This window comes from Fundulus heteroclitus, chromosome 1 (genome assembly GCF_011125445.2).
Source record: "Fundulus heteroclitus isolate FHET01 chromosome 1, MU-UCD_Fhet_4.1, whole genome shotgun sequence".
Lineage (NCBI taxonomy): Eukaryota > Metazoa > Chordata > Actinopteri > Cyprinodontiformes > Fundulidae > Fundulus > Fundulus heteroclitus.
In genome coordinates, this window is record NC_046361.1 from 16,907,654 (window position 1) to 17,029,549 (window position 121,896).

The window sequence follows — 121,896 nt, forward strand, 5'->3', positions numbered from 1 at the left end:
TGTTTAAACTCGGCCTGTTTTCAGCTTACAATCTAACCGACCGGGATCTGCACGTTGGGGAGGGGACACCTATGGCTCATTTATATACTTCCTTTGTTTGGACCCACGCAGACATTTGCGCACTGCACCTTTTTTTTTAAAACATCTTTGAGATGATCAGTTTCTGGTAAAAGCTGGTTTCAACCCAGTGACGTTGTTTTCTCTACGCAGATGCTCGCGTTACAGAAAACGCCACAGTTTGTCAAAAGGGTGAACTTCCAAAACGTTTCCATTTGTTGCATCCTGACCTCTTCATCTCCCCTCCTCTTTTTTTTTTTTTTTGTGCTCACGTACTGACACCCCCAACAGCACGCACACACACACACACACACACACACCCTCCGTCATACACCCACCAGCCTCTACGTCAGTTGCAGACAGGGGTGGAGGGCGAACTATAAAAGAGTGGGGGACTTTGGAGGTAGAGCACAAGAAACATCTGAGGTTTTTCAGATCTGATGAGCAGCTGCCACCAACTGCAGCGCACTTTCTTCATCACTGCTCTCCTCCTGGACCTTCAGCCCGTCTGAGCTGCTCAGACTATCTCTCTCTCACGCACACACACACACACACACTGTGCCACACGCCATCTCCTGCTCCTGTTGCGCTTGTACTCCATTCCTGCCTCAACATGCAGCTCCTGGTGGTGTTAGCAGCTCTCATGGGGGTTCTCTTCAGCGTAAGAGCAGCTGCCGTGCTTCCTCTGGACGACAGGAGCCCCATCCAGGCAAACAGGGTGAGCATGTTAAGGATTTCCTTATTTAACACATGGATGATGTTGCTTTCTGACTGCAATTGTTATTGCTGATAAATCTCTCAATTTCATCGTCTAAAAAAGTGGTGTGAGTAATTTAAAAAATGTGGTAAAAGAAAATTAAAATGCTATTTTATGAAATAAATGGTCTAAAATCTGTAATAGACTATATTGCACTTTCTACCTTTCCCCGTTGGTTCATACATAATCATAAAAACTAAAATAGCAGCACTGTAAAAATCAATTTATCTAATAATTTCTGCATTTCCTGCCCCTCCAGGAGCTGAGTAAAGAGCGCAAAGAGCTGATCCTGAAGCTGGTGTCCGGATTGTTAGATGGAGCTCTGGACACCAACATGCTCCCCGGCGAAGCGGCTCCAGTGGACCTCGAGGAGCCGCTGGCGTCCCGCCTGGAGGAGAGGGCCGTCTACAACAGGCTATCACTGCCTCAACGTGACCGCAAAGCCCCCTGTAAAAACTTCTTCTGGAAAACGTTCACCTCGTGTTAACAGAACCGCCTGGCTCTGCCCCTCCATCCGTCCCCTCCTCCCCCTCTCCAGCTCAACAGGAACTGCAGTAGATCTCAGCTGTACATATCATATACACCTGTGCAGCATTGATGGACTTTACTGAGACAGCGTGTATGTCTGAATTTCGACTATTTATGTACACAATGTATGTATTTCTGTATCGTAACAGTTCATTTCGGGGTTAATAAAAAAAGCATGGATTATAATGTCAGACACGGTAACGGCAGTCGATTCTGCAAAAACAGGAGGTCATATTTTTCACCTGCTTCTAGAGTTCAAATACACTGTCAGATTAAAGGCAAAAAAACAATGAGTGAATGTTTTTTTATTTGTATTTAATTGATTTTTTTTTCACCTCACTTTGAAAGAGTGGTTAGGATTGTAGTAATATTTAGAGATTTGCTGTGTAAATATAATTTCCTGTCTACAAAACACGGACTTTGTGTTGATAGAGGTTACAAAGATCACTCTGATTTACTAAAAACGCTTTTCACTTTTTTGATTTACATTTTTTTTGTACTATCTGTACCAGAAAACAGCATTATACCTTAATGTTTCACAAAAACTAATACGAAAATAAAAATAGACTCAACTCAGTTTGACAGAATAGCATAAGCAATGGATGCTTTATTAGTTGCTTGTAATCTTGCATGTGACCTGTAACCTGTAAAATTCAATTGAAACACAAACCAGAATATTCCTGGGGAAAAAATAAAAAGTATAAAAAAAACAAAAAAAAAAAAGACTAAATAATGTTCTTGTAGGTAGGCTAATACTTAAAACAATATTTTGTCAAAGCACCTTTTCATTTATCACTTAATCAGTCTTTTTGAGTTAGTACTCGATTATCATGGTCTATATTGACTCAGAAAATATGTTCACTCGTCTTCCCAAAAATTTCAGATTCCAAGCCAAGGTAAGTTTTTTCCGTACAGCATTGTTCACCTAAGAGAAGTTAAAGTGCTTTACAGGAAATCAAAGGAACTGAAAGACGTTTACGCTACACAAAAGAAACACCACAAAACAATACTTAAGCATTACATGAACGTACAAAATTATGAGATTTAAATCAAATAAGATGTAATTTAAAAAAATTAGCCAATAAACATACATTTGAGCTTTATGGAAGCGTTATGCTGTAGTAACCAGGAATGTTTTCAGTCTTGAGGTTAAAGGAGCCAATAAGTTGTTCCAGAGCCGAGGAGCAGTGAATGAAGGTGCACTAAAGGCTGCCTCACCTTGTTTAGTTCTGGGAACACAGAATGAGGAGGGCTCTGATGACCTGATGGGTCTGCCGGGGTTAATACATTACCAGGACCTCTGAAATATAGTTAGGTCCAGGATCACTCACCGCTTTATGAATTATTTCTTTTCTACATAATGGAGGAAAGTATGACCCATTTAGTCTGTGATATTTGGGACACATTCACTCAGAGACTGTAGTGGACCAGAGGCAGATAGATTTCTATGTCTTTAGCTTGGATATTCAAAGAGATGATTAATTCCTCCTTAATCTGAGTTTGGGGAGAATCATGTGAGTTTTGTATGCTCATATTTATAATTACCAAATGACAGGTATTATCAGTCTGCCAACTCAGATTTGAACCAGTTTAGAACAGCAGGGGACAATCTCACTCACTTTCCCAATCAGCTAGGGTGTGCTGATTAATTGTATTGAACACAGCACAGAGATCCATTAAAACCAACACAGATGTTTTTGATTTATTTCCTGGAAAGTTGTTATTTAGCTTATATATGTCATTTCAAACCTTTACCAAGGCAGTCTCAGACCACTGTCAGTAAAAAAAAAAAACCCCGTGTTGGATTAGATTTTAAGAAAAAGAGGTTGCAAGAGGTTTGACGGCCTGCCAACAACAGTGAAAAGAATTTGGGCATCGTTGGTGTTTTTATTGAATAAGAGAGTAACATGACTGCCTTGCTCTTGTTGTCCCAGAATTATAGATCCCACTTTGTTGATGTCATTGTAATCCGGCAGATTAATTTTTCTGCACCCAAATTCTCTTTTTTCAATTCTAGCTACTTCCAGAGGCTCTTCTGTGCCAGGCCCTCTTTACATCACTCCAACGGTAAAACCCCCCAAATCAGATTCAGGTCTGCCTTTGGTCCAGCTATTTGAAAACATTTAACCCCCTTTGGAGAAGACGTTATTTTGCTGATTTGGATGTCAGCTTTCCAGCTGAAGCCTGGAGTTTTTTTTTTGTTTGCCAGCATTGACTGCTATTTGGAACTGTTAAAATTCCCCTCCACCTTGACCAAGGCTTAATAAAGTTTAAACAAAAGTTCATGTTAGAAGACTCAGCCCCGGCGCACTTGCATCCACTGAATGCTTCGTCAAACGTCTGTGCGCCAGCCAACCAGCATCCTGATCGCAATCTATCATCCCACAAGACTTTGTTTATAAGGCGCCCCACCCATGGATTCTCCTGCTCTTCCACCAAGCTTCAACTGATCTCAGCTGAGCTTCAACTCTCCTCCACCCCATCTCCTCCTTCACGCTCTCAAGCTGACTACTTCTCCCCTACAACCTCCACCATCATTGTCCAAACCCCGGGGGGAAGACTTCACTAATCCTAATCCTAAAATTATCATCCAAGCTAATAGACATTCACAGCTTTCACGTCTTCTACCAGGATCCATGCACCAGAGCACTTTTTAAATGTATGACAATAACCTCTTTGATTGCCTCTGATTGAGTCTCTCCAGATTGAAACGATGCCGCCACCACCATGCCATGCTGTGGGTAATCATATTTTTTACTCAAAAGTTGAAATTCCAAATTTTCATCATGTAAGATTAGCAGAATCCAAAATGGCTGTTATTAATAGATGCATTAAAAAGAATAGTTCAGCTGTTTTTTTCTTTTGAAATCTGTCACACTATACAACCTGACAGAGTATAGCCGCAGTGTTTGAAAATTGCATCTTGGTAAAGGCACTTGGAGAAATGTTATAATGAAAATATTTTTTTATGGTTTTATGATCATAGCTTTTTAAAACCTTGCTCTCAGGACACCTGATGTGTAATAGAGTCAGCTCATTTAGTGAATGTGTTAAAATCTTGTGGCCTGTCTGTTTTAGAGATCCAGTTTTAGCTTTCCATTATGTCAAACAAACTGTCTGAAACCACAAAAAAATAAATGCTTTCCACGATTAATTCTTAATTTTCTAAACCAAATAGCACAGCTGTTTCTTAAAATCATTGAATTGCAAATAATTCAAACAAATTACAAACTTTTTAGCAGATATGCAAAATAAGTCAAATAAATACAACAATGACATGTTTCAAATAGTCCAAATTGATGGACTTTCAGTCTAAAACTGCCAGAGTAAACACAAACTCCTGTTACAACTTAGCTAAAGTCTCACCGGCTCTCTGCCCAGAAGAATAGCAGCTAATGATTCATAATCGGGATGATTAAGCAGTCGCAGTTCTGATTCAATTACAGGTTTTGCAATAAAGGCTGTTTTTTTTTACAACATTATTTCATTTTATTTTTGGGCTTGTGTTTGAAACATCTGGAGAAAACACCTAGTCGTTGGCGTGACCCTATCTTTTAGAGAGATCTTCTCTTGATGGTAAGTGATAGTACTGGACAGCTCAAAGCTAAATAATTACATGGTGCTTACATCCACTTGGAACTCTGCTCTTTTAATGACGCTGAGCAGACAAAGCCTCTTGTGGGCTTGCTTAATTACGCTTCGTCACCAAGTATCATTTAGTCTTGTGTTTAAAAGAAAACAGAAAAAAAAACAAAAAGAAATACACACGCTCAGGTTTTACAGACAGCGAGAGACGAACTTCAGTTGAAGAACAGTAAGAATAAGAGTAATAAAACACGTCAGTGCAAGCAAATCGGTAAAAAAAAAATAAATAAAACACTAGTACATGACACCAGTTTGCATCAAATCAACATTTTGAACACAACACAATTTGATGCCAGTCAAAGAGCTGTCCACTCCTGACTTTATGCCTCTGAGCTCAAATGAGCATTCGGAGGTGCAACATCAAAGCCGATGGCTGCGAGCAAAGCATTTTATTGGCTTTCCTTTTGATCTGAACGAGGAGGAGGGAAAGACGTGCTCTGGCCTAACTGTGTAATTTAAATTTAAATGTAACCTGATATGTGCCGGTGTTTAAAAATAACAAAGACTTAGGTGCTGGTTCTCCTCCTCGGAGAGAGGGGGGGAAAAAAAACAACTTCAAAGTGAGCGCGTCAGGATTACATATGCAGGGAATAAAGTTTAAGGGATGTGACTGAATTTAAAAAAAACTCAGAGTTAAATTAGAGTATCTGGAATACATAATTTATTATTTTCTTTTATCATAATGAGCATTCCCCCTCTCCTACCAACTATTTTTTACTATCAACTTAATTATTATTACATAACAATTTAAATCAAAATAAAAAACAGGTTACATATCCCTTCTCTTTACATTTTTTTTGTTACTACTGTGTTTTCACTAAGCACCATTTCACCAGAGCCAGTCACCTATTCACTATTTAGCAGCATTTTAGAACTAAGATTGTGTTGGTTTTCCCTTAAATATTTCTGCTGAATTAAAGTATTTGCTTCTTTCTTTGAATTTGTTGGGTAGAGGGTTACATAACGTTGAGCCTCCAAAATTACCACCTTATTGACTACACCATAATCTATAAGATGCAGAGTTTATTTGTTCAGGCTTGGCTGAATATCCCAGCAGAGTCCAAATAAGAAAATGTTCAGTTTTCCTTTCATTATTTTTCCTTTCCATATTTTTCTTGTCTTCTGGTGTGCTTCAGATCATTTTCCCTAAGCACAGCCCCAGTGTGCTTGAACTTAAGGTGGAAAACTGATGATCAGACATTCTCCTTCAGGACTTTCTGACAGTGAACAGGATTCAAGATTTTTATGGATTATAATAAATTATCCAGGTCCCGAAGAAGCAAAGATCAGACCATGACACCGCCACCACCGTGTTTGACTGTTAGGGAGATGTTTGTTTTGAATTTCACCTTCATTTAACCCGATTCGTCCCATTGAGAGGAAAGATCTCTTTGACAAGGGAGAGCTGGCCGAGAAGGCAGCAGTACTGTTTAATTACTAAAAAAACATTAAAGAAAATGTATTTACATTAAAAACATATAAAAAATTTGCACAGAAATGTGTCAGACTGCAAGGATTTCAACAGAGCTAAAGCCTCTTAAGCCCTAGCCTTGATCCAGCCCCCAGTACTGGGGGAGGAATTACAAACTAATAATTACACTATTCAAAGAATTTCACATTTTGGTAGATTCCCTCCAGAGTTTAGAATCACGACCAGATTTCCCCATTGCGGGACTAGAAAAGAATTTCTTAATTGTGTAAGTAAACATAATTAGATTTAGATTTTGGTGGGTGTGCGCGCAACGCACACCCACCAAAAAGTTCCCGTTTTGTCTCACTTCAGTTAAATGTGGTCTGCCAGTATGCCCACACACACCACAATGTTCCCGCTGGCAAACGTCCATTTTGACCTGGTTCTTTTGGACTGTTGTAAAGAGCAATCCTTCCTCCAAAAAAAAGTGTGTGCAGTGACATCCAATGGATTCAGCCTTGGCCTCATCTGCCTGGACCATATTCTCCCAGTTTTTAATTGGCTTGTACAAGTCTTCTGCAGCAACCTTCAAACAAGCCTTTTCTTCAGCAGGCGAGTCTTGCACAGTGAGTGTCCACAGAGGCCATTGAGATTGATTGCACTACTTATTGTTTTCATGGGATAAAGTGTACCAGCTAGTTCCTGGTCTTTCTTGAGCTCTCCTTGACTCTTGAACAACTCTTCTGATCAACTCTAACCAGCTTGTCCCCGTGAAAGAAAAACCCAAACCATCCTCACAGCATGATGCCGCCGCTCCTATGTTTTATAATGGGGATGGTGTGTTTTCTAACCACCTTCTGAGGCCCTTGCAGAACAGCTTTGTTTATAGTCAAACTAAATTACACACATAATAAGAGTACTCTGTTAAGTAGCTAGTAACTTCGAAGACAACGTTTGAAGACATTTTGTCATGGAGTATCAGAGTAAGGGCATTTTTATTACAAATGCACGCATCACTGTGATGGTCTTTCACATAGAATCCAATGAAATTTGTGGTTTATTGTGACAAAATGGGAAAATGTATCAAAAATATGAACTTGGTTGCGACACACTGTAAAACAAAAATGGTTATGGTCTACATCTAAAATAGATATTTGTCAAATAGAGTCCATTGTCACAACTAATGGTGGATCCTTTAAGGTCTGTCTCTGTTTATTGCTGTCGATAGGTGTCTGCACCTACAGGTGTCATCTTACGAGTGAACTGATAGTCCATATATATCCAAATCCTAAAAAAAAAAAGACAAATTTATTGTACAAAGTTTCCAAACTTCTTACTTCTGCAAAAAATGCTGCCACCTGAACCCCCACTCCCTCCCCCCGCATCCCCCGAGTTTACAGTGTTTCTCTTGGGATTTAAGCAGGTGTGTCAGCACTAATCTTCATCCTGGCCCGGTGCGCATTTAGAAACAGTTAACATCAAATGGTCTGCTAACCCGGCGCTCCATCAGTCAAGACAGGCCAAATTAACACCCGCTGCTCGGCTGAATGCTCCTGATCACAGGTGTGAACCGGCAGGCCGTGTGGCCGTGTTCCACTGAGAGGCAGTCTGTGTCCTCCCCTGCCCGACATATACGCCGCAGAGCTTTATTCAGGTGGGAGAAAAAGTTTGTCGTTTTTTTTTTTTTTTTTGTCATTTTATTATGGACTCGTACCAGCAGCGGTGGCATTTAAAAGACTGATTTCCAGCCATGTTCTGATTGATTATGTTGCATATCTAAGAATCGCACATATCGGATTACCCAAAGGCGGCACCTGTTTTGTTTGAGAAACTCTTTCCTTTGTTAGACCCGCGTCTCTGCATACCTTGCCTGCAACAAGCTTATTCATCCCTGTCAGCCAGACTCAATTTGTTCAGCTGTGACATTTTTAGATTTAGGTTGTTGCCCGAGCCTTAAGCAAATGTAGTATGACTGATGAGCTGAGGCACTCTGAAGTAAAATAAATATATAATTTTCTTTTCTTTTCAAATAATGTTGTATTAGGGACGAGCTATGCCTAGGGGGGAATAATAGTGCTAGATGTGTGTGTGTGTGTGTGTGTGTGTGTAACAGGCTTGCATCAGGTTCAGAGATCATTAGAGCTGTTTTTAAGGGGACTGTTGCGTTTTTCAAGGGGAAATATAATTTCACGTCTTTCCGCCGCTTGACAGACACAGCTTTCTATTTCTTTGGTTAAATACTTTTAAGTGTCACCTGATGAAGTAACAAGCGCAACTTCGAAACAAATTAAGCTCTTCAAGAGCATCGCAAAGAACTATGCGATCAGAGAAATTAGGTGTTTGCCCAAAGTGACGGAGGAAAGCATTCTAGCACACACAAACTTAAGTGTCTCTGATGCATTTGTCTCAGAGAGTTTCCATGTTTGGGAGCGCCAATGGAAACAAAGAGATTGTTTTCCCCAGCAGGGCCTAATGATGCCTGATGGCTTATTCAGCTGCTGAGTGCCAGCGCTAAAAGCTGATCATTACCGAGCCCCTCTGCTCTTTCGTAGCTAAAGCCGTGGCTCGGAAAATGAGCTGTCACCAGCGCCAGGAAGCATCGCCGCGTGTTGTGGCGGCCCCGCTCTTTTTGGATGCTTTGGAGGACGGAGAAGGTCTGTGACGTGAAAGTGAAATATGGGGTTTTAAAGCTTTTGGTTGGAAATAAAATTAAGATACAATAGATTCAAATACTGGTTTGTAGTTTATGTTCTTTCTAGCAGCTTGGGGCGACGCGAGGATAACGTGTCAATGAGCTAACTAATGTACACACAGGAACAGCAACTGCGGCTAATTTATTTTTGAACATTACATAGTTTAACACAACATACTCATGACAAATTGCATTACTGTACAACTTTATTACTCTGGTGAAGCACTCTTACCTGGGCCACCATTGAGCCAAATGAGCCACTGCTGAAGGCGTAATTCTACGGTGGGTTTTAATTGACAAAATTCATTTAATCCGCAACACCAATATTGAATAATATTCCACACACCCATTGCAATAACTATCTGTTTACCTAGATGCAACGTAGAGATGAACTAATCACAAACTGTCATAAACAGCCGCGCAGCTCTTGAAGCAATGTCTCATGTGAGTTTTCAACTGTAGTTTTCCAACTTCCTGTTGTAGCACCAAGTTGAACTTAAACGGGAAAAATACACATTTAATTTAACTTAACATTTTTGTGAGCATCTCCATAAATGAAAAAATACAATATTCTTTATCGCCGATGTACAAAGTTGCTGTTAATATGTCTTTCAGACATCACTGGGGGGAATGCAGCTCTGACAGCACATGTTTTAGTGCCTTTCAAAGGTTCATACATCATGTTACAAACCCAAACTTCCAAGCATTGTATTTGATTTTTAAATAATAGACCAAAAACCAATTTCTTTCACAAGTCACTTTAATGCATATAGTTAATCTGTGTGTGATTTCATCTCAGTATAAATACAGCAGTTTTTGTGAATGCCTCCTATGCAATCACTCGTGTGATAATGGAAGGATTTAATCCAAGATGCTTTATCTGGAGTACAGGCAAGAGTAACTAAAATATGTAAGGCTTCTCCAATTTTGGATCTAAAGTTCTTCTTTTAGTCTACAAGGCTCTCAGAACTCCATCAAGTCCAAAACATCTCCTAAATCCCTGTCATCCATATCAAGCACTGTGCTCTCAGAATATAGGAGAACTTGGGGTTCTGTTTTAAAGAGAAGGTTTGGTGGCAGAGCCATTAGCCACCAGGCCCCATTTTTGTAGAAGCAACTGCCTGCTTCAAATACGCAGATGCACCTAAATGTTTTCATATTACTCAGGCTTATGAGTGAAGTCTGCATGAAAAATCCTGAACTTCATTTTGTTTTAACACGATTTATTAGAGGTAGTTCCAGGTCTAAGCATAAATTGCTGCATATTTTATTTCACTTTTTTAACTTTTTAACTTTGAGATTGTAATAGATTTTTTTTTCCATTGGATCAAATTTTTACTTTTTTTGTCTTTTACTTTGTCACTTATTTAGCCCGTTATCTATATTTCTATTTAAGTAAATTTGGATATGAAATGCATGCAGTCTCATTTCTGTTGTGGCATTTTGGTTGTACACTGTCATACATGCCTGTTAGAACGGGGCAAGGCAAATGAAGATTGATCGGTAAAGTATGATCCTATGCATGACCGCCTAAACTGAGAGGTTGGGCATTGATCAAAGACGTAGCCAAACAGAGAGCTGTGCAACTTGGAGCCTCTGTTGACGTGTCAGCAGGGACAATGAAGCTTTGCAAAGTTGATGGGAAGATGGATGGAGCTAAACGCAGGGCTATCCTGACAGAAAAAAACTCATATAAGCTTCAACTTACATAGCTGATGCTGGAGCAGAGCTCACTTTTACTCACAGCGACCTAAACAGCTAAAATTTAACAATTTAGCTCAAAGCGTGTTTCAATTTTGTTTCTGACATAGATGTGTTTTTATCTATTTTTTGTATGGTGACCTTGAGTGTCCAGAAATCTGTTTACAGATTATTTCTAAATCCAGTCTAATTGAAGAAAGGCTGTTTTGGTTAAGAATAGGTAAGAATTGAAATTTGCAGATATATAAAATAGATAGATAATTGTCTGCCCAATAAAACTGACTGAAAGTTGCAGCTGTAAAATAAATCCCATAGGAAGGAATTGTTTTAGGTTTCATTTAATGAATAAATTAAACACTACTACCATAGATGATTGAAGCCTGATACAAATGTATTTGTCTTTTTCGAACCTGGACATATCAATATGTTGAGAAATTATTTTTTTCCCAGTACGCTTTTGAACTAAGTTGTACAGGGTTCATATAAGGGTACGCGAATCATCTTACATTTAGATGTTGTCCAGATATATAAAAGACGGGAACTGGTTGTCAGTTAAAAACCGCCTTTTAGTAATTGAAATACACTCTTAATTAACACAGTGAAATATCTTCAGCTGCAATAGCGGGGAGCCTCCACGTCGTCATGTATAAACAACAGCAAGATGTCCCAGTGCATTAGTTGGACTCTTGAACTGGATGTCACGATCCAGAGTGCTTCATGACGTTAGCGTCATTCGAAAACAGGGTCTCTAGTATGGATAAACACCGCGACAAGATCAAGAGTGTCTTGCTTACACATTGAAGTGTGCTCTGTGGACTATTTCTCCATACTCACATGAGGGACAGTCTCACAATTAGCCATCAAAACTGTCCATGTTTGTGTCAGTCCTCGCAGCTGTGACACATTTGTTGCCGCCACAGCAGATCAGGATCTCAAGTAATGTTATTTTCTCCCATTAGGTAATACCGCTTTGGACTATTTTCGGGACAATTGAGCCCTTGTGGGATAGCAATACACCAGATTGCAGTTGCTCAGACCACGTGAAATCCCCTCCATGTCAAATGGTGAGGATGTAACATGGAGAGGAACGGGAAAGGGTTGCTGTGAGCCTTGGAGAAGCTAAATGCCACTGCAGCGGTGTGGCTGACAGTGATGGTTTCTGGTTATTAATGGCATGTGAAGTCACGGTCACTTACAAGAGAGTTACCCCATTACTCCTATTGGAAATCCATGTGTAATGTTTGAGGCCTGCTGTCATTTTTCTCAAGCCTAACAGACCTGAAAATGTTTAATCAATTATACAAGTAATGCCCCCCATTAATATCATCATTTGAGTCTTTGAATTATGGCCTGTTGGCACCATAATTCAATTTAATACAGTGGCAATTGCATGCAAATTCGCATAATGAGTGTGTGTTAGGCTAATACTCACTTCTCATCACTTTTTGGGATTAGCAAGACCTTAAAGGGATGGTTATACATTTTTTAAGGATTAGTTATGTTGAAAACCTTTTCAGTAGTTATCTTACCTGCAGTAGATGACCCTTTGTTTGTTTGTTTGTTTTAGTATAAATCCCGGTTAATTGCTTCCTAAAAGTTTGATTAACATCTAGTCTGAGAGAAGCCAAGGCCAATAAATACTTATATTATCTTAAAACGACTTTAACCTAAAAAATGCCGGCAGTTTATGAGACTGCTATTTTTGGAATTTCATAGACTCATTGAGTTAATATTGGGGAGTTAATATTGTGTTTACACTGGAAATAAAGATAGGAGGCTGTGTGCCATTGATATTCCTTGTTAAATAAGCTTTCCTTTCAGAACTGATTGGCTGGTCAGAAAATAAAAGCCTGGAGGGACATACCAATCTCCACCTTCTTCTTACTATTGTCATAATCCCGGTTTGTGAGAGTGTTTGTGTACAAGCGTGAGGTCTTTTCTGAGCAGAGGATCTTTTTTGGCGGGCGTGACCCCCAACTGTGCCTGCACAGTAGAGCAGTGGGTAGCACTGTTGCCTTGCAGCAAGAAGGTTCTGCTTAAAAAGTGGATCATACAGCTGCAGCTGCTGCCCGTGTCCTCACTAAGACTAAGAAAGTAGAGCACATAACCCCAGTTCTAAAGTCCTTACACTGGCTCCCTGTATCTCAGAGAATAGATTTTAAAATGCTTCTGTTAGTCTATAAATTCCTGAATGGTTTAGCACCTAAATTCATCACAGACTTGTTATCAGTGCATCAACCCTCCAGACCACTCATGTCTTCTGGCTCCAGCCTAGTTTGCAGAACCAGAACCAGAACCAAACACGGAGAAGTAGCATTTAGTTCCTATGCTCCACTTATCTGGAACAAACTTCCAGAAAACTGTAAAAGTGCTAAAAGCCTGAGTTCCTTTAAATCAATATTAAAAACACATTTGTTTAGGATTGCCTTCGACTGTTCTAGTTAAACTGTTTAATGAAACATCACTCTCTCTCTGTCTCTCTCCGAGGTCGGTCGTGTCTTTCTCTCTCTGCAGCTTTTACCCCCCCTCCCCCCCCCCCTATCCTGCTTTGCTTTGCTATGTCTTGTCTTCTGAGCACTTTCTTCATATCAACCGAACTCTGAAAAACATGGATCTGGTAAGCTGGTCTCTCAATACTATTGATAAATTTTTTTCGACGGGTAGGCAACGGAAGGGGGACCCGTCTGGTCCTGATTTGACTTATTTTGTGAGATACACCCTAAATTCCTGGAGGAAAACGGTGTGTCTTTCGACCTTGTCATTCCTGGACGTTTGAAATTTTCACATTGGATTAAGGATACTGGGATCTCTACTTATTGGTTTTTGTGGATTTTTGAAGTATCGGCAAATACAGCGGATGTCGGAGCCATTTGGCCTTGATCAGGCTGCCGGCTGCATGACGCGCTCACTCTGGCTGTGAACGGACAAACCTGGCAGGTGAATGGAGCCAAGCCGAAAAGCTGGCTGCGCTGGAACGCAGACTGACTTTGGTGGTTGAACTCAAGGGGAGATGGGATAAAATCTGGGAGTGAAGCGCGAAAAAGCCCAATAATTTGGAAAATTGGATCTATGTGGAGCCAGCAAAAGACTTAAAAGCTGACAGGAAAGGCAGTGCAGCTTGTCTCATAACAAATAACATATTTGGATTCCCTCCCTATCTTCTCCTGGATTGTTATGACGGAGTGCCCAGAAAAGCCCCCGGCTACCCCCCTCCCCCGCTGACACCTGAGGATGCTTCTCTGAACTGTGGGCCGGCTGATAACATCAAGGACAATGGCCTCTGGAGAGTGTTCACGGAGAAAAACACTTTCGCCCATACACACACGCATAACTGATACTCATAAAAACTGATGAATTACACTCACGCGACAGGTCTCAAATGTTTACCTTCTGCATACATGTTGTCTTGTGTTTATTTGTGCTTTTGTGCTATGAGGGTTTTTTTGTGTCGGTTGTTTGTCTCTTTATAGGTGAGAGCATAAATAGGCAAACATCTGTCTCTTTTTTTTCTCTCCCCTCTTTCCCCCATGTTGTTGCTCTTTCTTCGAGAGTTTCAAGGCAGCGCCTAGGGACCCCGTGTAAAGCGGGGTCTGGGGCAGTTTGGGGAACGCACCTCACGGCTAGCGCTCATGTAGCAGCGGCCGACTGTGTGTGTTCCTGGCAACGCAAGGCCTCAGTCAATCGTTCCCCCAAAATGTTTGTTAAGTGTATGTGATGGACGGTTGTACTGGAACTGAAATTTCGATTGTAATGCAAATTGCAGTTGACTAATAAAATTGATTGATTGATTGATTGATTGATCATTAGTGGAAATTTGTAGTCCAACGTTTAATGTTTGCTTTTAGTTTCTATTCTCCCATGTTCTATTTTGATTCTACATTTTATTCTGTTTTATTTTTCTATATTTTAGTCATGTAAAGCACTATGCATTGTCTCTGTACTGAAATGTGCAATACAAATAAATTTGCCTTGCCTTGCCTAATCTGGAATAATCCCAAAGTGACTAACAGAAGATTAAGGCAGTGTATAGGTAGACTAAATCCATTCAGTACGTACAGTTACGGTTCTGTACGTTTTTAGTATACTTGAAAAATGTTTTTCTTTAGTGTGTTCAGCAGTGAAACTTTTTTGTGACAACAGCAAAATGTCATGTTTAAGAACTTCAGAGTGGTTAAAAAAAGAGACTGGAGATTTGGTTTGATTATTGTGAACAATTGGGGATGATCTGGTGTTGCCAATGGATAAATGATGCAGCAATAAAAAAAGCCTGAAACTGGTCAATGTGATATTCAGGAAAGTTTGAGACTGCATTGGTACTTTAAAATAAGTGTTTAAATCACTTTGGAGACGTTGTCCTATATAGACAATCCAATGTAGCAGTTGTCCCTGAATGGACCTTAAAAGTTTATCTGATATCCAGCCTACATGTCTGCTGCGGTTCAGCATTTTAGGCTCTACACTCAACAGGATTTGGACCTCAGCAAATTTTTTCTCCATTTTGAAGTTGTTTGAGGCGAGTTAAGTGTCATATGCTTACAAACATGTTGTTTGGTTATTTTTTTTCTCCATCATCAGTGGAGGTGAATTGAAACACATTATCTTTCCTTAAATAGCTGACTTCAGTGATGACTGGGGTTCCACACCTTTTTTGTCATATTCTGAAGTTGTTTAATGGAATATAGCTTTGTGCACTTAGCTCCACATATAAACATTCTGGATGTGTTCATCTTAAAAACAGCACTGCGTTGTTTAGCACATGTACGTCCCGATTCTAAAGGGCTGTGCCAAAAATTTCCTGTTCATATTCGTGTGCCAATACACCCCGAGTGTCTACTCAAACTGATGCGGTGTAATATATGCGCTTCACTTTTGCTTTGCACGTATATGCGATCATTTCTGTTTCTGCAAATCTTTTACAGTTTCTGTTCACAGTAGGAGTTTCACACATGAAGGTCTCCAACATTTGTTTCCTGAGTAAAACACTATTAGTGTGTGGAAAAGAACCACAACACTTAAAACCGACGATGCACGGTGATGTTGGAGTTTTAAGTTAGCTTCGGTCTTGACAACCTTAAGTACCAGTCATTAGCTTCCAGCTAATATGGATTTACACGAATTGATGAGAGAGATTTCCTGCAGGTAAGAAAAAAAATCTGAGCTTTCCCATTATTTGACTCATTGTTTTTCTTTCGAAAAATCCTCACCAAACAGTGAAATGGTGATGTAAAGTGCTTGCTGCAATAAAAGTGTAATTCAGCAGTTTTTCTTGAAAAAAAAAAAACATATTTGGGTGAAGGGAAAAACACAATGGCTATGAAGGTCACATAATGAAGGAAAGAATTCTGCAGACGAGAGGCGCACCTGTGTGTCATTTCTCATCACAGCGTTTCTCACACCAACGTCACTGACTGCTTTACTGCCTTATGGCAGTTTCACTGAATTACTAAAGCAGGAGCCTGTTTGAATTAGCAAGGAAACGGCCGTATTTGTTATCGGTGAAAAAGAGCCATGCCAGGGTAAATTGAAAGAGTAATGGGCCTGACGTCAGGAATGAATTCCCGCACAAAAGACTCAGCATCGATTCATCAGGAGATGTTGGTGTTGATTAGCATTTGGGGATGCGAGGAAGCACGGAGAGAAATAAATCACACGCTCCGAACATGTGGGTTTCCAATCTGGGATGCTTCCTAGCAAACAGAGATCGACATAAAGAGAATTTATATTAGATCATCTCTTCATTAAGACATTTTATCTTCGTTTTTATTTTTCTCTAAATGTATTAACTCATGTTTAAAATTATTTGAATCATTTTTTACAATCCCATTTTGCACAGATAAAAGATTGAAAAACTGCTTGCATAGTGTGGTGCATTTTACAAACAATAAAGCAAATGTAGAAAACTGAGTTTGAAACGTCCCCAATTCACAGGGTTCACGGTGCCGAGGAATCTGTTTGTTCTGCACGACATTGCTCGGCACACTGACGGGTTATACGGTCCCTCTAGAACCAAAGTAAGAGCCGTGTCCTCTATTCCTGGCAACAATGAGGTGTAGATGGACACTAGCTTGTTGAGATTTATTCTTGCATTACAAACAAAGCAACAACAAAGGCACACGATTATGAAAAGACAGCAGCAGGTTTTAATGAACTGATTGAAAGACAAGGTTGAACCGACATGGACAGCTTGGTTAATGTTAAAGAGACTCCATTTCTCATCAACCAAACACTGACCGTAACAGTTTCAAAGCATAATCATGGAGTGGATGGAGTCTGGTTTGGGAACGTCAAGATCTCGTGTTTCCTTTTTGTAGATGATGCGGATCTGTTAACGTCTTTAAACCCTGACTTTCATCAAGAAGAACCAACTTCTTGATGAGGATGAGAATAACTTTAAATATAAATATGCCAGGGGTACAAATAATGTCCTGCTTAACTCGATCTCCTCCGGCCTTTCGATTCCCAAAAAGGAGCTGCAGAATGTGGTTTTGAGGAATACCTGGTTTTGGATAAGTGCCTCATTGACGCACCTGCTCCATCAAATAAAAAGAAAAGTGGCTTCAGGAATTTGAGCAAGGTAGATAGAGAGCGCTGTGCATAAAAGGTGTGCTGGACGTCTGTTGTTCTGAAGGGTGAAGCACATAGTTGTCTCTCAGCGCAAATCAAGCAACCCGTCCAGTGGGCGTTAATGGCGAGAAAGATGTGCCTGACACGTTGCACCACAATATCTGTACAATATCTATATTTTCTGTGCGCTGGCCCTAACCCAAGAAAAATTAGATTCTAATGATCTTAAAACATTTCCCTGCTTAAAACGAAAACTCCTACTACGGTTTTATTCTTTGCAATCATTCGCACATTCATACAGATTCCAGGTCCTCTGTTTCCTACTGTGTGCCACTTTGAAAATCATCAACAAAACCACTTGGGAAAGGGAAAAAAACAAGACAAAAACAAAAGAGAACTACAAAGAGAGTCTTTCTCGAGAAATCGCTGCGAGGCATTTCTGGGTGTACTTTCAGTCGCTGCCATTTGCTGTATTGTATTCAATAACAATGGCAAAAAATAATGGGAACGTTTAAATGAACCTTTTCCTCAGAACAAAGAAAATGTAAATACATATTGACAAGAGTCAATGAAATTCTGTTTCCTCGCCTGCTGAACGTCACGCCTCAAGGCTCGTAGTCACGCCAGCGAAAATAAGAGCAGGAAACTCTCACTCTCTCACAAGCATTCTCTGACCTCTTGTAGTAATGTTAACCTTTTTTGGGAGATCAAACGCTGATAGATGGGAGCCTATCTGACCCTCGGAGATATCCGGGATGCTCTGTTTTAAAAGCGTTGCTGTTTTGTTGAGCCCGGAGCGAGCCGCGGAAGCCTGAGCGGCTGCTGCGAAGCGTTTAGGCTTTTGGGTGGACGAGCAAATAACGGTGGATTAACTCAGTATTGTGCGTTGGCATTCATCTTTGCTGACACAGCCACACTTCTTCAAGGCCTTAATTACAGTTTACAGCTGGTGGGTGGTTACAACTGCGGCGCTCGCAGCCGGTGGAACGGAGAAAAGGGATAGAGGTGGCGGAGCGAGGGGGGGATGTGCTAAGAAAGAGTACAAGTGGTAAATATTGACACAAGTTGCTCCGAGAGAAAGTGTGGCTCACACACAACAGCCTGTCTAGGTCACACGGAGACCAGCAGAGGTTCAAATTGGGCAACAACAAGAAGAAAGTGCATGCTTCTATTCCTTCTTCCAGCTTCTGATGCTGCATCTCTCCCCACATCAAAATCAGCTCCTTGTGTCGACTCTCGGATGCTCACCGTCACTACCCCCTTCTGTCGGTCTCAGCGGAGCTAATGACTGGCTGACTGGCTTCCTATAAGGAAGCACTTCATTACCGCATGGCACAGCAAGCAGGTGGAGCCGAGCCGCGGGCGCGGCGTCTCTGTTGCGCACATGGACGTGTAAGATTTGATCATGCTGAAATCAAAACAGCCCTAGCCTTGTGTCTCTGCCCGTCTTTCAAGTGCATCCTCATTTATGTGTCCACGGTACACGCACAGCCTGACTGCACTGAATTTAGTTGGGGTCAAGCAAATTGACATTTTTTTTTTTGTGATGACGCAAACGCTCACCGTAATACATTTGGTCTTAATCCTAACTCCTGATGTATGAAGAGTTGATTAGCACTCTTTTTTTTTTTTTATTGCACCAAGTAATCCTTTGTGCCATTTTGCAACATTCAGGTTTAATGCTGCGGAGCATTCAGCTGCGAGCCAAACCGACTCTGCAAACAGCTGAATCCAGATGTTAAAAGGCACATAACAGTTTCCTCTCACTGACAGACATTTAATCAGATGAAACGTCTCCAGTATAAGGTCGGATAGGATTACCAATTCTAGTTCTTTTTGCTTAATAATAATTACAGAGAGTGTTTTTTTTAATCAGAAATTTACACACATTCCCTTGTGATATTGGTTCAATATCCCCACATACCATTTTTTTCTGATGATGCCATCTGTTTTTTGAGGTACATCAGTCAGCCCCCCTTGAAGCAAATGGGTGCATCAGAGCAGACTTGTGCGTTCTTCAGACTGACCGCTTTCCCAGAATGCACCGCGGCTGCAGCTTGATTCATTTATTTTTTTAGTTTTTTTTGTGTGGCTTTTTCAGATATTAAAATATTATTGTTTTAAAAATGTTTTCAATAAAATATGGTGTTGTGTATAAATAGTTTTGTAAGTGAACAAAATGCTAAAGAACTTAAGTTATAATTTATTTAACACAAAATATTACCTCTCACATTCAACAATCAATACATTATTCATATAATTATTTAATTTTATGATCAATATAAGTAATAATTTATTATCATCTAAAGACTACTAATAACAGGAGGTGAAATGCAGGTCCAGTTGAGCTGTGTGTTGTGATGTCATGAGTAGACGAGTACGCTTCTGTTCCAATACACAGATATACGTTCTGCATGCTCCCATTCTCCCCAAGTCCGTACTTCCTGTATTCTTGCCAAGAACGAACTTCACAAGAACGCGAGTACGAACTTGCGTTCTTGTGAATTGAGAAACGGCCTTTGATGCAGCTTGAAAAGATGCTCTTGATCGTTCCCTTGAAGAAGGTGATGATGATGATGGGGGGGGGTGCAGCTCTTTGTGGAGGAAATAGACGCATTGGTGAGTCCTCTTGGACAGTGATGAGGTGTTGGTAGTCCAGGAGAGATCCTTTGAGACGTGCACAGTGCACACCCAGGAGCTTTGTGCTGCTAAACCTTTCCACAGCAGCACACAGGAGCGGAGGAGGGGGCTCAGCACACATCCCTGGGGGACCCCCGTGTTCAGGGTGATGGTCCTGGATGTCCTGCCGACCCACACTGCCTATGGTCTCCCTGTCAGGAAGGTCAGCAGCCAGTTGCACAGGCTGTCGGTCAAGTTTTATGTCTGGAAGGGGCACGGGGGTTTGGGGGGGCATCGACCTGATGTGCTTCATGACTAATCGTTCAAAACACTTCATGCAGATGGGGGCAAATGCAACCGGACGGTAGTCGTTGAAGCTGGATGGTGAGGACGTTTTCAGCACCAGGATGATGGTGGTGGCTTTGAGGCACATGGGGACGACTTTCTGACACAGCGAGGTGTTGAACATGGCTGTGAAGACATCGGCAAGTTCTCCCGCGCAGTCCCTTGGTACACAGCCGGGTCTGTTGTCAGGACCAGATGTTTTCCGGTGTTGATCTGGCTGAATGTTCTTTGTTCCAAAAGTGGAGCAAAAGAACTAAATGCTGCTTCTCCGTGTTTAGTTCTGGTTCAGAGCTAAGATATTTGTCCCTAAGTGCATTTGAAACCTGTAAAGTGGCTTTTCACGTTGTTTTTCTGAGTAATGGTATTTTCCTTGCTGATGGGCCTTTTAGTCAGTACTGTAAATAATTACCATCTACAGTAGTAGATTGGTATTTAGCTATAAAAGGTACAACTTTGGTCATGCTAACTGACCTAAAAGAGGAGAAAATTTCAGACCTTCAGAGAAAGGATGCTATAGCTGTTTCTAAATAACTGGTGTCACGTGATAGTTTTAATTCCTTCTGCATTGTAAACCTCATCTTGATCTGGCACTCCAGCAATATAAAATGTTCCTGCAACATCTCTCCCATTAAAGCGATTTAGAGGACTTGGTGATGTAAGTGAAATGCTTCAAGCCACATATTATTTTCATACAGATCCAGCAATTTGTGGTTAAGTCGTGTCACATCCATACTAGTGCAGTTTGTGAAAGAATGAAAAGCTTTCAGAAACAAATTAATCTCTGATTCTTTCATTTCATCTGCGTGTTTAGTCTCTATTGAACTCTGCCTCCAGCCCTAAGCAAACCACCGCTGAACACAAAGGTTGGTCGAGGCTAAAAATGCGATCCAAGGATGAGAAAATCATAACTACTCAGACACAGGAAATTATGCTGATCTTACTGGCTCTAGGCCTTTCTTGGGGATTTATTTCCATTTCATGCATTTGTGCAGGCTGCAGCGAACAACCAAAGAGGCTGTCAATGAAACAAGTAAGCAGTTCATTATGAAGGATTGACTGTCTTAAAACTTCTAATTACCACATTTATGGCATTTCAGCGCCGAACGCTGCGGTGACATTTAAATGTGAAACTAGAGTCGGCAAAAGCAAAACTCCAGCAAAATACAAAACAAAAACAGGGGGATTTGTCGACGTGTCGTAGCTAAATCTTGTGTTCTGGAATTAGCCTAATGTTTCTGATGTTTAGAAAAAAATGCTTCTGATGATAACCCTGCTTTACTAAACGTGCAAAAAGATCACGTACACTAATTTGAATCTGACAGAAAATAGAATAAATTTAGAAAGAAAATGAGGCACTTTTGCATTTTGTTGTATATGAGCTTCTTTAGATTTTGTTTTGTTTTGAACAAATTTCTGCCACAACAGCATAACAACAGCTTTCTGCAGTTCTCTAACAGTAAGCTTTAGAGATTTATATATATATAAATTTGACCTTCCTTGTCATTCTCTGCTCAGATAAGATGGTGCTGAGATAAGCATTGGTTCTGGTCACTCCATGTGTGTCACAGTTCCAGTCTGAATTATTGCTTTAGATAAGGGGCAATTAATTGTAAACTATATTCTTGTAGCCATTTCCTGAACTGACACACATCTGCCTTGATGAAGATGGATGTTTTACTGTCTTTCCCATTTTGAGAGACATTTTAAGACGAACAGCAGTTTCTGTTGCATGGCTTTTATACCTCAGGAAAGCTGGAAGATGTGTATTACTAACAGAAGTTCCTCTACAGCAGGGGTTACCAACATGGTGCCTGCATGCACCAAGTAGCCCCTAAGGACCACATGTGGTGCCCATGAGCCTGTTCTAAAAAAAAAAAAAATAGCACAATCCACCAGTGAGCTGCGTCTAAAACTTTCTTTCATTCCATTACGCTTCTTTAATCACACTTGCATTTATATAGCTTAAAAAAATTATATAAAAAAAATCTATAACAAAGGATGAAAAATGTATTTATTTTACATAAAGTTAAGGTGAACTGTGACTCTTCTAGGTCAAAGGTCAGCACTGGTAGCCCTTCGTACGACATTACACCAATGAAGTAGCTCTCAGTTTCAAAAAGGTTGGTGACCCCTGCTCTACAGCCTGATCAACTTAAAAAAGTGTAATTTTAATTTACAAATGCTGTATTCTTTTGATTGATTCTCCACTAAATAAATGTTTCAAATGTAAAGGTTAAATTTCTCCGGTGTAAGATTATGTTACTGCCGTATCATTATATATTTATGCTTTTCAGAGTAATTTACTATGAGTGACAAACACATGTGGATGGCGTTGTGTTTTCACAGTGACTGAAATATCAATATGGGGTCATCAATTCAATTGAGTTCAACATGTTACTATATGTCAATACTGACAGAATGTCACATTTTCAGACTGCAAACATGGAAGTAGGAGAAACATGGAAAGACGTGCAGCAAAACAGCCCCTATTTCAGCATGTGTTGGGGGTCCCTGAAGGAAGCAGTAAAATAATCTGTTAAATGTAAAATATAAAAAATGCAACTGTCTAATGTTTGGAAATATAACCAAAAGAAAATAAGGTTCGTGTTATGTTTTTTTCCCCTCCAAATTCAAAACCCTCTATAATGCATTGTGCTAAATCATATCATTTTTTACCGCATTGTTAAAAAAAAAGTTATTGTTGGAATAACAGGACATGTTTAAACCCACAGCCAAAATGAAGACCTCAAAGAAGGTTCTCTGGCTGTAAATGTCCAAAAGCTTCAAATCTATTTAAACTCACTCAAGTCATCAACAATTAAAGATCCTGGCTCTGAAATAAGCAGGCAAATTAAACAACATTTTTATTTTTCTAATAATTGGGTTAGACTAACAGAGCTGCATTTTATCAAGTTGGGGGTGGGGGGGGGGGGGGGGGGGGGGGGGCGTCAGCTCTGTTGATGCATCACGCAGGATCATTAAGCCTCAAACAAGCTGGATGACGTCTGAGCGGAAAACATCTGCCACATGCATGGACCGCACTGTCTCCGCATCCCACCGGCTCCCACAATAAGGGGAGCTAAAAGGTTACACCTGAGAAAGAGTACCATCAAAAAGGTCCTTTGATATTGCAAATTAACATTGATATTCATGTGGATAATTATTGTAATTCACGTCAAATACCAGCCATTAGTGCTGCAGTGTTAGGGAAAAAGGGGGTTTGGTTATTAGAAGCTACTTATCAGGCAACTGTTGCTGGCTGAAAAGCCCCGCTTGCTTCTGACTAACATCAATATTCATATTCCATTAAAACAAACAGCACAAAACCTCTGCAATTCCCACATTACAATAGCTTTCACTATAACTCTGTGGCTATAAAGTGTTGGTAAAGTGCAAACATGTGAGAACAAAATAAAATCAAATGTAAATGTACAAAATGCTGTTTTGTACTGTTTATATAGAGGTTTTTTTTTTAGCAGTAAATAGGTGCAAGCAGAAGGTTTTGCTGTAAAAGGTTGTCTGGCAATCTGGCATCCTCAGAGCTCAGCCATCACAGGAACAGGATCATAATTAGTTACCGGCATGAGTCAAGTTTCATCAACATCACTGTCTAAACAGGATTGACAGGCCACCAAAGTAGGCTAAAGATGATGGATGCTTCACAGTTTATTAATACATTTAGGCCTTACCCTCATAGCTTTCGCAGTTGTGGAGTTAAACCTAGATATCTTGTCAGTATAAAATGTTTCAAAAAGTATGATGAGCTATTATTTATGGGAAATGTTGTCATTTGCATTTCAAACTACTTTACACTTTACTTGCCATTCTCATAAACTTGAGTGTCCCAATAATCAATCTATCTCTATATATATATATATATATATATATATATATATATATATATATATATATATAATATATATATAGATATATATATATATATATATATATATATATATATATATATATATATATATATATATATATATAGATATATAGATAGATAAATAAATTAAAATGTTCTGGTGAGATGAGACATGAACACTGTATGAACTGTCAAGCATGGTGGTGGTAGCATCATGCTGAGGGTCTGCAAGTGATGCACTGTACAATATAGATGTAACAATGATGATGAAGGACTACATCCAGGTTCTTTAACTCAAATCAACAGCTGGATGAAAATCTTCCAACAAGAGTTTCTACCCCAAACACGCATCAAAACTATTTTGCAAATGGAAAAAAAATACCCTCCTGAAATTATCCTGAACTGAAAATGTATGGATTGCACCCATGACCTTAAATGAGCTCTACCATTTCTACCAAAAAGAGGGATCAAGCATTGAGCCTGAATAATGCCCAAATCTTGGTGATGGTATTACAAAGTGAGCGGTTTCTCTTCTACGTGCTATAGGATATTTCAACATAAATTAGCATGAATGAGAAAATCAACCCCTACTTTAATTTGCCAACCAGATTCCCATTTTAAACACGTCTAAGTTGTATGCTGTATTTTCCATAAATTAAGATAAATGATTAAAATCCCCAAATTGGTATGACATTCTATTACTAAACTGATTCCGATAAAAATAAAAAAAAAACAATAAGAGGAGGCTAAAACCATAAAATTGAACCTGAACAGTTGTGACATGAATCAGTCGGATAGATTTGTGTGACAGAAGGAGGAGGGGGATGACGACACGCAGAGCTTGTGTCGGTCACACTTTGTTTACCTAAATGTCAGCCGGCTGGGACGGCCGAGTTCATTTACCTCCCCATTAGTCAAAGTAAAGCCTTCTAAAACAGGCAGCGTCTGAGCGCTGTGAAGCAAGCATGAACAGGTGAGTGTCAGCGCTTCATTTGTAGGAGTGTAATCCTCTAACCTGCTTCTATCCCACCTAATTTTCTGCAGTGGGCTCAGTGTGTTTGTCCTGTTTTCCCTCCTTGGTGGCTCGCTGAGTGTGGAAATGACTGGCTTATATGGCAGCTTTGCCTCCCCTGAATTCCCCCAGCCGTACCCTGACAACCAGTACACGGTGTGGAACATAAGCGCCCCGCAGGGCCACCGGATCAAGCTCTACTTCACCCACTTCAGCTTGGAGCCGTCCAATCGGTGCGAATACGACCACGTCCAGGTGAGCCGCCTCCAAACAAAGCTCCGGTTCTGCACACTGGAACGTCTCGCTCACCGAAAGGCCTCTGACCCTGTCAAAACAGGTTTTGGTGGAAGGGAATGAAACCCTGCGCTTCTGCGGCGAGGAGGAAAAGAACCACGGAAGCACCCCCAGGAACACCGCCATCATGTCAGCCGGGAACGTCATGTCAGTGGTCTTTAGGAGTGACTACTCTAACGAAGGCCGATTCACCGGCTTCCAAGCGTTTTACACATCAGAAGGTATTGTTTGTTCCCAGAAGGCAGATAGGACACTTGCAGCCATAATTAAATGCTTTAGAAGTTCATGTGGAAACAATGGCTAAATTAGATCATTGTAGGTGCTGCCAGCTTCTAAACAACACAATTTTAACATGAAAGACAAAAAAAAAGGGTTGAAACAGGATTGAGCAAATGCACATTTTGCAGTGATGTAACCCTTTTCTACAAAAGAAGCTCAGAAGACAAATCTATTGGCTGGTTGAATCAATTCAAAGTAGCTTTAGTTTGTGTGGTGAGGCAAAAACAATAGAGGGTTTTACAAGCTCTTCAGAATATAATCTGGGGGTGTGGTGTGTTTTTGTTTTTGTTTGCAACCCCCTTTACTCTGAGACCCCTCGATAAAAAGCAATGCAACCAGTTGGCTCTTAAAATCCTCTAATTAGTAAATACAGTCTATCTATATAAAGAGCGTTCTGCCAAAGCCTTAAAGGGGACATATCATGCTTTTACACCCTCCCTTTTCACATTTAAATAATTCAGTTGTGGTCTATATAAAGTGGAACTACAGTGTTTTGGTCTGAAATCCTTGTTATTGATGCCCCACCACCTCTCATTTATCCCTGTTCTTAGGTGTTTCTGAGAACGACTCGTTTTGGTGCTGTCTCTTTAAATCTAAAGGAGGCACTTCACACCCTGCTCCCCTCCAAGTTGCAGAGCATTTCGCTTCAACCAGTTCGACCATTTTTACAGTATGCTGGGGGACAGTGTAATGAACAACCAATCTTTTATCCACTAGTAGCTTCAGCATTTTCAACTTGGACTGCAAAATTGCTCCGAGAAATAAAAGGGACTAAGTCACAAGACCGCTAAGATGGAAGTCCATGGCCCTATTCAGTAGTTCCGCAGCAAATACCTTGATGTAGTTGTTCAAAAAAACATATTAGAAAATAAAGAAATCTGAACGGCTTGAAGAATATGACCCAAACCGAATGTAAAACGGTTAATCCAAATAAAAATAAAAAAATCCAGCAGAAAAAAATTAAATCTTTTTTTTATTCTACCAGCTTTTGTTACTTAGAATCTTGCCGAGGCTTGTTGTAGTAGTTTGTAAGTAAACATTATTCATATGCAGTCATAGTCAATAAATTAAAATATGCATTTCTCAGAGGCTTGTTTGTCAGATTAAAAGTACCCTTTGAGAAAAAAAACAACCTTTTAAGCAGGTATTAAACATACTTTTCATTAAGTCTCCATTTCTGCACGAAAAATTTTGCTTTTTATTGGTGTTAAATGCTGTGTTTTTATTAGCTGGAGGTGTGGGGGAAAAAAATCACAATTAACAGAAACATCAGCAGTCTGTGTTAATCTATATAATGTGTTTCCCTTAATGAACTGAGTTCATGAAATAAATGAACTTGTCAATGGTGTTCTAATTTATTTAATATGACTAATTCCTTTCTCAGAGGAAAATAACAAAGTTCTTCACGATCTAACATTATTAAGTAGAGAGAAATCAAAATTAACGCAGAAAAATTATAAAAAAAATAAGTAAAAATACTTTAAAACATGTTTTGAAAAAACAAGTTTTAATAATATCGTCTTGAACGAGGTTGGATGCTCAATGCAATGTAAAAACAGAGGCAGATTTTCTTCAGATCCTAGAGATGTATGTTATGTTGTCCAAAGGCTCAGAATCAAGGTTACTTTTCTTTAGACGAGAGAAAAGCTCTTGTATATTCCTTTGTCACATGTATCAACAACAAAAAAAGGCCTTATTCGCCATCAGCTGGTCCAAATCTCTTCAGCGGGACTCTTAACCGGATTAAACGGAAGTCACTCGTGTTTTAATGCCGCAGTGCCTGCGTGTCACTGGGTGGCTCTTTGCTGCCCCTGAGTTCTGTTATCTCCTGCAGGTTCCTGCAGCATGGAGGGTGCGGACGATTGCACTTTGCCTTTTACGAGCAGAGCATAAAGCTGGGAGAGGAGCAGGTCTCATTGCCAGTTGGTCGTTTTGGCAGCATGTGGGCTGTTTGAGGCTTGAGTAGGCTTGGAGGAAGCTTGGTTGGCCGGGTGGCATTTGAACAGCCTGAGGACAAGGCTGTTGTCCTGAAGGAGGGGTTTTGTTTCCATTGTGGGGAGACTAATGCTAATGTGGGTCGTGGCTGAGCATGTGGCTCATATTGAGGAGGATGAATCCTTTAGCCTGTGGCTTGTGTTTTTTTGTTGTTGTCTTAAACCTGGTTTTTTAATTTGCAATTAGCTCCCTCTTTTCTTCCAGGTTCTTCTTATGTTTTTTTTTTTTAAGTTACTGTAAATAAAAGAGCATAGAAGGATCAACGTTCCTGCTGAGATTTCTTACCTGGTCTATTATTGTTAAAACTCATCGCTCCGTCCACACACTGACATCACAAAACATGTACACTTCAAATTTGCTATGATGTTGGACTGAAACAGTTCCACGGGCGGATGTTGATCAAACCAGCACGTGGAAAGCTGGTGAAAAAAAATGGATCCTTTATTACTTTGAGCGTAGGGAAACTAAGACTACACCTGCATCTTGTATTTTCATCCACTTTTTTTTTTATCTGGCAGATCCAATCACGATCTAGGCTCTCGTGTGGCAGAACTTCAGCTAACTGATGTCACATTACGATGTTAGTGCGACGAATACACATGAATTCTTAGTATACCTCATTTGCAAAAGTAATGGTGGCCTACACGGCTCAGGGTAACGCGTGCAAACGTATAATTACAGTTAACACTGTTAGTCGACTCAAGGCACCCTCCAGGCTTAGTCGCCCTATTTAAAAGGTTCGGCATCACGCATTTTAAGTGTGCTTGTAGATAAATGTACTGAGTAACACTAAAACCAGCAACACACGCCTGTCTTCTCCAGATATCAACGAGTGCCTATCCAAGGTCGATGGCGAGCGAGTCTGTGACCATTTCTGCCACAATTACATCGGCGGCTATTACTGCACGTGTAAGCAGGGACACCTTCTCCATGACAACAAGAGATCCTGCACAGGTGAGAGCAACTCGAGCTGAAGCTCAGGAAGCATGTTCATTTGGGCGCGATCAAAAGAGCTCAGATGTTAAACAATGAGGTGCGGCGTTACGGGAGCTCGGCATGAGGCTTTGGCTACATTAGTTGTTGTGAAGATGATAAATAAACTCATGTCCGGCCTCTCAGTAGCAGACCTCTGTTTGAGACAGGGGATGAAAACAAGTCCAAGTCCTTAGACTTTGGATTTCTTATGGCACAATGGTGAGAGTTTTAAGGAAATTCAAGCTAAAAGTGTGTCTACATATAATGAGATCACACCAGTAGTTTGTGTAAAATCCTTTTACATCACTGCAGGAAATCATTTTCTGACTATTGATATATGGGGTGTGGTAAGTGTAAGATGTTGGCTTTCATAATGCTATAGGTGGAAATTTCAGGCTGAGAAGAAATACCGACGCACGAAGTCGCTGATCTCTGGCAGCTGGTGCACAGTGAGGTTAATCACAGCCGATTCCTCGGGGAAAAGCAACTTCGAAATGGCTGTAAAAATTGATACCTGTGCGCGGCACTTACCGTGCCAGGTAATTAATCACAATTACCAGCTGATGTGCCTTAAATTATTATACTTTGCCGGAGGAAAAATGGTGGCACAACAAATCATGCAATGAATAGACAAAAATCATTATCTGCCCACAGATTGTACTAATTATATAAATTACAGCAACTCTGCCTCTTTGCAGAAGCTCATTTGTTTTTGTCCATAACTTCATCTGCACGCTTTGCCAGGGCAATAACGCAGATCAAAATGAATCTCATCCTTTATGCTGCCTGTGCAGAGAGCACTTCACGAGTAAAATGTTATTTAAAAAAAAAAAAAGCATCTTAGCACAGCAGATTTTCTGAATTGTTTGAACAATGTGTTCCTGCAATCTCTGTTAAAAGTTTAGAAAGCATTTAAAAATGTTTTTTTTTTTGCCATATTTTGTTTTACTCTATTTACTGTTGTCTAATGGTTGTGCTGAACCATCCGTCCATCCAACCCTTCAAATTTTTTTGCAGGTTCCATATTTACAACCAGTCCACTGCCATCAGTTCATAGGGAAACAATGTATTTATACTCGTATTAATTATACACGTATTAAACTCAAAGCCCGTGGGACGAATCTAGCCCGACAAGGCAATTTATCCGGCCCTCAAGTGCAGAAAAAGGCATATCATGTCGTAAAGTAGTGGCATATATTCTTTTAAATTGTATAAAGTGGCTAAAATTGTGCCTCCTGTAGAAAATCTTTTTTTTTTTAAATGTGTAGTAAGTGTCCAGCCACACTTTTTCCCACAACACATTCAAACAACCCAGAAATGTCCAAAAAGAGAATTAGTGGTGCAGAATGATGAGAGTTTAAAGTGTAACTCACTCAAATGTCAACTTTTTTTGCAGATAAACTGGGCCTAAGGGTCTTACTTTTATGTTACTGTGCATTTTTTTTATACTTCTATGTGACCTGAAATGAAATTATGAAACCAAAAGTATCATCTACACACATGCAACCAGCCTTTTTAATGACTTCCTGATGCCAAAGTGGCCCGATATAGAAATGAGTTTGACAACCCTGCTCTCAACCAGGAACTCTGGGTACTTAAATCAGAAAAGATATAGCGTTGAATAAATTACTTCAGTCATATCCTAAATTTGATTTGATCTAATCTGGGTTTCCTCTACAGTACCCTGCAAACGGCAGGTGTTGACGTCAGCATCTGGAGTTTTGACCAGTCCTAATTACCCGAACCCCTACCCGCCCATGAGCCGGTGCGACCACTCCATCAGTCTGCCAGAGGGCTCCAGGATCCTCCTGGACTTCTTGGAACCTTTTGATATAGAGGGACACCCTGACGTCCCCTGTCCGTACGACATGTTAAAGGTCAGTCCTGCACGAGTGTGATTTATACACGCCGATGAATAAGGAATGTATTCCCCCTCACGACTTCGAAGGTCTGTCACTGACTTACCCTCGACCAGGTGATTTATTGTGCTTCTGCGTTTTCTTGCATATTTGAGTTTGGGCAGGACATCAATCAGGGCTCTAACGAATCAACGGTCTCTTTTTTTTTTTTCTTTAAAGATTTCAACAACTGGACAAGAGTACGGACCGTTCTGTGGCTCAACGCCACCGGACTCCATCGATACAGGAAGTTACCAAGTGCATGTGGCGTTCAGGTCTGACTCTAGTGGGAAAAACAAGGGTTGGAAGATAAAATACACCAGCACCAAAGCTGAATCTCTTACATAACATTGAAACTGAAGGTTTATTGCCCAGAAAAAATGTTTTGTTCTCCAAGGTTTTATTGTTTTAATTATGTTTGGGATCTGAAAATATTAAGTGTGTCATGAATTTGTATTTCAATCCTGATTAATCAGATAGTCTTGGGGAAAAAAATGAAATCAAAAGAGACTTTATGAATAAAGTCTCCTTGTGAATTGTGTCATCTCAATATAAATGCAGCTGTTCTGCTCAGCTTCATGAAGACCAGTGAACACAGCAGTAAGCATAGTTTTTGGACAACTTTAGAGAAAGATTAGGTTACAAAACAATGTCCTACAGAGCATTGGTCAATCCATTGTCTAGAAATGAAGAATACATTCTTATTGGGTCGTGGTTTTTCACCTACACTGCATTGGCAAAGAGAAACTTAATCAGAGAAGCAGCCAAAAGGCCATGGTATTTCTGCAGCAGCTGCATAGACCCCCAGTTTAGGCAGGAAACTCAGCTGAAAGAACCAACTATTTTTCAATCAGAAACCTGGCCTTTATGGAAGAGCGGGAAGAAATAGGTCCATGTTAAAATTAAAAAGAGCTGTTAGTAGTTCTATTTGCAGTTTGTAAAAAAGAAAATTCAGCAAACATGTGGAAGAAGGAGCTCTGGTCAGATGAGCCCAAAATGTAATTTGTTGGTAGCAATGAACAACAATACATGTGGCAGAAAAATAATCTGAACGCAACACCTCTGTTGTGAAACGTGGGGGTGGCGGCATCCTGCTGTGAGGATGGTTTTCCTCAGCAAAGATCTGCAGATCAGAGTTGATAGAAAGACGGTTAGAGCTAAAGACCAGGCTGGACTGCACTAAAACCTAGAAGCTGCTGAAAACTTGAGGCTGAGGGTTGCCTCTCAGCAGGAGAAGAACCCTAAAAATATACCATAGATAAAAAAATATTCACGTGCCAAGTGGTCCAACCAAACCTAAATCGAACCGAAAATCTGCAGCAAGATTTCTGATGTACAGAAGCTCTTCAGTTAATATGAGCTTTGGATATTTTACGAGGATGAATGGCAAAAATTCCACGTCTCTATTCAATTCAATTCAGTAAAATTTTATTTATATAGCGCCAATTCATGAAACATGTCATCTCGAGGCACTTTACAAAGTCAAATCAATCATATTATACAGATTGGGTCAGATTATACAGATTGGTCAAAAATGTCCTATATAAGGAAACCAGTTGATTGCTTCAAAGTCCCGACAAGCAGCATTCACTCCTGGAGAAGCGTAGAGCTACAGGGAGAGTCGTCTGCATTGTCCATGGCTTTGCTGCAATCCCTCATACTGAGCATGCATGAAGCGACAGTGGGAAGAAAAACTCCCCATTAGCGGGAAGAAAAAACCTCCAGCAGAACCAGGCTCAGTATGAACGGTCATCTGCCTCGACCGACTGGGGTTACAGAAGACAGAACAGAGACACAACAAGAGAAACAAAAAAAGTACAGAAGCACACATTGATCCAGTAATCTGTTCTACATTAGATGGTAGTAGCGGGTGAGCCGTCTTCTCTGGATGATGTCACAGCTAACACGTGGAAATCTGGAAGAGACATATTCTAAAAAAACTTGCAGCTGTAATTGATGGGAAAATTCAACTCAAGATGAGAAAAGGGTTAAAAAAACATTAAATTTCAAAAACAAGAACAAACAAACTTCAATGCATATGTCATCTTCCTCTCAAAATCACGCACCAGTTTGTGTAGCTCTGACATCAAACCCCAACAAAATACAAAGTCTGCAGCTGTCATGTGGCAACGTTCTTGGGTTATGTATACATCTGGATGGCAGTGTGAATTTTAATGCATTATTCAGCTCATTCTCCATTTCATTTCATTTTTTTCTTCCTAAAGACAGCCATTACACACTATTTCCCTCACATTTCCTTCACTTCCTCACAAAGTGCTTGGGCTTATTTTGTTGTAACGTAACAACAGATCCATACTTCTTCAGACTCAGAAGCACTCAGTTGAACCACACAGAACGAACGATGCACCCTTTGCGGTCCTCGGGGGGGGCGGGGGGGGGCACCTGGGTGCTTACCTGATCACTCTGGAGTCGCCATCTAATCCGTATAGACACCGCGACATCCGATAACACGGTGCAGCTGACTGCTCCGATGCTGCATCACGCTCGCGCCAAACTGTTCAGCCAAGGTGGAGCCAGTTTCACAGGAATCACGCACACCATGAATCCCATTAAAGAAGCCGCTGGAGGAACCCCCAGCAGCAGTGAGCTTCCAGCTCGTATGCACATCATTCTTTTGACTCACGCAGGAACATACTAAACAGGTGCAGAAAATATATGGAAACAAGGCAGCACTGTCAAGAGACTGGAGACACATTTATTTACCAAAAACTGTGAGTGGGGGGGGGGGGGGTGGGAAAAAAAGTACCCCTCACACCACTATATACAAACATTACATCTTTATGTTTGGTGTATTCCAAAAAAACAATCTGCCTAATTAAAAAAAAAAAAAAAAACTATACATAAAAAAGGAACAGCCTGTAACGCGCTGAGGCTCAACTGTTTTTTCAGCGACACAATAATTCTCAATTACAGGACAGTTGTGACTGGAGCACCCTTATCTTTCTAATAATCTATAATAAGATCACCGTTTTCACTCAGTGCTCCGGAGACGGCGGGCCGTAGAAAACCTCCCTCGTGTTCATGTCACACAGTCTTACATCACGCATCCATCAGAGCGACACATAACTGTCAGGGTTGTATGTTAAACATAGAATTAAATCATCTAGAGCACAAAGAACATGTTCATCTGCTAGTTTTGTTGGCAGTGTTGTACAGGTCTGCTCAGGTTAGGGCTTTGTTATAGTTTTGCCTTGAGATGCACATTTATGAAAAGAAAAATTATCCCCTTCTAACTGATAAAAAAAAAAAAAGGAAATTGTTTTATAGGGACGTGTAGATAGCAAACTGCATCTAATTGATACTTTAATGTTTCTAAAAGTTGCACCGGATTTTTGAACTCATCATCGCCGGTGCATTAAAATGATTCCCCAAAGAAATCTCATTATGCAATTTGTTTGGCCCTGAAAGGGCTCCTCGGGCTAATCCAAATCCATTACCCCTCTGTTAAAATGCTGCATCTGATGAAATGTCGAGCACGCCTTCCGTTGTTACTGGGTGTGCTTAAAAGACTACTAGCAAGGCAGAAACACCAGGAAGAACGTTTAAAAGGGACGAGTTATAAAAACTGTCTGAAGAACCAGTTTTCTAATTCTAGGAGAGAAAAAAAAATCACATTCAACAACAGTTAAATGGGAACAATAACAACAGCAGTAACAGGTTTTGCAACCGACTACTGAGAAGTTTTAACTGCAGGTAACCTAACTTAAAGAATGAACTGGGAGCTGAGCTGCTTTTAGGTAAAAAAAAAAAAATAAAACTCTGCAGTTAAAGAATTTAAGATAAGCACAGTTATCAAGAAATAATGCAACTCATTTAACTTTGGCAAAGTAAACGTAAGGTTTTTTTTTTTTTTTTTAACGCATCTCCAGTACTTTTACACCAATGCTTACTGTATACAACAAGCCTTAGAACAACTAATAGCCATGTGTTTTAACCAGCAATTAAAATCCCTCTTTTCAAGCCGAACATTATGCATACACATTTTTTCCAAGTTCAAAGGAGCTGGTAAAGGATGATGTTCCAGTAGAGCTTTGATTTTAATTGCCTAAAAACGCGATACGCTACTTTTAATAGCAAAATTAAGCTTATAGAAAATTTAAAAAATATATATAAAAAACAGAAAATGAAAGGGGTACAAACCTAATATGAAAGCAACTAACGGACAAACGTGGGCCCAGCAGAAACCCTGTACAGTGCCATCTAGTGGACATTCGTTCAGAAAAAAAAGAAACGTGTATGGCGAACTTTCAGTATTGAGGGCTAAAAGTGACACAATATAGAAAATAAATTATCAAACAACAAATAACTGTATATGTGATACTTTAAAGAAATCTGATAAATAAAATCCAAATAATAACTTGTCGGTAAGATACTGAATACAATTTTAAAATCAATTAAAACTTATACTCCATGTATGTTAGTTTAAGTATTTAATCATTTCATAGTTCCCTTATAGACAGTCCATGAAATTATTTAAATAGTCACATTAGCTTGTCAAGTTACGTTAGATTGGTGTACCCACAGCAGTTCAACAGTAGACCAAACACCTTGTTTATAGGTGTTAGTCAGGCCCGCTGTCTTTAGTAAGAATCAAAAAGTGAAACGTTCACTGTGTGCTGCGACACAGGATTGTGAAATAAACATTACAATAGTTACACATAGTGTTACAAGGAATTTAGCTTTAAGAAAAGGATTTACACATGTAATTATGGGTTTCATAAATTAGACATATTTGGATCATTACAGATAACCTTACAGTCATTAGCAATTTTATTTACATTTCGAACCATATGAATATTTATTCACCAAGTTTCTTACTGAATTGTGGCTCATTTAGCCCTCGATACTTGCCAGGTAGGCTACTGGCTGAAATCCGTGTTCACTTTCAACAACGCCATGCTTGCCTCTGCTAAAAAGCCTGCTGTTGCTGGTTTGGCAACATTCACAAGGCTATGATTCTGTGTAGCCATCCTCCCAGTACAGCACCCGTCCAAATACAAAGCAAAAAAAAAAATGATTTGTTCAAATAAACCCAATCGTTCAGCGGGCATCAACCCCCTTCATTGCCTTGCAGCTTTCTCAAAAAAAAAAAAAAAAAAAAAAAAAAAAAAAAATGCAGATATCCACATCTTTAACATTTATGTATTCCAGCAGTAAATATCTAAACAGCAACACAGAGCAAATCGCATCCTCCTGACCCCGAGGCAGGTTAGTGTGACTCCCCATCAGTCTCTGCTCAGGTAAAAGCCCCGGCCTAGCTGCCGCCTTGTGTCGCCGTCCCTGCCCCCTCCTTCTGTGTGCTGCCGTCCTGCTGTGTGCTGCTGATGGACTGCATGGCCTGGATCTGCTGTAGGCGAGCAGACAGCTCCGCTTCGCAGGCCTGCAGCAGCTTGGACGTCCTCGCCGCGTCCCAGCCTAGCACCTGCTGCATGGCTTCCAGGCCTTTGCTCACCACCACCTAGACGCACACAGAGGCGAACATCACTTCAAACAAAGGCAATGTGAACGAGAGGTTTGATTATGCATGTGCTAATTCTAATCATGGGCTTAAAGCAAAGCCATCAGAGGTTGAAATGCATCAAAACATGTTTCTGTATTGTAGGGCTGGGCGATATGGATTAAAAAATAAATCTCCGATTTTATAATACCAAATCCGATTAATCGATTTTTTTCCTCCTTTTTGTTTCATGAAAAGAAATTAAAGAAATTATTTTAAAACCTTGCATTTATGTCAACCATTTCGTCAGGGAGTTGACCTGAATTCAAAGTGCAACTAAAAACAAGCTGTAAAACATGCTTGTAAAACAAGATGGCAGCCGTGCCATTATAAACAATGAAAATATAACAAAACATTTGCTGCTAGTGGTATTACACATTGAGCTAAGAACAGGCTTCACTGCACTTGTGAACTTCAAACTAAGTTAAAAAAAAAAGTAAATAAGTAAATGAAGTATCTCGTATTATGGTAAAAAAAAAAAGTTTCCACTTAACAATATTTTGACAATATATTTGCCTAAACATATATTCAGCATCACATGCTGTTCTCTTCATGGAAACCCAATGAGTGTATTGGCAAATTAAAATCCAGAATTTCCAAAAATGAAATCTTAAAGAGTTGTAAATTCGAATTAATCGATTAAATCGATTTATCGCCCAGCCCTACTGTATTGTTCCTTTTCTTGCAAATGCAAATAAACAGACAAAAGCTAATGCTTGCAATTACATAAAACAACCCATTTCTAATTATAGGTTAAACAAAAAAAACTAAAAAAAAAAAAAAAGTTTCAGAGGTGTTAGGACTTCTAGTTTCGCATAAATTGAAATGCAGAAGTATTCCTACCCCATGAACTTCTTTTTTTTTTTTTTTTTTTTTTTTATAAAACCACAAACCAATGAATTTTATTTCAATTCTATGCGATTAACAAACAAAGTAGTGCCTTGTTGGGAATCTGAAAGATAATTATTTATAGTTTTCAAAGTTATTTCCGTATTAAGCAGAAAAGCAGCCAAGAGGCTTGAGCATCTTCCTCAGCCAGAGGTGCAGCAACAGCCCCTCTTCCTGCAGCTGCACCAAGTGACCTCCTCCTTAAAGAAGTTTAAACATCTGCAGGCTGCGGATCCACACATGGCGTCAGGTCGGACGCTAAAATCCAGATCAGTGAGATCCACTGTTCAGGTGAGAGACTATGGTGACAGGACAACAATTGGTCCACAATCCTGACCTTAAAGGAAGAGTGGGAAGTACAAAGCCACTGTGTAAAGAGAGCAGTCAGACGTCCGGTTCAGATCAGTGTAGGCCAGAAAATAACACTTCATCACTATAAAAAAGTATTATGATAAGCAAGGCAAGCTTGTTTATATAGCACTTTTCATTAACAAGACAATTCAAAGTGGTGTCCATGAACAGAAAAACATTACAGACAGGAAACAACGCTGGCGGCCAACTGCATGAGAGCAAAATTCGGCTGAACTGCGTTGAACTACAGGTCAAATTGGTCGACCAACCACAACTGGTTGGTCGACTTTATGTGCAGGTTAACGTAAGGTGTGGAAAAAGACAAGTCGTCTGGGAGAAATCCTGCACCAGAAGGAACGACGCAAGAGAATTACAACACAGGAAACTTCACAGAACAGCTGGAATGTCCTTTTGTTGCAAAGTTCTGCTGGAATATTCTGATTTAATGGTTTCACAGAGATTTTCTAAGAAGCACATGTTAAACTTTGATAAATCTCTTTTTACTTTATTTATAAGACTTCAGGCATATTAGAAAGGCAGTGAAAGAAGGATACCTGCAAATCCTCAGTGGAAAGTCTGGTCTCTGGACTCGTTTTGCCTTTCAGGACCATCAGTGTCCTGGTTAGGAATCCGGACGCAGAATCCACCTCCATTCCGTCGGGCATATCCACATCTCCAGCACCTGACACATTGAAACAGGTTTTAGGACCCTTTTGATATGCCTGCATGAATTATAGTAAACCGGTGAAAGATGAGGGATTACTGAGCAGCACCAAGGATTCCATCTAGTGACCGAAGGCTACAGGTGCAACTATGCACTGAGATCAATCCAGATGTGAAGCAAGTACATTTGATGTGCGAAATGTTATCTAGGAATTTAAATTAACATAAAAAAAAAAAAAAAAAACATAGCATAATCTCAAATAGGAAGTTTATTCAGTGGAGGAGGGGATTCCTGATAGAAGTATTGTTTTTCCTTTTAATATAAAGTTGTTGTTGTTGGTACCCCCGCAAATAAAAACAAATGCAACTGAAACGTTTTAGTAATTTATCCTCCTTTTGTTCTCAGGCGTTAGGAACCTTTAACTGCTAATGAAGGACTGTTTCCTGGGGTATAAGGGTGCAAAGACAGACAAAGTAAGGGCAGAAATAAGGAAGGAATAAAAATGGATAAAATGAGGGAGGAAGTGAAGACACGAGGATGGACGAAATCATGGGAAAAAAAAGAGGGCAGAGCATAGTTAAAGGAGGGAGGAAGGCACAAAGAAGGAAGGACGGAACAACATTTGACAACGGACGAGGGAATAAAGTCCGAATTGAAATGTTGTTTTCCATCCCCTGACTTTCTTTTTCCAGGCTTATAATATTGAATTGAAATTCCAGAGTTGGGAAGGAACCCTGTAATCAGCGGATTTTTGCTTCAGTAAATCCAGAAGCACGAACGCTGCAGAAAATCTTGCTAAAAAACCAAAAGAGCTGGTTCTGTTGAGCGCCTTTATCGCAAATGAAATCCAAGGTTTTCATTGTGATAAAAAAAATAAAAACTAGTCCATCTGTCAAACCTTTCTGGGATGAGACGAGATTAAAATTTCACAGATCGTCATTTACAACGCCTGTTTCCATGTGGGCACAATAAAAAAAAAAAAAAAGTGCCGTACCATCCTGGCTGGGCGGGCTCGGGTCTCCCTGCTGTCCGTCCTCTTTCCCCACAGCTTTGAGGTACAGCTGGAGCAGCTCTTTGGACTGCCTTTCCTCCTCTTTGCGGTCCAAAACCCTCTGCAGAGTCTCCTGGAGTTCCTGGGTCTTCTTCTCTTGGAAGCCCAGGACAGAGGCCAGCTCAGAGCACGACGCATCCACTAATGACTGGAAGAGGAAAGTTCAGTGAGCTCTCCAAACGGCACGCTTGGTTATGCGAAAGTATGAAAATGATTGTATAATCCAACCCTTTAAAATGACAAAGAACTATTAAATGTGTTTTTTTCCCCCCTCCATGCAGCCTCATTACTAATCTGCAGGAATCTTGAGTAAACTAGGGCACTCCTGTCCGTACCTGTAGGTCTCCCTCAGACATGAGGATGATACTGTTCAGGTTTTCCTTCAGCTGCAGCGCCAGGTTGCACCACGGCGTGGCGACGACGGCCGAGTCGACGGCGTCGGCCTCCAGCAACATGGACTCTCTCGCCATCCAAGCCGTGCCGCCATCAACTGCAACATGACAGCGGAGACAAGGAGCAAAGCGCGTAAATGGGCGTTTCTTTACCAGAATGAAAAGGGATTCCATCAAGGCCTGGAGAAAATGGACCCTGCTTACTCTTGCGGGCCGGAGCCCACGTCTCCTTATCACGCAGCAGCATGAACTTTGTGTTGAAGGGCAGACACAGAAAGTAGGCCTGGTCCTCCACTATGGTGCCGTCGCCCTCCAGGACCACAGTGACCGGGTCAGTCGGGTTCACTCCGAGGAACTCGCATCCTGTTGGAAGGAGAGTCATTTCAAGTTTACAGGTGTACGAGGAGCTCCACAACATTTGTGCCCAAGTAATCCCTCTAGTCAGGCATCACTAGAAGAATCGCAGGAACAAATGCTGCGATCGATAAATCTGTTAAGTGCAGGCCAGAAGTATGCGTACCCCTCACACTTTCACACTCTGTCACGGCTATAAACCACAAATTTATTTAACTGGGATTTTATACCTCGCAAAAAGCAGAACATAACAGTGAAGAGGAATAAGGATACATGGTTTCCAAAGTTTATCATCAGTGGAAACCTTAAATGCGTGACTTAGTGCGTAACCGGGATTATCAATTCAACGACAGCACAAATAAATCAAATGCCTGTGATGGGCAGAGGCTGCAGGGTTTCATAGATCTGGGGGAAACGCCTGATGACTAGTAATCTAGGAATGAACGCACACAGAGGACCGACTTTTTTTTTTGGGTTTAGGACCAGCAGGTCCGAACACGACTGAAATGGACTCGTTACTGCACACAACGCGTGTGCGATCACGACTGATAAGCAAGTCCAGGCTGAGCGGTGGCGGCACCGTGGATCCTGCACATCACCAACATAGCGCAGCTGGCATTTCATTCACTTCCATGGTATTTTTTTGCTCCTTCGCAAAGCTAGAGAAAACTGACGTGAACAAAGACAGCAGCCCCCCCGCTACGCGAAACTGAATCCAATAACACGGCACGCAAAGTTTCCATTAACATGAACCCAAAATCACAATTTTACTCCTGTCAACTTACCTTTTTTCTTCAGCTGATCCAGCGAGGGCACAACCACGCCGTAGGATTTCTGCCGTGTGAAGTTACACACTTTGCAGGGTCTCCCATCTGTCATTCTAAGTCTCAAGCGTGAAAACCTGGAATAATTTCCAGTTTACCACCTACGAGCCACGAAAACTACAGCGCTAAGCTGTCAACTAGCCTACTTCTACTTTTCGAACGCGGAACCGCCGCTTGAGCGCTGTGGATGCCGGGATGTGTAGTTTAAGCAGGGAAACGAGGTATGGTGACGTCACAACATGAGTCAAAGCAAGATTCGATTTTTTTTACGCGCTCTTGTCTCTAAAAAGAAGCAAAATCACACCTCATGTCTTACTTTCTACCTTTACATTTTAGCAAAAAGGTGACGACACCAAAATACAACATAAGAGAGAAATAAATGTCAAAAATAGCTAAAATGGATTTAACCATGAAAGGTAAATGTCATAAATATATCTTGACCCTCTTGACATATGGACACACTGAATTATGTACTTATGTGTAATGAAGTTTGTTTATTTATTTATTGCTTGTTTATGGCATTTAAAAAAAAAAAAAAACTTGAAAATACCCATAAATTAAACTCTCAGCATATATGTGGTTTCTAGTTTGTGTTTTGGAAATGTAAAAGTATACCGTCTTACATCTACATGTCAAAGCCCATGGAACCATCCTAAACCTAACCATGCTGCAAATATCTCCATTTCTCCACGCTTGACCTGTCTGATATGAACAACAGTCTCCACAATAGCTTTTGCGCAATACTCTATAGAGCCAACAGAAGAACTAAGGACTCTTATCATCCCAGTGAAAAATTGATTTAGCTCTGTGACAGCAAAAAACAGACAAAAAGACCTGAAACTTAATTAATAACTTACTTTTTCATCCAATTTTCATTTATATTTTCATATACAACAACTATATATATATATATATATATATATATATATATATATATATATATATATATATATATATATATATATATATATATATATATTTATTTATTTATTTATTTATTTATTTGTATGGAGGTTGCATTTTGTGTGGGAGCCTAAGGGTCAAGGATGTTGGTTCCTGATTATTACTGTGAAATTTAGAGAAAGCCTAAATCATGATTTCAGATGACACGAAACAGAATACAAATGTCCTTTAATTTTTGCCTCTTGTTGGGGCTTTTTTCCCCAAACAGACTCCTGAATAAAATAAAATAAATATTGGTGTGCGTGTGAACCTTTTACAGACCAGAGGCTGTTCCAGGAAAAGCAATCGAGCGTGATTCCGTCGACCTATCGGGGGGGCTCGGAAGATGGCATCCTCCGAGCAACCTGATCCACCAGCACAGGTCTTTCTTTGCCTCTCACCCAGCATTTACCTCCCGCTCTCCACATAACATTGGGAACTCTCTGAATGCGCCTAGAATGTGTTGCTCTTACCCATTAGCCCTTGTGGCGGTTACTTTTACTACTGCTCGGCTAACGGGTGCTAGCATGCTTGCTAGTTAGCGTGCTAACAGGGGAACGACGCTTTAAAAAGTTTCCTCCCCCACAACCCGCTGTTGAGAAGTGGATATAAACGACTCCTCGGTTCGGCCGTGTGTTTTCACGGGTTGCACGGCCTGTTTGTGTAACCGGCTGGCCGTTTAAAACGCTCCAAATGTTGCTAAGTTGTTTCCATCTGAGCATGTAGTCATGGCTGTGTGTGTGTGTCATGGGTGCTTGTTGATGGTTGCAGTGGAAAGGTCATTCAAAAAGAGCCGCATGGCCGTCCGGTTGGAGTCTGCTGCTGTTTGTTTTAACAGTTGACAGCGGTTGTTATAGAGAAGAGTCGCTTTAAACGCGAAATTATTGCTTGTTCATCACTTTGGGCAGCTTATAGTCACATGATTTTTACTGTAAATACAGCAGCAAACGCGAGTACACTCCTCACGTTTGTGTAAATATTTTTGTTTTCACGGGACAACGCTGAAGATATGACGCTTCGATACAACGTAGTCAGTTTACGGCTTGTGTAATGGTGTAAATATACTCTAAACCTCAAAAAAAGTGGTGGGTGGGAGCAACCTGTCAGTGCTTAGACCTGGCGCTGCACGCTGGATCAATTCTGTCTGCATGGCTGCCACCCTGCAGGGAAGCCTTCTTGTCAAGAAGACGCACAAGGCAGCCTGCAACAGTTTGCAGATGGCGAACAGACTAAGGATGTGGATTCGTGGAACCATGTCCTGCGGTCTGATGAGACCAACGTACACTTGCTTGGTTCAGGTGGTGTGGTGCGGCAACCAGGGGAGGAGCACGAAGACAAGTGTCCTTTCCTACAGTCAAGCATGGCGGTGGCAGTGTCATGGTTTGGGGCCGTATGAATGCTGCCAGCTGTGGGGATTTACAGCTCATTGAGGGAACCATGAACTGGTTCAGGTACTGTGACATACTCGAGCAGAGCATGATCCCCTCCCTCCCTTCGGTAACCGGGCCGCGGGGCGGTAATCCCAGCATGACGACGACCCCAAACACGTCTCCAAGCGACCACTGCCTTGCTATAGAAACTGAGGGTGAAGCTTCTGGGCTGGCCAAGCACATCAACAGACCTAAACCCTATTGAGCATCAGGGGATCTTATCAAACAGAACGTGGAGGAGAAAGGGGTCTCTAGCATCCTTCAGCTCGGTGATGTCGTCATGGAGGAGTGGGAGAGGATTCCCGTGTCAACCTGTGAAGCTCCATTGAACTCCACGCCCAAACGAGTTCTGGAAAATAATGGTGGCCACTCCACTAGGACTGGACGATATATATATATATATATATATATATAAAGCATATCAATAAAATAGAAATCCTATTGATCAATAGCGATAATTATCAAGAAATTAAAATTATATATTTTAAGTGCAGCCCTGTCCATTTTATGCTGTTGCTTTTAAAAAAAAAGCATGCTCTTTGAACTCTTTGAAGGGGGCGGGGCTTGGTTCCTAGACCTGCGTTTGTGATTGGTTGGGAGGATGTAAAGAGTGTAATATTAACCTACGTTACTATAATGGAAAAGGACAGAAAACTTACTTTGTTGAACTTTTTATTGCCCCTTTTTTTGTGTCATCGATAAACATCTATCGATTGATCTATATAGCTATTGAATTATCGTCCAGCCCTAGTGGCCACACTAAATATTGACACTTTTGGTACAATTGGAACGTGTTTACTGAGCGGTGTACTCGCTTTTGTTGCCAGAGGTTTAGACAATGGGTTGGTTTTGAGTTATTTTGAGAGCACATTTACACTATTATACAAGCTATAGACTGACTACGTTGTACTAAATGGTCGTATCTTCAGTGTTGTCCCATGAAAAGATATAAAATATGTACAAAATACGAGGGGTGTACTCACCTGTGAGGTACTGTATCAAAGAGATCAGTAAAGGCAGAATGCATGCTAACTAAACTGTTGATAACACTCACAATCCTACTCTCAGTGAGACATTAACAATGATAACAATCCTCTTTATTTGTTTTTATTTATTTTATTTGTGATGAACATACATTCCAGTGAAATGTGTCCTCTGCGTTTAATCCATCCCTTAGGAAGCCGTGGGCTGCCACTATGCGGCGCTCAGGGAGGATTCTGGGGCCCAGGGTCTTGCTGAGGGACCCAGAAAAACAGTCTGTGGGATTAGAACCGGGAAACTCTTGCTCTAACCGCTAGGCCACTTCTCCTGCTTTAAGGCCACATCTTTAGATTGATATAACACAACGCTTGCTAAAAAAAAGCACCTTTTAACAGATGTAAACCCTTGCTTAAAGGATTAGTCTGAACCACCTGTTACATGTCATTTTAAAAATAAGACGTTTGTCATAAAAATTTGTTTTCATAGCTTTTGCTTCTTTGCCTTTAGTAATGGATCAGGTAGAGATTGGAGTCTGCTGGTTTCCCCTTTATTAGCGCTGATGTAAATATCAGCTACTGAAAGAAAATCAGACTTATTTCTTGCTATTGGTTAAACTAACCAGAACTTTGTATGGTCACCCAATGTACTTTCCACTTTTTTGAATTTAAACTTAGATCAAAGCACGAGACATTTCCTTTGGTCCATAAATATGGAGCATCTTGTAATTCCTCCCTTTGCTGTTTGATTCAACATCACTGCTTTTGTTCACAGAGCCTGCAAAGTTTCTCCCTTTTTATATGTTTTATATATATTTGTCTTTAGAAGGGGAAAAAAAAATCTGAATTAGTGGGTCAGAAATGTTAAAGCGCCAACCCTGCTTGGTGCTTATTTACCTTTTCATTCTTTTGTCTTGGTTGGCCCAAAGCTGGATTCGTTTAAGCCACGAGGCTCAAACACAAAACGACAAAGGACTAATCAGCAAGCCACATGGTTAAAAAAAATTCTCGAAAGCATAGGTTATAAAATCCAATTGATGATGACAAAAAACAAATAAAGAAATCTTAAAATTCCAACAACTGAGATAAAACGTTAATCGGCAGTATATTTATAAAGATTTAGAACTCAAGCTAGATGTGCAAGAAAAGATGAGCTTAAGATAAAAAGTCAAAGAATACATAGCAGTTGTTGATCTGTGTAACATCAATAAACAATGTGCCCTTTTATTCAATAACTAGATAACATTGTATTTTCAGCCATTTACGTTTTCCTTTGTAAGCTTCTGGGTTAAATTCAGTATAAATTTAAGTTGGATAAATTTCCGCAGTCTTATTTTCCCTTGGATCCCCTTTCTATTCTCTACATACAATTCTCTTTTTTGCACTTTTGCTGTTTGGATATGAAACTATGAAACCTGTGCAGGCTTGCATCTTTTATAGGCGCAAACTTCCTCACCGTCACCTCCTCCGTTGTCCAGCAGATGGCGCCGTAACACCGCTGTTTGTTTGTCTTTGCAGCCTGGCCCTCCTCCTGGAGACGACGGGGCAGCTGGGCCCAGAGAAGCGCTGGTAAGGAGTCACACCGTTGTCTCAGTTAGTAGACTGAAACCTGGGGGTTTTAGTGAGAGAGTCACTAATATGTCTTTATTTCACCCTGCTTAATGCTTAAAAAATAGAAACAAACATGGATTCTCAGTGAGTTCAAATATAAATACTTAATCTTATGACTCTGCAAGCCACTCTAAACATGTGTTTTGCATTGCACTGATATCCCTGAGACATAATGGGCGATAAAGTTATGTTTTATTTTTATTTGGAATTAAAAACAGATCAAGAAATGTTTCTGTTTTTCAGCAGCTGTGACTTTAATATATATTATTTTTTTTTACCTATGCTGTCTTCATAGCAGATTTGATTTTTCTTGCTGGTAAAAAAAAAAAAAAATCCACTTTGTCATCAGAAAAGGGTTCAGAGAAAGAGAGGCCTGCTTAGGTAGCCTCCCAGCCGTGCTTAAATAGGCAGTTCAGGTTTGAGTAATAGCCGCGACTTCTCCCAACAACAGGCGTCCGTAGTTCTTTGAAAATGTTTATAGGAAAGTGTTCATTAGGTGTGTTGTTGTTCCTAAATGGGACGGGATACGTCCCAGGTACACTCCGCCGTCCTTGTATGGGCGCAACACGCAGGCTGTATTGTTCAGCCGGCATGTCTCAATGTCATTCGCCACCATTCACTCTTCATCTTCCCCCCATCATCCCTTCATGCCAAGGCTAATTTAATCCTGCGTTTATTGATTGTGGGAGCATTCTCCCAGGCTTTCTTTCAATTTACTTCAATTTCATCATCCCGGCGCACTTCAAGGCTGCCTCCTGGAAAAAAAGGGGAAGAAATTTTCTCGCTGCGAAGGTCCTGATTCGAGACCGCCGAAACAAATCCCACCACCGCCCTCCTCACTTCCTGCCCCTTTTCTCTTTTTGATGAGCTGCTCTTTCCCAGTTAAGTGGATTATTACAGTAGGGATAATTCTTGTCACATGGCATTATTTGGATGAGGTGAATAATTGAAATTTGTGTCTGAAAGGATTTTATCTGGATGAGAGGAAAGGGAGTGCTGGCAGGGATGGGAGGGACAGGAGGAAGAGAGCGCACACACACACACACACACACACACACACACACACACACACACACACACACACACACTTGTATAACATTCATGTGCACATGGCCATGTCAGACAGCGCAGTGTGTCAAACTGGGGACACCAGTCATGTTAACAGGTTGTGACTCACCTCGCCCAGATCAGGAGGCCCTGGCACACTGCATGGAGTCTCCTTAGTGGCAGAAGGGCCCAGCTCAGGGGGGGGGGGGGGGCATTGCCACAGCCTCTGGCACCACACAACCCAGAGGGGCACCTCTGGACCTGCAGCTACAGAGACCGTTTGAAAGACTCTTCCTCCTCAGTGGAGTGGGACATCAGTCGCTGCCAGCCGCTGCTGATGCCTTTTGGCCACTTCCATCCTGGCTTTTGTTAACCCCCCCCCCCCCCCCCCCCCCCCCCACACACACACACACACACACACACACACACCGTCCTTAGACCTTTTGCTCGCCCCAGCAGTGGCAAGTTCTTCTGCATTTTTGGTTGACTTGATTTATGCAGAAAATGAGAAGAAACCCTGAATTGTTTCCTTTTTTATATAGGACTCTGCTTCTGAATGATTTATTCCTGCAAATGTTGCTACAAAAGAGATTTTGGACTTTTTAAACATAAACCTCAACCTGGATTAAATACCATATGTTGCAAGCTTTTTTATTTTTTAAAAAGTGCTGCTCATTTCAGTTCCAGTAATTTGCTGCTTTCTAGTCAAAGTCTCCTATGAGTAAGTGCGGTTTTGTGACTGCACTATTTATATCAATAAACAGTTGCTTAAAGTCTATTTTGGGTTTATCAGGGGTTCTAAGGTGTGATGTTTTATGACTGTCAACTGGCCAAAACGAACACTGTGTTTTATTGCAATCCTTCCACGTTTCAATGCTGCTGTGGACAGATTTTAACCCAGTTTTCGTAGATTCATTCGTTTGCTTTGCATAATGCAAACCGGTAATTTGACCCTTCTTTAAAAAAAGTTGCATCTTTTTCTTGACTGCAGGATGCATCTTCTGAAATAGGGACTTAAGGAATAACAAACGACTGCACCGTGTAGGGTTTGAATACATTATTGCCAACTGAAACATAAACTAAATTTAGGTAATGACTTTTTTTTTTTATAGACCTGCAAAAACCCTGCATTAGTCTTCAGAGCAAAAACCCCAGAGGCCTTATATTCAGCTTAAAGGCATTCAGCAGCAAACGTTACAACGAATCTCGTCAAGGCAGTGACTCATAATATATTGGTCTAATCTCAAACATTGCGTCATGATCCTGATCAGAATCCATCATTTGTTGGTTATTGATCCATATACGGCTCAGTGATTGCACCTTATCTCTCCATCTCAGTTGCTCTGATCTGCATTTGTAGCCTTTAGAGTAACTGTAGGTGGGCAGATGGCTAATTGTCATATCAGCATAGGTGTACATTAGGCAAGCTATTTCTAGAACCCCGCAGCTATAGTCACTGTTTCACTGATGATATCCTAACCGTGTATTTTCATTCCCACGAACGAAACCCTTAAAATTCCCCATGACAAAAGTGACACATCTGCAGTAGCCTCACTGTGAAAGTTCCTGTCTTATAACATTTGTTTTTATATATATCTTTAGGTAATCTAAAAACAGCAATAGTTAGAGACTTACATTGAATTTTCCTTTAAAAATGTTTTTTAGGGCTATCTAGGTAATTATAATTTTGCTTTTAAAATTACTTTTACATAAAGAAAACACGGAAAGGATTCAGCAAAATTGAAGCTTGTTGTTCTTGTTGCAATGCGTCACCACCCAGTTTATTAGTGGCATTGAGGACATTTATGTACACAGGCGTTAGATTAAGACATATAAGATGCCGTATCCGGCAGATACGGCATCTTAAATGGCTCTGGGTTAGCATGGGAGACAAACAATGTCAAGGCCGGTGCCATCTGTAGATTGGTAGTTTTAATCTGGACCTGGAAACTGTAGGGCTGCAGTTAAATCTACCATGGCATAATCAAAGATAGTTTTCTTGCATATTTACGTATTTTGTGATTAAAAATGTACAAATCATAGGTGTAATCCAAATGTTTGCTCCTTTAAAAAAAATGTGGCCTTTGGTCTAACATGTAAAATTTCATCAAAAATGTAGAAAGATTTGACTGATCTAAATGAAATGTGTTTTTGTCTGGAAATTAATTCAAAAATGTTTAGCAAAATCCTTCATTTTCCTGCTAAAGACCAGCCTGATGGAAAGGAGAAGCTAACGAGCAGTACCTGGTCTCACCCGGCGCGCGGTGCGTGCTTTTATGGTCTGGTTTGCAGGTGATCTGCACCAGGGTTCGTCAAAGCAGTAACCCTCAACCCAGGCCTCAGATGACTAAACGGTTGTTTGTCTGTAAGCATGCAAGCGGGCGTGTGCGGTTTATGTGTGCTGTAAGGTGCAGCGCTGTCAGTCAAGCGCACGCGCGTGCGTGTTGGCACACATACCGGGTGCGTGTTCTGTGTTTAGGTTTGGGGATTTTAGGACAGCAGAGGGAGGAGGAAAAGAATTGTAAGGAGAACATCCGCGGTCTCACAGCAACTTCAAAAGCTCTGCTTCCCCGGGATATTAAGCGACTGTGATGAAAAATTTAGCAAGCGTTAAATAAGCCGCTTTGAAGTGATCTGTTTTGGCTCAGCAGTCTTCAAATTTCCGTAGCCCCTCTGCTACAGTGTAGCCGCCTCGGTCTGAAGGGAGAGTTGGGGGGGGGCTGAAGATGATTGTGTTCAGGGTAAGTATTTGGGTTGGTTAGCTGAGGCCAAGCTAACAGTAACTAGTAGCGCAGGAGGGACCGCTGTAGCTACTGTAGCCTCCTCCGTCAGAGTTTCCCCTCCTCACTGTCGGCTCTTTCGCTGCATCCCAGGAGGGGCTGGCTGACAGATGTGGCTCATATGTTGCTTGTGAAAAAAAAAAGAAAAAGATTTTTTTTTTTTCTGTGCTTCCATGTGGGTGTAAGACTAATGTAAAACAGCAGTGTTACCAGGAAGTCAAAGGTTGAACTGAGGTCTTAGTTAGAATATGCCTCTTAAAACATGTTTGCAGTGCCTTGCAGAAGTATCCCTTCCTCTTGAACCCGTTCACAGTTTGTCAGGGTTTCAACCACGAATATCTATGTGTTTTATTGAGATTCTACATCCTGGTAAAACACCAACCAATGCATGGCCATGAAGTGTGTGAAAATCATACTTGGTTTTCAATTTCTTTCTACGAATAACCGTTAAAAGTGTGTCAAGCATTTCTCATGTCCTCTCTAGAGTCGGTATTTAGTAGAAACACATTTTGCCTCAGTTGTAGCTTCGAGTATTGTGGCCGTATCTTCCCAGCAGCTTTTACATTCAACGACTTTTCTTTACAAAAATCACTCAAAATCAGTTCGATCAGACGGAGAGTGCCTGTGGGCATCGGTTTTCAGGTCTTGCCCAAAGATTCGTAGATGGATTTAGGTCGAAGCCATTTTCTAACACTTTCATCTAAACCGTCTCGTCGTGGCTCTGACTGCGTGTTCGTCGTCCTGCTGGAAGGTGAACCCCTGCCCCAGTCTTTAGTCTCTTGGAAGGCTGCCCATGGTTTCTTGCAGGACTTCCCTCTATTTAGCTCCGTGCATCCTCCCATCAACTCTGACCAGCTTCCCCTGCCCTGCTGAAGAAAAGCAAGATGCCATTTCACAGCGAGGATGGTGTGTTCAGGCTTTTTTTATTTTTTTTGGTCACACAAAGCAGTTTGTATGTTTGCCAACAAGGCCAGTTTTAGTCCCCTCTGACCAAAACATCTTTCTCATGTTTTCTGTGTGCATTTTGCTTGTGAACAAAGTGCAGCAAGGACTTCTTCTTAGGGATGAACGATGTATCTGCACTGTGGGGTGTTCAACTTAAGCAGAGAAATGATTTCAGTGCTGGGATGGTTTTTTCACAGTGTTGAAAGAATATGAGCATATATATATATATATATATATATATATATATATATATATATATATATATATATATATATATATGAAACTCCAATATTTGGAGAGCAGAAGTAATAATTATCCTGTCAACATGTTCTCCCACTGAGCTGTGGGTCTAAGCTGCTCCTCCAGTCTTCTAGCTGCTTCTCTACATAATTCACTGTTTGCCTAGGCTGTGAGTTTAGGTCATTAACGGTGTCTTCGTAGGTTTTGCAGTTGTGCCAATGGATCGAACAGTGCTGCTTGGGATGTTCAAAGCTTAAGATATCGCTTTAAACCTGCAACTCGTTAGATGAACTGTGTAACAATTCTCCCTGACCTGCTTGCTGTGTTTCTTTGTCTGTTTGTCCTCTAATGTTCCCATAAAACCCTTCCAGGCTGAACAGAACAGCTGGCTTTATACTGACATTAAATTATACATTTCTAATTAGGGCACTTTTGAAGGCAGTTGATTGCACTGGATTTTATTTTGTAATCAAAGAGGGGCTGAAAATATGCATGCCACACATTTCAGATTTTTATTTGGAAAACGTGTTGAAGAAACGTTCATGTGTAATCAACTTTGCATTAGTTTGTGTAAGTGGAACAAAGCCCGCAACATGTCTAATTGTAAAGTGGGGTGTGATTACTTTTATAGTACGTGTATGCTTTCTGTGTATTGTTTAGATGCTTTGTTTAACTCCTCAGAAATATACAAAACCCGGAAATTACAAGTTTCTTCAAAGCAATTCCAATTAAGTGTTTAACTTCTCAGCCACCATTAACCAAAAAAAAAAAAAAACAAGAACTTCATATCTTGTTTGAAAATTCAGATATGTAATTATTTCCCATGAATCACTTTTAAAGGCCATCGTTTTAATTTTTGAGAACTGCAGGTTTCAACATGCTTCAAATTAATTATTGGGGCAGAATATGAAATGAGAGCCGGTAATGGGTCCGGTAAGTTAACTCCATTCTGTCAAGAAACCGGGCTACCGTTCAGTTAGCCAAGGGAACCTTCTCAGAGATTTCCCCCCTTTTTTTTTTTCTTCCTTCTTTGCTCATTACTTTAATTGTAATTGTAATCCTTTATTGGAGCTGTCTGCAGTAAAGGAGAGTTATGGTCCGAGCGAGGGCGCTAGCAATGGAGATATTTCATGATTATTGGGGAAGACGGTCACTAGGTGGCAGCCACTCGTTAGGTCCCACTGTAATTACTGAGTGGAAAGTCGTTGTGAGAAAAAGTGTGTGCGTGGATTCAAGGTTGTGAGGCCAGAGATTTCACAAATTTTCACACTTCTGCTGAAATGGAGACAAAACGATGTTTATCTGATCAGTGATCTGATTTTCCTGTGTTGGTTGTAAACCGGTTATACACACGCTGCACAAACCTGATAAAAGGCACCAACTTTCATTTCTATAAATAACATCATTGTAAAGGCACTAATATGCCTGATAGTGGGGGGTGAGGGGGTGGGGGGGTGATGGATAGATGGAAGTGAAAACCGTGGGGTCACCGGTGCGCAGCTGGCCGTCTGTTTCAGCGGTCGTGGTTGAGTTTTCTCTTCGAAAAGCACAAAAGCCCAATTCTCTGTTTCACAGCGCTTATTGTGCGCAATGCTGTTTGTTTCCGTGGTTAATGACACAGGAAGGGCCCTCCGTTTTATTGTTGCTGTGTTGCACTTTTTTTTTTTTTTTTTTTTTTTTCCTCCTGGTCTCCGTGCCGCCTCCTTAGAGGACTCTGTATGAATTCTCACTGTCATGTCCAAGGACGAGTGGCGCAGGGTCAGCTAATTGCTTTTATGATTATGATTTCACGTCGGATTTATTGTGCACGCTCGGAGCACATCTTCCAGGTCCTGCCGACGTTGCGGGCTTCAGGATGAGGGTGGGGGCAATGAGTTTACAGCTTCTGGCTGTGACTTCTTGTTTAAGTGCGGGTCACACTTTTTGACTCATTAGAGTTGAACGCAGGGGGTTGGGGGGTGAATCACACGGGCTTTTCCTGTAAAAGCGTCTCTTCTCTGTCAGTAACTGTACTTGTTTTGCTCATATTTGGCCACAGAAAGCCGTTTTATCGCTTTTGTCTCCAACATGTGCTAAAGTTTGGAGGTCATGAGTGTGGAATGAGACAGACAGGGATTTTGTTTTTTTTTTTTCTCTGCCGTTTGAACTTTTTTTTTTTTATGAGCCATAAATCTTTCATTTTCGTTTCTTTTTGCAGATGAAATGATTAAGCTTCTTCCACTCATAGTGTGCCAGAATTATCAACTGACTTTTTTTTTTTTCTTTCTTGATGTGTCTTTTTTTTTTTTTTTTTTTCGGGTCGGTTCCGCCCACCTCTTTGAAAAAGATGAGCACAGATGAGTCCAACCCATTAAAAAAAAAAAATCATTTTGTGGTCTCTGCCTTGCATGTTCAGCTGGACTCAATCTGCATCACAAACCCCTTTATAATAGCATCTTTATGCCATGAAAATGTCTCGGTGAGACGTTCACATTGCAGGGAGGCTGGGACGGTGCTCGCCGTGTCGCATAAAATCGTATATTTTAGGCAGATAGTCTCATGTCGCAGGTCGGCGCTCTTGATTTGTAGCTGCAGTTTGACCTCGCTCTGACCTCCCCGAGCCCGGTCGGCGGTGCGTCGGGTGACAGATGCAGCCTGGGAATATGGTTTGGATGTAGCTCCGCCGAGCTCGCAGGAATGTTCGAGTCATTTTTACGCAAAGTTCATTTTGGAGACATGTGTAAAGTCTGTGATTAGGCTGAATTCAATAAACTTTAATGAATACTTAGGACTTTATTTGGAGGGTTTTTGTCACAGCGAGTATATTAATGTTAACGGCTCGGTAACAAAGCTGTAATTTCCTATTCTCCCACAATTTAGTGAACTGTCACAATATGTTTACTTAAGAAATGATAGAAATACGACCCCAGTTTAATTACAGTGTAGCCATTTTGCCTCAATATACTTGGGAAAGTGGTCTTATTGAGCTAAGCTTTCTTTATACTCTCCATTCTGCTTTGTAATTACTTCAGCGTGATTTATTGTCTTTTCTTTGTGTTTATGGCTGTAAACTGCTCGAGTGAGTAAGTTGGTCTGAGAGCGGCTTGTCTCCTCGCAGCGAGGCTGGAAATCTCCCGACGAATCCGAGATGTCTCTGCTGTCAAGACTGCTCACATCGCTCTCAGCCTCCAATGTCACTTTCAAGGCATAATTACACAAGTTGTGTTGATTAGTATGAGAAGCAATTACGGCGGCTTTCCGCCGCAAATGGGGAATGTGATGGCTCTTGATTGACAGGAAGCATCCTGGTTTTAATAAGTAAATGACTATGGTAATTCAGGTACTGAGACCCTCTGATTTGTCAGCATATTTCTTTTTTTTTTTTTTTTTTTTTTGGGAGATGCCCTCTGATTTTTAATGAACATGAATTTGATTGAATCCCCGTTCATTTCCTCTGTCTCCGCGTTTGTCTGTCTTCTCTCAGGCCAGCTCGTGCTGTCATACAGGGGGCCTGCACTGATGCTTTCTACGCCATCCAGCCTCTTTGCAGAATCTATTCAACTTGCACAAAGACAAAAATAGATACCAAATACATAAAATGAGCAGCCTACGCTGTTCAAATTGCCTTTTAGCATCTTTCTCGCTCTCACAAGTGCAGAAATCAGAGGAAAAGAAATTATTTGTAATTGACACTTTGGGGAAATTTTTTTTTTTCCTCTTTTTATCTGGCTTCCCAGTAAGTTATTAGCTGTTAATTTGTCTGCAAGCTCCCCTACAGCGGCAGATATTTGTTCAAATACTAGGATCCCCTCAGCGCATTTGTAACTACACTTCTGAAAATGCTGCCTCGCCTAATTATGTAATATAATACTGCCTTTTAGGCAAGTTTCTTTTAATTGAATAATATTGGTGCCAGCTAAGGATAAGCAGCCGGAGCTGCAATGCTTAAAAGACCAAGCCCTACTGTGTGAAAGAGCCGTATAACGAAATACAGTACCACAGCAGGTTAAAGCTTCCTCACTTATGTGGGATTCTTTGACTAAGGGCCAAATATTTATGCCAAAACTTGATTGGCCCAACACTTAGCCTCATATTTCTTTCTTTGTTAACCACTGTTGGCCTAATCAAGTAATTCCCTGTTTGTCTTAGTAACCCCCTATAGAGTCATACATGCATACATATAAAATAATTTGCTCCCGCACTCTTTAGCCCAGCTGTAATTTATATGGATTGAATGAGTGCTGCATTGTGGAAAAGCACGAGTGGACCAAACGCTCGTTTGTCACCTCTAATAAATGTTGGAAATGTAAATTATGAACTTCTGCCTTCGGATGTAAATGCACTTTATCCCAGTCCCTTTAATGTAAACAGCTCAGTCCAATACATTAAAGGCAATGGAGGGAGGTGGGGGGGGGGGGGCAGTGGGGTATTAGATTTTGGATTTTGACTGTTTTCACAATCAATAACCAGCACAAAAGAGCTCAGATGGAGAATGTTCTAACATATCTGAAGTTGCCTTCATAAATTATTGCATGAAAGCAGGCTTGTACACCAAAAATGTAAATACATTAATGTTATTAATAATGTAGTGACTAATAGTTCTATCAAGACTGTAATAGCAGTTTAATGGAATATGACAGCAAGAATGTATTACACTTCGTACATTCAGACGGGACCTCACATGACATTTATCAGATTTCTGTAACAATTTTTTTGATTATTTTGTAAAGTTAATTGCTTCTTTTCCCCTGAACGTCTTCTCCGGGAGAGGGACTGAAAAAAAAAAAAAAGGAAAAAAAATACTGGTAATGGATATTAATTAATATGTGTCAGTTTCTTGGGTTTGATTAAAAATAATGAAAGCAAAATGCTAATAGGATTTCAGCGTTTCACTGTGTGTGGCGGCCTGAGATTGGGGCTTTATCTGGGGAATCTGGAAAGATAGTGTGAAAGTGTCTTAGCAGAAATGAAAAGGATGTGGAGCACAAACTGAGATAAATCTTCTTTAAACCCCCTAAAAACAAAAGAGCACTTGCGCAACTGATCACGCTAGCTTAAGAAATGCGGTCAGGAAGTGGATTAGCAGCGTGTCACAGTTTTAAATGATTTGAACCTTCATAGGGATGAGCTGGTTGCAAATATCCAGTTCTAAAACAAAGTTTGTGAAAAGTGCCCATTTCAAAATATCTGTTCATGTGGTTAATGGTATAACGCTTTCATCAAGTCCTGAGGACCTCAATGCACCTTATGCTACATTCAGTCATTCACCCTTTCACTCACACGCTGATAGTGCTGAGCTACATCGTAGCTAGAGCTGCCCTGGAGCAGACTGAGAGCTGCCATACAATCTTTGCCACCGGGCCCACTGACCACCATCAGCAAGCAAAGTAGGTGAAGTGTCCTGCCCAAGGGCAAAACCACTGAGACGGTTGAACTGGCAACCTGCTGGTTATAGGACAAACTCCCTAGCTCATGCTCCACTGTTACGCCTATATTGTCCCAGTGGTTTAAAGTCCTTTTAATGAAATGCTGAAGAAAGTTTTTCTTACCGGGCTGCTTAGAGCATAGAATAACGCAGCAACAGGTAGACTGTTGCTGTGCCCTGTAAGTTATGTGGCTGAAAGAAGGGTACTACATTTTCCCCGCACCTACAACTTAAGACTAAATTGGGTGTTTGGAAACATTTCCAGTTGCGGGAAACGTGGACACCCATGCCTTGGAATCTTAAGGAGTGCCACCGATCGACCGTATTATGAAACTACCAATTGGCACGTCTGTTAAAGGAACATATCATGGTTTTCAGTTCTTCCTTTTCACATTGAAATCATTCTGTTGTGGTCTATATAAAGTGGAACTGCAGTGCTTTGGTCTAAATTCCTTGGTAATTTACCCCAACATTCCCCATTTTACCCCTGTTCTGAGTCGCATCTGAGAGCAACCCATTTTGGTGCTGTCTCTTTAAATCTATGGGAGGCACTTCACACCCCACCTCCCTGCAGGTGACAGAGCATTCCACTCCGCCCAGCATCTTTTGTAGTATGGTGGGGGACAATAATGGACAGCTGAGGACTTATCCACTTGTAGCTTCGGCAACCTCCAGTTGCAATACAAAATTGTTCCGAAAAAATAAAAATGGATAATTCGCAAGACTGATAAGTGGAAAGTCCATGGCCTGTTTAGGAGTTCTGCAGCAAAAACTGTAATATTATATTTAAAAAAAAAATAGAAATAACAATAGAAAACAGAAAACAGCAAAAACTGAACTGCTTAACAAATATGACCCAAAAAGAATATAAACATCTCTACGCAATGCCTGGACAGACTAAGTTCAAATTTCCTGCACTCCTAGAGACTCAAAGTACACATCAAAATGTATTTAAGGGCTAAAAATGTCGATTTTGTATAATATGTCCACTTTAGAAGCTGGTTGCTGTACTTATAATTGTGCCGAAATTATTCATTATCCTGGCAGATTTAGGTTTTAAGTAATATTTTTTTAATTTTCAACACCTTTCTTCTGACTAGGAATAATATGAAAGTTTTGTAAAGTGTTTATAATTTCCGACTTGCCATTTCTGAAATTAGAATGTTAAAAAAGGATAATTTTTTAGCTTTTTTTTTTACTATCCTCTGACAGATGCCTGTTTTATTTTCCAATTGAACCAAATTGTTTCAGATAATTTTAAATCTAAATCTGCCAGAGGTTTGAATAATTTTAGGTAAACTATGCTTCTTGGTGAAATGCAGAATGCAGAATAATCTTTGCAAAAAACACGGCAGCGTTTTATGTTTCTTGTCTAAAGCAAAAAGCAACTAATAAATAACATTATTGTAATAGCAATTAGTAGGGTATATTAGTTTACCAGCTTTGTTGTCTTTCTGATCTCAGTTTAAACAGTAAAATAACGTCAGAGTTTGATGACAGTCTCAAACTGGTTAGTCTGTTTCTTTTTTTTTTTGTTCTTTTTTACTGAATAAAAAAAAGTCTCTTTGCATTGATAACTGTGTCAATGTCGCAATCCACTGCTGTCGTCCTGTAGATATCGTGGCCCAAAACCTTTCGTTTTCTCCACATTTTCCTACACTTTTCCACAAAACGAACACCTTTTTAAAGGCTTTCTTTGCGATGGGGCCAAGGTGTGGGGAACCAGCGAAGCAGAAGTTGGCACGGTTAAAAGAAGCCACCGTCGGGACTGGGTTAACTGACAATTATCCAACACCTGGACTGGCTGCCTTCCCCGGCTTGTGCGTCAACTCTGTCGACTTCTTGTTAATGTAGTGATTAACAGGAAGATTGCATTTGTTTTCCTGCATGCAGCTCTCCTGGCAGCACTACTTTGCTTTCTCTTTGATTAAAACAGTAGATGGATGGGTGCAATGTAGCTCAGTCATAAACTTCAAAGGGAAGGGTAAGCAGACAGTAACCACAGAATATAGAGTAGAAGATAAGACCCTCCTTTTATTTTTGCTCCCCAAGTAGTGTTTACTGTGTGCTTTGGGATTTAAAGTGAGGTATTATTGGCTTGAGGTCCTTTGTAAAGAGTCAGCCAACACAGACAGTTGTTAGAAGTCCTCCAGTATCCAATACTTGTATGTCTCCTATAAACAGAATGTCTTTCCTTATAAGGGTTTATGTTTTTTTTTACATAACCGTCCTCCTCTCCGTCTCTCCTTGCTGCTCTTCTGCTACGTCACGGCTCTGGAAGTACATGGAAAGTGGTTTTAGGTGTCATGGGGATTAGGAAAAGGGAAGGGACTTTAAAAAAAAAAAAAAAAAAAAAAAAAGAAACAGCCTGTACTTTTGAAATGCAGAGTGGCATTGTCATGTGTTTTCTGTGTCAAGGTCGACGCAAAATGTCAGAACAGGTGTGTGTCTGCTGCTGAGCCGCTTGCCAACTCAGCCCCTCTGCTGTAACACGCCACCCCATGTGACATTATAGTAGTTCACTGTGGGTCGTCTCCTCTCCTCATTCATTCGGAGGAGCCCGGTGAAAGCGTGCATTCTCCTCCTGCTGCCACGTGACGGTCTGCTGATGGTTTGTAGACGGGCGTTGACGTCTGAAATCTGACGTCAGTCACCACAAAAGGTGCACCAGTTGGTCATCACTTTCGTTTCTCTTTTGATTCAGGTTCTTCCTGTTTATTGAGCCGATGCTGGTTTTTATCTTGTTTTAGCATCTCATTATCGATCAGGTCAGTAAGCAGGGATATGGTTCCTTTGTCGCTGTGTATATTCTTGAAAATACAATTTCAAAAGACTTCCGAAGTTTCTAAATCCAATATGTTGAATGACACATAGGTTGAAAATAAAAGGTTTGAACAGATGAACTTTTCTGCACTTTTCTGTTCAACCCTTCCTGTTTTTTTTTTTGGTTTTTTTTGCCCAGTCTTGCTCTTGCTCTCACTCTCCTACAGCCTGAATGGGGAAAAAAGGGCCATCTTCACTTGATCCGTATCTTAAACACCCAATACTGAAAACGACTTGAGTTTTCACCGAGTATGAACTTTCACATTGAAGGGAGTCGTTACCTTGACCTGGTTGCTGGAAATCGGCTGGTTTCTCAGTTTTAAAAGCCGGCGATCGGAACAAACTGTATCACACAATTATGTCGCAAAACCTGAAATCTCGGTCTGAGCTTCTCAGAAAAGGCGGATAATGTTCAGGTGGCGCAAATAAATATGCTTTTGTCGTTTTCAAACCACCACATCCTCCTCTGTTTAGCCGAACAGGTTACGGAAGGGTGAAATGCCGAATTCTTATTGGATCTGACGAGCTGTCTTTTCTTCCTTCCTGATTGGGCTTAATGAGATGAAAGGCAAATGCTACTTCTCTGACCCTGTTTTTTTTTTTTTTTTTTTTCATGCTGTCAGCAATGTGCTGTTTGTGTTCTTATCGCGTTCTCTCAAAGCGAGACCGTTGCTGCTGGTAGTTGGGCGCCCTCAGAAAACAAGCATTTAGCCAGCATTTTCCCCTAGTTGCTTAGTGGGATCCTTTCCATGGCGTGCATGTTCTCCTTTTGGAGAAAAAAAATAAAGACAAAGGCCCTTAAGTTTCCTCCCTCATTTGATGGTGATTTCATCCCGACTTGTCTGCCACTGTGGATGTGTGGCCCATTGTCTTGGCAAGTGTGTCTAAATGTATTTGACAGGTCTCAGTGAAAGACAGGCCGCAAGGGTAAACTGCCAGCCCTCTTCCTCCCCCCCCTTTTCTGCTCGGCTCCACCCCGTCCCGCCCTTCCCCAGTAGATGGCGATGTTTATCTACTCTGGCTTCGCTCTGGACTAGACGTGTCTCTCTCTTAACGCAGTCCGCCCGTCGCCTCGCGCCTGCTTTCTGAGGAAAGAGGGGTCTCACCCCGTGTGCAGGGTCATGCCACCAATTCCTGGTCCCCCTTTGAGGACCATGAAATTGCTGATCCAAAACACATGATTAGAGTATTCAGCCTGGCGACTGGAGAAGAGTTGACACACGATTACAATGTCACCACAATGTCACAATCTGTCGAGCCGCGTTGGTGAGGGCGTTTCGGCAGTACTGTGTATCTAAGATGGGATATTTGATAGAAAAAAATGCTTTTTTTAGTTTTTAATAGTCAGGTGCTAAAACTGGAATAGGAGGCCAACCGAGTGCATCTTTCGCCTTCATTTCCCCATCAAAGGGTTTAGGTTGAAACTTGGCTCAGTGTGTGTTAATATTAGAGAGAGTGTGTGTCTCTCTGTGTCGCTGAGCACCTCCTCAGTGAGAGGAGCGGCTTGGATCACTGGAGGAGGATAGGCTTGTCACTGTAAGTTGCCCGTGACGGAGGCGGCTCTTCCTCCTGACACCGCAACACAACTTCTGTGGTGTGTCGCTCGGACACAGGCGCTGCATTGTTTGCTGCCGGTGCCGCTCGCGTTTTGCCTCAATCAGCTAATAGGATGTGACAGCCCGGCGGGCCTTGATGACATGAAGGACAACACATAGAGCAGCGGCGGTTTTAAGGAAACCCTTTGTTTTTCTTGATCTTGATCTTTGGTGATCCCAGTCCTCCTCCGTTCACAGAGGAATAACATCTATGAGCACATAATAGTTTTGTGGAACAGGTTGCCGCCTTATTTCTCTGAATAGGTTAATGTTAGTCTGAAGGCCTTTTTATGTAAAGGTTGTAAATTATAATATCGAAATGCAATTTATTTCAATATTTAAATTTAAAGCTTAAAACTTATTTATAGGTAAATTACACACGCAATAATATATTTTAAGCATTTTTTTCCCTGTTCATTTAGGCAACAATAACCCAAAACGCAGTTTCTCAAAAAAATTGTAATATAACTCAAGACCAGCAAGAAATACAGAAATAAAATGTAAACCTCTCGCTGGTTTTCCAGCCTGGATTCTGTCTCTCTCCACTCTTCCTCTGTTCTCTGGGACCTTTATTTCCAAATGAAATGCAGAATTAGCCTCTGTTTAAAAAGAGTCTTTGAACCACTAACCCATTGTCCCGTCCTTTTTCTCCTTAACACAGGTAAGACCCTTCCAACTGAATATCTAGTCTCCGAGTAGCTTCAAACAACTAATACGATGATTGTAGCCCTGGTCTGTTGTCCACCTGGTGGTTCTGGAGCGTGGTGTCCCCCCCAAAAACTCCACTCGGCCCACTTGGAACCCAGGCAGAGTAAATACAAAAAATGGAGCTGGTACCGAGTTCCAGTGCCTAATGGGAAACCCTAAAAACCACGTGGAGCTCGGTCAAGTTGAGTCGGGCCATGTAGGTGCTGGTGACAAAGGGGGGCCTTGTGGGGGGTTCCAATGACACCTGTCATTTTTATTTATTTTTTTCATTACCTTTTAAGCCATAATCTTTCTAATTAACATAAATACACACCTCAGATAATCATTTTGTGGTTAATGAATCTGATATACTCTGAGTTTCACTTTCTGAATGAAAACAGTGGAATTTATGAACCTTTTGGCTAAATTCTAATTTACTGCGATATATTTCTGCGTAGTTAGAATTTAAAGTAAACTCATGTTAATTTACCCTTACACTCTAAAAATATTTACTGTGTGTAAAGTTTCACCTTTTTTGAATTAAATTACTGGAATTGGTTGCCTTCTGCGTGATATTCAAATTTATTGAGATGCACCTTATGTACAACGTGACATTTTCTGAGCAACTAATAATTACTTTTTATGCCTTTTTGATGCAACCGTTAATAATGCGTTAGTCAATTAATAACCAGTTGTTGCACCTTCTGTAAAAAAAAAGAACATTTGCATTGGAAACTTTTGAGGTCATGGCTGAAAGGCACGTATGATGATATCATCGACATAGCGTCAGTACAGCTTTTGTTCTGCGAGATAAGACATTTCTGTTGCAAAATCAGTAGCCGTGATCTCTGATGATTAGTTTTATAGGAAGGCCTTTGTGTTTTACTGTTTTTTAGACATTTTTCCGACGTATTGACGTGTCGTTTCTGAACCGAACTTATTTTTTTTAAAATTTTGAACTTTTTTTTTTTTTTTTCCGCTGGTTCATTTCAAAACCACACAAAGAGCCCACCCTTCGGAGATTTTTAGTATCAAACTGAGCTGTCTCTTTACTTTAATCTGTTTACTCACAGGTACTAAAATGCATGCAGAGTTGCTTGTCACAGAATGTCATCGCTAACTGCAAAAGGAGAGAAACAAAAAAAAGAAAAAGAAAAGCTTCGAATTACAGGAAAGAGGCACTGCATTAAAGAACAAAGGAGATCGATGGCAGTACATTAAATTTTATGCGAATGGAAAAAAAAATCAACTAATTAAAATTGATTACTCCTGCTTTGTAAATGTGTTTCTGAATTAAATTATTGTATGAAAACATTTTGACCAATTGAGGAGCTGAGGAAGTATCCATTACTGGATTGCAGCTGAGAAGGGGCAGGAATGTTTTGTGGTAGCTAAGTAGTTTGTTGTGCTCGACTGCGACTCTCCTCCCCCCCACTCCCCGTCTCCCCCTGCCGCTAAAGTGCCACGGGTTAATCTCTGATGACCCTCATCTCTCAGAGCAGCTCCAGACTCACCGTTTGGGCCTTTTACCTGAATTAAAAGGAACATCTTAGTTATAAAAGTATTTTTCTAAAGGAAAAAAGAGGTTTTGCTCCTCTTGAGAGAAAAACGGCTCTTTGGGCTTTCAGGCCAACATTGAGGGGGTTGTCCTTATCTAAACTGTCATCTACATCTCTAGTTCACTAAGGGCAACCCCTGACAGGGCCACTGAAAGTTGCACATAAAAAAAACAAAAAAAAAAAAACAAAGTCAGAGTTTGCTTTATATCTGTTGAGTTAGTTTTGCATGGGCTGGGTGCAACACGTTTGTCTTGAAAGAAAAGCCGGGACTTTGTTGCTTTGTGCTGTTCTTAAAACCCTCGAATTTGACATAAAACAGAGTGATACCCTTTTTCGAAAATGAACGATTTGCAATGTAAAATAAACGAGGCAAACACGCGATCTGACACGTGCTTATCAAACGGATTCATGAAACACGGCCGATCGTTGTAGCGGTTGCAGAAAATTCCTTGAAAAACGAAGATGTTTTCATCTCCGGTCTCATCTGTTCTCTGCGCAGATCGACTGCGGCCTCGTCGGCTGAGTTACCCGGCCTTTTCGGCGTTTCACGCCCTCTAACCTATTCAACGTTTCCATGTTTGCGGTGGCAAATCTCTGACAGTGAAGTGCTTCTGGATGGAAAGTTTGGTCTGGAAACGTAGTGGTCTTTTCAAAAAAACAACTACTTGATTTCCGTCCAACATACCCCCACCTCCTTTACAAATTGCATAATGCGCTTTTGATGTCATGTTCGCAGCCCTGCCCGTGGCTCTGACACTGATACAGTGCTGTATGTTGTTATTTTTAAACCTTTGCATAGCAAATGTCAATGATGTTTTCCATGACCCTTTTTTCATCTTCAGTAACGTTGATTCTAACCTTTAAATTCAAAACACTGGGTTCATTCAGTAATAATTAACTATATTTCAGTCGGCATATTTCTTCAGAAACTAACCGGTTTTGCATTTGTTTGTAGTGTGAAGGTTTTCTCACGTTACTAAAGAAGCACTTCAAACAAATACGTAAAGCATGAAGCAACAACCTTCTCTGTTGGTCCATCTCCTGCTGGGCCCTTAAAGCTCCTGCAGTCTCTGAACAACTGAGTGTTAGCTAAACGGTCGGGTCAGCACCTCCCTTCCTGATGTCTCACAGGGTCAATAACTCCCCATAGCTGCTCCCACGAGGCCTTGCCGTTTCCCGCTAAAGGTCGACATTTAGGCAGGAAAGGTGTCACAATTAGAAGGCCGTTTAAACCTGCTCTTTTAAAAAGATTAAAAAGCACCGTTGGCCACATCAAGCAGTCAGGCCACCAAAGGAAATACAATAATTGCATTAAAACTTAATTCCTTTCTCGCTGGGCTCTGATATCAGAACAGTATTGGGTTAAGTCATTTAAGACAGCTGCCCCTAATAGCAAATCACCCATGAAAGCACCAAATTAATATAGAGCTTCATTTTTTTTTTTTTTTTTTTTTTGCCGTCTCACATTCTCTCGCTTTTGGTCCCCCCAAACATGGTTCGAAGTGGGGAAATTTGAGACCGTCTTAACACGATTTTTGATCATGTCTACCAGTCTGTTATTATATCAGGGGCACTTCACAAATGCACAGGCCAGGGCAATTTGCAATGAATTGATTCACACTGAGACTGAATCCTATACTTGCTAATGATTTTTCTTTTAGCCCTCGACTGCACCGCGACCCAACTTTTTATTCTACAATGTCCTCTGAACGCAGAGAAAGAAGAAAGGGTTTTAAAATAGTTTCATTAATATGTGATATTATTCTGCTTTAAAGTCAAATTTAGGATGGGAAATTTGCGTAGCTGTTGCGCAGTTCGCTGTCTTTGTGAAAATCTACTAGTTTATCCACAGGAAAGCTGTAATCAGAAACCAATGAGCGCATCAAGAAACCTTGAATTAAATGCACTAATGTCACAATGTTGGCAACTAGGCTTGTTTCTGATTACCGATAAGTATAGGAATGTTTTCAACTTTTTTGGTTCAAGAGAAACTGCCAGAGAGACTAATTTTTTGTTTGCTTATGGTATGGAGTAGCACAGTGTTCCCCATCCCCCACTTGTTGCTGTGCACTGCCGGCTCATTCACTTTAACTGTTGGGGATAAAGAGAACTGAGCCATGAACAAAATGACTCTCTTGTATTTATTATAATCTACACCAGCAGCATCTACCCATTCTAGTAAAAAGCTTAGTAAAAATCGATGTGTCGTCAGCTAGCCCAATGTCTGTTCGCCTTTAATCGGTTTTAAAGTTAACCTAGATGTAAAACCGCTGGAGTCACATGCCAGAGCTGAAAAATCCCAAAACTTAAGGGTATTATTTATCATTTTGTCAACTTAAGTTAATTAAACTACCCAGCAGTAAAGGAGTTACCCAGATATTTTTTTGTAATCAATGTTGGTCTGAAATTGAAATTATACAAGTCTTAATCAGATTTCCAAAAGTAAAGAAAAATAACACTTGTTAATCAGCTGACTGCTGATAGTGTCTTTATGTTGTTCTAGGCGGGAGTACGCAAATTGTTGCGGTGCTAACTACTATTAGCAGGTTAGCATATAACAATGTTTTTCTCAGTTTTCTTTACCCATTTTATGTTTTCAGAATCAGAATCAGACATACTTTAATAATCCCAGAGGGAAATTCTTTAATTCAAACACCAAACATGTTTGTGGGTAGCTATTGTATAGTAATATGTGGACCTCTGTTTAATATTTTACAAATCATCAAAAGAACTAACAACTAGTTTATACCCGCAAATTTCACCACATTCTTTTTTTTTTCACTCAGCAGCCACACTGGATACTGAACTGGGGGGGGGGTGCTGCTCTGCAGACTGTGACTTTCTGAGTTGGAATTAAGACGTTTGGAGGCATTCTTTCAGCAGCTATTAATGCAGTTTAGATAATCCTCAACACTAGCTTTTTCTACATGTGTTACACTAAAGAGAAACCTTTATTTGCCATTGCTATTATACATCCTGATGAAATCAGTCTTCTGCATTTAACCCATTCCTTGGGGAGCAGTGGGCAGCTTTGCAGCGCCCGGGGAGCTATCTGGGGCTAAGGGTCTTGATCAGGGACCCAATTTAAACCGGGTTCTTGCAGCCTTCTCAGAATGTGCGTGCACTTCTCTAACCACTAGGCCATCACTTCCCTTTGTATCTAATCTGTAGTAGATTGTGCTTTAAGAAAGTGAATTTATAATTTACTAGCTAAATTTTAAAGTATTTATAGAAAAAGTAAATACGGAGATCCCCTGAAACCATGGTAGTTTTACTGAAGATCATCATACTATCAGAATCTGATACCAGCTCACATCCATTCAGAGGCCTTTTTTTTATTATAGTGTTGTTTCAAATCAGATGACTTAATAAGTCCTCATATTTGGATTGAAATATTTAGATTTAGAACCTCTGCATTTGAGAATCAACCGATTTAAAAATGTTTTTTTTTTACTTTCTTTCCCAGTGGCTTTCATTAAAGATGAGTCAAATTTTAAACTCAGTAGTGAAATCGTGAATTAACTGTTTCTGTTTCAACACATGTAGGATACTTAAAGGCTTTGCTGTTTCAGTGTAAAAAAGATCATAAAGTCCAAATGTTAAGGTAACCTACCTTCTCGCTATAGTGCACAGCTCCTGTATAGCATCCATAAGTCTTGCGGTATGTTATAGTTAAGTGCTGTTACTAGTTAGAGCAAAAATATACAACTGGTTACACAGATTCCCTCAGGCGTCCATCCCTGCGGTTCGAACTTAATTGGATTCCAACCTCATTTTGTGCAGTTGGAGGCATCACTGTTGTAATTTTCACACAAGTGCAGTGCAAAGTCTGGTCCAATTCAAACTCAATAACATTTCTGTAATCTTGTCTGTTCATCAAGTTCACTCTCTTTAAGTGTATTGGTTAATGTTATCTCCTTCTGTGATTGAGTTTTCACCTCTTTTTCAGCTTTACCCGACACTTTATTGGTTATCTGGTTTGCAAAGATTATTGCCCTTTACATGGAGCACTTTGGTGCATTAGTTGTCAAAGCCTTACAAAGTTTTCCAATTTTCCTTCGAAATTAAAATTAGCTAGTTTTCACCAAAAAAAATCAAGATCAAACAGGAAACTGGAAATGTATCCTATTTTTATTTTGTAGTTATATTGGTCACATAAATGCATCTTGTACTGTTATCAATCATACGCCCCCTAAAAGCCCAGTGGTGTGCTACCCAACACTATAACAGGGGTGATCCATGAGTCAACAAGAGTGAAATCAGTGCAATGTGGTTATAATTGATTGAGATGTCTGGATGGAACTTGTGCAAAGCATCTATGTCATCTGCTAAGAAGTGCACTTTTCCTCTCCCTGAAGATCCACCACTACAGTTTTAACCAAATGGACATTTGCCTCATTAGCCTGCCGCTGAGCAAGCTGCGGTCCTTTCTGAGGTATCATACTTATGCTTGTTAACATTGATACAATTTTCTTGTCAATAAGTGGACAACTGAAACTTTAGGGCAGTGTAAACAAGGACTGCTCATTCAGCATATTCTTTCTCTAATAGGTCATTAACTCTTACAGGGCCTCCACCACTTTGTAGTTTACTGGACTGAAAAATTTAAAATTTAAATCTTAGATTTTTGTTGCCTTGTGTTTTATTTATTTCTGGTTTAACAAAAATATGTCACATACAGTGCCTTGCAAAGGTATTTGTTCTTGAACCTTTTCATATTTTATTATATAACCATAGTCTTTAGTTTATTTTTTGGGGAAAAAATAAACACCCAAAAGGTTTGGTATGCATATGTGTTCAGCCTCCTTTAATCTGATACCCCTAAAAAAAATAAAAAATCAAGTGCACCCAATGGTCTTCAGTAGGGGTCTAATGAATGAATATAGTTCATGTGTGTAATTTATTCTCACTTTAAATTCTGCTGTTCTGTGAAGACCTCGGATGGTTTTAGAGACAATTAGTGAACAAGCAGCATTATGAAGACTAGAGAACACATTGGACAGGTCAGAGACAAATTTATGGAGAAGTTTAAGGCATAGTGAGTTTATGATACAATATTACAAGTTTTCAACATTTCACAGAGAAAAGTCATCTGAAAAATGTCACAACTGCAAACCCACCAAAACCTGGTCTTCCACCTAAAATGCCTGTCTGTGTCTCCGCCACTTGTCACCCGAATTTCCCCATTTTGGAGCTATGATTTAATTTCTTATCCTAAAAGACAGACTTGGCATTTATTCAGGGAAGCAACATTAGCCCCTTTTCCATTGGAGGGACTTTCAACCATTACCTGGGAATTTTGAAAGCATTCTGTGTGTTTCAACACAGTTTCACCCGAGTAATTTACATTTTGTAGGTCCACACTCTCACGGATAAAAGGTCCTAATCTGGGACTTTCAGATTATCCTGGGATTGTTGCGGAGTGGGGTCGAAGGGGATCTTTCAAACAGAAAAACGATGAAAGAAGAGATTGACAAAAAAAAACAACTTTTACTGTTTTATGCTAGAATGCAGCTGTGTAAAACTCAACCAGATCAGATGATATGTAACATTTTATATTTGTTTTATTTCTGCGTTTCAGTTGTCACTGAGCAAATAGATTTGGCTGGGATTAAAGTTAAAATCCAAGATGGGACAGTTTTATTTAACTTTAATGTCTTACTGGAAAGCAGGAGATTAGATTTGGAAAGTAATAATTTGCTCATCTTGAACACATGCCTACGACAACGATATGACTCCTGGAGTTCCTTAAGGATTGAAGAAACAAAAAAACAAAAGAGCTCTGTGCATCAGGCTCTCACGGTTGCTAGGAGACACTGTGGTTGGAACAACTGTTGAAATCTTTGGTTCTTTTATTACTGCCACCTGCTGTACTGGAAGTGTAGTGCAAATTTCTTCACAACTTTTTCATGTCATTAGGCTGATTTAAAAACATTTTCTGAAAGGCCGCAGAAAATGCGTTTACAAACAGAAATCATACAAGTTACCTGGGATTCCCTTTATCCAAGTAAAAAAAAAATCCTGTTTTTAAATCTGGCGACTTTCAGTGAAAAGGGCGCTGAAGTGGCACATGGTAACTCTGGGGGAGTTGTAGAGATTCATAACTTGGGACAGTTAGTTGTAATCTCCCAAAAATCTAGTTATTAGAAAAAAAGCCATTGTTGGAATACAAGCCATAATAAGTCCACTTTACACTTTGCCATCATGTAGAGTAGATGGCAAACAAGTGGTGGGAGCTGCACTGGACAGATGAACCAAATTATTTTGTTTTTGGCCTGCATGCAAAATACACTGAAATATGGTGTTGGCAGCTTCATGCTATGGAGATGCTTTTCTTTAATAAGGTCATGGAAGCCAGACAAACCTGGGTAGACAGAGCTACAGGACAATTCTTAAAAAAATGTAAACAACTTTAACAAGCTGTAAAACCCCTTGAGTCTGGGCCAGAGACCTTGCTGCTGGACAATGAGCCTAAACATACAGCCAGAGCATCCGTTGGTTTTCACAGATGCTCCCAATTCAGAACTTGACTTGTTTTGCAAAGATTTTGCTTGTGTAAAGATATCTTATAGACATACACTGATATACTTATAGCTGTAATTGCAGCAAAAGGTGTTTCTGAGTATTGAATACAAATACTCTCGGCACTTTTCTGATTTTAATTTGTAAAACATTCTAAAAGCCATATATCCCTCTCCTTTTTCTGCTACACCACTCACTACATTGTACTGGCCTGTTACATTAATTCCCTGTGAAATACATTGAGGTTTGTGCTTTTAACATTAAACTGTGGAAATGCTCAGAGGATAGAAACACTTCTACTAGGTCCTGTTTATGACAGATGACATATTTGCCACTAGCAAGGTTCTTTTTCTTGTCTTGCCATCAGTTGAAAAGTCTCGATGTTTCATGTCTTATCATCAGGCCCAATGCAAAAGTTAGGGGTTCACCAAATGAAGCATATGGCTTCAAAATAAACGTTCTGGGTGGCTAATTTTAATAAAACCGCAGCCTATAGACATCCAGGAAATCCTCGTGTACATCAAGAACAATGTAGAGTCCCTGTGAAATAGTAGATTGGGTTCAAATAATTGGAGCAACATCTCAAGGGATGAATCTGCTACTGTTTAGTAACATCATCACATAAATAAAATTACTTTGTTCCTTTTAAGTCTTTTCCCGTAGTTCAGAAAAGGAAATCCACATTTTCAAAGAGGATTCCTGTACCGTGGTTTATTATTGCACTGCGTTTGTCACAGAACCTTAGGTTTTCAACCAGCTCCCCTGCCACTTCTGCCCCTCGAACAACTTTAAACTACAATTCTTTTGGATTGAAACAGGTTCATAGTATATGCAATGCATTACCCAAAATGAATTACCACTGGCAGGGCGCTCAATCACTTTGTATCTTTCAACACTAAGAGAAAAGAAGAGTAATCAAAACCTTTCAAGCTATTAGAGGGATGACTTTTACAATTGAATCATGGGGACCACAGCTGCGATAATAAGTCATCGAAACCTCCCCTCCAGTGTGTTTCTCCGTTCTATGTGTTCCCTACATATTTATCCATTTTAGGAGGCGCCACTTCATGGCGCCCACTACAAATTTATGTTTTAATACCATTTGAGGAAGATACCCCCCTCCTCCTGCCTCTGATTCTTGGAAATGCATACTGGGTGGAAAATTAAGGTGCATCTCGAAGGAAAACATAATAGAATCGATGAACGCGGTGCACTTAAAACTACTGATGTTCTGATGCTATTTAACGTTCTGGTGCATTAACGTTTCAAGTCATTACAACAGTCAGGCGAGGTGATTTGATCACGGCCGGTTTTTAACTGGAAGAATTACTGAAGTTTTCTGCCTCGGTTTCTCAAGTTATTAGATACAAATGATCACCTCTGCATTAAGTATAGATTTTCTTCCACTGCGCACTTAAGAATGGAAGTTTGTCTTTAAGAGGGTAATAGCAAATTAAGCTCCATACTCCATTTGTCCGGCACTCCTGATGGGCTAATTTTATAACTGCTGATTTGGTCATTCTCCACATTTAGCAGGAAAGTGGTCAGGTGGTCTTTTTCCTCACTGCTGGCTGCGAGGGGGAGGAGGGGTGTAAATTCAACTATCAGATGGAATCCATTTAAGTTTTTTTTTTTTTTTTCTTTTTAGCTGCGGTGGATTTATAATGAACCTTTTTCTTAAGGAAGGTCTAGACTCTTGTTTAGACTGTTAACAGCATCAGTTTCCTTTAGGGTTACTCACATTATGTGATTATGAGGAAATAAATCCAATTTATCTCTTTCCAGGTTGCAACTGCTGTAAAATTTCTGCAGAACCCGAAAGTACGCGAGAGCCCCCTGGGCACCAGAAAAGCCTTCTTGAAGAAAAAAGGTCAGAGACATTTCCTTTTATTTTTTGCTAAGTCAAGGTTTATCCATCTATCCAGCATTTGTGTTTCATTTGCAGACTTTTAGTTAAGGATTCAGTGTTTCTTTTCTTTCCCTCTGGTTAGACTGGTCCACAAACACCAGGGATTGTGGCCATAACTTTTTGCTCTGGCGTGGTGGGTGGGGTGGGGGGTATTTTGTTGGCTGGTCCTAAAAGGGGTCGATTTAGCTTCATAGAACAGGATTCGGGCTCTGTGAATAAATGACACACCAGTCAGGATGCTCCTTTGGGTTCAGGAAAATTAATATTGACAAACTCCCCCTGAGTTTTCAATGGAATTATCAATATTGCCTCCTAGCATTTTAACCCTTTTACTTAATTTAATGGTTATTGTAAATTTGAGCGACTGCACAATAAAGGTTTCTGACTAGGGGTGGCTGAAATATGCGCTGCCATCTAACTTTTTTTTTTTTTCTTTTGTAATTTATTCAGATATTTGGCATTGTAGAATACGGTTTGTGTGATGAAAAAGCAAAAAGTTTATTACGCTGAAGTCATTAAAGTCAGCTCAATATAAGGCAGCAGTTGAATTGTGGATCTGTGGTTGAGCAGTGATGATACAGATAAGGGAGTGTGTGTGCCTTTACGACAGATTAACTCTTTGTAATGAATGTTTTTATTGTAACTGGTCATGAGACAGTTCAGTACTTAAGGGACTGTGTCAGTACAGAGCTGAGGGACTCTGCCCTGCAGCATTAGAGTAGCCAAACAGTGAGGACTGAGCCTAAGAGCTCTGCGACTGGGGAAGGTAACCTGAAACCAAATCCATGTCCGCCTGCTGCTACTACACACCTCTCATATGACTGTAATGATTGTTAATATCTTTTTACATTTCTTCATCTTTTAGTCTCGTTATTGACAGACAGTTCGCAATCTGCTGTTGTTTTCCCAAAGCCCATTCACCAGCCGAATGATGTCATGCCGTGACTCATTTTCTTCTTATTTTCAGCACGGTTGTGATATTTGTGGAGCTCCACCATCCAAAAGGGTTTGCTTTTACTGCACTTTACATCCATGAAATATGTATGACCCTTTAATGCAGATTTATTTTGTAAATCTCTTTCCACTGTAGGTCTAAGCAAGAAGTCTTGATTTGCATGAAGACATTGATCATAGGGAGAGAGCATACTTATGAGAAATGAAGCACTAAGCACAAAGTATGTTTGAGTAGCTTTTTGCAGTCCTCATAGCACTGGACTTTTATTGCAGTTACTTAGCAGTGAACCTGGAAATATTTTAAGCGTTATTATACCTCTACTTGTTATCGTATTGGTTGCTGCTGTGGGCTTTTAGCTTTGACGTTAGAGCGGTTTCCTGTGAATCCTGGAAATGGTGTCAGGATTAGGAAAGTTTATGTCAAGCGTCAAATCCTGCAGTTACTGTATGCCGCTTTGTCTTCAGTTGCATCTGAGTGTAAAATCAAATGTAGCACATTTGTATGCTTGTCAATTTTTTCATGTTTATAAAATAACATATTCAGTTTTGTAAATCAGGGCGGGATACATTTGCAATGGTGGAACAGAGGCTCCTCTCTTAACTGCAGGCAAGTTTCAGGTTGAGGCTACAGCTTTCTGAGACAGTGCTAGTGTGAAGGAGCTCACCGCAGGACTTGCCACTCTCCCAAGACTGTAACTCCAGAATGATTGTTACTTTCACAGGAAGTCAGCAATAACAGAAGAAAGTTACTAGATTTTTCACTAGTCGCTTTTAAAAAAAAAAAAAAAAAGGTCACTGGATGGGTCTGAAAGTCGTTAAATATAGCGAGGAATTTGCCAAATTGGCAGCAGTGTGCAGGTGCTTTCTCAGATTTGAAGTATTCCCTCCACTGATCTTGCACTTTGCCTCACAAATATTGCAGCAAACTGAATCAGCAGCGCATTTTGAAAAGCAGAGCCATACTTTCGAGCGCTTCTTTCTTTACTGGATCAGCGGCTACTGATGTCATCACGCTCTTGTGCGTGCGATGCTGTGTTCATGTCCGGCATGGAAAATCGCCCACTTGTCCACTCCCTCAGAGTCAAAGTGATGTGTTTAGGCACCGATACATGGCACCGTTTAATTTTACGTGAATCTGTACCCGGTAGTATCGGCGGGATTCGGTCGGTGCCTATAAAAGTACTGAGTTCGGTACCCACCCCTACATAAGAGACATGCAGATAATCGGAGCCTCTCAGAATGGGAGGATCGAGGTGAAAATTGTGCTTAAAATCATGTCATGGTGTGCGTGTCTTTTGCCTTTATGATTAGCAAGTAGTGGTGGGCGATATGTTATCGTGTGCGATATACCGTCAACGAAAATTTGGTAATAATTTGTCATCTCGCGATAAAAACAATAAATTCCCGTCGCCTATACTGTGTGCGACGCACCTTCACTCCAACTCACGTCAGTGTTGCCAACTGAGCAGACTGTCGTTATATTTAGCGCTTTTTCAGAGCCGTCTTTTTCAAAAAAGCAACCAGCGACAAACCTAGTGACTTTTTTTGTGTGTTATTAGCGACTAGTGACTTCACGTGAACACAGCAGTCAATCTGTAGTTACTATCTTGAGGGAGCTGCCGTGAGTGAGCACTGTCTGTCTCACACGTGTCACACAGACACACTGCAGCTGCCTCGTCCTGGAAGCCCCGCGGCACGCTTGCAGTCAGAGCAAAGAGAGGCCCACTCCACAACTGTGATTTTGCCTTGGATTACAAAATGGAATATAAATGTAGTTTTTAATCTAGTCTTTTTTTTTTTGTCCTCTAAAGCTGTTGCACTAAAATAATTCCCTAAATTGTATTCACACACATCTTAAATTCCTGAGATAGAGGTTAAAAGCAAAAAAAAAAAAAAACTTTTGTGAAACTCTTCTCAGCCTTCCTGTTATCCGTTATAAGTCTCACTCTCTCTCGCGCTCTCACAGCTTGAATGAACAACCAATCCTATGTCAGGGCCGACCAAGCTGAAAATCGTCTGATTCCATTCACCAGTCAATTTCTAGTTGCATCTCCAGACAAAAGCAGCTGTTCTGCAACAATTTCACCAATATTTTCAGGTGTATCATGTATACATTTGCAAGATCAATAATTAGATAAGAATAATCAGAAAGCTGCTGAGTTGCTAAAGGAGGGTTAGGTAGTCTTGAAAACAGCCGATGAATACTGCAGCTTCTTTTCGCTCCAGCGTAACCTTTCCCATTTTAAAAGTGTGCGCAAAACACATAAAATACAAAATGCATCTTTGTCCTCCCTTACAAGTAAAATACATCAGAAGAAGGCTGCCTTTAATTGAAGAGTGCTCATCCTGCAGACTGTCTACTGATGACGGTCTTCCATACAATCCATATTGGGTGGGAAATGAAGGTCCATCTCTGTACGTTAGTTTAGACTTTAGGTAGTTTAAAAAAATCTCACAAAAACATCTGCTGGTATATATAAAATGGTTTTCTATAAATTTTATAAGGTTCTTGCATTCATTTCATTATCTAAGAGTTGAGCTATGTTATCATTGGTAAACTAGTAGCAATACAGGACAATGCATGCTGGATCGTCAATATAAGGACATCAATATCACGGCGGTTTCCGATATCGGATAGAATCAGGTCTACATCTATTTCAAAGTGATTAAAATTGACTTCTCTGCATACATAGAACTATACATAGATGTCTAAAACATGTTTGTTTTTGATAACTACTGACTCCTTGCTTCTTATCTTTAACTTGAGCTACAGTGGGCCTTTGCAGGCATCAACAGGCTAATACTCTCCCCGCGTCTTCACCCAGCATGTGTTGTCTTCTCAACCTTTTGACACAGAAACTCAATCATTTTCCTCATTCCACAGTCACCACAGAAAATGTGTCACTCTTAATTTCTAATACAGTTTAATGCCATATTTATGTAAATACTTCTTGGTTTTACTCCATATTAACAGCCAGAAATGTCAAAGCACACATAAAATGAAACAATACCATCTCCCTGTAGAGTGGAATTTAAATTGGATTCCTCTTGCTGCCAGCGCTTACGCCGGACAGCTGATGAAGGGGAAAATAGGGCCCACTTTGATTGCATGTTGCAGAATCTTTACACAATAATCTCAGTCGTGCATAATATTTCCCAACGTATCTGGTGTCCTGATCTGCATGGAAGGAGGCCTCTCTGGTTACAGCTATCTTTTTTTAAGTGATCATAATAGTGTGGTTTATTTCAATATTCATTGAAAAATATAATTTTCTGTTTTCCTTTCTCCTGTCAATTTCAGAGTATAAATTGGCCATTATGCAGTCCAATATTTCTAGCTGCCCTTCTTAAGTCCTTGAGGTTGAATAAACTGGCTGAAATATTGAAAGTTTGTCACTTTGATGTAGTGAAAATCAAGATGCTTTTTGTTCTGTAACAGAAGAGCGCAAATGAATTGCATTTTCCACTGTCGTACAACAATCTTGAAGCAATTTTGCTGCTCACTATGCTCTGTTAAATTTTGCCCTGTTTGAGTGAAATATAATGCGCAACAGCCTAACCTAGGAAATTGTGCCGTCTGTGTCTTCTACAATTAACAGTTGTAACCACTAAAAGAGCATCAAGCCCCATTTTGGCACCACCATTTAGCCCACACAGTTAGCAGTTCCACATATAATTACCACAAAAATCCAATTCTCAGGACAAAGTCAAGAGCATTTTCCAGCTTTCAACGTGTCACTTTGACCGTGGCCCCTAAACTGACATCACTCAGCAGCTTCTTGATTACTGGGCTGAATGTAGTCAGAGCAGAGGTGCTCGAACTTTTTACAAGTACCACAGCATTAAACATCAAATTTACTAAGTACCAGTGTGCTCAGAGCTTGCGGATCATTGTGGGAAAAATATCAACAACATTATTTTGGAAAAGATTCAAATCGGGAATAATTACTCACTATGAGTCTATTGCATTCAAAGCCATAAATTGGACATTTTCCCTGATAACTTACAGGTTATAGCTACAACTTTTTCTTTAAAACAAATTTTCAAAAATAATACATCCTCAGAATGTCTAGAGTAGTGCAGTACTAGTATTAAAGGTGGTAAAGTATTTATTTTACCAAAAACAAATATATAGTGTATAAATAATTTTGAGGGGTCCAGCATATATAAATATTCTGGTTATGATGAACGTCGACCCGAAAGGATGTTTCTGAAGTTAAATATTTGCTTATGCTAATCAAAGGACCTGGCAACCCGCTTGTAAACGCTACAATTGAAGAATGGAACGGGAGCGGGCCAGCGCAAGTTCACCACCTAAAGGGAGGGAGGAGTTAAACTTGTAGCTATCTCCTTTAAAAAGTAATAATGAGGGATATTATTTGAAAAATCGAAAAAAATAAAATCAGCAATATGGTGGGCTCTTAAAACTCTCTGGAAAATAAAATAGTAAATGAAAAATAAATTGCAAAATGCATTAGAACAATGAATTAAATTAAAAATAATGAATTCTAAATAGAATAATGCAATTAATCAGTCAGAACTTATTAAAATAAGATACATTTTCTTTATTTTGACCGAACATCCTCAAATCTTAATGCTGTCATTAAATGGTCCTATACATTTATTTAAAGTTTGGCAAAATATATTCAATAAATTCTTGTTATGTTCCGTATTAGTTCCATCAGAGTGAACATTTTGGTAGTTGTACAGATTTGTTGTGGAACCAAGAATTGCATGTCAAGTTTTTTTAATCAGGGTCGTAACTTTGCAGTTTAAATAGTGTATTGCCTGACTTTTACCATTCATGAAATGGTACCGGTCCGCCGCGGGATGCTTTGTTTCAACCAATTGGAAAGCAGTGGGTCCTCCCATCCTTCTTCTGCCATCTTAAATTTGCAAACAGATTATTCTGTATGACTGTAACTGTAATATCATTTTTACTTTTTTTATACTTTCCGGCTTGTTACTGTGCTGAATATATGATACTAATAGATTTCACCCTGAGAAGAATGCCTGCAGTCCAGGGTCAGGGGGAGCTCAGGTGGACTTTTTGTCTATTACCGTACCTGGTATGAAGGTAAGGGTAAGGTTCATCATCCCAGATATTAATAGGATGTTGTTTGTAAGTGGGGTTATGTGACTCACCTCTCGGACAAAAATGACAATGACCAAGGCCTGTGTGGAAGGTAAAGGGATTGATGTGGTTATAAATTACTCCACGGCGCCACCTAGCCGAGGCCTTGCCCACTTTGTCATCAGTACAAGGCAGTAAAGCAGGGAAATGAGAGCAGAGTCGTCTTTTTAATACATAAATGAATACTCTATGAGAGTGGTCATTATTTAGGGCATGCCATTTTCAAGCGGTTCTGCAGAACTAAACGACATGTATAATCTCCCTCGTCACGGCAACGTGAGAAGCAGGTTAAAGTTTTCCTTAATAACCCATTGACCTCCATCTATTTATGACCCTTGTTGCCATACATTTTTTTGAATATGATATTCAAAATGTAAGTAATTCTCACTCAAGGGCAAATTCATGCTCCAAGACTTTGAGGGCAGCAACAAAGGCACTCACCTTTTACTACACAAAATATTTTAGTAAGCAACTTTTATAATTGGCTGTCCGAGCTGGGTCCTGACCCATAAAGTCTAGAAGTGCCAAAATCGGAGAAATAGATTTAATGCTGGAGCCTTGCCGCCTCTTTGCCCTTAAAAGATGCCCAGGGAATATGAGCCTCTGAAAATAGAGCTGTAAATAACCTGACGAGCAATGGGTTTTCCTTTAAATAAATACCGATCAGGTTTATGTTGAAAGACAATAGAAAACGTTGCCCAGATATGCAGTTTACAGTATTTATAGCTGTAATATCGAGGTGCCAGCACCGTAATTTCATGCCCCAATGAGAATGGCAAGGTCAAAGCAAATGCTTTGGCAGAGCATCTGCTAATACGGTGACTCATAAACAGGCACTACGTGTATCAGGTGCAGCAAATAATACAGTATAATGAAATACAGAATAGCTTTCCATTATTGTTCTTTTTTTTATGGTGTCGTCATTAGGTATAATTTATGTCTTAAAAATTCATCTCCCCACAGGTCGATCTGAAATGGGGGTCCAGGGGTCATTCCACAGGTTTTGGAACCCATAATAAATCCCCAATCCCTTTTTTGTCTTTTCCTTTTATATGTAAAACTCACTTTCACCTCGTTCCTTTTCTTCTGGATCTAAGGCTTCTTTTATTTGTTGTGGTCTTCCTCTCAGCAAATAGGCAGATCAGAGCTTACAACCAATTTAGCGAGCTGTAGTTTAACTTGAAAACAGGAATTTCCATGTTTTAGATTTCATACTTCATAAAAAATCTACATGAACATCAAAGATGGCAACAGCTATTAAAATGTACATATATTAATCTCGGTAGCAGCCCACATGCAGTTAAAAAAGATCTTGGATTTCAAGGAGAAACTGATTTTCTTTTCTGTTGTTTCTTCCCTTTATTTGGGTAAACTGAGATCGCTGCAGGTCTAACTCAATAGTCTGTCACCATGCAGTCTGCTGTGGTCAGATGAATCAGGAGTCCAGGGACACATTATTGCTTATTTGACTGTGCAGTCTCACCACACAAACTCAGCACATGGCTCGCACCACTTCCTGGCACTTTAGAGCTGCCGTAAACTGCAGGCTTGCCAAGATTTTCATTCAGTTATCCAACAGTTTTCATTGACAGTCCTGTGTGAATTTAAATGGGTGACAAGAGAGAGGATTTTCTTTTTCTTTTTTTCTTTTTTTTTGGCGTAAGCTGCTTGGCATATTTATAAAGCATGTTGATTTTTTTCCCCCATTTTTGTTTGTTGATACACAGAGTAGCTGAAATTGTCATTCTGATTAAAATTTAACCTGCTATTCAGACAGACCTGACACTCAGGACGATTAGGATTCATTAATAGATATTTTTGTTGGAAAAATTGATTTGTAAATCATGAGTAATTTATTCCTTATTATTAAACTTAAAAATTAAAGATTGTACTTTGAGATTTGAAAATCACACATACATCAAGAAATGCAATGGGGACTAACTTGATTGCAAAGTGTATATAATTTTTTTCAAAGACGATTCTTTTTATAACTGATACAGAAATGTACCGATCCCAAGTCGATTCCTCCTTACGGACGCACTCTCCGTCGTTCACCATCAACATACGGAACACGTCCAATTTTCTGCTCCGTTCCGGTCTGTCAGACTCCAGCCAGGTCAAGCTCCACAATTGCAATCGTATCAAACAGTAAAAAGAATGCTAACAACATCCGGTTTTTCAAAGTAAAATAGGGTAAAGAGAGATCAGTAACTACAAATTAAAGCATCTTTTTAAATATTCCCAATAAAGTTGACGGTTTTATATAAATATTGGATGCAAACTACTGGTTTTTCAATCAACAAAGAAAGCAGATTTGTCCTTTAAAAAAAAAAAAATATATATATATATATATATATATATATATATATATATATATATATATATATGCTTTGTATATAAATAAAAAAAACATATAGTTTTAGTTTTTTTCATAAAGTTTTTGGTGGCCAATGTGCACACCCATACTTGAAAAATTTGCCTAGTCGATGTATAATCAGCAACAGAGAACTTTTTGGACACTGGTAAAAGGATGAATGAAAACCTTAAATCCCCTTTTTTTTATCACGTGAACTCGTACCTCTCCCGCATGCTCTCCTCGAGCGCCAATGAAGAGTAACCGCGGATGTAGTAGGCGTTGCTTTTCACGGACTCACAGAGGTCATTTGAACGGAGCGGACACGTACAGGAGCGGAGGATGTGGAATCTGGGGGTTACTATCAATGCCATGTGTTTGTTTGAGAACATCAATCAACCCATCAAAATGTACTTATAAAGTACCCTTCACACTAAAAGCAGCTCTAAGTGTTTAAAAACAATAAACCCGCTATCATTCCCCACCCCTCCCAAACATAAAAGAATAGAAATGTGCATGTAGAATGTGAGGACATAGCACAGAAGAGCCAAGTCAGGAGATGTGGTTAACAAGATGCTTCTTAAGCCTGCTCTAAAAAACATCAACATTCACCATGGTCCAGGTGAATGTCCCGGAAGCTACAGTGTCCGTTTGTCTTGACAACACGTTTTGTTTCTAAAGATAAATTTAACTTCATGAAGCTATACTGTTCATCAAACTAATGTCTGAAGATGTTTTAAAGGCAAAGCAGTTAGGTAAAGTGCTAGGCTAAAACTTGACCAGTTGCTCTATGTTTTGATATGACTCTTTGATAATTCTTAGCTCTGCATATTTCAATGTGATTCCAGTTAATTGTGTGCAGGAAATTTGCTTCACAAACTTAGTTGCTTGCTTTGGATGTCTTTGTGATTTCTTTAGCAACTCAACTTACTGGCTGACAATACTGGTTTGTCTGACATAAAACAACAAGACTGTACACTGGTCGAGTTTAGTCAGAAACTCTAATTACATTGTTGCTCGGTGCAGTAACTTTTAATGAAAACTCGATCAATTCTAAAACATCTCATCTGACCCTTTGGCATTTGGTTACTGCTTCTAAAGACGAAGAAAGATCTGTGAATTCTCTAAATCAGGACTAGTTTAAGAAATGTCTCTCTCTTAAATTGAGCATTAGACAAAAGCTTTTTTTTAAATGTTGAGACACTTTTTAAACAACATCAAAAAGGATTCAAGATATAAACTGCTGATTTTATATTGTTCTTATAAGGCAAATATGAATCAGTATCTAAGAAACCGATCTATTTTTGCTCTTTGTCTCTGGCTTTCCTTCTAATTGTTTTGTTATAAATGGGTTAAAGTTGTTTTTAATATAGTTTTATCATAACTTGTGTAATTATTTCCCTTTGTTTAGACCAAGATACTCATTAAATGATGAGACCCTCAGCATATGGTAGCTGAAATAAAATCCTTTCTTGCCACAAAAGGAAATGTTCATATTAGATTTTTTTCTCCTCCTCCCCTCTGATTCTCCATCTGGGAGCCCTTTGCAATTTAATCATCACTAAAATCATTAAAAATATCTGAAGATTAAATTATATTGGCATTTGCAAAATTATGTAATACATTTACATTACAATGAAGAAATTAAAATAATGCATTTTCACTGTCTGGGGTGTATGAAATCTCCACCTGGGAAATATAACTGAAGAAGTGGACAGACTTTTATTTTCTTTGCCTTTGGTGGCAGTTAATAGGCTAGCAGAAGTTCAGATTTCATTGTATGAACCTTTCTGCACTTCTTTTGATGGATGTCCCTGAAAGTCTCAGTGGTATTTCTGAATTAAAAAATGAAAATACATTTTTAAGAAGCGGGCTGGTCAAGTTGAATGAGATTTGAAACACTCTCTGAATTGTACTTAAAAGATTTGTTGGAAGATTGGGAAGTATATAAAGTTAGGTTATTATAGCAAAGGAGCCATTTGGTTTTTCACCTTAATGTGCGGACATTGAGCATGGTTTCAGTGTTGTAACAGGTTGTGTGTTCATTTCAGGACTCACTGATGAAGAGGTAGAGTTGGCCATCCAGCGCTCTGGCAGCACAGAGGAAGTCCTGCCTTTGAGCCCTGTGGGGCTCCCACATCCACCTTATGCAACTCAACTATCTCCTCCACCACCCAGTGAGTACCCCTTATAGGTCATTTTCTTCCCTTTGCCACCTGAGCATAACAAGGATTTTGAAAAAAATCTTGAGTCATCTGTCATTTTTTAAATATATATTTAGCTTCCAAGCAGTTCAACCTGTAATGTTTTAAATTGCTTCTGGTCATCATCTCCTCAGATTTTGTCTTCCTCACAAGCTCCCTGAAATGAAATCACAACTTCTTGCATCAAAAATGATTGCGAAGAAGACATTTTCTGAAGGTGGTCTTTTCCATAATTTTAGCTTGTTGTGGACATTCCTGTCCAGACACAAATTTGACCGACATTCAATTTTTATTTTAGAACAGGCAAGGGGATTTCCAAAGAGATATATATCTGTGAAGCATCATTGGTTGACAACGTTTTTTTGTAAATGGAAGGCAACGTAGACACAACAAAAAGACAAAGCATGCAGAACCAGAGAAGAAAGAAGCTGAGAGGTCGATGAGTAATGCTAGAAAGGATCTACCGTGGTCATCAGGGCTAGGTAGTATTTGATGTCCTCCATATTAGGAGTGTTGTACTTAAGCATGAGAGCGATCTCACCATACAACCTAAAAGGATGCAACATACTCTGCGAGAAGCGAGAAATTTGTTCTCGCTCCCATCAAGTGACGTCATTGTGTTCTCGTAGCCATGCTCTGGGAGTTCTTACTGCTTGTTCTCGACATATCTGGGCAGAACTATTTTCGCGCAGGGTGTCCAACCACTGTTATTTGATTGGTCAGGGTTTGGATGGCTGTGTGACTTGTGGTTTCTCATGGCACCTGCTGCTTACAGTTTAATTTGATTCAGTGATTGGCCAAAACCAACCTTTGGTAAGCAAGTACTAGGTGTCACTTCGCCTAATCAGCTCGGAGAGTTCTGCTGAATGTCCCTCCTTTGCCCAAATAGATTCAATAGGAGGAGACCCAGACTCATGATATGCAAATATGCATGTAGAGTGCTACACATTATCAATCTGGCTGGCCAGGTTAGCAGTGCAGGGGAAAAGGAGAGTAAGATGTTATTAGTTGCTGCTATGCTTGCACAATTGCCAAGTGAGAGTTGAAATTCTTATTTTATTTATACTTCAAGCAGCTATAACTTTAAAGGGACAGTTTTCTGTTGAAATGGAGGACCATCCATACTCTTATGTGAGAGGGAAGAGAAACCAAAAAAAGAAAAAGTAATAACCGGGGGGGAAAACAAGAGTCTATATTGGCATAGCTATTATTACCAGGTGGAGTGGACACTCAAAATGTCTATCAATTAAGGTGTGTGCATTCAGGTAGCAAAACACAATGAATTTGATGTTACTTCTTTACTCACCAGCTCACTGATGAGGGCAGTGAATCAGCCAGTAAAGGAATTATAGAGAATTCACAGAAACCTTAGCAAAATATGACTCTGTCTTGGCCTCACAATTCCAGTCATCAGCTGTGTTTTCTGATAGGTCTCATTCCACCCAAAATTATCTGATTTCTGCTATTGCTGCTATTGTTTCTAATGAGATCAAAAGTGAAATTCAAAGTGACCCATTTTTTTGGATGGCAGGTGGATGAAACTACAGATTTATCATGCCATGCACAGATGTCTGTCATTGTTCGTTATGCGGATAGTGCAGGCAAAGTACAGGAACATTTCATTGGATTTTTTGATGGGTCAGAAGGATGAAACGCTCAGTCTGCGTTTGAAGTTTTAAGCCACAATATGCTGATTTCAGAGAAAAACCTAGTGTCCCAAACCTATCATGGGGTTGCGGTCATGGCTTCTTCACTCAAGTGCCTGCAGGCCAATGTTAAAGAAATAGCCCCCAGTGCTACATTTGTGCATTGTTATGTACATAGGCTGAACCTAGTGTTGTCTAAGGGTGCTAATTGCTTGCCTCAGTCACTGGGTTTGTCGCTTTTTTTTCTTCAAAGTCTACAAAGAGAATTTCATTGCTTGAGTTTGTAGGGTGTTCAAAACTTCCCAAAAATGCTCCTACTAGATGTAATTTTACGTCTCGCATTGTGAGCACCGTGGCAAATAATTATGATACCCTGCTACAGGTTTTTGAAAAGTTTGCATCTGGAAAAAAAAAACATGGATGATGAGACAGTAGATTGTGCCAAAGGGTGCATAATGAAGATGGAGAAATTTGAGTTTGTTTTCCTTTTGTACACATACAACCAAATCTTCAGTGAAACTGAGGTTGTTTTTGACATTGTCCAGCAGTGGATGTGGGGATTTGCAAAACTAAAATTGAATCTCTCCTGGCCTCTGTCAAGGAGAAAAGGTCAGAATGGGCTTTTCAAGTTATTCAAAAGCAGCAAATCTCACAGACCCTCGAGATGAGCCCATGGGAAAGCGCCACCATTCACAAATGCATGACCCTCAGGATCACTACAGAAATCTGTACATGGCTGTCGCTGACAATCTGACAGAACAGATTTCAAGGCGTTTTTCAAACTGCAGTTTCTGGAACTGGTCAATCCAGGGAAGTTTGATGAAATGCAACAAGTTTTTCCAGACCAGGCATTCCATAGTGTCCTGAAAATATATGGTCATCTGACCATATATTTTCTATACATTCTATATTCAAATTGTGACTTGCAAGGGAATAGAGGAAAACTGTGTGACTTTTTTTTTTGTTGGTATTTTTAAAGAAAGCCAGTACAGTGCTAAGTACTGTAGTATTTTTTTTATTACTTTTGCTCTCCATCTACACTAAAAGTATCACTCTGCTAATGCGTTATTTTCAAATGTGTTATTGTAAAAAAATAATTATGTGAATTATCCCGATTTCAAAGAGTAGAGGAGAATAATTTAGGTTTACCCACACTTCAGTTTTAATACCATACGTATTTTCACTTTTGTACTTCATATTGATATCTAATCAGTCCTAAATATTAATATATCCTATGACTGTTCATGTGGACAATAAATAAATATCTCAAATGTATCGACAATTGGTGCTGAATCAAGATTTGATACGATTATAGAAATACGTATGTTATGTTTGCATTTACCACTGTAAGTGAACTGCACCTGGGTTCACTCCTAAGTGAACCCATGGTTTCTGGCAGACTACAATTCACTTATGTGCATCAGAGTTTGGGTTACTTTTCACTCCCAGCCAGATCAGGTGGACTATCCATGGAAACTAATCTGTTTAAATTACACAAAACAGCTGTGTCATCCTGGCTTATTAAAATTCAGTTGTAACAAATAATAAGGGCTTAAACTGTTGCATAGTCCTATTTAGGACATAGATATTTGAGTGTACTTTCTCCTCTCAATAAAAAACAACTTTTGGTCTTTCCAGTCTCAAAACTTGTTAGCTTTGTCTTCTGTACATTTGCTGGTCAAGATCTTCCATTCATTGTGTATTAAAAAAAAAAAAAAAGTTCACGGGTTTGCCTTAATTTTAGGTTCAGACAAAGGGAACATAACAACCCACATATGAAGCTAATGACGTCTGACGCCGTCCCATTTCTGGTGGGGTTCCCCTCTAGCAAGACCCCACACCACAACCTGTATCTTTATTACCTCAGGAGGTTGTGAATCCTCTGTCCACTGATTTGCCAATGCAGAATGAAGTCCGCCTAATGCTTAACCCATATGACAATGATTCCAGATGTATTCCACCCTCATTTATTACCACACTGTCCTTGACTCCCCGGCATCTCATGTTTTGTAATGAAAGTGATGTTGATGGGATGGCCATGTAGTTAGGGAGACTCGCAGCTCTCCGTCCATAGTAGGGGGTTTTATATCAAAACGGCTATGAGGGAGCTGCATAATGAGGTGAGAGCTGGTCGTCTTGTATGGGGGGGTCATGCTGAAAAGAGGGGGCTACCTGCCTCTGATGTCCTTCTTATGGGGACGGTGCACAGGGACCCGCATCCATCTCTGTCGCAGTAATGGATACTCTGATCTCTATTTCCACACGGTAGAAGGACAGGAAGGCCTCCACTGAACCCAATAAATTTGAGAGGAGATTGGAAAAACGGGGGATGGAGTCCACAGTTCCACAGCTTAAGTGACCAAATAAAAAGAGGAAGATGGCAGTGTGGAAGGGGGAAAGAAAAAGGGGAAAGACAAAGGAAGAATGAAAAGCCCTACAGTAGAGGGTGTAAGAGCAATGGGTGAGGCCTGGTGATGCATTCAGGCATCATCAGGGTCAACCACCCACCCCAAGGACTTTAAGGCCTTTCATATACCTGGCATTCTGGGATAGCTGACAGTCCATCCCAGATTTAATGTTGATGACGACCCAAATTTATATGGTTATCATATGGATGTTGGAGAATGATTCAAAATTTTTCGATGGGAAAGGTTATAGGTTGACCGAGCGCTCCTGCTGCATCGGTAGTGAAACATGCCCTTGAGGTAGGAAAATAAAACGACATTCACCCTGGAAATATACCATACATTTCAGTCTGAGTGGGTCTCCCGTTTTATTTGCATGTAAAATCACAAGTGCTAAGGCAAAAGATCAATGTAGTTTACCCACTTCAAGCCAGTAAACATGCACCACATAAGCCATTAGGTGAAATCAGGCTCGTAATAGAATATCAATGGTGTGCTTTGAGGAGGGTTAGCCTTAAATAATTTGTATTCATTTTAGCCTCGCTAGAGTAAATAAAAGAAAAAAAAAAGAAGCTCACATGCTTCCTCCAGACATGTTGTTTAGTGACATTTTCAGTTGAATGCCTCTCTTAAGTGGGGAATTTCCACCTTGACAGGCAGTTGGCCTACCCAGATGACAGCTTGCACAATGACACACTTTCACATCATCTGTCACTCAGCAAGACAGTCGGCTTCAAAATGCATAGAAACACACTCGCTTTAATGTTTCTGTGCATCTAGGTGCTTTCTGTGCAATTACTGTTTATAGTGAAAAAAACAACAGTTTTAATAGTTCATATTAATCACTACAGTTTGTCTTTGCCAAATATTCCATCTGATCTGCAAGTCTTGATTTCTAGTATGTGGTGACAAGTTATCTTCCAGTCATTCTACAGGCCTTAGCAGAAGTATTCATTCACCACTTTTTCCACATTTGATCACATTTTAATCAAAAACTTTAAAATGTTCGATTAGGATTTTATGTGATTGACCAACAAGAGTCACCAAATAAATGTAAATCAGAAAGAAAAGGATATATGATTTATACAAGATAAGATAACATAGTCTTTATTGATCTAACATTGGAGAAATTCACTTGTCACATTGACTCAATAGTCACTCAATAGTTAATATACAAATACAATCTAATGGGTGTCTTCCAAGTCAGAATTTGTAGAACCACTTTTTGCTGCAACTTCAGTTACGAGTCTTTTGCAGTATGTCTCTTTATCAGCTTCACACACCTAGTTATTGAAAGTTTTGCCCACCTTTACAAAATAGCTCAAGTTCAATCAGATTGGACAGAGAGCATTTGTGAATATCAACCTTTATGTCTTCCTACAGACTTTCACTGGATTTCAGTCTTTACTTTGATTGGACAATTCCAGCACGTGGATGTGCTTTGATCCCATCCATGCCACAATGGTTTTGGTTGTGTATTTAGGGTTGGAAGGCAAAGCTCAGTCCCAGTCCTGTGTTTTAGCTAGTTTTTTGTCTCACACATCATTTTGCATGTAGGCCAAAAACTTACATTTTGGTCTCATCTGACCAGAGCCCCTTCAAGAATCAAGAAGTCTCCATGTGTTACTATAGTTAAATTTCTAATGAGACACACACCAGCACAGGGTGCACACAGATTACATATAACATGCAGACACAACAAGACTTAATATTTCCACACTTTTTTCTCTATAAAATCAGTTGATTGCACTGACCAACACCGTTCATGAAAAGCTTAAAACCCAACATAGCGCCTTTTTCTCGTCTTTCTCCCTGATCTGTCTGATGTGTTCCTTAAGCTTCATGATGCTTTTTGTTCAATAATGTTCTCTAGCAAACCTCTGAGATGGCCTTTGTTTTTTACATTTTCAGATATTTGGAATAAATTTAGAAAAGTGTGCATCCTATATGTAGACAAGTTTGTTGCTGTAATGTGACAAAATGAAAAACTGAATTTCTTAACATGTAAAAATGTTGTTTCCTGATTGTTGCTCATGAAATAAGAAGTTGTTAGCGTTGCTTCGTATTAGACAATGTCTTTGGCATACTATAGCTTTTTTTTTTTTTTTTTTTTTTTTGTAAAGATCAACATTTAAACCTTTTTTTCCCCCTGCCCTTTCCCAGCAGGCTACAGATGGAGAGACTATGGCGCGCTCACCATCATTATGGTTGGCATCGCATTTGGCTTTCATCAGCTTTACAAGGCAAGTCCCACCACAGCATGATGATCGTTTCCTCCCTGAATTTCCTATCACAGCAAATGCTCCATATACATATACAGACTCCACACTGTATTTGTCTCCTCTCCTTTATGTTGCATTGAAAGATTTTCACATCAGTCTGTGACAAACAGTAGCGCTCGAACTGCAGGCGCCACTGCAGCATGTATCATCGTTTTGATCTTGGTTTTGAAGTAACCATCCTTTACGTCAAAGCATGATCTCATTCGAACACACGCACACACACACACACATATATATATATATATATATATATATATATATATATATATATATATATATATATATATATATATATATATATATATATATATATATAATAATTTTCCTTTGAAAAGTAAATTTGCCAGCATAGCATAGAATTTATGTTTCGGACATATTAGAGACTGGAATAAACCCCCCTGGTTTTTATTTGAACATGAGCTCATGAGGTTCCTTGTCCACAGTGACACTAATCCCACAGTGCTTGTTGGTTGTGCTCTAAATGACATATGGAAACCATTACTCTAGTTTTAAAATGAGGCAAGAGCTCTCGCAGTAGTTTTTGACCCAGATGCCAGACCCCTCCTCTTTGTGCATATTGGAGAGAGAAGGAGAGGACGGCAGATGCACGCACAGAAAAGTTTTATTTAGACACTTTTTGATAGAATTTATTCTCGCTGCAGAGCATTTCACAAGGCTACATGAGCACATTCCTGGTTTTCTCTCTCATCAGACAAAAAAAAGCCCAAAAACACACAGTACCAGCCCACAGGTTCCTACATGGAGAAATGTTTCCCTTGTCTGGTAGGTGGGAATCCCTGGTGGGATGGCACAGGTTGCTGTCATGTCACTAGTGGAGCGCCAGTCGCACCATATGCCCAAGATTCTGCCCAAGCTTTATTTAGCTTATGGGCCGCTTGTAAACACCACACTCACAGCAACCCACTCATTAATTACCACAGGCTGACACCTATTTAATCCCTTTTCTCTAAAAAGTGTTTATTACTTACACCGGTGTGGCATCTTGCCTCTGGAGCTGGAGAGAAAACCCAGCAGAGAGTCTGAAACTCATTCCTCCTCCACTGAGTGCGTGCAGTGCTTTGCAAAAGTGTTCATACTTTTCGAACGTTTTCACATTTTGTGGCGTCACAATCACAAACTTCAGTGTATTTTTTGGGGGGATTTTAACTAACAGAGCAACACAAAGTAGTGCATAATTGTCAAGCTGAAAGTAAATAATACATGGGTTTACACAAGTCTTCACAACCTAAAATCTGAAAATGTAATCACATTTGCATTAGCTTCCTTAACCCTCATAAATAAAATCCAGTGCAACCGGGCTAGAAGAGCTTTGTAACTCTGGAGAAGCTGCAGAGATTCACAGCTCAGGTTGGTAGAGCAGTTGCCAAGACGGGTATTGCTCATGCTCTCAACAGGTCTAGCCTTTAACGACAATGGGATAGAAGACGGTTATCGTTGAGAGAAAGCCCTGAGAAGTACTTTTTGCAGTTTGCCACAATCCCTGTAGGCCTAAAGGCAAAACACCACATGTGGTAAATAAAAAAACTAATAGTGTGCATTTCCCTAAAGGTACCATTTCCATGGTAGCCGTGGCAATGGCAGCATAATGCTGTAGAGAGACTTTTCTTCAGCAGGGGCAGGGAAGCTGGGAAGACTTGATAGATGATGATCTTACTGATCTACAGGACTAAATGAAAACGCACTCAACATTTTTCAGATTTTCATGAGTATATTTTCAATATATACTTTACATAATATGTTTTGCTCTACTTTGTTATGGTCTATTATTTGATTTCCTAATACAGCACATTTGTGGTTGTACCATGTCAAATGTGCCAAACATCAAGGGATATGAATACTTTTGTTAACACCGTAGAGTATGTACCTCACGATGGTTAACAAATGCTCTGTTGTGCCTATTAAAAATTAATACTGTTTTATTTTTGTGATACTTGTTCCCCATTTTAAGTGTTCATCAATGTGTATTTTCTGACTTTACTCTCGCTTTATTTAGGCGTACAATAAAAGATGCTCATTTGTAACCATTTGTAACCATTTTCTTATTTATTCATTTGCTCAACAAATTACTTAAATGACGAATCATCTACTAAGGTTTCTGATTGATTCTCTAACTTACTAATGGCTGGAACAATAAATGAATGTTACCACCTTCATTAACAACTATTAACAGCGGCTCTGGCTCTTTGCTGGTGAAGTACGCACAAAGTTACATTGCAGTTTTGACAGCCAGTCTCGTATCCAATCAGCAAAGCCTTCTTTGACCTAGCATATGGAGGTGGCCTTGTCTTTTTCCTCATCTCCCTTCTGCTTTCCACCAGAGAGAAGTGTAATCTTGTGCCATGCTTTTAATTGCAGAAATACATCCTTCCCCTCATTATGGGGAGCCGAGAGGACAAGAAGCATCTGCAGAGGATGGAAAGCAACATTGCAGCAATGAGTGGCACGCTGACACAGACAGGTGAAGATTAATATCTTCATCACTTTCTCCCTCCTTAACATTTTCCCTCATTTATCTGTCGCCAAAATCGGGGGGCCCCGCACGTTTTTAACAAATGACGCCGCTGTCATTTCGCTTTAATTTGAAATTGCTTGTTTACTGTCAGGCTCGGGCTCAATTAATTACGTTTCGCTGAAAAGCTCTTAACCTGAGAATATTAATGAGGAGTTGGGAAATGACAACTTTTCTCAACCCCCACCCACTCATTCTCCCTCTCCCTCCCCCCCCCCTTCATTCGCCCTACACCCCCCCCCCCCACCCCTTCATGCACCAGCTTCACCCCCCCATCCGAACCCCTCGTTGCCATCATTGTCTGCCACCCTCTCCCCTGTAGGTGCGCAGAAAGTTCATTTTAATTTTTTGTGTGTGTGTGTGTTTGCATGTTTTTTTTTTTTTTCCTGGGGATTTGTGTGTGCTGCTCGGCACCGTGTGGTATCTGGGCTCAACATTGGGCCCGGTGTGACTAAGTGCACAGTGACAGGTGCGGCTCCCATGTTGGACAGGTGAGGAATCTCAACCTGGCTGTCTGACGGGGAGAAAGAGAGAGAGAGACGATGGGAGAGAGCTGCTTTTCCGGCTCTTTGTCAGTATAATTAAAAATCCAGGGAAGCGTAAATGAGAGATGCACTCTGAGAATCCTAGGTCTTGTTAGCAGTAGTGTTAAACTGAAGTGTGTTTTCACCTGATTCGTACCAGTCCCACTTTCGTTTGGGTGGGTTAAGAGCAAAATTGTCTCAGGCAGGTGATGGTGTTTTGTGTATCAATTGCCATGGCGATATTGCGTTTCAGTCATGCAAAACGTTTGAAGATAGTCAAAGCATGTTTAAGTTCAGTGCCGCGACATCGCCAGAACTTCCTTTCTTTGTTGGCTGGCCTATTTGACCAAATGGAGACTTTATCAAACCTTGTTTTTTCGTTATAATGTTAAACTTCAAATGTTGTGAGATGGATTTTGAAAGTACAGACAAATGACAGGACAATAGGCATGGACCGGTATAATGTTAAATAAAAATACCACGTTTTCACTGCATTTACACAAAGGATTTTGCACAAGTATGTTCATCACATTCCTAAATCATCACAATGTATGTAAAACAAAACTATTTCTGCTCCAAAATAATCCTAAAATATTGTCTTTTAACTGTAGCATTTTATTGGAGTCTTAATTATGAATCATAGACAAAAGCAAAAATGTGGAAAAAAACACCTGTTAAACATAGTAGTACTTATCGGTTGGTTATTTTGCTTAATAATTAGCCATTTCTTGTTGGTCTGAACTTTGTAGAGAAACAGAAGTCTAACAAGCTGTTGTTAACTTTGTAATTGCTAGGCTATGATCTGCTAGTTCAAAAGTCATAAAATACCTTGTTTTGTTGTTGTTTTGTATGAATCCCTCTTTCAGTCAGCTCAACAGCAGTGTACAGTGACCATTAGGGAAGTGGCAGACCTATAGTACTTGGTGCTCTATACAGTTGTAGAAAACTTCCACACTTTCTTTGGTATCTCAATTAAGGATGTTAGACTGTAGGGACAGTATGAAAGGCAATTTTAGTGGTTTTAGCTGTAATGTTGTTTTTTACCTTTGATTCACCTTCATACTGGCAATAAGCCCCTGCCTATAGAGCAGTCACTTTTAAAGCTGCACCATTTAAGTTATGACCCAAGAATTAGCTTAATTTGAGCTATGATTAGTTTAAAGGATTTTTCGGGTCAATATACAGCACTAGGCGTGTATTGATGCACCGTGAGGCCTACCCTTCTTAAAAACTCTCCTATGTAACTAAAGAGGGCCTAATCCATCGAGCGCCACTTTATGTCACATGAGCCATAGTGTGGAGCTCAGACTGCCAAAACAATAACAACAAAATAGATATGACACTTACCTGATCAGACATATTTTTGGTTCTCCGATGTAAGATTTAATCTAGAGGGGTGAATGTAGCCTAGTCTTTACAAGTAACTCCATGATTTATCAATCTGGTGGTCCAAAGGGGTCGCTATCAGACTCCAAAACACGGGGGAACACAGTTTAATATTGTGACAGTGCAGTGTTGCCAGTGGCCCTTAGGGGTGTGAAACCTGGAAGTTACAGGTCTAGAGCTCCATGTGGCTAAAAGTTTTATGGTACTAGTTTAGTACTACTGGTTAGGCTACAACAGTGAATGTCATCTGACAGTCTGCAGGCCACATCTGGCCCACCAGGGCTTTCTGTCCGGCCCCCAGAATATTGTCTGAATTCAGGAATAACATTGTGAAGAAGAAAAAGTGTGTGTTTTTTATTTTTATATATATATATATATATATATATATATATATATATATATATATATATATATATATATATATATATATATATATATATATATATATATATATATATATATATAATGTATGTCATATTTTGTTATTTTACGAAAGTATCTGGCCCTCATAATGTCTGCCAAGAAAAATGTCTTAAATGATGAGATTTGAGAATCATTGTAATGTTACGTGTCATAGACTGGCAGCCAGTCAAGGATGTACTTTGCCTCTCACCTACTGACTGCTAAATATGGTTGCCAACACTGCAGTGGCTTTGCCGGTTGTCAGAATCAGCTTTACGGGTTAATATTGTCTGACTTTAATTTCACATGTTCACAGCATATAGACATTACATACAAATATATGAACTTTAGAGGAAACAAATAAAGTATAGAGGGACAGTATGTATATATGTTTATTGTTATATAAAGAAAGAGAAAAAAGAAATGCAGGTTGTTATAGTGCAAGTGTACTTATTTTCCTTCACAGCAGAGTAGCTGAGTACTCGGGCTGTAAGGTGTTCATTGTGTTCATCAGTCATCAGAAATGGATGGTACTTAATGAACCCACATATGCATTTAACTTCGAGTATATGTAGGTGATGGACAGGATCTCGGTAAATTAAAGCTTTCTGGTTTTCCTTGGTGTCAGTTTGTTGTCCAAGATTTATGACCAGTGTTGAGAGCTGAAGCCTCAGGATACATTAGCTCAGATACATTACAGGGCCAACGTTTTAAACCTCTGCTCATTTTTTTTTTTATTTGCCTCCAAGAGGACAGACTTTCTTGTAATCTAACAATGATCTAAAGTAGTCTTGATCATTAGTTCTTCAAACTTTCCTGACTTTAGCTACTTTTCCATATATTGTCTGTCCAACCCTTGTACCTACAAATGGCAAAATATTGTGCAGCACCAAAGGAGTCTCAAACCAAAGAAGGTAATTTCCAGAAGATGAAAAGTCTCTGAAGGAAATTTCTTTAGGAAATACACAATTTTGCAAAAAATTATTCGCTCACCTCCCTTGATTCATATATGTACTTCAGTGACATGCAATTCTTAATCCATGGGGTTCAATGTGGCGTTGTTCCATCCTTGGCAGCTATCACAGCTTTAACTCTTCTGGGGAGGCTGTCCAGAAGGTTCTGGAGTGTGTTTCTGCAGGTTTTTGACCCGTCTTCCAGGCACTAATTTGTGAGGTCAGACACTGATGTTGGAGAGAAGGCCTGGTTCTCAGTCTCTGCTCTAATTCATCCCAAAGATGTTTTGTTGGGTTGATGTCAGAACTCTGTGCCGGCCAGTCAAGGTCAGCCACACAAACTCTCTCATCCCTGTCTTTCTGGACCTTGCGTTGTGCTCTGGTGAACAGTCATGTTGGAAGAAGGGGCCTTCTCCAGACTGATCCAACAAAGTTGGGAGCATGGAGTTGTCCAGAATCTGTTGGTCTGCTGTAGCATACAGAGTTCCTTTCACTGGAATGGAGGGGCCCAGCTCAACTCCTGAAAAACAATCCCACACCAAGGGATTGGATGCAGCTTCTCGATCATGGAAAGCCATTCCATGAAGCTCTCTACACACTGTTCCTCAGCTAATCTGAAGGCTGCATGAAGTTTGGAGGTCTGTAGCGATTGACTGCAGAAAGGTGGCAACCTTTGCGCACTATGCTCCTCAGCATCTGCAGCCCCTGCTCCATCAGTTTATGCAGCCTACTGTTTCGTCGTTTCCACTTTGCTATAACAGCACTGATTGTTGACTGGAATATTAAGAAGCGAGAACTTTTCGCAACTGGACTTGTTGCACAAGTGGCATCCTGTCACAGTACCACACTTGATGTCACTGAGCTCCCGAAGTCTACAGTTTGGTATGGGACACCTGGGTTTCAATCCCGGTTGCGTCAGGAAGAGCATCTGGCATTAAAAGCTGCCAAGTCCGTGCGCCAGTCGTACTAACTTGCTGGGGCAATCCCCGAATAAGGGCGTAGCCAATAGGACACGCATTTATCATATGTCAAGTCGTTCATAATCACCTCGTTTGTGCCAGGATAAATTATGTCTGTTAAACTGTGTTGAGTTTGTTCCAAAGATTTAGGTAAAAAAAAAAATGTATTTTCACAGGCTTTATGTTGCACTGGTTAGTAAGTTTGTGTAGTCTTTTAATGCATGGCTGAGCCATAACTAACATAGACAAAAAAAAAAGCTAAAGTCATTCTTTTGAAAATGAACTTGAACCTGAAATGAGTTACAAACGGAACCACTGTTCACAGAAAAGCTCTAAAAGTGTAAACCCCGCAGAACAATAAGACTACCAGTCCAAAAGTTCCACTCAGTCTCTTGAAAGGAGGCAGAGATGGAGAAAAGGCAAATGCTCTCATGATTTAAGTCAATAATAAACTTTTAGATGGATATTAAAAATCATACCCATTTAAATTTCTGAACCTACTAGTCTTATGTAAATGGGCTATGTACCCTTGTGTGTGGGAAACTTCACAGATTTCCAAGAGGTCTTTGTTTCCCATGGTGGACCTCCCCTTTAGCTTCACATTAAAACAAATTTAGAATTTGCGTTTCCAGCTCATGTAAAAAAAAGATACAAAAATAAAATACCCACAGTGAAAATATGCCTGTTATCATTTTATTCGGTCACACCCTTTCTATTGTTTCCTGGCTGCTCTGGGAAGGCGGAGGGGCAGGAATTGTGTGAGATGGCGTGCAAGGTGTGTCGCTTTGAATCTGATTAACAAATACGTGCTGTTTTAGGGTCATTTTCTCCCAACTATGCAAACACGTTTCCCCTGGCTATTTCACTACCCATTCTTGCTGCTATATATCGCTTTTTGGAGATTTGCCAGCGTGCAACACCCTGCCCAGTTCATCAGCGAGGACAGGATTACAGGGAAAAGCGTGTTCTCATGTTTTGTCAGAGAGGAAGTGAGACTGCAATAAAAGAGAGGGGAAAAAAAACAAAAACATTGGTCTTTTCTTCAGCCAGCGTGTAGAACTAATTTGCTATGACTGCAGTAGCCAAGCTGCTATCGTAGTTAATGACTGTTGTAGTTAACAGTTGGGGAGAGGGGTTGCAATTACACTGAGAGTTTTCTCCCCCGTGCTTCCCCTTTGTCTTCCTCTCCCTCTTGCTTTCTCTCTCATCGCTGCGCTGAGTAATAGCGACTGACTGCCTCGCTGCTGCCAATTGCTTGAACCCCCTTTTGTTAAAGTTCATGTATTTCTCTAGTGCCAGGCGCAATGAGGTGATGTATCCTTTTCAATGGGGACCACATTAGTCTTTCTCACCAGCCCCAGCTAAGAGTAAAGGGCCTTGACTCCCATTATGATTTGCCTACAACTTCACATGGACAATTAATGAATGGATCTTGGAGCTACTTCAGCGCAACCAGGCTGTAATGGAATTGCGAGGCTGTTTGGGCGCTCTTTGTTGGTGGGAGCCATATTGGTGACCAGCTGGCCATTAAAGACAGAGACAGGCCCGGACATATGTAGTGTACATTATAGCGAGGTATTTACTGAATAATTTACTGAATACACAATGCACAGCCTCCTCGCAGCAGCTGCAAGCCCCGCGCATTCTCTCACATGCACATGTGCACTCACACATTGCAGCTACTGTCTCCTCCTGATTCATGCCTGGCCAAAGTCCTCGACTTTATTAATATTCTTGGCTCCAAATCAGTGATATCATGGAGGACGAACTTGTGCGTTTTTTGTTGAGTTTCCGAGCACAGAGAAGCCAGCTTTGTCACAAGACATGAAACGATTTGGGGTGTGAACTGTTTGGCAGACGTGGCTGAAAAATATAAACCAGTTTATTCTCATTTTATTGTTTTATAATTAGCATACAGCATAAATACATACGTTTTTTCTTGGATTGTTTAACAGAGCATTGCAAAAAAGCACCCAGGTATTTGGAGGAAACATTAGAGTCTTGGTAAACTTTGTACAAAAATAGATAAACGTAGCATTGCATACAAAGCAAACGAGAATAATGTTGAAGCAACCAAATTGGAAATCTTGGTCACGCCTTTCTATAACCTTGTTGGCAGGGGGACAACAGGGCAGATCTCTGTATCCGTACATGTTTTACCTCATGTTTTTAGGCATGCAAAAGTGTGCAGGCCTTCATTTTATCATAGAAATGTTCACTATAAATTCAAATAATGAGTTTTAAAATGGGAAATTATCAATTATAACTTGAAATCCAAAATAACAAAGACAAGTCACCTGAACTGGATCATTACTTTGAATACAGATTCTTTGAAACCCAGTTTGTGAATTGTGAAACCTTTATTCTCTTTGTGACTAGTAAAAACGTGGGATTTCATTGCTTTATTTGACGTAAACAACAGCATAAGGTTGGTCATACATGTAGGCTGCAGCAATTTTATCACTAAATTGTATTACAACTAACTGAATCAACACAAACTGACTAAAAGGTTTCACAAAGCACAAACCATGTTTTAAGTAATCTCTGTTTAGTTTAGAATAATCCAGTCTTGGTTTTAGTCGTCTGAGTGTTTTGGAGTTTCAACAGCCATAACACCGTTCTCTACTGAAGAGCGGCATCTGATGGCGGCTTCACTGTGCTCTCATTTACTTGTGTCCAGAGTCGGCGCATGACTGAGCAGTGCTTTTCTTTTCAATGCCAACACACTGCAGCGATGCTAGTATCTTCTTTGCACAGCCTAGGGCTGGACAATATGGCTTAAAAATAAAATCTATGATTTTATTATACAAAATTGTATTAATCCATTTTGTTTCATAAAACAAATTATGTTAACAAGAAGTTATTTTTTAAAATGTGCTTTTATTTCATTCATCTTTTCTGGAAGTTGCCATGAATTCAAATTGTAACTAAAAACAAGCTGTGAAACGTGCTTATAAAATAAGATTGCTGGCCCTTGAATTGTTAAAAAAAAGAAAGAAAATATAACACAAAATGTTTGCTGCTATTAGTATTACACATCTAAGAATACAGTTCACTTGTTTAACTTTAAACTGACTTAAAAATAAAACGGAAATTAATAAATTAAAATATGTCATCTTAGGCTAAAAAAGTTTCCTCTTTAGGGTATTTTTTTATTTTTTTTTATTTTTATGAAACATACATTCAACATTACATGCTGTTACCAAAACAATTTCCCTTTTTGGGACTGATATAGTGCAAAGTTTAATTGAAGCTTGAGCATTGTATTGGCAAAAAAAAAAATAAATCTTCAGAAATAGTAAATTCAAATTAATTGATCAAATCAATTTGTCGCCTAGCCTTAGCGCAGCCTGCGTTCACCCTGCTAGCAGACAACAGTACTAGTGAACAGTAGAGATGATTCTGTGCCAGCAATTGCTCTTGTGAATGGCACTTTTCTATGGTTCTGCTATAAAACTTAGCACAGACGTTTTTGACAATAAATTTCAATTTAGATGACTAATTGTTACATCCCCACAATGAGATAAGGCTTCTTGTTAGTTCATGTAATTCTGTCTGAGTCTCCAGACTCGGCAGCCTTCCAGGAACCTACGCTTCCGAGAAAAGACGTCACAAGAAGGCTGACCAACTAATCAGAGGCAGACTTGGGGAAATGCGAGCATTATGTCATATTATACAATAAATAAAAAAAGGGTTTCTTAGTATTTCTTTCCATAGACACTTTTGTCAGACTGAAAAGGACATCTCTTGGTTTCAAACATTTCAACCACCCATGACTTTGGACGTAATGACTCATGTCTTAGGCTACAGTCATTCAGACAAACAGTTTTGAGCATCAAACTTAGCAAGATTGTATATGTCTCATCATCAGAGTTTGTGTCGAGCAGACCTGTGATCTGGTGAGGGCATTTTTCAGGAACTTGGAAATAACCCGTCCTTGTTGGTCAAATCTGTGGTGGTTGTGTGTACTGTGGCGGTGGCGTCAGCCAATTTAATGGTCAGCTTCCCCCTCGTATGTGGATGCACAGTGGCACCAATATACTGAACACAGAACTTGAAGAGGGCACATTGCCCAACATGATGGAGCTGGGTTTTCTTTTTCAGTGTGGACTGATGCCAACGGTAAGTCACCAGGCATCACATTACAGGCCGCCAGAGCAACCCACACATCTGGATAAGCTGTTCGGTGGTGTGGTGAATTCAAACACTTATGTCTCTCCTCTTGGTTTAGAGTGCACACCCTGTCATAGTAACACCTTTCTAAGCAGGGATAACCGCTATTTGATTTTTATTGCTTTCTCCAGAATGGTTGGTCGCACTCTGGCTTTCAAAGTGTGGGAGAAACTCTCAATTATTTGCACATTAATCTTTGGTCTGAACCAACTTTTCTGCTCGAACCCGTATTCCGTTTCTGCACGCCTAAAAAGATCAAACGTTTCAGCACCCCGCCTTTATTAATACAGCTCCACCAGTTTAAACACAGGTGTCACTACAAGATATTAGCGTCTTTGAAAGATCAAATATTTTTTTTTCCCTGTGTTGGTCTTTCAAAAAAAAAAAAAAAAATGCAGCTCCCAAGCGTGGCTCTGCCTTTTTATCAGGGGTTAAACGTGAGAGGGGAGGGTACTTTACATCCAGCCCAGCCGACTACAGCTCGGGCTTTTAACCATGGCCTGACAACCTCAGCAGTGGACCGCCACAATATCTGTTGATGTTAATCCTATTAGGCTTGATTTAACACTTTACACGCCCATGATTTATATGAATGTTTATTGGTTTTCTGTAATATAATCAGCTCAGGGAAACTTAATGCATTGTTTGGTAATACATGCATGACTGGAAGCAGGGGGCACACACACACACACACACACACACACACACATAAAGAAACTGTGCCCGGTGTTATTTGAAATCATACACCTTCGTCCAACACCAACACTTGAACTAATTCAATCTTCAAAGTCAATGGAAAAAGAACAATATTTATTAGGATTAGGGGGGACATTTTGTCTGGCAGCCTCCTCCAAAATGAAAGCCTTGGGTTTTTTTTTTTTTACTTTGTTGATCGTTTGAGGATTTAAGATGCATTAGAAGACAGTGTCTGGGTGGATAATGGAAGGTTAGAGACTGTTATTTAATTTGAGTTCAGACACTAGAGATTAATACCTCCATCCTATGTGAAGCCCCTCCTTTCTCACCCGCAGAACAAAAAGATGCGACTAAAGTTACAGGGTATTAGCTTTGATTACAACTCTTGGAGTACAGCCTTGATCAGTGACACAGGTTAAGCCTCGTCAAATCTGTCGTCAGTGCTCTGCAGAAAATAGACTTTTGTATTACTATGAATTCACTGTCATTGTACTCGTTTTTCATAGTTACCCAGCTGCAGCAGACTCTGGTCCACATCCAGGAGCTGCTGGTCCAGCAGCAGCAGAAGATCCAGGAGCTCTCGCAAGAACTGGCTACAGCAGAGGTACAGTAGCTGGGCTTTTTTTTTTTTTTTTTTCACGCATCCCATCAGTGGCCTAAGCAAACCCTGCAAATAACTGAGACATCATTGAGTTTGCAGTCAGAACTTCTGTTGGGTTAAAGTGCATCTTTCCTGGTTTTTAAAGTTAAACCCTTTTCAGTTGTCTTCAGACTTTTAGCCAGTAGCAGTTAAATCCATTTTCCTGTCCAAGATTGAGAAAAACACTATCTCACAAATCAGTGAGTATACCCCTCAAATCTTTGTCAATATTTTGTTATACATTTTCATGGGAAAAGACTGAAACTTTGACACTAAGTTACACAATACAATGTAAAGTAGTCAGTGTACAGCTTGTATGACAGTGTAAATTTGCTTTCCCCTCAAAATAACTTGATACAAAGCCATTAATGTCTGAACCCCTAGTAACAAAAGTGTGTATACCCCTAATTGAAAATGTCCAAATTGTGTCCTATTGGCCATTAATTGTATTTTCCCCTATGTTAAACAGTTAGTATGGCTCTAATTTATCATATTTTTCTTAAAGAATTGTGAGATAACAACTTCACTAAGCTTTTTTGTAGTTTAGCACTCCCTTTTTAGATTCTCTGTTTTATGAGCTATATGCTTTTTGAAGGAGGCTGGGCCGGCTTTAATTTTAAGACTTTTGTGGAGCTCAGTAAACACAACCCTGCTGGTTAAAACCTTAGATTGATGATGAGAGCGAGACGAGCTGTCTCATTGTCGCTGTGTGCTAAAATCCTTTATTCTGCTCAAGTCATAACTACACAAAACAGACAGGCTTATTGTACTATATATCATCAGAACAGAGGCAAGAAAAAAAATAAGGTGGATCTCATCATGGAACCATAATCTCTATCCATACTGCCTTGATTTTTATAGGCCTTTCTCTCTAATCTACTTTGGATGCCAAGTGTTTTAGCAAATCCAACTTAGTCATTGTTTTTAAAACGTAGGTGCAGAGATGAAATGTTGCTAGATTTTTATACCACCTCTCATAAATCGCTTTATGATCCCTGGGCCTCTAAAAATGGCCTTGAAAGAGACAATCTCTGACAATGTTTTATCTCTACAGCTTGTTAAGCACGTGGGTGTGTAACTGTAGCATCTGGATATCAGCGGAAAACATATGTGGACGCATCTGCTTCGGCACAAATGAGGAAGAAAAGTATGGATCTCTTCCCTGGACGAGGTTCTCCGAAGAGAGAAATCATTTTGTGCCGTTTCAGGTTCTGAGCCACTCGGTATCTCTGCGTGGTGCCGAAAGAAGTGATGATCTGATTTTACCCCATGCTGCTCTGAATTGTTGAAGGTGGAACCTCAGGCAGACAAAAGGTTCAATTTAAACAATGAGTTTCTTCCGGCAGAGAACAACAGTGGTTCTTTTTCCTTTTCATTTGTCATCCCTAAATCACAGATTGGATTAAAAAGTCCACTTCATTTACTATGAGTGCCTTGTTGGACAGCAGCAGTGTATGAAAAGTATATTTCCCATCAAAACACCCATTAAACAAATCATAAAACCTGCTTTATAGTCATAGTGTTGATCTTAAATTTTCCTTGCGAGTCGGCACGAGGCGCTCTGTTGTCTCAGGCCATGAGGGAAATTGGGAAATTGTTTTCAGGTCCGCGATGTTTGATGAGAAACACATGTTGGAGCTGGGGAGCTACTTATCATTCACTGTTTGTGGCTTTCGGGGTTTCGCTCCACTGTGCTGCTTAAAGTGCGCCACGCTTTGCAATTATACCTCTCAACACGGAAATGTGCCTTTAACCCAAAACACATGGAGACTTCTGTTTCCTCAGCTGCTAAGTAAACATTTCTCATAGCTTGAAACCGCTCACTTGCGGTGTAGGTCTGCTGTCCTCAAAGCGGGGGACGTCATTATGGAAGTGAGTTTAGGCAGACGGACTTGTGTCCGCACATACGCACACCCAGAGGACACAGGCTGATGCAGCACATAACCAGACTGCTTTCTTACTTAGGATTCAGTGAGGACATGCTGCTGTACAGATGCGGAAAAAAACTAGATGCCACCTCTGGTAAATATGTGGGAAAAGCCTCGAAATAAATGCAGCTATTACTGATACCATATTCTCACACTAAAACATTTAGAGATATCCAACCTTTTAATGTGTAGCACAGGAATCCAGTGCGAAAAGAAATCCCATGTTAAGAAATATCTGCTTTAACAAAATTGCAGATGACACATGCTGAGTACAATCCCTTTAAAATAGGTTTTACTGAACTATATTTGAAATTCATGCTTTTTTAGGCTTATCTGAGTTTCTAGGTAATAATCTCTGACTTTCTTTTTCCTTGCGACATAAATATGATGTGACATGGAGGCCCATTCTTTTCACCTACTGGCCTCTAGGCTAAACGATGATGAACCATGCGTATGCTGCCAGTATGAGAAAGGGGCAGAGCAGCCTGGTTTAAAAGTTTACGCCCCGCGCACCTATAAAAATTCCTAAATGTGTGAACAGTCCAGTGCAGAAAAACATGGCGGACGAGCAAGAGCTCCTTCTGGTGGAGGTTCGTAAATATAGGCATCTTTATGATTCGGCCCATAAATCACCGCGATCAGCAAAGTGTTAACAATTCCTGGACAGAAATCGCTGTCACTGTTAGAAGAAATTAAGAGGCATTAAAATGTTGCAAACAACTGTGTTTTCTACTTTTATGTGTAGTGGGGTGTAGTATGCTTGGCATAGGAGCACAATGCTGCCCTCTAGAGTCTAGGAGGAAAGTGCTACTTTGGAGGAAAAGCCACGCAGAGCATAAATGCTGCAGACATCTCCACAACAATAAATTGGCACTATCTGCATAAGCACTGGTGGTTTGGAAGCATGTTTGCAAGCAAAGACTTTTCATCGCATTCTGGTCGTTTCTTCCTTTTGCTCTTTGGTATCTGCAGTTTCGGGTGTTTGATACCCAGCTTTTCTTGAGTGCAAAATGGTGACCTACACACAGGGCGTTTTGTATCAAATATGTCAAATTCATAGGTCCCAGAGGGCCGTATAGAGCCAACTTTCCCAGCTAACAATTCAAAATAGATTTCTGTATTCAATTAGTTAGTTTTTTTAAGGAAATTTGATTTCCTTAAAGGTATATAGCCACATAATATGCTTATAAAAAAAGACCAAAAATAATTTGATCATGATAAAATTAGGTTATAGTCACCAAGCCTCCATCTTGATAGTGTTTTGATAGTTCTTTTTGAGCCGTAAAATAATCCTCTCTTGGGTGCGATGAACAAATATAAACAGATGTGGTGACAGTATCGCACCACTTTTATAATGCTGGTTTGATTAACCAATAAATAACTTGTTAATGATGCTGGACCAAGCCTGGTCCTCTGCAATGCCTCCTCGGTAGCCTCATGGCAGAACATTTACTCACGTCAGTCAACTCTGCGGTCACATCTGAGCCTCGGCAGGTTTAGCGTCGGCTTCAGTGAACACCAAAGTTCATACTGTATAAAATAAATAGGATTTCCCTCTGGAAATCCTATTTATTTTGCTCTTTTGTTTCACTGGATGTTGGTCCATTCTGCATTGTTTCGCTGTGAAATGCTAATAGCCGTTAGCTGCTTCCTTGGCTTTATTTACTAAAAACAAATAATTAAAAAATCCAAAATAACAACTAATATGCCAACAAGACATGAAGTTCATACAAAGGGATGTAATAAAAATGGCTGCTTGGCTTTCCTGGACTTTGATGTCTCTGTCTTGGATGGAGGATAGTTAGAAACTGACGTACACAACAAACCCAGCCACACACACCTGTGCTTACGGTTTGACTCCCATCACCCACTGGAGCACAAGTTAGGAGTCATTAGTACCCTGTAACATAGTGCAGACAACATCCCTACAAACTTAGCAGCCTGGCAAAAGGAGAAAGCACACACAAGACAGGCCCTAGAGCAGGGGTCTTCAATTCCAGTCCTCGAGGTCCGGTGTCCTGGAACTTTTAGTTGTGTCCCTTGTCCAACACATCAAAATCAAATGGCTGAATTAGCTCCTCAGTATGCAGTCAAGTTCTCCAGAGACCGGACCTCGAGCACTGGAGTTGAAGATCCCTGCCCTAGAATAACATGGTTATCTCAACTGTCCTTTCCTCAAAGCAGACAAGAATCCTTAACAGGACTCCAGCCAACCATCAGGCAAGGAGGATCCCATGCTCATACCAGTAGTCATCCCATATGTTGCAAGAGTTTCAGAGAAACATAGACATGTATTTTCTAAACAGTGGCTTTCAAACCCTGAAACACATTAGGGCAAAGACTGGTCGCCCTGAAGATCCAGTCTGCCGGCACAAACAGACCAATGTTGTGTGTGCTGTTAAGTGCCAGGAGGACTGTGACCAGTTATACATCATTGGAAACAAAGCAGCCACTGGCCAAAAGGATGGCCCAGCACAGAAGAGCAAGATCATCAGGCCAAGTTTCAGCAGTTCACACTCACCTGCTTGCCAGTGATCACTCTCTCAGGGATGGAGATGTTCTCATCCTTGGTAGGGAGCAAAGCTGGCTTGAAAGAGGAAGTAAAGGAGGCAATTTTTGTGAAGAGAACCTGCCTATGGTTAAACCAGGGTGGTAGTCTCCAGGTCCAATTTCCCCCCCTCTTACAATGCTGTTATTGGCAGCATGACTCTGCCGCCTAGGGAACAATAAGCGGCCATCAGAGCACTAATGATGGATTGGCAGCCTGATGGTCCTCTTTTGCATGTCAGCAACCAGTTTTGTCACCGTTAAACTTGATCCACTATACGACGCTACTGCGAGTTTACTTGTAAGTCCTCGCACTAAAGAAGTCTCCTGGAGAAGAGATGAAACATTGGGATGCATCAGGACATTATTCTGTTTCCTACCAGCTTGAGGTCATAGGTTACAGTGACTTTATTCAATCTAGGGTCCAAGAGTCACTGGGTTCAAACAGAAATCTGAACTAAAATGAATAGGATTTTTTTGTAATATAACATTTTCAGACAATAATATTCTATCTCCAGCGACCATTTGGCCTTAGGTGGTTTATACTCTGGACACAGGTCACCAGTCCATCACAGGACATATCGGTCCAATGAAACTTATTAACTTATGTGAAGGTCTTTTGGACATCCCTACCAGGGACAACAACAGATTTCTCCATCTCTGTGCACCACACAAGTGTTGCAGATAGATCTGCCTCCGGAAAATCCATCTCTGATGTAACACCGCCAAGTCTGTTTCTACCCCATTATCATTACAAATCTGCGTGCTAACTGTGTTTGCCCTGCCGTCTCAACTCGCTGATCGTTCTCTTTATTAGTGGATACTACACAGAAGATTAGAAAACGCCTCCTTGCTTACACAAGATGAAGTGCCAGTGGGAAAGAGCATAAATAGAGTGAAATCAATTGCACTGTACCAGTGTTTCTACTCAAAAACACTCCTCTGGGGAACTCCATATGAAACTAATTCCATCATAAATATACATGTGCTACACAAAAACATACTGTCTGCCAGCGGAACAACCGTGAATTAATTTGCCTTCAGACTCTCTTAAACAAGGCTTGTTAAAGATCTTATCTTGCTGCTAATAGTCCAAAGGCATTTATCTTCATTTAGCCAGATGTGCTGCCATTCATGGATGCCGCTGGAGTTAGTGCTATGTGTTTCTCTCTCTCTATGCTCATAAAATATATTTTCTTCTTTTCCCCCCTTTTTTTTCTTCCCCCGAAGCACTTAGTCAACCAGCAGAAAGAGGCCAACCCCTATCACACCCAGGCACCCACCCGAGACATATTAGTTACAATGCTTTTAAACCAGTACGGGGGGAGTCTTGCTGCGAACAGTATTTACTCAGTAAAAACACACAGTCTGGCCGCACGTTGGTGGTTGATGATTTAATAGGCTGTACCTCTCTGATAGTGTGTGGGTTTTTCTTTGTTTTTGGGTGGTTGGCTCATTTGTTTTGTCGTTGTTAGTTCACACATGATGCTTTTCACAAGGTGCATAGGAGTTTGTTCTCCGCCCTTTAGCCATAACGCTTTTAGGTTTTTGCAAAAGTCCAACATTAAGGAGAGAGAGATTAGCTTTCTGACTTTCTTGTCTTTTTTTGCTTTTTAAATAGTTGCGGTGCAGCGTGATCTATTCAAACATTTAAATTTAAGCACACATTTGTTTGTTTGTTTTTTACATGAAAAGGCTTATGTTTTTTTTCATTCAACTGGATTCAGTTCAGTTTTTTGGACCCCTACCTGTTCACCACAAGGCACTAAAGCCCCTTCACAAGACAAACCAGCCAGATTCATATATGATTACACAGGATCCATTTCTGTCTAAGCTCAGTTCAAATGCATTAAGTTCCTGTACAATCAAATCACATTATTAGGTTCTAATGCAGTTAGATTCTTCCATCCATTCTTTCAGTCCAAGTCATTCAAAATAACAGTGCATTGCAGTTGATTCAATTGATAACATAATGCAAGGTGGTAAAAACTAAGAAAGCCCAGCCAGTGGCATCCCATCATTAACTTTGCAGCCATCCTGCTTTCTGAGCAAACATGTGGCGACAGTGGAAAGAAACCTCTCCCTTTTAACAGGATTAAACCTTCAGCAGAACCAAGGAGATTCATAAAAATGCTAAAAGTCTGGAGCAAGGGAGTCCTTTCTGTAGAAAAGAAAAACCATGAGAGTATCCCATTCAATGGCATCAAGGGCTCCGTCAATGGCTTTGACCAGGAAAGAGAGTCATCGTAACACAGAAGGACTTAAGCAGTGTTTTCTATGTAAAGAAAAACAAAGAGAGTGCACATAGTGTAATGACAGCAGTTATTGCATCAGCGGCACTGTCCAGAAGGGGGACACAGCCAAACAGAGAAGCTTTGAGTCAGGAGTAATTTGGTTGGAAGGAAAAAGCAAAAACCTAAAGTTTACAGCAACAACAGCTCTGTCAATAAAATAGGCACACAGCTGAACACAGAAAGTAAGGAGTACCTTCTATGGAAAACAAAAACAAGGAATGTACCAAGAGTGAATTGCAACAATAGCTATATCAACTTTATCCAAGAAAGTGGCTCAGTTTAACAATCAGAAAAAGAATCAGGTGGCTTTGTGTATCTTCTATGGACATGCGGTCATTGTACAAGAAAAGGAATTATGTAATAAATGAACTCAAATGAAAAAATTTTTACATGCAAAATATATCTTTTCTACAATGCAACAATCAAGTTTCCTAACTAGAAAACTCATGTTTCGGGGGGAAAAATTGTAGTGGGTTCAGTGCTGAAATCAAATCAGTCACTACAACCATGCAGTATATAAAACACTTATATTTCCAGTAAAATCACAAGTCTCATCAAAAGCATCTTCTAACAGGTGCCTTGTATTCTTCTAACAGCAGAGGTTAAACCATTTTCCTCAGCTGTTGCTTAAACATCACAACTTTCACACTAACGTGGCCCTGCTGGATACTCGTCCACGCTCAAGCGGGGCCTTTTAAACTCGACATTCTTCAATCTTCGACAGTCACTGATACCCCAACTCGCAGCCTTCGCCCAAGCACCCGGTGCACTTAACACATGATCCTCAGACAATGTGTGTGTATCCAGGCTGACATAATGTATCTCAGAGCTGAAATCCAGTCCTGGCCCAACATTTAATTAGGTTTCTTCAGACTTAATAAGACATATGTCAGAGTTAGTGTTGTGTGACAAGCCTTGATGTGAGATATTATATGGTGCTACTCTGTAGATAATGCACATTATAAATGTAGATGGTGGTTAACACGTCTGCTTGAAAGCCTTCTTTTTCTATGCCGGGTGACATAAATATACAGATATGGTCACGTTTTATTTCTTTTTAGAAATCAAAGTGATTCTGCATCTTAGCCATTTTTCCCCTCTCTGCCTTTTAAAGCTATTAATTTTTTTTTTTCCAGAAAAAACGAGGGAGAAGCAGAATTGAGCCTTATTATACGGGTGCCGTGGGGAGAGGAGGGATTAAGATGGTTCTAATGAGGTGACGGCTGTAATAAGAGTGTCTTTAGCAGGCCTCCAATGCACCACCTCTAAAACATGGCTCCTTATCGGAGAGGTTTAGGAGCCGATAAGAGCCCCCCACCCCACCCCAAAAAAAGAAAAACTCCTATCCTTCGTCTTCACTTCTCCTCCTCTGCCTCCCTCCATCCGCCGTAAATGAGTCTGATCCCTTTCAGATGTGATTCAATTAATTTCTCTTAGATTTAATTACAAGCGAAAGAGTCCAAGTTATCCCCCTCCCCTCGATAGGGGGTCCACGCTTCCTAACAAGCTTCCTCTGGTGAGTCAGGAGAGTCTTAATTACAGCTTTTACTTTTCTTTTATCCCACTTTTTCCCTCGCCTAGTTCTAATCCCTTCTGGTCTCGTCGGCCTGTCGACTAGCTCATTTATGCGTTTGTGCTTTTTTTTTTCGGTGAGTAGGCTTGGAATTAAATGCAGTTATCTACATCATCGTTTCACAAACGTTTTAAAACCTGCTCGTTTTAATCCATTCAAAATGTGAGGGTTGATTATGGAGGGTTTTACTGGAATCCTTTTTAGACTGCCGAGTAGACCTTTAAAATATCAGTACATCTTAGAGATACTTCCATCAGATTTAGTAAATCTCTGACTGCCTAAGACCAATTTTAGCTTATTCCAATTACTTTTCAAGGAAAGATACAAAAATTATTTAATTTTTAAACACGTGGCAATATATTACAGATAAAAGCTTTTATTCACTGTTATATGTCAGATTGTTAAATCATTTAATTGTAACTGACATGATCGATCAGTTACTATTCAGATTGATTACCAAGAAGACATTTTAAATGGTCTTTAACATATTATGTTGAGGTTAGCACAGTTAGCATTACAGGTAATGTGTTTTTCTTTATGGAGATCTAAAGGCGATTAATTTCATATTCAAGACATGGTTGCATATACAATAATACATAAGGCATTTTTGTTTTATTTATGTTTTAATTCATGAAGATTTATTTACTTTTTATTTTTATTTTTTTCATTTCTCTTAGATTCCTTTAAAGTGTTAATGTGACACAGAAATGCTTATGAGCGGCAGAGTGCACAACACTGATGGCTGGAGGTAGCGCTTAAGCCTTCCCCAGCCCTAGGGCCTTACCGGGTCTGTAGAAAACTGACGAGAGTAGAATAGAGTTGAGCCGGCTATGTGAAACCGAGTGAGTGAATTAGAGTAGGGCCTGTGTAAAAGGGGCATCTATTCAAGGCATTTACCTTTAAGTGCAGAGGGGGCGTGGTGCAGCAGTGCATGTGACCTTATGTGTTCACCATAATGTGTCCAGGTGCCGCCTTTTGTGTTTTTTCAAAACAAAGTAACATTAAGATAGTTGCTTTTGGATGCTCATTGATCCAGAATGTGTCCACGTGTGCACTGGAACTGTGATTTTAACCTCCGACTCCCAATTCCCTCTAGTTCCTATGCTCCACTTATCTGGAGCAAACTTCCAGAAAATTGTAAAGGTGCGGAAAGCCTGAGTTCCTTTAAATCAAGATTAAAAACACATTTGTTTAGGATTGCCTTCAACTGTTCTAGTTAACTGAATCACCACTTTTTTGTTCTTTTTTCCTATATACATTTTATTCCTACTTGCTTTTATTCTGTTTTATTTTGCTATATTTTAATCATGTAAAGCACTTTGCAATGTCTTTGTACTGAATTGTGCTATTTAAATAAATTTGCCTTGCCTTGCCTCTAGAGCAGGGGTCTGCAACCTGTGGCTCTGGAGTCGCAAGTGGCTCTTTGGACCTTCCACAGTAACTCTTAAAAACGTTGGCTACAAATTATATTTTTATTATGGTATTTAAATGTAATAATAATAAATGCAAGTTTTAGCAGTTTTTTCTTGGAATAATTGCTTTTAATTTTCACAACAGAGTGATTCTAAAAGTGCCAGTATTTTATATATTTTCTACATATTTCCTACAGTAGATCTTTATCAAAAATTAAAACTTGTCTTTTTTCAAAAGGCCAGGTACATTTGCGGCTCTGAACGAGTTTAATTCAAGTGGACTGTAGGCAAAATGGCTCTTTAGACTGTAAAGATTGCAGGCCCCTGCTCTAGAGTAAGCGAATACTTACCTTAAATTCTTGATTCTAAAAGGCTCATCAACCAAGCATGCCCCATTACAGACCACATTCGACGACTCAAAAGGATAAAACTGAGCAACTTTACTGTAATACCTTCAGCTTCCTGTTATCTGCTATGATCTAATTCCATGTTAGCCTGAGGAAGCAGCCCACAGTTTCCTTTCAGAAGCTTCTTACACGTTTTCTTCTTCTTTCATCTCTAACTCCATTATCAAACACCGTTCTGATACTTAAAAAATTAGTCAGTACTGTGACTTGGTAGCACAAATTTATGGTGCTTTGACGGATTGTAAAAAGATTGGAGTTTCAGTTTCCACCTAGAAAATCAGGGCCGGGCAACCACAAAATTGTCCCATTCTGGTCACCATCTGTTTTTTTGGAGCATCCTGAGTAAATATTTGTGTGTATTGTTTTACTTTACTGATAATTTGTCATCTGACACCTCATTAATTTTGCATCTCTTTGGTTACTGGTACTTTTCTGGCATAAAACTTTAAATTGCAATGTTTGCAGGCGCCACATTCTTTCCACTTCATGATTGTCAGGAGTCTGGCGCATTTTAGAGCAGCTGATGGTAAATTTGTTACGATGTTTCACTGACTTTTCTGCTCAGGCTTTTGTGAAAACGTTCATTTTGCCGCTTCTTCTTTTAATAAAGTATAAGTCATTCCTTACCAAAAAAGAAAAGTTCTGCATTAGATTTTAACAGTAATTTGCCATTCAAATACCTTTCCATAATACCCTCTAGCGTTTCATGCTACGCCAGTGTATTCATCTGTGCGTGACAACTCAAACCTTTGATAAAAGGGAAAAAGAACAAAACACACTGCTGTGCTTTGGCCTCTCTTCATGAATGTGCCCATTGTTCCCCCCCATTGTCATTATCCAAAGCACTGCACCCAGACCTAATCTTTTATGGGCAGTATGGAAAATTATGTAAAAACAGCCCGATTCACCCTCATAGGACTTCCTTACTTGAGAAAGGTGGCTGAAGTGGGCATGTTTGCGCTCCTGTCTGTCAGCTCCACCAGACGGCTGCTGCTAAGTTGTTATGGTAACTCATAGCTTGACTACAGGAAAACATGTGGCTTTTAGCATTTGCATTTGCCATATTTGTTTACTTACCCTGTCCTTTCACTAAGTACGTTTTAAATATTTCATGTGGTTGATCTGTTAAAGGGCCTGCAGTGTAGGGACTTGCTGCCATGACCGTACATGTGACCTGAACAGTGCGCGTGTGTCTTTCTGTGTCGCTGACGGTGGTGTTTGTGTCTCTCTGGGGCTTCTCCAACAGACATCTTCCTCAACCAACCGCATCCTGGACAACCAAACAGTGGGAGAGCTGAAGGCTGAGATTGCCTCTTTGAAGGGCTTACTGCTCAGCAGGTAACAAAGTTATCCAGACCCCTGTCACATGAAACAGCCAGGTGTGCGTGCGTGTGTGTGTGTGTGTGTGTGTGTGTGTGTGTGTGTGTGTGTGTGTGTGTGTGTGTGTGTGTGTGTGTGCGTGTGTGTGTGTGCGTGTGCGTGTGTGTGTGTGTGTGCGTGTGTAAGGGTCAGGACGCGTTGCTTGTGGCCTTTTTTGATTCCTGTAATGCAGTCCATTTGAACTGTCTGCCAGTGTCCATCCGCTTGTGATAAAGTGTCAAATGGAAGTTTGTGATACAAACTAAAACATCACTGCATTTTTCTAAGCATCCAAAAAGTAGATAAAGAAATCCAAATTATGCAAATGAGAAAGGTAAAACGGTTTGTTTACATTTGGAGGTACAATTGGTCATATTACTGATGTGTAATTGGCAAAATTGAGAACGTTAGCTTTAACCTTCTTCTGACCTGGTGACTCAGTTTAGACCTGTGATATGTTCCCTCTGGCACTTAACAGCATGTTCTAACAGCTTCAGTACTGGGGTGATGGTGGATTAGTTCAAATATACTGCCAAACTTATGTCTATTTCTCCTAATAACAAATCAGACTGCTCTGTTAGCTCCTCAGTATAACAATGTCAGGAAAGAGAGACCATCCTGATACTTCTTTTGTTGAATATTTAGATTAAAGGGTTATTGCATTTGACAAAACTTCTTGGGTTTAAGAATTCATAATCATAAAGTATGGTATTACTCGTATTTACATCAAAAGAGGCCTCTCCTTCGGTCATCTGCCTTGCTCTGGTTTGGGGCTGTTTTGCCACCAGAACTGCCTTAATTCTTGATGGCGTAGTTTCCACAAGGTGTAGGAAACACTTTTTAGAGATTTTGGTCCATATTTACATGACGGCGTCACACAGTTGCTGCGGATTTGTTGACTGCAGACCCATGATGGTGAATCTCCAGTTCCACCTCATGGTAAATGGACTGAACGTGTGTAGAGGTTTTCCAGTCATACACAGTGCTAAAAGTAGTTTTATACTGAAGATATACTCACCCAGCCACACTCACAAATAAGCAAACACGCTGAAACGGAGGCAACTTGGGGTTGAGTGCCTTGCCCAAAGGCACATTGACATGTGCCCATTGATCCACAGCTTCCTCAACATCCCTAAGGTGCTCTATTGGTACATTTGATCTTCTGCACAAACAGTTAACAGCAGTTTGCTATCACGCAACTCCAGTCTGCTCATCAGCTTCAGTGTTTTCCGTGTTGGGTGTGGAGTTGGTAATGCACATATATTGGTTGTAGCGATTATTTGAGCTACTGATAACCTTTTTTTCCATCTCCACGTCGGCCTCCATTTTGCCTCTGACATCAACGAGGCATTTTCACCCACACAGTTGCTGCTGGATAATTTCTCTTTTGTGGGCCTTTCACTGTAAACCCAATAGGTGACTGTGCAGGAAAATCCCAGTAGATCAGCATTTTGAACTACTGACATTTGTATTTACCCCTCTGAGGAGGGGGCAAATGCAGAAATGAGGGAGGAAACTCCTACTCTGAGGAAACATAAGACAGCTCTCCACTGAGTCATTTTAGGAAGGCAGATGTGTGTCGGTCGTCATGAGTCAGGAAAGGCCTACAAGATGGCGTCTAAAAAGGAAATGTTTGAAACAACTGTTCCCAAATGAGGGGGGGTTAAAAAAAAAATCAACATTTTTATCAAATCTTACAGCAGTCTTTTAACTGTGAGATTAGGCCGCTGCATAAAAAAAAAAAAAATTCAAGTCATCAAATTCAGACCCATCTTACTGCTCAAACCTTATCTGTTAATACAAAGTTGATGTGAAAACAAAAGCTGTGCTGAGGATGACTTACAAGCATTATTACAGCTCACTTTGTGCCGGTGCTGTGGAAAATGTAAACAAAGGGCATAAAGGTGGTTGTTAAAATACTGTACATACTGAACTCTCAGTTTCCTTCAAATCAGCTAAACGCAGTGCTTGTCTGAAACAGGTTTTAACGTCAAAGTATGTTTGTAATGGCTGCAGGGCTGAGTTTAAACTTCAGAAAGAAATTCCATGAACAGAGCAGCCATAGGGCAATCTAGAGTTATGTATTTCTGTTAACGCACAACTTGTTTCTGGCAAATAGGTTGAAATATTACAGAATATGTGGAAAAGGGATGGGACGTTATAAGTTTAGACTTCTTCGCACCCAGTGAACATGTATATCATGTTTAAAGTCATTGACTTCACTTGTACTTGAAAGGCCTTTGCATGTGCAATAAACTTTGATTCAATCAAATACATAAGCCAAACAAACACAACGTCTCAGCTTTTGCAAATTGATTGCATATTTTTTTTTTACTTTACAAACAACTGAGCTCGTACTGCAGCGATCAGCCGAGTTTTTAATAGACATGTACAGAAGGAAGTATGACTGTATTTAAAAAAAAAAGAGAAGAACATCACCGCTCGGAGCTTAAAACAACCAATTATCAGTCAAATTTGACTTTAAAATAATAAACATTAATAACTGACTTCATTGTAATCTTACTATTGTGATAAACATTCGCTGTATTCTTTTTCGCCTTCCCAAATTTTTACTCCTCCTAATCAGACATAGCCCGGCTCAGTTGAGTCGATTAGCATGCATGATTATGCGTCCGTGTCTATAATGAGGCCTAAAGTAAGAGTGTACATCAGAAAACCAGCAAGGACATAAATTGCTTCAGAACTGTCTGGTTGAGCATGTTTTGTTCCCCTCCTCTCGTAGATTTTAATCAGTAATAATCCTTTTGTCATTTGCTCTCCTAACTTCATCCCCACTCTGGCTGTGTTTTTTCCTCTCAAAGGCTTGAATCATAAAATAAAGGCTTACCATCTGTCTCTAAACTTGTTACCTTTCTGTTCTACTGATTCAAATGGTCTCCAAACTGCAACATCTTTTTGATCTTAAAAACTACATTCTGTATAATTAGAGGAAAAAACAAAAACAAACGTGGAGCACCTTTACAAGGTGTGGTGAACATCTGGCTATTGCGGGGGGGAAATACTCTAGCGTCATTAAAGTAGTACCTAGGAATTGCATTGTTAAAATGTAAAGGTGTAGTCGAGGATCTTAGTACACACCTGGGGTCTCAGGTACGAGCCGTGGCTATGAACAGAAAACCTTGTGGCGCAATGTTTGACGCACAAAGTGTTCGGAAATCCACACAAACGTTTGGCCTGCCGTGAAAGCGTGCAACAGCCGCGGCAGCTTTTTCAGTCAACAATAACAAACTACAAAGTGGCGAAACACACATAAATACACTGAAGTATAACTCCATTCAGTCGTTTTAATGAAAGAAGCTTCGAAGCAATGTTTAAGGGAAACAAACTCAATTGGATCTAAACTGTAAACTGACTTCCGTTTTTGTCATGTGTAGATGTAAATGTGCAACGGCCTGTCCATCAAGGAGCACAATATGCAAATCTAAATTATCTAAGTGGCCCTTTCATTCTCACTGAGGGGGGAAATAAAAAACGGTGGCAGATCAGCAGATTAATTCACACCAAGTCAGGCGTGATGATGCCTACGGCGGCCAAGGTGTAGACAGTCATACAGGTCCTTAAGTAGTTGCTTAAAGGTGTGCGTGATTGTGGGACAATGGCAGCTTTGGCACTGCTGGAGGACATCGCTGATGGAAGAATGTGGAGGGAGCGTGTTGAGAGAGGGGGAAAACACGCTCATAAATGGGCCAGACCCGAACCCAGAACGACTGTGTCGAGGACTGAGGCCTCCGAACGTGGTCCGCGTTCTCTACCCCTGTGCCACCGCTGCACCCCCTAACAAAAACATTTTGGATACGTTTGACACCAAGACATTGCTCTTTGGACATTTTATTATTTTTCAACCACAATTTGAGATTTTTTTCCTTGTCTGTTAAACAGAAATTTCCTGTGGAGCATATAATCCTGAGTTAAACGTATTAAGAACCGTTTAGGGATTGGGTTAGAGACCACTGTGGTAGACCACCACAAAGTAGTGCCTAATCGTTAAGTTGAAGGAAAATTATCAATGGTTTGCAATAGGGCTGGACGATAATTCAATAATGATATATCGATCGATAGACGAATATCCATAGTAGGAAAAAAAAAAGGGTCAATTAAAAGTTCAATAGAACAGGTTTCATTTTGCATTCTAGCCTATCATGTAGGTTATTACAATCATTACATCCTCCAATCACAACGCAGACCAAGGAACACTCCGTCACCTATCTTCGCCCCCTTCAAAGAGTTCAGAAAGCACGCTTTCTTTTTAATTTTTTAAAACTTGCAGTTTTGGTAAAAAGTTGCCTGAATAAAGGGTTGAGTTTGAATTCAGTGTTGGTGTGTTCTGTATCGAAAAACAGGTCTCTAAGCAACAGCACAAAATGGGCAGGACTGCACTTAAAATATATGTTCTGAATTTGTTGATAATTATCGTTATCGATCAATATGATTCCTATTTTGTGGATATGCTTTTTATTTATATCGTCCAGCCCTAGTTTGCAAAGATGTTTCCCCTAAAAACTGCGGTGCTCAACCCTCCTGAGTCAATGCTTTGTGGATCTACCTTTTTGCTGCAGTTATAGCTACAACTCCTTTGGGGCATGTCTCAACTAGCCATTTTTTATTTATTTATTTTTTTTTTTTTGCTAAATTGGTCAGACTTGATGGTCAGATGGTCTCAATATTAAAGTTTTGAAAACAGTTGCAATAAGAGGAGAAATTAACATCTTGATATAATGCTAAGCTAACTTTGTCTCAACAATGGTGCATATACGTCCACACAAGGTAACTGTGTTTTACCCCATCATGAAGGAAAATCAACAAAAACAACAGATTTTAAGTGGGATTGAAATGAGGAAACAAATAAAATATAATGAATAAAATTAGAGTTCCGTAATTGTCTGGTAGTGTAACAAAGAACTAAGACTCATTCTATAAAGTGCTGTTAGAATAAGACTGTTGTTTTTTTGTGCTGTTTTCACATGTTCCATTTGATGCAAACCAATAAAAACATCAAATGGTCTGATTTTCCAGAGGGAACTGGCCCATATATTCATGACAAGTTTTGTTTTTTCCACGAGGAGCTCATCAAAACCAAAACTGCTGTTTGAGGTTTGCAGAACTTCTCCATATCATTTAAGATTAACAGACTTTTTGAATTAGGACAGATGTAACAGACTGAACAATGGGATCCTGTCTCGTGTCTTTTTTACGTTTGCACTTTTTCATGTTTTTGTATTTGTTCAGCAAAGTGTAGTGTTTCTTCATGGGTGAATAACTGCATGTAAAATGATGCTATGCTACTTTCTTGTCTACAATAGCAAAAAAACACTTATGTGTTCTTCCTGTTTCTCTCCCTGTCAGCTGCTACTAAGGGGCGCAGCTGCACTGAGCGTGCCCAGTAAGAGAGGTGGACAGGAGGGGGGGGGGGGGACATAGTGGAGCTGTGTCACCAACTTTTTAAGAAACGAAAGAAACAGCTGAAACAGAAACCAAAATTACATTCAAACTACAGTGCAGACGAGACCCAAAACGTACAGAAGCATGCGTGTTAATTGCGATTTAAAAAAAATTAACGGCATTAAAGGGAAATTGCATAAATATGACATATCTGTCAGCTGTGACTATCGTAGTGGCAACGTTTAAGTTACCAAGCCGTTTCCCATTCATCAACTCAGGACCTTGTTTGCTCCGCTCAACCCCCGGGCGTTTGGTGCCCTACGCGCGGTGCATGATGCATGTGTGCGGAGCGCCGGCGCTGACTTGTGTTCCTCTCTAAATAATCCTGTAGATGGGTGTACACAATGTTTTCAGGCTATCAGAACATTTTATTTGTGAATATTTGTGAAGGCCGTCTATTGTCTATCCACTTTCAATTGCGCGCTGCATTTGAGTCGGTCTATCACATAAAGTCCGAGTAAGGGGCCTTGAATTTTGTGAAACCTGATAAAATAGGGAACATTTAATTGTGTTTACAGGGTGTTTATAGTGTTGTGGTTGCAGTTGCCCACTCTTGGTTTATAACCTTGTAAAAAAAAAAAAAAAAAAACTCCATATATTTAGATCAAAATGAGGTTTTGGATGAAGCTGTCCTTCAGGCTAACTTAATTCCCCTGTTTTTGTTCGTCTTTCAACCCCACAGGAGACAGTTTCCCTCCACTCCTGCTATTCCTAAGATCCCTTCATGGCAGATCCCTCTGAAATCGCCTTCAGCGACCGCCTTGCCCTCCCTGAGCCACACCAACAGCAGCAGCGACATCTCCCCCGCCAGTAACGACTCGGCCAACTCTTCCCCAGTCAAAGATGGACACCAGAGCCCCCAGGACGCGCTGGGGGGGCCAGACGGAGCCCACAGTATAAACGGAGACGCCTGCACAACACCGCCGCTAGACCAGGTCCGCATGGAGGTGCAGGGCGAGGAGGAAAAGAAGGAGGATGACGAAGAGGATGATGTTACCCATGTGGAGGAGGAGGAGGAGGAGGAAGATGTTCTGAGCATGCAGACGCAGGATCGTCGAGGCGGAGATGGACAGATTAATGAACAGGTGGACAAACTGAGGCGGCCTGAGGGTGCCAGCAACGAGAGCGAGATTGATTAGCACACAAACGCTCACTTCTCATCCCGCCCTCGTTTCTCCACGGACCTCTCAGTTCTTACAGTTTTGATTTCAATTCACCTTCCCCTTTCCCGTTTCTGCTTCCTCGAATGTTGATCAAAATAAGTATTAGGCGCGGGCGTCAAAGGCGTCCCACGATTTACTTTTGATCCCGCAAATCAAGCTGCATCCAAAGCCAAATCCCGTGTAGAGGTCTCTCCGAGTGGAGAAACGATAGATAGTAAAATCACCGCAGCTTAAAAGGCGCCCGTGTAATACTAACCGTGTCTGACTTCTAGCTTTTAATTTAAACGACTTGACGAGATGGTTGGCAGCTCTGCCTCGGCGTCCTTCTAACCGGCCTGATTCAGACCAAAGCCGCCCATCCGTTCCTCCGAAAGCAGATGCCGCTTCGGTCTGGAGGTGTACGGCCAGCGTCCTGCGAAGCATTAGCCGAGCTGCTCTCCATGCTGATGGCAATAGGAGAGGACAAGCTCTTCCAGGGCTGAAGCTTTTAGCCTCTTTTATGTGTCCTTTTGCATTGGTGTCAGTCTGTCAATAATTCACAAGGCCAGCAGGGTGGCATTTGGGTGAAATAAAAGCCCTGAAATTCGAGATTAGAATGTGATGACGGGCTTTGTTCCATGCAGGTGTCAGAGTGCTCATATGCTCAGAGGAGGAAGGTGGGGGGGAAGATAAATGTCCCCCCCCCCCTTCTCTCTCTCTCTCTCTTGCCTTCCTTTTTCACCGAGGGCTGAATCCCGCATCTTTGCGAGCGTTAGTGCGCGAGTCAGGCGAGGAAAAAAAAGCCCAGACAGTCTGCTGCAGAGCTATATCCGCGTCTCCAGCAGGGCAGCTGATTTGGTTTGTGAAGTATGTTAATAATCAAATGATCAACAAATAACAGATGTATTAGTTCATGCAGCTTGAAATGTCAAGGAGGCTAAAAGCGGAAATCTAATACTGGAAGCCCAGTTGCATCGTATCATTTTCTGTGACAAACCCTCCGGTCCAAATTAGGTAGGGCCTCCCACAGTGAGTAATCTTTACAGAAAACGGCAACAATATTTTGTAATTAAGCTGCAGTAAGACAAAAGCGCTGCCACAGATGGAAGTTGCAGAACCGGTATTACTTTCTTCTTTCTCTCTCTCTCTCGATGTGGAGGTGGATGGGGAAGTGAAAAAAAAAATGCCCCGTGATTGAAAAGGAAAGTAATAAATGAATACTTGACTTATTGAATTACTCAATGTGTCTGAAGCTAACAAGAAGAGTCCATGACTGAGAAGAAGGGATACCAGCCTCTTTTTTTCCTCCATCACACGGCTTTCCTATGCGTAGAGAAATGACACAGATTGTGTTTGGTCCTGTTAAGTAATATGTTTGATGTAAAATCTTTTTATGTATTTGATTTTTTTTTTTTTTTTTTTTGAGGGGGGGCTCCTAAACATTGTACAAAATGAATCCACAACTGTAATAAATCTGGTTTACCACGAGAACTGTGGTTTAGTTATTTTAAATTAGACTGAACTTTTTTATTTAGCATTTTTTTTTGCAACATGCCTTGATATTCTACTATTCTTAAATTTAAAATGCTGAAAATATGAAGAGAATTATGACACTTTTTTTTTTAAATCTACAAGATGTTTCTGATATTGTCATCCCTTACTATATATACTGTACAGTGCCTTGTGAAAGTATTCACACCCCTGAAACTATTTACATTTTTGCCTTGTTACAACCACACAAAAAAAAAATGTCAGGGTTTGTATGATAGATCAACACGGGGCCATTTTCCTCTTGAATTATTAGGATTGGAGCATTAATCTCCACCCATCCTCATCAACTCTGAAGAACTTCCCGTTCCCTACAGTACGATGCTGCAAACACCATTTCTTTTAATGTGGGAAGTTTTTTTTTTTTTTTTTCTCAAGGTGGTTTTCACTGATGGTTTTCCTTTACACATCATTTTCAATGTGTGTGAGAAAGTTCGATTTTGGTCTTATCTGCCACAGACATATCTGTCCTTTTTTAACAGATTCTTCCACCTAGGTGGGTTGAATTTTATTCAGTAAGGACTGATGATATGCATGACACACTTTTCAGGTTATTTGCAAAAGAATAAAAACGCTAAACGAGACACTCCTTTGCGTTTGTAACGTAAAATACATAAACCTTTGTGGTTGTGACGTGTCAAAAAAAGGACAAGTCCAAGGAGTATGTATACTTTTGCAGGGCGCTGTATTGCACGTCTTTAAAATGCAACTCCAGATACAGATGTGAACAGCAGGCTGCTAGATGTGTGTATTGATTGTAAAACGTTGACTCATCCTCTGCTGAGTGGTCTGAAACCATGACAAGCAGGGACTTCCACCATTTCCATTTTCTCAGCTTTCTTTCCAGAAGTGACTAAGTGAAGCATTTTGAGCTCAAACGTTTAAACCTTTGTTTATTTCTGTAGGTTGATCAACAGTGTTTACCGCTTCACGCACACAAACACCACCTTCAAAAATGTTTCAATATTTTCAGTATTTTTAGATGTTGAGGAAAGCTGTTTTTTTTTTCGTTTAAGCTTAAGGTATTTTAAAAGTATTCACTGGCAGAGATGCCGTGAGACATGCGACCAGCTGTATATTTATATAATTATTTAGAAGCATTTAAAATGAATATGCAATTATTTATGCCTGCTATAATTCAGTCCAGATAAGTAAAATTTATTCCACCTTAATCCAGTCACACTGTCGGATTCAGTTCCTTACAGTCAAGAAAATCCTGTTCCTTCAACAAAAGCAAGTCCATTCGGGGAACTTCTGTAACATGTTTCACCCTCACAAACACAAAAACGGTCTGTGATTAAATCCATATACACTGTATTTGCAGTCAAACATAGCCAAAATTACCCACAATGCACACTTAAACTGCAGATTTCAGTGTATAGCAATACCCATAACTCAAAACTGCAAAACGTTGCTGAAGAATGATTCCAATGTACATATTTATTTAAAAAAAAAAAAAAAAAACTTTTAACGTGCTCGATTCTATACTTGTTGCTACATGTATTTAAATTAATACATTTTGTCAGCATAACTTTACATACAAAGTGTTTAAATTATATATATTTTTACCCAGGCTGTTCCTTAGTCTGTTTTTTTTTTTTTTTTTTAATCAAAAACAGTCAATTGGAAGCTCAAATTGACTGTTTGTAAGGGAAAAACAACGGTTTTAAGTGAGGATCCAGAAGACTCGCTTGCAGGTTGCCACTAGCCACATGTTTAAGAAACTGACCTGTTCTATCCCATAAGTCTGCATATTATACAGGACTACTGCCATCATCTGTCGGGGGTAGCAGCACCAGGCTCTGTTCTGGAGCCTTTAGAGATTATCGTACAAA

General features: G+C 40.2%; 4 protein-coding genes across 8 annotated transcripts; 3 read left to right on the forward strand and 1 right to left on the reverse strand.

The window, feature by feature from the left end:
- The first annotated feature begins 445 nt into the window (after nt 1-445).
- cort (cortistatin) lies at nt 446-1,806 on the forward strand. Its single transcript, XM_012873464.3, has 2 exons — nt 446-775; nt 1,074-1,806. The coding sequence occupies exons 1-2, from the start codon at nt 671-673 to the stop codon at nt 1,299-1,301; spliced, it is 333 nt and encodes a 110-aa protein (XP_012728918.1). The 5' UTR covers nt 446-670; the 3' UTR covers nt 1,302-1,806.
- A 23,244-nt stretch (nt 1,807-25,050) lies between these two features.
- masp2 (mannan-binding lectin serine peptidase 2) lies at nt 25,051-31,166 on the forward strand. Of its 4 annotated transcripts, none has more exons than XM_012873415.3 (6): nt 25,051-25,157; nt 25,229-25,451; nt 25,534-25,711; nt 28,587-28,718; nt 30,420-30,616; nt 30,818-31,165. In XM_012873415.3, exons 1-6 carry the CDS (start codon nt 25,150-25,152, stop codon nt 30,983-30,985), a joined length of 906 nt encoding a protein of 301 aa, XP_012728869.1. In that variant the 5' UTR covers nt 25,051-25,149; the 3' UTR covers nt 30,986-31,165. The 4 variants fall into 4 exon arrangements, with proteins under 4 accessions (XP_012728869.1, XP_021177691.1, XP_021177690.1 ...); XM_021322015.2 differs by having other exon boundaries at nt 25,053-25,157; nt 25,277-25,451; XM_012873416.3 differs by having other exon boundaries at nt 25,054-25,157; nt 25,238-25,451.
- A 3,331-nt stretch (nt 31,167-34,497) lies between these two features.
- Nucleotides 34,498-40,866, reverse strand: dffa (DNA fragmentation factor, alpha polypeptide). Its single transcript, XM_012873482.3, has 6 exons — nt 40,641-40,866; nt 39,706-39,864; nt 39,445-39,599; nt 39,053-39,257; nt 37,949-38,076; nt 34,498-36,116 (listed from the first exon to the last, which is right to left on the reverse strand). The coding sequence occupies exons 1-6, from the start codon at nt 40,732-40,734 to the stop codon at nt 35,913-35,915; spliced, it is 945 nt and encodes a 314-aa protein (XP_012728936.2). The 5' UTR covers nt 40,735-40,866; the 3' UTR covers nt 34,498-35,912.
- A 1,031-nt stretch (nt 40,867-41,897) lies between these two features.
- Nucleotides 41,898-118,857, forward strand: pex14 (peroxisomal biogenesis factor 14). 2 transcript variants are annotated; one of them, XM_012873476.3, is made up of 9 exons: nt 41,898-42,003; nt 45,547-45,597; nt 71,027-71,111; nt 81,643-81,768; nt 88,010-88,089; nt 90,505-90,607; nt 100,258-100,355; nt 111,799-111,890; nt 118,054-118,857. In XM_012873476.3, the coding sequence occupies exons 1-9, from the start codon at nt 41,968-41,970 to the stop codon at nt 118,508-118,510; spliced, it is 1,128 nt and encodes a 375-aa protein (XP_012728930.1). In that variant the 5' UTR covers nt 41,898-41,967; the 3' UTR covers nt 118,511-118,857. The 2 variants fall into 2 exon arrangements, with proteins under 2 accessions (XP_012728930.1, XP_021177661.1); XM_021321986.2 differs by having other exon boundaries at nt 41,902-42,003; nt 88,013-88,089.
- The last annotated feature ends 3,039 nt before the right edge of the window (nt 118,858-121,896 follow it).

Bases quoted from the DNA above. Each gene is read 5' to 3' on its own strand.
- pex14 (XM_012873476.3), top strand. From the start codon at position 41,968: ATGGCATCCTCCGAGCAACCTGATCCACCAGCACAG. The intron at 100,356-111,798 runs GTACAGTAGCTG...CTTCTCCAACAG, and splicing joins AAGAACTGGCTACAGCAGAG to ACATCTTCCTCAACCAACCG. The intron at 111,891-118,053 runs GTAACAAAGTTA...TCAACCCCACAG, and splicing joins AAGGGCTTACTGCTCAGCAG to GAGACAGTTTCCCTCCACTC.
- masp2 (XM_012873415.3), top strand. The intron at 25,712-28,586 runs GTATTGTTTGTT...TGTCTTCTCCAG, and splicing joins AGCGTTTTACACATCAGAAG to ATATCAACGAGTGCCTATCC. The intron at 30,617-30,817 runs GTCAGTCCTGCA...TTTTCTTTAAAG, and splicing joins GTCCGTACGACATGTTAAAG to ATTTCAACAACTGGACAAGA.
- dffa (XM_012873482.3), bottom strand. From the start codon at position 40,734: ATGACAGATGGGAGACCCTGCAAAGTGTGTAACTTCACACGGCAGAAA. The intron at 39,600-39,705 runs GTAAGCAGGGTC...GTCATGTTGCAG, and splicing joins GTGGGCTCCGGCCCGCAAGA to TTGATGGCGGCACGGCTTGG. The intron at 36,117-37,948 runs GTATCCTTCTTT...GTGTGCGTCTAG, and splicing joins TTTCCACTGAGGATTTGCAG to GTGGTGGTGAGCAAAGGCCT.
- cort (XM_012873464.3), top strand. From the start codon at position 671: ATGCAGCTCCTGGTGGTGTTAGCAGCTCTCATGGGGGTTCTCTTCAGC. The intron at 776-1,073 runs GTGAGCATGTTA...CTGCCCCTCCAG, and splicing joins GCCCCATCCAGGCAAACAGG to GAGCTGAGTAAAGAGCGCAA.